Raw genomic sequence first — 144,179 nt, forward strand, 5'->3', positions numbered from 1 at the left:
GACAATGATGCCCTTGGCCAAAAAGGGCGTATGCGTTTTTTCCTGAATATATTCAGGAAAAAACGCATACGCCCTTTTTGGCCAACCAAGCAACCTGGAAAGGCAAATCAGCGCTACAAAGAAGTCTCGCTTCCCATCGGTCAAAAGGGCCATGCTGAAAAAAGTGTCAAAACCAGAAATGCAGGACAGGCCATGGAGAAATGGGAGCCTTGCTACACTGATGGGCGGGATGTAAATTGCCAACAGCCACTCTGGAGAAGTGTACGGTGTGTCCTGAAACATCTAAAAAACACAGCTTAGAGAGCATAGGGCACTTCCACTCATGGGGGTATAAATTGGGAAAATGAAAAATCAGCAAGACACAAGCACCCCAAAGTTTAGGGCTGCTCTCTTGACAAGGACCTCCACTTCATTCCACCTTCAATATCCCAGGAAAGAAAAATGGATAAAGAAGTTGTGGCCCTTATGTACAATGGAATATCACTCAGCCATGAAATCAATGTCATAAGGCTAGTAGCAGCATGATGAGTGGATTTAGGTACGACGATTCTAAGTGAAATAAGTCACACAGAAAAGGACACTTCTCATAAGGTATCACTGATAGAGGGAATGTAAAAACCGTTACGCTTGAACTGAATTACAAAACAGAACAGAGTCACACATGCAGAAAACACACTATGGCTGCTTAACGGGAAAGGTGAGGTGGGGTGATACATAAAACAAGGGTTTCAAATTAGCTCAGATACTGTTCGATAAACCCAATATGTAATAGACAAGACCTACTCCTTGCTCAGAGAACTGGACTCAACACGCCCTATTCACCGCACAAGAATATATCTGACTAGTAATAATCTTAAAACCTATGTATTGATATCTCTCTGTTAGTGTGTCAAGTGGGTGTAAAGCGGCATAAACACAGCAGTGAAAAGCAGCTAAACCCCATTATAAAAATAAATTACTTTTACAAACCCATGAAACAAAGACAGTGAAAGAGAGAGAAATTCTTACACAATGCGTTCAGGGGCTGTGATGCAACCTGGATTGACCATATCTAGACCCACAGCTGGATGAGACATAAGGGTGGACACTCTTGGGGCTGAGAGGTTTGGTGAGGGTGGGTGAGCAAACGCAGACCCTTTAAAGTAATACTGCGTGGTACCCATCGCATGGGTCCCAAATCTCCAGGTTCAAGGGCATCTTCCTACATCGAAAACATGCATGAGAAACCCAGAAGATGGTACACCGTGTGATGGGGAAAGGTTTCTAAAACGCACCTCATTTCTCATCTCCTTGTGCCCGGGTTCGCCATTCCAGCCGCTTTACTAGCAATCTCCCTACTTGGAGCATCAGCACCTTTAACCTCCTGTTCCGTACAGGTTGCAATTTGTCCTGAGGTTGAACGGGAAGACGGGGAACCAGGGAGAGACTAGCTCTTGGTGTTGGGACAGGCACAGGTCACTCTATTTTCCCATCAGGAAGAAGAATTAACCACAGGCTCATCCTGCCCCCCTGAACCAGAACAGGGCCTGAAGCCATCCTGCGCTTTTGCGGCCAGCTCCCAAAAACGCGAGTTGTAAATTGGAGGTTCAGGGCACTGCAATTCACAAACATGCAGAGTTATAAATGATAACTCTCGTCCACAAATATATTGAGGGAAGGCAAAGAAGAGGATTTGAAATCAAGGTAAAATTGCAGGGAACAGATTTCAGGAGGTAGATTCGAATCGCCTTTAAAGCACATGAAAAGCGGCAAAACGTTGACAATGATGCCCTTGGCCAAAAAGGGCGTATGCGTTTTTTCCTGAATATATTCAGGAAAAAACGCATACGCCCTTTTTGGCCAACCAAGCAACCTGGAAAGGCAAATCAGCGCTACAAAGAAGTCTCGCTTCCCATCGGTCAAAAGGGCCATGCTGAAAAAAGTGTCAAAACCAGAAATGCAGGACAGGCCATGGAGAAATGGGAGCCTTGCTACACTGATGGGCGGGATGTAAATTGCCAACAGCCACTCTGGAGAAGTGTACGGTGTGTCCTGAAACATCTAAAAAACACAGCTTAGAGAGCATAGGGCACTTCCACTCATGGGGGTATAAATTGGGAAAATGAAAAATCAGCAAGACACAAGCACCCCAAAGTTTAGGGCTGCTCTGTTGACAAGGACCTCCACTTCATTCCACCTTCAATATCCCAGGAAAGAAAAATGGATAAAGAAGTTGTGGCCCTTATGTACAATGGAATATCACTCAGCCATGAAATCAATGTCATAAGGCTAGTAGCAGCATGATGAGTGGATTTAGGTACGACGATTCTAAGTGAAATAAGTCACACAGAAAAGGACACTTCTCATAAGGTATCACTGATAGAGGGAATGTAAAAACCGTTACGCTTGAACTGAATTACAAAACAGAACAGAGTCACACATGCAGAAAACACACTATGGCTGCTTAACGGGAAAGGTGAGGTGGGGTGATACATAAAACAAGGGTTTCAAATTAGCTCAGATACTGTTCGATAAACCCAATATGTAATAGACAAGACCTACTCCTTGCTCAGAGAACTGGACTCAACACGCCCTATTCACCGCACAAGAATATATCTGACTAGTAATAATCTTAAAACCTATGTATTGATATCTCTCTGTTAGTGTGTCAAGTGGGTGTAAAGCGGCATAAACACAGCAGTGAAAAGCAGCTAAACCCCATTATAAAAATAAATTACTTTTACAAACCCATGAAACAAAGACAGTGAAAGAGAGAGAAATTCTTACACAATGCGTTCAGGGGCTGTGATGCAACCTGGATTGACCATATCTAGACCCACAGCTGGATGAGACATAAGGGTGGACACTCTTGGGGCTGAGAGGTTTGGTGAGGTTGGGTGAGCAAACGCAGACCCTTTAAAGTAATACTGCGTGGTACCCATCGCATGGGTCCCAAATCTCCAGGTTCAAGGGCATCTTCCTACATCGAAAACATGCATGAGAAACCCAGAAGATGGTACACCGTGTGATGGGGAAAGGTTTCTAAAACGCACCTCATTTCTCATCTCCTTGTGCCCGGGTTCGCCATTCCAGCCGCTTTACTAGCAATCTCCCTACTTGGAGCATCAGCACCTTTAACCTCCTGTTCCGTACAGGTTGCAATTTGTCCTGAGGTTGAACGGGAAGACGGGGAACCAGGGAGAGACTAGCTCTTGGTGTTGGGACAGGCACAGGTCACTCTATTTTCCCATCAGGAAGAAGAATTAACCACAGGCTCATCCTGCCCCCCTGAACCAGAACAGGGCCTGAAGCCATCCTGCGCTTTTGCGGCCAGCTCCCAAAAACGCGAGTTGTAAATTGGAGGTTCAGGGCACTGCAATTCACAAACATGCAGAGTTATAAATGATAACTCTCGTCCACAAATATATTGAGGGAAGGCAAAGAAGAGGATTTGAAATCAAGGTAAAATTGCAGGGAACAGATTTCAGGAGGTAGATTCGAATCGCCTTTAAAGCACATGAAAAGCGGCAAAACGTTGACAATGATGCCCTTGGCCAAAAAGGGCGTATGCGTTTTTTCCTGAATATATTCAGGAAAAAACGCATACGCCCTTTTTGGCCAACCAAGCAACCTGGAAAGGCAAATCAGCGCTACAAAGAAGTCTCGCTTCCCATCGGTCAAAAGGGCCATGCTGAAAAAAGTGTCAAAACCAGAAATGCAGGACAGGCCATGGAGAAATGGGAGCCTTGCTACACTGATGGGCGGGATGTAAATTGCCAACAGCCACTCTGGAGAAGTGTACGGTGTGTCCTGAAACATCTAAAAAACACAGCTTAGAGAGCATAGGGCACTTCCCCTCATGGGGGTATAAATTGGGAAAATGAAAAATCAGCAAGGCACAAGCACCCCAAAGTTTAGGGCTGCTCTGTTGACAAGGACCTCCACTTCATTCCACCTTCAATATCCCAGGAAAGAAAAATGGATAAAGAAGTTGTGGCCCTTATGTACAATGGAATATCACTCAGCCATGAAATCAATGTCATAAGGCTAGTAGCAGCATGATGAGTGGATTTAGGTACGACGATTCTAAGTGAAATAAGTCACACAGAAAAGGACACTTCTCATAAGGTATCACTGATAGAGGGAATGTAAAAACCGTTACGCTTGAACTGAATTACAAAACAGAACAGAGTCACACATGCAGAAAACACACTATGGCTGCTTAACGGGAAAGGTGAGGTGGGGTGATACATAAAACAAGGGTTTCAAATTAGCTCAGATACTGTTCGATAAACCCAATATGTAATAGACAAGACCTACTCCTTGCTCAGAGAACTGGACTCAACACGCCCTATTCACCGCACAAGAATATATCTGACTAGTAATAATCTTAAAACCTATGTATTGATATCTCTCTGTTAGTGTGTCAAGTGGGTGTAAAGCGGCATAAACACAGCAGTGAAAAGCAGCTAAACCCCATTATAAAAATAAATTACTTTTACAAACCCATGAAACAAAGACAGTGAAAGAGAGAGAAATTCTTACACAATGCGTTCAGGGGCTGTGATGCAACCTGGATTGACCATATCTAGACCCACAGCTGGATGAGACATAAGGGTGGACACTCTTGGGGCTGAGAGGTTTGGTGAGGTTGGGTGAGCAAACGCAGACCCTTTAAAGTAATACTGCGTGGTACCCATCGCATGGGTCCCAAATCTCCAGGTTCAAGGGCATCTTCCTACATCGAAAACATGCATGAGAAACCCAGAAGATGGTACACCGTGTGATGGGGAAAGGTTTCTAAAACGCACCTCATTTCTCATCTCCTTGTGCCCGGGTTCGCCATTCCAGCCGCTTTACTAGCAATCTCCCTACTTGGAGCATCAGCACCTTTAACCTCCTGTTCCGTACAGGTTGCAATTTGTCCTGAGGATGAACGGGTAGATGGGGAACCAATGAGAGACTAGCTCTTGGTGTTGGGACAGGCACAGGTCACTCTATTGTCCCATCAGGAAGAAGAATTTACCACAGACTCAGCCTGCCCCCCGGAACCAGAACAGGGCCTGAAGCCATCCTGCGCTTTTGCGGCCAGCTCCCAAAAAAGCGAGTTGTAAAATGGAGCTACAGGGCACTGCAATTCACAAACCTGCAGAGTTATAAATGATAACTCTCGTCCACAAATATATTGAGGGAAGGCAAAGAAGAGGATTTGAAATCAAGGCAGAATTGCAGGAAACAAATTTCAGGAGGTATATTCGAATCGCTTTAAAGCACATGAAAAGCGGCAAAACGTTGACAATGATGCCCTTGGCCAAAAAGGGCGTATGCGTTTTTTCCTGAATATATTCAGGAAAAAACGCATACGCCCTTTTTGGCCAACCAAGCAACCTGGAAATGCAAATCAGTGCTACAAAGAAGACTCGCTACCCATCGGTCAAAATGGCCATGCTGAAAAAAGTGTCAAAACCAGAAATGCAGGACAGGCCATGGAGAAATGGGAGCCTTGCTACACTGATGGGCGGGATGTAACTTGCCAAGAGCCACTCTCGAGAAGTGTACGGCGTGTCCTGAAACATCTAAAAAACACAGCTTAGAGAGCATAGGGCACTTCCACTCATGGGGGTATAAATTGGGAAAATGAAAAATCAGCAAGACACAAGCACCCCAAAGTTTAGGGCTGCTCTCTTGACAAGGACCTCCACTTCATTCCACCTTCAATATCCCAGGAAAGAGAAAAATGGATAAAGAAGTTGTGGTCCTTATGTACAATGGAATATCACTCAGCCATGAAATCAATGTCCTAAGGCTAGTAGCAGCATGATGAGTGGATTTAGGTACGACGATTCTAAGTGAAATAAGTCACACAGAAAAGGACACTTCTCATAAGGTATCACTTATAGAGGGAATGTAAAAACCGTTACACTTGAACTGAATTACAAAACAGAACAGAGTCACACATGCAGAAAACACACTATGGTTGCTTAACGGGAAAGGTGAGGTGGGGTGATACATAAAACAAGGGTTTCAAATTAGCTCAGATACCGTTCCATAAACCCAGTATGTAATAGACAACACCTACTCCTTGCTCAGAGAACTGGACTCGACACGGCCTATTCACCGCACAAGAATATATCTGACTAGTAATAATCTTAAAACCTATGTATTGATATCTCTCTGTTAGTGTGTCAAGCGGGTGTAAAGCGGCATAAACACAGCAGTGAATAGCAGCTAAACCCCATTATAAAAATAAATTACTTTGAAAAACCCAAGAAGCAAAGACAGTGAAATAGAGAGAAATTCTTACACAATGCGTTCAGGGGCTGTGATGCAACCTGGATTGACCATATCTAGACCCACAGCTGGATGAGACATAAGGGTGGACACTCTTGGGGCTGAGAGGTTTGGTGAGGGTGGGTGAGCAAACACAGACCCTTTAAAGTAATACTGCGTGGTACCCATCGCATGGGTCCCAAATCTCCAGGTTCAAGGGCATCTTCCTACATCGAAAACATGCATGAGAAACCCAGAAGATGGTACACCGTGTGATGGGGAAAGGTTTCTAAAACGCACCTCATTTCTCATCTCCTTGTGCCCGGGTTCGCCATTCCAGCCGCTTTACTAGCAATCTCCCTACTTGGAGCATCAGCACCTTTAACCTCCTGTTCCGTACAGGTTGCAATTTGTCCTGAGGTTGAACGGGAAGACGGGGAACCAGGGAGAGACTAGCTCTTGGTGTTGGGACAGGCACAGGTCACTCTATTTTCCCATCAGGAAGAAGAATTAACCACAGGCTCATCCTGCCCCCCTGAACCAGAACAGGGCCTGAAGCCATCCTGCGCTTTTGCGGCCAGCTCCCAAAAACGCGAGTTGTAAATTGGAGGTTCAGGGCACTGCAATTCACAAACAAGCAGAGTTATAAATGATAACTCTCGTCCACAAATATATTGAGGGAAGGCAAAGAAGAGGATTTGAAATCAAGGTAAAATTGCAGGGAACAGATTTCAGGAGGTAGATTCGAATCGCCTTTAAAGCACATGAAAAGCGGCAAAACGTTGACAATGATGCCCTTGGCCAAAAAGGGCGTATGCGTTTTTTCCTGAATATATTCAGGAAAAAACGCATACGCCCTTTTTGGCCAACCAAGCAACCTGGAAAGGCAAATCAGCGCTACAAAGAAGTCTCGCTTCCCATCGGTCAAAAGGGCCATGCTGAAAAAAGTGTCAAAACCAGAAATGCAGGACAGGCCATGGAGAAATGGGAGCCTTGCTACACTGATGGGCGGGATGTAAATTGCCAACAGCCACTCTGGAGAAGTGTACGGTGTGTCCTGAAACATCTAAAAAACACAGCTTAGAGAGCATAGGGCACTTCCACTCATGGGGGTATAAATTGGGAAAATGAAAAATCAGCAAGACACAAGCACCCCAAAGTTTAGGGCTGCTCTGTTGACAAGGACCTCCACTTCATTCCACCTTCAATATCCCAGGAAAGAAAAATGGATAAAGAAGTTGTGGCCCTTATGTACAATGGAATATCACTCAGCCATGAAATCAATGTCATAAGGCTAGTAGCAGCATGATGAGTGGATTTAGGTACGACGATTCTAAGTGAAATAAGTCACACAGAAAAGGACACTTCTCATAAGGTATCACTGATAGAGGGAATGTAAAAACCGTTACGCTTGAACTGAATTACAAAACAGAACAGAGTCACACATGCAGAAAACACACTATGGCTGCTTAACGGGAAAGGTGAGGTGGGGTGATACATAAAACAAGGGTTTCAAATTAGCTCAGATACTGTTCGATAAACCCAATATGTAATAGACAAGACCTACTCCTTGCTCAGAGAACTGGACTCGACACGCCCTATTCACCGCACAAGAATATATCTGACTAGTAATAATCTTAAAACCTATGTATTGATATCTCTCTGTTAGTGTGTCAAGCGGGTGTAAAGCGGCATAAACACAGCAGTGAATAGCAGCTAAACCCCATTATAAAAATAAATTACTTTGAAAAACCCAAGAAGCAAAGACAGTGAAAGAGAGAGAAATTCTTACACAATGCGTTCAGGGGCTGTGATGCAACCTGGATTGACCATATCTAGACCCACAGCTGGATGAGACATAAGGGTGGACACTCTTGGGGCTGAGAGGTTTGGTGAGGGTGGGTGAGCAAACACAGACCCTTTAAAGTAATACTGCGTGGTACCCATCGCATGGGTCCCAAATCTCCAGGTTCAAGGGCATCTTCCTACATCGAAAACATGCATGAGAAACCCAGAAGATGGTACACCGTGTGATGGGGAAAGGTTTCTAAAACGCACCTCATTTCTCATCTCCTTGTGCCCGGGTTCGCCATTCCAGCCGCTTTACTAGCAATCTCCCTACTTGGAGCATCAGCACCTTTAACCTCCTGTTCCGTACAGGTTGCAATTTGTCCTGAGGTTGAACGGGAAGACGGGGAACCAGGGAGAGACTAGCTCTTGGTGTTGGGACAGGCACAGGTCACTCTATTTTCCCATCAGGAAGAAGAATTAACCACAGGCTCATCCTGCCCCCCTGAACCAGAACAGGGCCTGAAGCCATCCTGCGCTTTTGCGGCCAGCTCCCAAAAACGCGAGTTGTAAATTGGAGGTTCAGGGCACTGCAATTCACAAACATGCAGAGTTATAAATGATAACTCTCGTCCACAAATATATTGAGGGAAGGCAAAGAAGAGGATTTGAAATCAAGGTAAAATTGCAGGGAACAGATTTCAGGAGGTAGATTCGAATCGCCTTTAAAGCACATGAAAAGCGGCAAAACGTTGACAATGATGCCCTTGGCCAAAAAGGGCGTATGCGTTTTTTCCTGAATATATTCAGGAAAAAACGCATACGCCCTTTTTGGCCAACCAAGCAACCTGGAAAGGCAAATCAGCGCTACAAAGAAGTCTCGCTTCCCATCGGTCAAAAGGGCCATGCTGAAAAAAGTGTCAAAACCAGAAATGCAGGACAGGCCATGGAGAAATGGGAGCCTTGCTACACTGATGGGCGGGATGTAAATTGCCAACAGCCACTCTGGAGAAGTGTACGGTGTGTCCTGAAACATCTAAAAAACACAGCTTAGAGAGCATAGGGCACTTCCACTCATGGGGGTATAAATTGGGAAAATGAAAAATCAGCAAGACACAAGCACCCCAAAGTTTAGGGCTGCTCTGTTGACAAGGACCTCCACTTCATTCCACCTTCAATATCCCAGGAAAGAAAAATGGATAAAGAAGTTGTGGCCCTTATGTACAATGGAATATCACTCAGCCATGAAATCAATGTCATAAGGCTAGTAGCAGCATGATGAGTGGATTTAGGTACGACGATTCTAAGTGAAATAAGTCACACAGAAAAGGACACTTCTCATAAGGTATCACTGATAGAGGGAATGTAAAAACCGTTACGCTTGAACTGAATTACAAAACAGAACAGAGTCACACATGCAGAAAACACACTATGGCTGCTTAACGGGAAAGGTGAGGTGGGGTGATACATAAAACAAGGGTTTCAAATTAGCTCAGATACTGTTCGATAAACCCAATATGTAATAGACAAGACCTACTCCTTGCTCAGAGAACTGGACTCAACACGCCCTATTCACCGCACAAGAATATATCTGACTAGTAATAATCTTAAAACCTATGTATTGATATCTCTCTGTTAGTGTGTCAAGTGGGTGTAAAGCGGCATAAACACAGCAGTGAAAAGCAGCTAAACCCCATTATAAAAATAAATTACTTTTACAAACCCATGAAACAAAGACAGTGAAAGAGAGAGAAATTCTTACACAATGCGTTCAGGGGCTGTGATGCAACCTGGATTGACCATATCTAGACCCACAGCTGGATGAGACATAAGGGTGGACACTCTTGGGGCTGAGAGGTTTGGTGAGGTTGGGTGAGCAAACGCAGACCCTTTAAAGTAATACTGCGTGGTACCCATCGCATGGGTCCCAAATCTCCAGGTTCAAGGGCATCTTCCTACATCGAAAACATGCATGAGAAACCCAGAAGATGGTACACCGTGTGATGGGGAAAGGTTTCTAAAACGCACCTCATTTCTCATCTCCTTGTGCCCGGGTTCGCCATTCCAGCCGCTTTACTAGCAATCTCCCTACTTGGAGCATCAGCACCTTTAACCTCCTGTTCCGTACAGGTTGCAATTTGTCCTGAGGATGAACGGGTAGATGGGGAACCAATGAGAGACTAGCTCTTGGTGTTGGGACAGGCACAGGTCACTCTATTGTCCCATCAGGAAGAAGAATTTACCACAGACTCAGCCTGCCCCCCGGAACCAGAACAGGGCCTGAAGCCATCCTGCGCTTTTGCGGCCAGCTCCCAAAAAAGCGAGTTGTAAAATGGAGCTACAGGGCACTGCAATTCACAAACCTGCAGAGTTATAAATGATAACTCTCGTCCACAAATATATTGAGGGAAGGCAAAGAAGAGGATTTGAAATCAAGGCAGAATTGCAGGAAACAAATTTCAGGAGGTATATTCGAATCGCTTTAAAGCACATGAAAAGCGGCAAAACGTTGACAATGATGCCCTTGGCCAAAAAGGGCGTATGCGTTTTTTCCTGAATATATTCAGGAAAAAACGCATACGCCCTTTTTGGCCAACCAAGCAACCTGGAAATGCAAATCAGTGCTACAAAGAAGACTCGCTACCCATCGGTCAAAATGGCCATGCTGAAAAAAGTGTCAAAACCAGAAATGCAGGACAGGCCATGGAGAAATGGGAGCCTTGCTACACTGATGGGCGGGATGTAAATTGCCAAGAGCCACTCTCGAGAAGTGTACGGCGTGTCCTGAAACATCTAAAAAACACAGCTTAGAGAGCATAGGGCACTTCCACTCATGGGGGTATAAATTGGGAAAATGAAAAATCAGCAAGACACAAGCACCCCAAAGTTTAGGGCTGCTCTCTTGACAAGGACCTCCACTTCATTCCACCTTCAATATCCCAGGAAAGAGAAAAATGGATAAAGAAGTTGTGGTCCTTATGTACAATGGAATATCACTCAGCCATGAAATCAATGTCCTAAGGCTAGTAGCAGCATGATGAGTGGATTTAGGTACGACGATTCTAAGTGAAATAAGTCACACAGAAAAGGACACTTCTCATAAGGTATCACTTATAGAGGGAATGTAAAAACCGTTACACTTGAACTGAATTACAAAACAGAACAGAGTCACACATGCAGAAAACACACTATGGCTGCTTAACGGGAAAGGTGAGGTGGGGTGATACATAAAACAAGGGTTTCAAATTAGCTCAGATACCGTTCCATAAACCCAATATGTAATAGACAAGACCTACTCCTTGCTCAGAGAACTGGACTCGACACGCCCTATTCACCGCACAAGAATATATCTGACTAGTAATAATCTTAAAACCTATGTATTGATATCTCTCTGTTAGTGTGTCAAGCGGGTGTAAAGCGGCATAAACACAGCAGTGAATAGCAGCTAAACCCCATTATAAAAATAAATTACTTTGAAAAACCCAAGAAGCAAAGACAGTGAAAGAGAGAGAAATTCTTACACAATGCGTTCAGGGGCTGTGATGCAACCTGGATTGACCATATCTAGACCCACAGCTGGATGAGACATAAGGGTGGACACTCTTGGGGCTGAGAGGTTTGGTGAGGGTGGGTGAGCAAACACAGACCCTTTAAAGTAATACTGCGTGGTACCCATCGCATGGGTCCCAAATCTCCAGGTTCAAGGGCATCTTCCTACATCGAAAACATGCATGAGAAACCCAGAAGATGGTACACCGTGTGATGGGGAAAGGTTTCTAAAACGCACCTCATTTCTCATCTCCTTGTGCCCGGGTTCGCCATTCCAGCCGCTTTACTAGTAATCTCCCTACTTGGAGCATCAGCACCTTTAACCTCCTGTTCCGTACAGGTTGCAATTTGTCCTGAGGTTGAACGGGAAGACGGGGAACCAGGGAGAGACTAGCTCTTGGTGTTGGGACAGGCACAGGTCACTCTATTTTCCCATCAGGAAGAAGAATTAACCACAGGCTCATCCTGCCCCCCTGAACCAGAACAGGGCCTGAAGCCATCCTGCGCTTTTGCGGCCAGCTCCCAAAAACGCGAGTTGTAAATTGGAGGTTCAGGGCACTGCAATTCACAAACATGCAGAGTTATAAATGATAACTCTCGTCCACAAATATATTGAGGGAAGGCAAAGAAGAGGATTTGAAATCAAGGTAAAATTGCAGGGAACAGATTTCAGGAGGTAGATTCGAATCGCCTTTAAAGCACATGAAAAGCGGCAAAACGTTGACAATGATGCCCTTGGCCAAAAAGGGCGTATGCGTTTTTTCCTGAATATATTCAGGAAAAAACGCATACGCCCTTTTTGGCCAACCAAGCAACCTGGAAAGGCAAATCAGCGCTACAAAGAAGTCTCGCTTCCCATCGGTCAAAAGGGCCATGCTGAAAAAAGTGTCAAAACCAGAAATGCAGGACAGGCCATGGAGAAATGGGAGCCTTGCTACACTGATGGGCGGGATGTAAATTGCCAACAGCCACTCTGGAGAAGTGTACGGTGTGTCCTGAAACATCTAAAAAACACAGCTTAGAGAGCATAGGGCACTTCCACTCATGGGGGTATAAATTGGGAAAATGAAAAATCAGCAAGACACAAGCACCCCAAAGTTTAAGGCTGCTCTGTTGACAAGGACCTCCACTTCATTCCACCTTCAATATCCCAGGAAAGAAAAATGGATAAAGAAGTTGTGGCCCTTATGTACAATGGAATATCACTCAGCCATGAAATCAATGTCATAAGGCTAGTAGCAGCATGATGAGTGGATTTAGGTACGACGATTCTAAGTGAAATAAGTCACACAGAAAAGGACACTTCTCATAAGGTATCACTGATAGAGGGAATGTAAAAACCGTTACGCTTGAACTGAATTACAAAACAGAACAGAGTCACACATGCAGAAAACACACTATGGCTGCTTAACGGGAAAGGTGAGGTGGGGTGATACATAAAACAAGGGTTTCAAATTAGCTCAGATACTGTTCGATAAACCCAATATGTAATAGACAAGACCTACTCCTTGCTCAGAGAACTGGACTCAACACGCCCTATTCACCGCACAAGAATATATCTGACTAGTAATAATCTTAAAACCTATGTATTGATATCTCTCTGTTAGTGTGTCAAGTGGGTGTAAAGCGGCATAAACACAGCAGTGAAAAGCAGCTAAACCCCATTATAAAAATAAATTACTTTTACAAACCCATGAAACAAAGACAGTGAAAGAGAGAGAAATTCTTACACAATGCGTTCAGGGGCTGTGATGCAACCTGGATTGACCATATCTAGACCCACAGCTGGATGAGACATAAGGGTGGACACTCTTGGGGCTGAGAGGTTTGGTGAGGTTGGGTGAGCAAACGCAGACCCTTTAAAGTAATACTGCGTGGTACCCATCGCATGGGTCCCAAATCTCCAGGTTCAAGGGCATCTTCCTACATCGAAAACATGCATGAGAAACCCAGAAGATGGTACACCGTGTGATGGGGAAAGGTTTCTAAAACGCACCTCATTTCTCATCTCCTTGTGCCCGGGTTCGCCATTCCAGCCGCTTTACTAGCAATCTCCCTACTTGGAGCATCAGCACCTTTAACCTCCTGTTCCGTACAGGTTGCAATTTGTCCTGAGGATGAACGGGTAGATGGGGAACCAATGAGAGACTAGCTCTTGGTGTTGGGACAGGCACAGGTCACTCTATTGTCCCATCAGGAAGAAGAATTTACCACAGACTCAGCCTGCCCCCCGGAACCAGAACAGGGCCTGAAGCCATCCTGCGCTTTTGCGGCCAGCTCCCAAAAAAGCGAGTTGTAAAATGGAGCTACAGGGCACTGCAATTCACAAACCTGCAGAGTTATAAATGATAACTCTCGTCCACAAATATATTGAGGGAAGGCAAAGAAGAGGATTTGAAATCAAGGCAGAATTGCAGGAAACAAATTTCAGGAGGTATATTCGAATCGCTTTAAAGCACATGAAAAGCGGCAAAACGTTGACAATGATGCCCTTGGCCAAAAAGGGCGTATGCGTTTTTTCCTGAATATATTCAGGAAAAAACGCATACGCCCTTTTTGGCCAACCAAGCAACCTGGAAATGCAAATCAGTGCTACAAAGAAGACTCGCTACCCATCGGTCAAAATGGCCATGCTGAAAAAAGTGTCAAAACCAGAAATGCAGGACAGGCCATGGAGAAATGGGAGCCTTGCTACACTGATGGGCGGGATGTAAATTGCCAAGAGCCACTCTCGAGAAGTGTACGGCGTGTCCTGAAACATCTAAAAAACACAGCTTAGAGAGCATAGGGCACTTCCACTCATGGGGGTATAAATTGGGAAAATGAAAAATCAGCAAGACACAAGCACCCCAAAGTTTAGGGCTGCTCTCTTGACAAGGACCTCCACTTCATTCCACCTTCAATATCCCAGGAAAGAGAAAAATGGATAAAGAAGTTGTGGTCCTTATGTACAATGGAATATCACTCAGCCATGAAATCAATGTCCTAAGGCTAGTAGCAGCATGATGAGTGGATTTAGGTACGACGATTCTAAGTGAAATAAGTCACACAGAAAAGGACACTTCTCATAAGGTATCACTTATAGAGGGAATGTAAAAACCGTTACACTTGAACTGAATTACAAAACAGAAAAGAGTCACACATGCAGAAAACACACTATGGCTGCTTAACGGGAAAGGTGAGGTGGGGTGATACATAAAACAAGGGTTTCAAATTAGCTCAGATACCGTTCCATAAACCCAATATGTAATAGACAAGACCTACTCCTTGCTCAGAGAACTGGACTCGACACGCCCTATTCACCGCACAAGAATATATCTGACTAGTAATAATCTTAAAACCTATGTATTGATATCTCTCTGTTAGTGTGTCAAGCGGGTGTAAAGCGGCATAAACACAGCAGTGAATAGCAGCTAAACCCCATTATAAAAATAAATTACTTTGAAAAACCCAAGAAGCAAAGACAGTGAAAGAGAGAGAAATTCTTACACAATGCGTTCAGGGGCTGTGATGCAACCTGGATTGACCATATCTAGACCCACAGCTGGATGAGACATAAGGGTGGACACTCTTGGGGCTGAGAGGTTTGGTGAGGGTGGGTGAGCAAACACAGACCCTTTAAAGTAATACTGCGTGGTACCCATCGCATGGGTCCCAAATCTCCAGGTTCAAGGGCATCTTCCTACATCGAAAACATGCATGAGAAACCCAGAAGATGGTACACCGTGTGATGGGGAAAGGTTTCTAAAACGCACCTCATTTCTCATCTCCTTGTGCCCGGGTTCGCCATTCCAGCCGCTTTACTAGCAATCTCCCTACTTGGAGCATCAGCACCTTTAACCTCCTGTTCCGTACAGGTTGCAATTTGTCCTGAGGTTGAACGGGAAGACGGGGAACCAGGGAGAGACTAGCTCTTGGTGTTGGGACAGGCACAGGTCACTCTATTTTCCCATCAGGAAGAAGAATTAACCACAGGCTCATCCTGCCCCCCTGAACCAGAACAGGGCCTGAAGCCATCCTGCGCTTTTGCGGCCAGCTCCCAAAAACGCGAGTTGTAAATTGGAGGTTCAGGGCACTGCAATTCACAAACATGCAGAGTTATAAATGATAACTCTCGTCCACAAATATATTGAGGGAAGGCAAAGAAGAGGATTTGAAATCAAGGTAAAATTGCAGGGAACAGATTTCAGGAGGTAGATTCGAATCGCCTTTAAAGCACATGAAAAGCGGCAAAACGTTGACAATGATGCCCTTGGCCAAAAAGGGCGTATGCGTTTTTTCCTGAATATATTCAGGAAAAAACGCATACGCCCTTTTTGGCCAACCAAGCAACCTGGAAAGGCAAATCAGCGCTACAAAGAAGTCTCGCTTCCCATCGGTCAAAAGGGCCATGCTGAAAAAAGTGTCAAAACCAGAAATGCAGGACAGGCCATGGAGAAATGGGAGCCTTGCTACACTGATGGGCGGGATGTAAATTGCCAACAGCCACTCTGGAGAAGTGTACGGTGTGTCCTGAAACATCTAAAAAACACAGCTTAGAGAGCATAGGGCACTTCCACTCATGGGGGTATAAATTGGGAAAATGAAAAATCAGCAAGACACAAGCACCCCAAAGTTTAGGGCTGCTCTCTTGACAAGGACCTCCACTTCATTCCACCTTCAATATCCCAGGAAAGAAAAATGGATAAAGAAGTTGTGGCCCTTATGTACAATGGAATATCACTCAGCCATGAAATCAATGTCATAAGGCTAGTAGCAGCATGATGAGTGGATTTAGGTACGACGATTCTAAGTGAAATAAGTCACACAGAAAAGGACACTTCTCATAAGGTATCACTGATAGAGGGAATGTAAAAACCGTTACGCTTGAACTGAATTACAAAACAGAACAGAGTCACACATGCAGAAAACACACTATGGCTGCTTAACGGGAAAGGTGAGGTGGGGTGATACATAAAACAAGGGTTTCAAATTAGCTCAGATACTGTTCGATAAACCCAATATGTAATAGACAAGACCTACTCCTTGCTCAGAGAACTGGACTCAACACGCCCTATTCACCGCACAAGAATATATCTGACTAGTAATAATCTTAAAACCTATGTATTGATATCTCTCTGTTAGTGTGTCAAGTGGGTGTAAAGCGGCATAAACACAGCAGTGAAAAGCAGCTAAACCCCATTATAAAAATAAATTACTTTTACAAACCCATGAAACAAAGACAGTGAAAGAGAGAGAAATTCTTACACAATGCGTTCAGGGGCTGTGATGCAACCTGGATTGACCATATCTAGACCCACAGCTGGATGAGACATAAGGGTGGACACTCTTGGGGCTGAGAGGTTTGGTGAGGGTGGGTGAGCAAACGCAGACCCTTTAAAGTAATACTGCGTGGTACCCATCGCATGGGTCCCAAATCTCCAGGTTCAAGGGCATCTTCCTACATCGAAAACATGCATGAGAAACCCAGAAGATGGTACACCGTGTGATGGGGAAAGGTTTCTAAAACGCACCTCATTTCTCATCTCCTTGTGCCCGGGTTCGCCATTCCAGCCGCTTTACTAGCAATCTCCCTACTTGGAGCATCAGCACCTTTAACCTCCTGTTCCGTACAGGTTGCAATTTGTCCTGAGGTTGAACGGGAAGACGGGGAACCAGGGAGAGACTAGCTCTTGGTGTTGGGACAGGCACAGGTCACTCTATTTTCCCATCAGGAAGAAGAATTAACCACAGGCTCATCCTGCCCCCCTGAACCAGAACAGGGCCTGAAGCCATCCTGCGCTTTTGCGGCCAGCTCCCAAAAACGCGAGTTGTAAATTGGAGGTTCAGGGCACTGCAATTCACAAACATGCAGAGTTATAAATGATAACTCTCGTCCACAAATATATTGAGGGAAGGCAAAGAAGAGGATTTGAAATCAAGGTAAAATTGCAGGGAACAGATTTCAGGAGGTAGATTCGAATCGCCTTTAAAGCACATGAAAAGCGGCAAAACGTTGACAATGATGCCCTTGGCCAAAAAGGGCGTATGCGTTTTTTCCTGAATATATTCAGGAAAAAACGCATACGCCCTTTTTGGCCAACCAAGCAACCTGGAAAGGCAAATCAGCGCTACAAAGAAGTCTCGCTTCCCATCGGTCAAAAGGGCCATGCTGAAAAAAGTGTCAAAACCAGAAATGCAGGACAGGCCATGGAGAAATGGGAGCCTTGCTACACTGATGGGCGGGATGTAAATTGCCAACAGCCACTCTGGAGAAGTGTACGGTGTGTCCTGAAACATCTAAAAAACACAGCTTAGAGAGCATAGGGCACTTCCACTCATGGGGGTATAAATTGGGAAAATGAAAAATCAGCAAGACACAAGCACCCCAAAGTTTAGGGCTGCTCTGTTGACAAGGACCTCCACTTCATTCCACCTTCAATATCCCAGGAAAGAAAAATGGATAAAGAAGTTGTGGCCCTTATGTACAATGGAATATCACTCAGCCATGAAATCAATGTCATAAGGCTAGTAGCAGCATGATGAGTGGATTTAGGTACGACGATTCTAAGTGAAATAAGTCACACAGAAAAGGACACTTCTCATAAGGTATCACTGATAGAGGGAATGTAAAAACCGTTACGCTTGAACTGAATTACAAAACAGAACAGAGTCACACATGCAGAAAACACACTATGGCTGCTTAACGGGAAAGGTGAGGTGGGGTGATACATAAAACAAGGGTTTCAAATTAGCTCAGATACTGTTCGATAAACCCAATATGTAATAGACAAGACCTACTCCTTGCTCAGAGAACTGGACTCAACACGCCCTATTCACCGCACAAGAATATATCTGACTAGTAATAATCTTAAAACCTATGTATTGATATCTCTCTGTTAGTGTGTCAAGTGGGTGTAAAGCGGCATAAACACAGCAGTGAAAAGCAGCTAAACCCCATTATAAAAATAAATTACTTTTACAAACCCATGAAACAAAGACAGTGAAAGAGAGAGAAATTCTTACACAATGCGTTCAGGGGCTGTGATGCAACCTGGATTGACCATATCTAGACCCACAGCTGGATGAGACATAAGGGTGGACACTCTTGGGGCTGAGAGGTTTGGTGAGGTTGGGTGAGCAAACGCAGACCCTTTAAAGTAATACTGCGTGGTACCCATCGCATGGGTCCCAAATCTCCAGGTTCAAGGGCATCTTCCTACATCGAAAACATGCATGAGAAACCCAGAAGATGGTACACCGTGTGATGGGGAAAGGTTTCTAAAACGCACCTCATTTCTCATCTCCTTGTGCCCGGGTTCGCCATTCCAGCCGCTTTACTAGCAATCTCCCTACTTGGAGCATCAGCACCTTTAACCTCCTGTTCCGTACAGGTTGCAATTTGTCCTGAGGATGAACGGGTAGATGGGGAACCAATGAGAGACTAGCTCTTGGTGTTGGGACAGGCACAGGTCACTCTATTGTCCCATCAGGAAGAAGAATTTACCACAGACTCAGCCTGCCCCCCGGAACCAGAACAGGGCCTGAAGCCATCCTGCGCTTTTGCGGCCAGCTCCCAAAAAAGCGAGTTGTAAAATGGAGCTACAGGGCACTGCAATTCACAAACCTGCAGAGTTATAAATGATAACTCTCGTCCACAAATATATTGAGGGAAGGCAAAGAAGAGGATTTGAAATCAAGGCAGAATTGCAGGAAACAAATTTCAGGAGGTATATTCGAATCGCTTTAAAGCACATGAAAAGCGGCAAAACGTTGACAATGATGCCCTTGGCCAAAAAGGGCGTATGCGTTTTTTCCTGAATATATTCAGGAAAAAACGCATACGCCCTTTTTGGCCAACCAAGCAACCTGGAAATGCAAATCAGTGCTACAAAGAAGACTCGCTACCCATCGGTCAAAATGGCCATGCTGAAAAAAGTGTCAAAACCAGAAATGCAGGACAGGCCATGGAGAAATGGGAGCCTTGCTACACTGATGGGCGGGATGTAAATTGCCAAGAGCCACTCTCGAGAAGTGTACGGCGTGTCCTGAAACATCTAAAAAACACAGCTTAGAGAGCATAGGGCACTTCCACTCATGGGGGTATAAATTGGGAAAATGAAAAATCAGCAAGACACAAGCACCCCAAAGTTTAGGGCTGCTCTCTTGACAAGGACCTCCACTTCATTCCACCTTCAATATCCCAGGAAAGAGAAAAATGGATAAAGAAGTTGTGGTCCTTATGTACAATGGAATATCACTCAGCCATGAAATCAATGTCCTAAGGCTAGTAGCAGCATGATGAGTGGATTTAGGTACGACGATTCTAAGTGAAATAAGTCACACAGAAAAGGACACTTCTCATAAGGTATCACTTATAGAGGGAATGTAAAAACCGTTACACTTGAACTGAATTACAAAACAGAACAGAGTCACACATGCAGAAAACACACTATGGCTGCTTAACGGGAAAGGTGAGGTGGGGTGATACATAAAACAAGGGTTTCAAATTAGCTCAGATACCGTTCCATAAACCCAATATGTAATAGACAAGACCTACTCCTTGCTCAGAGAACTGGACTCGACACGCCCTATTCACCGCACAAGAATATATCTGACTAGTAATAATCTTAAAACCTATGTATTGATATCTCTCTGTTAGTGTGTCAAGCGGGTGTAAAGCGGCATAAACACAGCAGTGAATAGCAGCTAAACCCCATTATAAAAATAAATTACTTTGAAAAACCCAAGAAGCAAAGACAGTGAAAGAGAGAGAAATTCTTACACAATGCGTTCAGGGGCTGTGATGCAACCTGGATTGACCATATCTAGACCCACAGCTGGATGAGACATAAGGGTGGACACTCTTGGGGCTGAGAGGTTTGGTGAGGGTGGGTGAGCAAACACAGACCCTTTAAAGTAATACTGCGTGGTACCCATCGCATGGGTCCCAAATCTCCAGGTTCAAGGGCATCTTCCTACATCGAAAACATGCATGAGAAACCCAGAAGATGGTACACCGTGTGATGGGGAAAGGTTTCTAAAACGCACCTCATTTCTCATCTCCTTGTGCCCGGGTTCGCCATTCCAGCCGCTTTACTAGCAATCTCCCTACTTGGAGCATCAGCACCTTTAACCTCCTGTTCCGTACAGGTTGCAATTTGTCCTGAGGTTGAACGGGAAGACGGGGAACCAGGGAGAGACTAGCTCTTGGTGTTGGGACAGGCACAGGTCACTCTATTTTCCCATCAGGAAGAAGAATTAACCACAGGCTCATCCTGCCCCCCTGAACCAGAACAGGGCCTGAAGCCATCCTGCGCTTTTGCGGCCAGCTCCCAAAAACGCGAGTTGTAAATTGGAGGTTCAGGGCACTGCAATTCACAAACATGCAGAGTTATAAATGATAACTCTCGTCCACAAATATATTGAGGGAAGGCAAAGAAGAGGATTTGAAATCAAGGTAAAATTGCAGGGAACAGATTTCAGGAGGTAGATTCGAATCGCCTTTAAAGCACATGAAAAGCGGCAAAACGTTGACAATGATGCCCTTGGCCAAAAAGGGCGTATGCGTTTTTTCCTGAATATATTCAGGAAAAAACGCATACGCCCTTTTTGGCCAACCAAGCAACCTGGAAAGGCAAATCAGCGCTACAAAGAAGTCTCGCTTCCCATCGGTCAAAAGGGCCATGCTGAAAAAAGTGTCAAAACCAGAAATGCAGGACAGGCCATGGAGAAATGGGAGCCTTGCTACACTGATGGGCGGGATGTAAATTGCCAACAGCCACTCTGGAGAAGTGTACGGTGTGTCCTGAAACATCTAAAAAACACAGCTTAGAGAGCATAGGGCACTTCCACTCATGGGGGTATAAATTGGGAAAATGAAAAATCAGCAAGACACAAGCACCCCAAAGTTTAGGGCTGCTCTCTTGACAAGGACCTCCACTTCATTCCACCTTCAATATCCCAGGAAAGAAAAATGGATAAAGAAGTTGTGGCCCTTATGTACAATGGAATATCACTCAGCCATGAAATCAATGTCATAAGGCTAGTAGCAGCATGATGAGTGGATTTAGGTACGACGATTCTAAGTGAAATAAGTCACACAGAAAAGGACACTTCTCATAAGGTATCACTGATAGAGGGAATGTAAAAACCGTTACGCTTGAACTGAATTACAAAACAGAACAGAGTCACACATGCAGAAAACACACTATGGCTGCTTAACGGGAAAGGTGAGGTGGGGTGATACATAAAACAAGGGTTTCAAATTAGCTCAGATACTGTTCGATAAACCCAATATGTAATAGACAAGACCTACTCCTTGCTCAGAGAACTGGACTCAACACGCCCTATTCACCGCACAAGAATATATCTGACTAGTAATAATCTTAAAACCTATGTATTGATATCTCTCTGTTAGTGTGTCAAGTGGGTGTAAAGCGGCATAAACACAGCAGTGAAAAGCAGCTAAACCCCATTATAAAAATAAATTACTTTTACAAACCCAGGAAACAAAGACAGTGAAAGAGAGAGAAATTCTTACACAATGCGTTCAGGGGCTGTGATGCAACCTGGATTGACCATATCTAGACCCACAGCTGGATGAGACATAAGGGTGGACACTCTTGGGGCTGAGAGGTTTGGTGAGGGTGGGTGAGCAAACGCAGACCCTTTAAAGTAATACTGCGTGGTACCCATCGCATGGGTCCCAAATCTCCAGGTTCAAGGGCATCTTCCTACATCGAAAACATGCATGAGAAACCCAGAAGATGGTACACCGTGTGATGGGGAAAGGTTTCTAAAACGCACCTCATTTCTCATCTCCTTGTGCCCGGGTTCGCCATTCCAGCCGCTTTACTAGCAATCTCCCTACTTGGAGCATCAGCACCTTTAACCTCCTGTTCCGTACAGGTTGCAATTTGTCCTGAGGTTGAACGGGAAGACGGGGAACCAGGGAGAGACTAGCTCTTGGTGTTGGGACAGGCACAGGTCACTCTATTTTCCCATCAGGAAGAAGAATTAACCACAGGCTCATCCTGCCCCCCTGAACCAGAACAGGGCCTGAAGCCATCCTGCGCTTTTGCGGCCAGCTCCCAAAAACGCGAGTTGTAAATTGGAGGTTCAGGGCACTGCAATTCACAAACCTGCAGAGTTATAAATGATAACTCTCGTCCACAAATATATTGAGGGAAGGCAAAGAAGAGGATTTGAAATCAAGGTAAAATTGCAGGGAACAGATTTCAGGAGGTAGATTCGAATCGCCTTTAAAGCACATGAAAAGCGGCAAAACGTTGACAATGATGCCCTTGGCCAAAAAGGGCGTATGCGTTTTTTCCTGAATATATTCAGGAAAAAACGCATACGCCCTTTTTGGCCAACCAAGCAACCTGGAAAGGCAAATCAGCGCTACAAAGAAGTCTCGCTTCCCATCGGTCAAAAGGGCCATGCTGAAAAAAGTGTCAAAACCAGAAATGCAGGACAGGCCATGGAGAAATGGGAGCCTTGCTACACTGATGGGCGGGATGTAAATTGCCAACAGCCACTCTGGAGAAGTGTACGGTGTGTCCTGAAACATCTAAAAAACACAGCTTAGAGAGCATAGGGCACTTCCACTCATGGGGGTATAAATTGGGAAAATGAAAAATCAGCAAGACACAAGCACCCCAAAGTTTAGGGCTGCTCTGTTGACAAGGACCTCCACTTCATTCCACCTTCAATATCCCAGGAAAGAAAAATGGATAAAGAAGTTGTGGCCCTTATGTACAATGGAATATCACTCAGCCATGAAATCAATGTCATAAGGCTAGTAGCAGCATGATGAGTGGATTTAGGTACGACGATTCTAAGTGAAATAAGTCACACAGAAAAGGACACTTCTCATAAGGTATCACTGATAGAGGGAATGTAAAAACCGTTACGCTTGAACTGAATTACAAAACAGAACAGAGTCACACATGCAGAAAACACACTATGGCTGCTTAACGGGAAAGGTGAGGTGGGGTGATACATAAAACAAGGGTTTCAAATTAGCTCAGATACTGTTCGATAAACCCAATATGTAATAGACAAGACCTACTCCTTGCTCAGAGAACTGGACTCAACACGCCCTATTCACCGCACAAGAATATATCTGACTAGTAATAATCTTAAAACCTATGTATTGATATCTCTCTGTTAGTGTGTCAAGTGGGTGTAAAGCGGCATAAACACAGCAGTGAAAAGCAGCTAAACCCCATTATAAAAATAAATTACTTTTACAAACCCATGAAACAAAGACAGTGAAAGAGAGAGAAATTCTTACACAATGCGTTCAGGGGCTGTGATGCAACCTGGATTGACCATATCTAGACCCACAGCTGGATGAGACATAAGGGTGGACACTCTTGGGGCTGAGAGGTTTGGTGAGGTTGGGTGAGCAAACGCAGACCCTTTAAAGTAATACTGCGTGGTACCCATCGCATGGGTCCCAAATCTCCAGGTTCAAGGGCATCTTCCTACATCGAAAACATGCATGAGAAACCCAGAAGATGGTACACCGTGTGATGGGGAAAGGTTTCTAAAACGCACCTCATTTCTCATCTCCTTGTGCCCGGGTTCGCCATTCCAGCCGCTTTACTAGCAATCTCCCTACTTGGAGCATCAGCACCTTTAACCTCCTGTTCCGTACAGGTTGCAATTTGTCCTGAGGATGAACGGGTAGATGGGGAACCAATGAGAGACTAGCTCTTGGTGTTGGGACAGGCACAGGTCACTCTATTGTCCCATCAGGAAGAAGAATTTACCACAGACTCAGCCTGCCCCCCGGAACCAGAACAGGGCCTGAAGCCATCCTGCGCTTTTGCGGCCAGCTCCCAAAAAAGCGAGTTGTAAAATGGAGCTACAGGGCACTGCAATTCACAAACCTGCAGAGTTATAAATGATAACTCTCGTCCACAAATATATTGAGGGAAGGCAAAGAAGAGGATTTGAAATCAAGGCAGAATTGCAGGAAACAAATTTCAGGAGGTATATTCGAATCGCTTTAAAGCACATGAAAAGCGGCAAAACGTTGACAATGATGCCCTTGGCCAAAAAGGGCGTATGCGTTTTTTCCTGAATATATTCAGGAAAAAACGCATACGCCCTTTTTGGCCAACCAAGCAACCTGGAAATGCAAATCAGTGCTACAAAGAAGACTCGCTACCCATCGGTCAAAATGGCCATGCTGAAAAAAGTGTCAAAACCAGAAATGCAGGACAGGCCATGGAGAAATGGGAGCCTTGCTACACTGATGGGCGGGATGTAAATTGCCAAGAGCCACTCTCGAGAAGTGTACGGCGTGTCCTGAAACATCTAAAAAACACAGCTTAGAGAGCATAGGGCACTTCCACTCATGGGGGTATAAATTGGGAAAATGAAAAATCAGCAAGACACAAGCACCCCAAAGTTTAGGGCTGCTCTCTTGACAAGGACCTCCACTTCATTCCACCTTCAATATCCCAGGAAAGAGAAAAATGGATAAAGAAGTTGTGGTCCTTATGTACAATGGAATATCACTCAGCCATGAAATCAATGTCCTAAGGCTAGTAGCAGCATGATGAGTGGATTTAGGTACGACGATTCTAAGTGAAATAAGTCACACAGAAAAGGACACTTCTCATAAGGTATCACTTATAGAGGGAATGTAAAAACCGTTACACTTGAACTGAATTACAAAACAGAACAGAGTCACACATGCAGAAAACACACTATGGCTGCTTAACGGGAAAGGTGAGGTGGGGTGATACATAAAACAAGGGTTTCAAATTAGCTCAGATACCGTTCCATAAACCCAATATGTAATAGACAAGACCTACTCCTTGCTCAGAGAACTGGACTCGACACGCCCTATTCACCGCACAAGAATATATCTGACTAGTAATAATCTTAAAACCTATGTATTGATATCTCTCTGTTAGTGTGTCAAGCGGGTGTAAAGCGGCATAAACACAGCAGTGAATAGCAGCTAAACCCCATTATAAAAATAAATTACTTTGAAAAACCCAAGAAGCAAAGACAGTGAAAGAGAGAGAAATTCTTACACAATGCGTTCAGGGGCTGTGATGCAACCTGGATTGACCATATCTAGACCCACAGCTGGATGAGACATAAGGGTGGACACTCTTGGGGCTGAGAGGTTTGGTGAGGGTGGGTGAGCAAACACAGACCCTTTAAAGTAATACTGCGTGGTACCCATCGCATGGGTCCCAAATCCTCAGGTTCAAGGGCATCTTCCTACATCGAAAACATGCATGAGAAACCCAGAAGATGGTACACCGTGTGATGGGGAAAGGTTTCTAAAACGCACCTCATTTCTCATCTCCTTGTGCCCGGGTTCGCCATTCCAGCCGCTTTACTAGCAATCTCCCTACTTGGAGCATCAGCACCTTTAACCTCCTGTTCCGTACAGGTTGCAATTTGTCCTGAGGTTGAACGGGAAGACGGGGAACCAGGGAGAGACTAGCTCTTGGTGTTGGGACAGGCACAGGTCACTCTATTTTCCCATCAGGAAGAAGAATTAACCACAGGCTCATCCTGCCCCCCTGAACCAGAACAGGGCCTGAAGCCATCCTGCGCTTTTGCGGCCAGCTCCCAAAAACGCGAGTTGTAAATTGGAGGTTCAGGGCACTGCAATTCACAAACATGCAGAGTTATAAATGATAACTCTCGTCCACAAATATATTGAGGGAAGGCAAAGAAGAGGATTTGAAATCAAGGTAAAATTGCAGGGAACAGATTTCAGGAGGTAGATTCGAATCGCCTTTAAAGCACATGAAAAGCGGCAAAACGTTGACAATGATGCCCTTGGCCAAAAAGGGCGTATGCGTTTTTTCCTGAATATATTCAGGAAAAAACGCATACGCCCTTTTTGGCCAACCAAGCAACCTGGAAAGGCAAATCAGCGCTACAAAGAAGTCTCGCTTCCCATCGGTCAAAAGGGCCATGCTGAAAAAAGTGTCAAAACCAGAAATGCAGGACAGGCCATGGAGAAATGGGAGCCTTGCTACACTGATGGGCGGGATGTAAATTGCCAACAGCCACTCTGGAGAAGTGTACGGTGTGTCCTGAAACATCTAAAAAACACAGCTTAGAGAGCATAGGGCACTTCCACTCATGGGGGTATAAATTGGGAAAATGAAAAATCAGCAAGACACAAGCACCCCAAAGTTTAGGGCTGCTCTGTTGACAAGGACCTCCACTTCATTCCACCTTCAATATCCCAGGAAAGAAAAATGGATAAAGAAGTTGTGGCCCTTATGTACAATGGAATATCACTCAGCCATGAAATCAATGTCATAAGGCTAGTAGCAGCATGATGAGTGGATTTAGGTACGACGATTCTAAGTGAAATAAGTCACACAGAAAAGGACACTTCTCATAAGGTATCACTGATAGAGGGAATGTAAAAACCGTTACGCTTGAACTGAATTACAAAACAGAACAGAGTCACACATGCAGAAAACACACTATGGCTGCTTAACGGGAAAGGTGAGGTGGGGTGATACATAAAACAAGGGTTTCAAATTAGCTCAGATACTGTTCGATAAACCCAATATGTAATAGACAAGACCTACTCCTTGCTCAGAGAACTGGACTCAACACGCCCTATTCACCGCACAAGAATATATCTGACTAGTAATAATCTTAAAACCTATGTATTGATATCTCTCTGTTAGTGTGTCAAGTGGGTGTAAAGCGGCATAAACACAGCAGTGAAAAGCAGCTAAACCCCATTATAAAAATAAATTACTTTTACAAACCCATGAAACAAAGACAGTGAAAGAGAGAGAAATTCTTACACAATGCGTTCAGGGGCTGTGATGCAACCTGGATTGACCATATCTAGACCCACAGCTGGATGAGACATAAGGGTGGACACTCTTGGGGCTGAGAGGTTTGGTGAGGTTGGGTGAGCAAACGCAGACCCTTTAAAGTAATACTGCGTGGTACCCATCGCATGGGTCCCAAATCTCCAGGTTCAAGGGCATCTTCCTACATCGAAAACATGCATGAGAAACCCAGAAGATGGTACACCGTGTGATGGGGAAAGGTTTCTAAAACGCACCTCATTTCTCATCTCCTTGTGCCCGGGTTCGCCATTCCAGCCGCTTTACTAGCAATCTCCCTACTTGGAGCATCAGCACCTTTAACCTCCTGTTCCGTACAGGTTGCAATTTGTCCTGAGGATGAACGGGTAGATGGGGAACCAATGAGAGACTAGCTCTTGGTGTTGGGACAGGCACAGGTCACTCTATTGTCCCATCAGGAAGAAGAATTTACCACAGACTCAGCCTGCCCCCCGGAACCAGAACAGGGCCTGAAGCCATCCTGCGCTTTTGCGGCCAGCTCCCAAAAAAGCGAGTTGTAAAATGGAGCTACAGGGCACTGCAATTCACAAACCTGCAGAGTTATAAATGATAACTCTCGTCCACAAATATATTGAGGGAAGGCAAAGAAGAGGATTTGAAATCAAGGCAGAATTGCAGGAAACAAATTTCAGGAGGTATATTCGAATCGCTTTAAAGCACATGAAAAGCGGCAAAACGTTGACAATGATGCCCTTGGCCAAAAAGGGCGTATGCGTTTTTTCCTGAATATATTCAGGAAAAAACGCATACGCCCTTTTTGGCCAACCAAGCAACCTGGAAATGCAAATCAGTGCTACAAAGAAGACTCGCTACCCATCGGTCAAAATGGCCATGCTGAAAAAAGTGTCAAAACCAGAAATGCAGGACAGGCCATGGAGAAATGGGAGCCTTGCTACACTGATGGGCGGGATGTAAATTGCCAAGAGCCACTCTCGAGAAGTGTACGGCGTGTCCTGAAACATCTAAAAAACACAGCTTAGAGAGCATAGGGCACTTCCACTCATGGGGGTATAAATTGGGAAAATGAAAAATCAGCAAGACACAAGCACCCCAAAGTTTAGGGCTGCTCTCTTGACAAGGACCTCCACTTCATTCCACCTTCAATATCCCAGGAAAGAGAAAAATGGATAAAGAAGTTGTGGTCCTTATGTACAATGGAATATCACTCAGCCATGAAATCAATGTCCTAAGGCTAGTAGCAGCATGATGAGTGGATTTAGGTACGACGATTCTAAGTGAAATAAGTCACACAGAAAAGGACACTTCTCATAAGGTATCACTTATAGAGGGAATGTAAAAACCGTTACACTTGAACTGAATTACAAAACAGAACAGAGTCACACATGCAGAAAACACACTATGGCTGCTTAACGGGAAAGGTGAGGTGGGGTGATACATAAAACAAGGGTTTCAAATTAGCTCAGATACCGTTCCATAAACCCAATATGTAATAGACAAGACCTACTCCTTGCTCAGAGAACTGGACTCGACACGCCCTATTCACCGCACAAGAATATATCTGACTAGTAATAATCTTAAAACCTATGTATTGATATCTCTCTGTTAGTGTGTCAAGCGGGTGTAAAGCGGCATAAACACAGCAGTGAATAGCAGCTAAACCCCATTATAAAAATAAATTACTTTGAAAAACCCAAGAAGCAAAGACAGTGAAAGAGAGAGAAATTCTTACACAATGCGTTCAGGGGCTGTGATGCAACCTGGATTGACCATATCTAGACCCACAGCTGGATGAGACATAAGGGTGGACACTCTTGGGGCTGAGAGGTTTGGTGAGGGTGGGTGAGCAAACACAGACCCTTTAAAGTAATACTGCGTGGTACCCATCGCATGGGTCCCAAATCCTCAGGTTCAAGGGCATCTTCCTACATCGAAAACATGCATGAGAAACCCAGAAGATGGTACACCGTGTGATGGGGAAAGGTTTCTAAAACGCACCTCATTTCTCATCTCCTTGTGCCCGGGTTCGCCATTCCAGCCGCTTTACTAGCAATCTCCCTACTTGGAGCATCAGCACCTTTAACCTCCTGTTCCGTACAGGTTGCAATTTGTCCTGAGGTTGAACGGGAAGACGGGGAACCAGGGAGAGACTAGCTCTTGGTGTTGGGACAGGCACAGGTCACTCTATTTTCCCATCAGGAAGAAGAATTAACCACAGGCTCATCCTGCCCCCCTGAACCAGAACAGGGCCTGAAGCCATCCTGCGCTTTTGCGGCCAGCTCCCAAAAACGCGAGTTGTAAATTGGAGGTTCAGGGCACTGCAATTCACAAACATGCAGAGTTATAAATGATAACTCTCGTCCACAAATATATTGAGGGAAGGCAAAGAAGAGGATTTGAAATCAAGGTAAAATTGCAGGGAACAGATTTCAGGAGGTAGATTCGAATCGCCTTTAAAGCACATGAAAAGCGGCAAAACGTTGACAATGATGCCCTTGGCCAAAAAGGGCGTATGCGTTTTTTCCTGAATATATTCAGGAAAAAACGCATACGCCCTTTTTGGCCAACCAAGCAACCTGGAAAGGCAAATCAGCGCTACAAAGAAGTCTCGCTTCCCATCGGTCAAAAGGGCCATGCTGAAAAAAGTGTCAAAACCAGAAATGCAGGACAGGCCATGGAGAAATGGGAGCCTTGCTACACTGATGGGCGGGATGTAAATTGCCAACAGCCACTCTGGAGAAGTGTACGGTGTGTCCTGAAACATCTAAAAAACACAGCTTAGAGAGCATAGGGCACTTCCACTCATGGGGGTATAAATTGGGAAAATGAAAAATCAGCAAGACACAAGCACCCCAAAGTTTAGGGCTGCTCTGTTGACAAGGACCTCCACTTCATTCCACCTTCAATATCCCAGGAAAGAAAAATGGATAAAGAAGTTGTGGCCCTTATGTACAATGGAATATCACTCAGCCATGAAATCAATGTCATAAGGCTAGTAGCAGCATGATGAGTGGATTTAGGTACGACGATTCTAAGTGAAATAAGTCACACAGAAAAGGACACTTCTCATAAGGTATCACTGATAGAGGGAATGTAAAAACCGTTACGCTTGAACTGAATTACAAAACAGAACAGAGTCACACATGCAGAAAACACACTATGGCTGCTTAACGGGAAAGGTGAGGTGGGGTGATACATAAAACAAGGGTTTCAAATTAGCTCAGATACTGTTCGATAAACCCAATATGTAATAGACAAGACCTACTCCTTGCTCAGAGAACTGGACTCAACACGCCCTATTCACCGCACAAGAATATATCTGACTAGTAATAATCTTAAAACCTATGTATTGATATCTCTCTGTTAGTGTGTCAAGTGGGTGTAAAGCGGCATAAACACAGCAGTGAAAAGCAGCTAAACCCCATTATAAAAATAAATTACTTTTACAAACCCATGAAACAAAGACAGTGAAAGAGAGAGAAATTCTTACACAATGCGTTCAGGGGCTGTGATGCAACCTGGATTGACCATATCTAGACCCACAGCTGGATGAGACATAAGGGTGGACACTCTTGGGGCTGAGAGGTTTGGTGAGGTTGGGTGAGCAAACGCAGACCCTTTAAAGTAATACTGCGTGGTACCCATCGCATGGGTCCCAAATCTCCAGGTTCAAGGGCATCTTCCTACATCGAAAACATGCATGAGAAACCCAGAAGATGGTACACCGTGTGATGGGGAAAGGTTTCTAAAACGCACCTCATTTCTCATCTCCTTGTGCCCGGGTTCGCCATTCCAGCCGCTTTACTAGCAATCTCCCTACTTGGAGCATCAGCACCTTTAACCTCCTGTTCCGTACAGGTTGCAATTTGTCCTGAGGATGAACGGGTAGATGGGGAACCAATGAGAGACTAGCTCTTGGTGTTGGGACAGGCACAGGTCACTCTATTGTCCCATCAGGAAGAAGAATTTACCACAGACTCAGCCTGCCCCCCGGAACCAGAACAGGGCCTGAAGCCATCCTGCGCTTTTGCGGCCAGCTCCCAAAAAAGCGAGTTGTAAAATGGAGCTACAGGGCACTGCAATTCACAAACCTGCAGAGTTATAAATGATAACTCTCGTCCACAAATATATTGAGGGAAGGCAAAGAAGAGGATTTGAAATCAAGGCAGAATTGCAGGAAACAAATTTCAGGAGGTATATTCGAATCGCTTTAAAGCACATGAAAAGCGGCAAAACGTTGACAATGATGCCCTTGGCCAAAAAGGGCGTATGCGTTTTTTCCTGAATATATTCAGGAAAAAACGCATACGCCCTTTTTGGCCAACCAAGCAACCTGGAAATGCAAATCAGTGCTACAAAGAAGACTCGCTACCCATCGGTCAAAATGGCCATGCTGAAAAAAGTGTCAAAACCAGAAATGCAGGACAGGCCATGGAGAAATGGGAGCCTTGCTACACTGATGGGCGGGATGTAAATTGCCAAGAGCCACTCTCGAGAAGTGTACGGCGTGTCCTGAAACATCTAAAAAACACAGCTTAGAGAGCATAGGGCACTTCCACTCATGGGGGTATAAATTGGGAAAATGAAAAATCAGCAAGACACAAGCACCCCAAAGTTTAGGGCTGCTCTCTTGACAAGGACCTCCACTTCATTCCACCTTCAATATCCCAGGAAAGAGAAAAATGGATAAAGAAGTTGTGGTCCTTATGTACAATGGAATATCACTCAGCCATGAAATCAATGTCCTAAGGCTAGTAGCAGCATGATGAGTGGATTTAGGTACGACGATTCTAAGTGAAATAAGTCACACAGAAAAGGACACTTCTCATAAGGTATCACTTATAGAGGGAATGTAAAAACCGTTACACTTGAACTGAATTACAAAACAGAACAGAGTCACACATGCAGAAAACACACTATGGCTGCTTAACGGGAAAGGTGAGGTGGGGTGATACATAAAACAAGGGTTTCAAATTAGCTCAGATACCGTTCCATAAACCCAATATGTAATAGACAAGACCTACTCCTTGCTCAGAGAACTGGACTCGACACGCCCTATTCACCGCACAAGAATATATCTGACTAGTAATAATCTTAAAACCTATGTATTGATATCTCTCTGTTAGTGTGTCAAGCGGGTGTAAAGCGGCATAAACACAGCAGTGAATAGCAGCTAAACCCCATTATAAAAATAAATTACTTTGAAAAACCCAAGAAGCAAAGACAGTGAAAGAGAGAGAAATTCTTACACAATGCGTTCAGGGGCTGTGATGCAACCTGGATTGACCATATCTAGACCCACAGCTGGATGAGACATAAGGGTGGACACTCTTGGGGCTGAGAGGTTTGGTGAGGGTGGGTGAGCAAACACAGACCCTTTAAAGTAATACTGCGTGGTACCCATCGCATGGGTCCCAAATCTCCAGGTTCAAGGGCATCTTCCTACATCGAAAACATGCATGAGAAACCCAGAAGATGGTACACCGTGTGATGGGGAAAGGTTTCTAAAACGCACCTCATTTCTCATCTCCTTGTGCCCGGGTTCGCCATTCCAGCCGCTTTACTAGCAATCTCCCTACTTGGAGCATCAGCACCTTTAACCTCCTGTTCCGTACAGGTTGCAATTTGTCCTGAGGTTGAACGGGAAGACGGGGAACCAGGGAGAGACTAGCTCTTGGTGTTGGGACAGGCACAGGTCACTCTATTTTCCCATCAGGAAGAAGAATTAACCACAGGCTCATCCTGCCCCCCTGAACCAGAACAGGGCCTGAAGCCATCCTGCGCTTTTGCGGCCAGCTCCCAAAAACGCGAGTTGTAAATTGGAGGTTCAGGGCACTGCAATTCACAAACATGCAGAGTTATAAATGATAACTCTCGTCCACAAATATATTGAGGGAAGGCAAAGAAGAGGATTTGAAATCAAGGTAAAATTGCAGGGAACAGATTTCAGGAGGTAGATTCGAATCGCCTTTAAAGCACATGAAAAGCGGCAAAACGTTGACAATGATGCCCTTGGCCAAAAAGGGCGTATGCGTTTTTTCCTGAATATATTCAGGAAAAAACGCATACGCCCTTTTTGGCCAACCAAGCAACCTGGAAAGGCAAATCAGCGCTACAAAGAAGTCTCGCTTCCCATCGGTCAAAAGGGCCATGCTGAAAAAAGTGTCAAAACCAGAAATGCAGGACAGGCCATGGAGAAATGGGAGCCTTGCTACACTGATGGGCGGGATGTAAATTGCCAACAGCCACTCTGGAGAAGTGTACGGTGTGTCCTGAAACATCTAAAAAACACAGCTTAGAGAGCATAGGGCACTTCCACTCATGGGGGTATAAATTGGGAAAATGAAAAATCAGCAAGACACAAGCACCCCAAAGTTTAGGGCTGCTCTCTTGACAAGGACCTCCACTTCATTCCACCTTCAATATCCCAGGAAAGAAAAATGGATAAAGAAGTTGTGGCCCTTATGTACAATGGAATATCACTCAGCCATGAAATCAATGTCATAAGGCTAGTAGCAGCATGATGAGTGGATTTAGGTACGACGATTCTAAGTGAAATAAGTCACACAGAAAAGGACACTTCTCATAAGGTATCACTGATAGAGGGAATGTAAAAACCGTTACGCTTGAACTGAATTACAAAACAGAACAGAGTCACACATGCAGAAAACACACTATGGCTGCTTAACGGGAAAGGTGAGGTGGGGTGATACATAAAACAAGGGTTTCAAATTAGCTCAGATACTGTTCGATAAACCCAATATGTAATAGACAAGACCTACTCCTTGCTCAGAGAACTGGACTCAACACGCCCTATTCACCGCACAAGAATATATCTGACTAGTAATAATCTTAAAACCTATGTATTGATATCTCTCTGTTAGTGTGTCAAGTGGGTGTAAAGCGGCATAAACACAGCAGTGAAAAGCAGCTAAACCCCATTATAAAAATAAATTACTTTTACAAACCCATGAAACAAAGACAGTGAAAGAGAGAGAAATTCTTACACAATGCGTTCAGGGGCTGTGATGCAACCTGGATTGACCATATCTAGACCCACAGCTGGATGAGACATAAGGGTGGACACTCTTGGGGCTGAGAGGTTTGGTGAGGTTGGGTGAGCAAACGCAGACCCTTTAAAGTAATACTGCGTGGTACCCATCGCATGGGTCCCAAATCTCCAGGTTCAAGGGCATCTTCCTACATCGAAAACATGCATGAGAAACCCAGAAGATGGTACACCGTGTGATGGGGAAAGGTTTCTAAAACGCACCTCATTTCTCATCTCCTTGTGCCCGGGTTCGCCATTCCAGCCGCTTTACTAGCAATCTCCCTACTTGGAGCATCAGCACCTTTAACCTCCTGTTCCGTACAGGTTGCAATTTGTCCTGAGGATGAACGGGTAGATGGGGAACCAATGAGAGACTAGCTCTTGGTGTTGGGACAGGCACAGGTCACTCTATTGTCCCATCAGGAAGAAGAATTTACCACAGACTCAGCCTGCCCCCCGGAACCAGAACAGGGCCTGAAGCCATCCTGCGCTTTTGCGGCCAGCTCCCAAAAAAGCGAGTTGTAAAATGGAGCTACAGGGCACTGCAATTCACAAACCTGCAGAGTTATAAATGATAACTCTCGTCCACAAATATATTGAGGGAAGGCAAAGAAGAGGATTTGAAATCAAGGCAGAATTGCAGGAAACAAATTTCAGGAGGTATATTCGAATCGCTTTAAAGCACATGAAAAGCGGCAAAACGTTGACAATGATGCCCTTGGCCAAAAAGGGCGTATGCGTTTTTTCCTGAATATATTCAGGAAAAAACGCATACGCCCTTTTTGGCCAACCAAGCAACCTGGAAATGCAAATCAGTGCTACAAAGAAGACTCGCTACCCATCGGTCAAAATGGCCATGCTGAAAAAAGTGTCAAAACCAGAAATGCAGGACAGGCCATGGAGAAATGGGAGCCTTGCTACACTGATGGGCGGGATGTAAATTGCCAAGAGCCACTCTCGAGAAGTGTACGGCGTGTCCTGAAACATCTAAAAAACACAGCTTAGAGAGCATAGGGCACTTCCACTCATGGGGGTATAAATTGGGAAAATGAAAAATCAGCAAGACACAAGCACCCCAAAGTTTAGGGCTGCTCTCTTGACAAGGACCTCCACTTCATTCCACCTTCAATATCCCAGGAAAGAGAAAAATGGATAAAGAAGTTGTGGTCCTTATGTACAATGGAATATCACTCAGCCATGAAATCAATGTCCTAAGGCTAGTAGCAGCATGATGAGTGGATTTAGGTACGACGATTCTAAGTGAAATAAGTCACACAGAAAAGGACACTTCTCATAAGGTATCACTTATAGAGGGAATGTAAAAACCGTTACACTTGAACTGAATTACAAAACAGAACAGAGTCACACATGCAGAAAACACACTATGGCTGCTTAACGGGAAAGGTGAGGTGGGGTGATACATAAAACAAGGGTTTCAAATTAGCTCAGATACCGTTCCATAAACCCAATATGTAATAGACAAGACCTACTCCTTGCTCAGAGAACTGGACTCGACACGCCCTATTCACCGCACAAGAATATATCTGACTAGTAATAATCTTAAAACCTATGTATTGATATCTCTCTGTTAGTGTGTCAAGCGGGTGTAAAGCGGCATAAACACAGCAGTGAATAGCAGCTAAACCCCATTATAAAAATAAATTACTTTGAAAAACCCAAGAAGCAAAGACAGTGAAAGAGAGAGAAATTCTTACACAATGCGTTCAGGGGCTGTGATGCAACCTGGATTGACCATATCTAGACCCACAGCTGGATGAGACATAAGGGTGGACACTCTTGGGGCTGAGAGGTTTGGTGAGGGTGGGTGAGCAAACACAGACCCTTTAAAGTAATACTGCGTGGTACCCATCGCATGGGTCCCAAATCTCCAGGTTCAAGGGCATCTTCCTACATCGAAAACATGCATGAGAAACCCAGAAGATGGTACACCGTGTGATGGGGAAAGGTTTCTAAAACGCACCTCATTTCTCATCTCCTTGTGCCCGGGTTCGCCATTCCAGCCGCTTTACTAGCAATCTCCCTACTTGGAGCATCAGCACCTTTAACCTCCTGTTCCGTACAGGTTGCAATTTGTCCTGAGGTTGAACGGGAAGACGGGGAACCAGGGAGAGACTAGCTCTTGGTGTTGGGACAGGCACAGGTCACTCTATTTTCCCATCAGGAAGAAGAATTAACCACAGGCTCATCCTGCCCCCCTGAACCAGAACAGGGCCTGAAGCCATCCTGCGCTTTTGCGGCCAGCTCCCAAAAACGCGAGTTGTAAATTGGAGGTTCAGGGCACTGCAATTCACAAACATGCAGAGTTATAAATGATAACTCTCGTCCACAAATATATTGAGGGAAGGCAAAGAAGAGGATTTGAAATCAAGGTAAAATTGCAGGGAACAGATTTCAGGAGGTAGATTCGAATCGCCTTTAAAGCACATGAAAAGCGGCAAAACGTTGACAATGATGCCCTTGGCCAAAAAGGGCGTATGCGTTTTTTCCTGAATATATTCAGGAAAAAACGCATACGCCCTTTTTGGCCAACCAAGCAACCTGGAAAGGCAAATCAGCGCTACAAAGAAGTCTCGCTTCCCATCGGTCAAAAGGGCCATGCTGAAAAAAGTGTCAAAACCAGAAATGCAGGACAGGCCATGGAGAAATGGGAGCCTTGCTACACTGATGGGCGGGATGTAAATTGCCAACAGCCACTCTGGAGAAGTGTACGGTGTGTCCTGAAACATCTAAAAAACACAGCTTAGAGAGCATAGGGCACTTCCACTCATGGGGGTATAAATTGGGAAAATGAAAAATCAGCAAGACACAAGCACCCCAAAGTTTAGGGCTGCTCTCTTGACAAGGACCTCCACTTCATTCCACCTTCAATATCCCAGGAAAGAAAAATGGATAAAGAAGTTGTGGCCCTTATGTACAATGGAATATCACTCAGCCATGAAATCAATGTCATAAGGCTAGTAGCAGCATGATGAGTGGATTTAGGTACGACGATTCTAAGTGAAATAAGTCACACAGAAAAGGACACTTCTCATAAGGTATCACTGATAGAGGGAATGTAAAAACCGTTACGCTTGAACTGAATTACAAAACAGAACAGAGTCACACATGCAGAAAACACACTATGGCTGCTTAACGGGAAAGGTGAGGTGGGGTGATACATAAAACAAGGGTTTCAAATTAGCTCAGATACTGTTCGATAAACCCAATATGTAATAGACAAGACCTACTCCTTGCTCAGAGAACTGGACTCAACACGCCCTATTCACCGCACAAGAATATATCTGACTAGTAATAATCTTAAAACCTATGTATTGATATCTCTCTGTTAGTGTGTCAAGTGGGTGTAAAGCGGCATAAACACAGCAGTGAAAAGCAGCTAAACCCCATTATAAAAATAAATTACTTTTACAAACCCATGAAACAAAGACAGTGAAAGAGAGAGAAATTCTTACACAATGCGTTCAGGGGCTGTGATGCAACCTGGATTGACCATATCTAGACCCACAGCTGGATGAGACATAAGGGTGGACACTCTTGGGGCTGAGAGGTTTGGTGAGGTTGGGTGAGCAAACGCAGACCCTTTAAAGTAATACTGCGTGGTACCCATCGCATGGGTCCCAAATCTCCAGGTTCAAGGGCATCTTCCTACATCGAAAACATGCATGAGAAACCCAGAAGATGGTACACCGTGTGATGGGGAAAGGTTTCTAAAACGCACCTCATTTCTCATCTCCTTGTGCCCGGGTTCGCCATTCCAGCCGCTTTACTAGCAATCTCCCTACTTGGAGCATCAGCACCTTTAACCTCCTGTTCCGTACAGGTTGCAATTTGTCCTGAGGATGAACGGGTAGATGGGGAACCAATGAGAGACTAGCTCTTGGTGTTGGGACAGGCACAGGTCACTCTATTGTCCCATCAGGAAGAAGAATTTACCACAGACTCAGCCTGCCCCCCGGAACCAGAACAGGGCCTGAAGCCATCCTGCGCTTTTGCGGCCAGCTCCCAAAAAAGCGAGTTGTAAAATGGAGCTACAGGGCACTGCAATTCACAAACCTGCAGAGTTATAAATGATAACTCTCGTCCACAAATATATTGAGGGAAGGCAAAGAAGAGGATTTGAAATCAAGGCAGAATTGCAGGAAACAAATTTCAGGAGGTATATTCGAATCGCTTTAAAGCACATGAAAAGCGGCAAAACGTTGACAATGATGCCCTTGGCCAAAAAGGGCGTATGCGTTTTTTCCTGAATATATTCAGGAAAAAACGCATACGCCCTTTTTGGCCAACCAAGCAACCTGGAAATGCAAATCAGTGCTACAAAGAAGACTCGCTACCCATCGGTCAAAATGGCCATGCTGAAAAAAGTGTCAAAACCAGAAATGCAGGACAGGCCATGGAGAAATGGGAGCCTTGCTACACTGATGGGCGGGATGTAAATTGCCAAGAGCCACTCTCGAGAAGTGTACGGCGTGTCCTGAAACATCTAAAAAACACAGCTTAGAGAGCATAGGGCACTTCCACTCATGGGGGTATAAATTGGGAAAATGAAAAATCAGCAAGACACAAGCACCCCAAAGTTTAGGGCTGCTCTCTTGACAAGGACCTCCACTTCATTCCACCTTCAATATCCCAGGAAAGAGAAAAATGGATAAAGAAGTTGTGGTCCTTATGTACAATGGAATATCACTCAGCCATGAAATCAATGTCCTAAGGCTAGTAGCAGCATGATGAGTGGATTTAGGTACGACGATTCTAAGTGAAATAAGTCACACAGAAAAGGACACTTCTCATAAGGTATCACTTATAGAGGGAATGTAAAAACCGTTACACTTGAACTGAATTACAAAACAGAACAGAGTCACACATGCAGAAAACACACTATGGCTGCTTAACGGGAAAGGTGAGGTGGGGTGATACATAAAACAAGGGTTTCAAATTAGCTCAGATACCGTTCCATAAACCCAGTATGTAATAGACAAGACCTACTCCTTGCTCAGAGAACTGGACTCGACACGGCCTATTCACCGCACAAGAATATATCTGACTAGTAATAATCTTAAAACCTATGTATTGATATCTCTCTGTTAGTGTGTCAAGCGGGTGTAAAGCGGCATAAACACAGCAGTGAATAGCAGCTAAACCCCATTATAAAAATAAATTACTTTGAAAAACCCAAGAAGCAAAGACAGTGAAAGAGAGAGAAATTCTTACACAATGCGTTCAGGGGCTGTGATGCAACCTGGATTGACCATATCTAGACCCACAGCTGGATGAGACATAAGGGTGGACACTCTTGGGGCTGAGAGGTTTGGTGAGGGTGGGTGAGCAAACACAGACCCTTTAAAGTAATACTGCGTGGTACCCATCGCATGGGTCCCAAATCTCCAGGTTCAAGGGCATCTTCCTACATCGAAAACATGCATGAGAAACCCAGAAGATGGTACACCGTGTGATGGGGAAAGGTTTCTAAAACGCACCTCATTTCTCATCTCCTTGTGCCCGGGTTCGCCATTCCAGCCGCTTTACTAGCAATCTCCCTACTTGGAGCATCAGCACCTTTAACCTCCTGTTCCGTACAGGTTGCAATTTGTCCTGAGGTTGAACGGGAAGACGGGGAACCAGGGAGAGACTAGCTCTTGGTGTTGGGACAGGCACAGGTCACTCTATTTTCCCATCAGGAAGAAGAATTAACCAAAGGCTCATCCTGCCCCCCTGAACCAGAACAGGGCCTGAAGCCATCCTGCGCTTTTGCGGCCAGCTCCCAAAAACGCGAGTTGTAAATTGGAGGTTCAGGGCACTGCAATTCACAAACATGCAGAGTTATAAATGATAACTCTCGTCCACAAATATATTGAGGGAAGGCAAAGAAGAGGATTTGAAATCAAGGTAAAATTGCAGGGAACAGATTTCAGGAGGTAGATTCGAATCGCCTTTAAAGCACATGAAAAGCGGCAAAACGTTGACAATGATGCCCTTGGCCAAAAAGGGCGTATGCGTTTTTTCCTGAATATATTCAGGAAAAAACGCATACGCCCTTTTTGGCCAACCAAGCAACCTGGAAAGGCAAATCAGCGCTACAAAGAAGTCTCACTTCCCATCGGTCAAAAGGGCCATGCTGAAAAAAGTGTCAAAACCAGAAATGCAGGACAGGCCATGGAGAAATGGGAGCCTTGCTACACTGATGGGCGGGATGTAAATTGCCAACAGCCACTCTGGAGAAGTGTACGGTGTGTCCTGAAACATCTAAAAAACACAGCTTAGAGAGCATAGGGCACTTCCACTCATGGGGGTATAAATTGGGAAAATGAAAAATCAGCAAGACACAAGCACCCCAAAGTTTAGGGCTGCTCTGTTGACAAGGACCTCCACTTCATTCCACCTTCAATATCCCAGGAAAGAAAAATGGATAAAGAAGTTGTGGCCCTTATGTACAATGGAATATCACTCAGCCATGAAATCAATGTCATAAGGCTAGTAGCAGCATGATGAGTGGATTTAGGTACGACGATTCTAAGTGAAATAAGTCACACAGAAAAGGACACTTCTCATAAGGTATCACTGATAGAGGGAATGTAAAAACCGTTACGCTTGAACTGAATTACAAAACAGAACAGAGTCACACATGCAGAAAACACACTATGGCTGCTTAACGGGAAAGGTGAGGTGGGGTGATACATAAAACAAGGGTTTCAAATTAGCTCAGATACTGTTCGATAAACCCAATATGTAATAGACAAGACCTACTCCTTGCTCAGAGAACTGGACTCAACACGCCCTATTCACCGCACAAGAATATATCTGACTAGTAATAATCTTAAAACCTATGTATTGATATCTCTCTGTTAGTGTGTCAAGTGGGTGTAAAGCGGCATAAACACAGCAGTGAAAAGCAGCTAAACCCCATTATAAAAATAAATTACTTTTACAAACCCATGAAACAAAGACAGTGAAAGAGAGAGAAATTCTTACACAATGCGTTCAGGGGCTGTGATGCAACCTGGATTGACCATATCTAGACCCACAGCTGGATGAGACATAAGGGTGGACACTCTTGGGGCTGAGAGGTTTGGTGAGGTTGGGTGAGCAAACGCAGACCCTTTAAAGTAATACTGCGTGGTACCCATCGCATGGGTCCCAAATCTCCAGGTTCAAGGGCATCTTCCTACATCGAAAACATGCATGAGAAACCCAGAAGATGGTACACCGTGTGATGGGGAAAGGTTTCTAAAACGCACCTCATTTCTCATCTCCTTGTGCCCGGGTTCGCCATTCCAGCCGCTTTACTAGCAATCTCCCTACTTGGAGCATCAGCACCTTTAACCTCCTGTTCCGTACAGGTTGCAATTTGTCCTGAGGATGAACGGGTAGATGGGGAACCAATGAGAGACTAGCTCTTGGTGTTGGGACAGGCACAGGTCACTCTATTGTCCCATCAGGAAGAAGAATTTACCACAGACTCAGCCTGCCCCCCGGAACCAGAACAGGGCCTGAAGCCATCCTGCGCTTTTGCGGCCAGCTCCCAAAAAAGCGAGTTGTAAAATGGAGCTACAGGGCACTGCAATTCACAAACCTGCAGAGTTATAAATGATAACTCTCGTCCACAAATATATTGAGGGAAGGCAAAGAAGAGGATTTGAAATCAAGGCAGAATTGCAGGAAACAAATTTCAGGAGGTATATTCGAATCGCTTTAAAGCACATGAAAAGCGGCAAAACGTTGACAATGATGCCCTTGGCCAAAAAGGGCGTATGCGTTTTTTCCTGAATATATTCAGGAAAAAACGCATACGCCCTTTTTGGCCAACCAAGCAACCTGGAAATGCAAATCAGTGCTACAAAGAAGACTCGCTACCCATCGGTCAAAATGGCCATGCTGAAAAAAGTGTCAAAACCAGAAATGCAGGACAGGCCATGGAGAAATGGGAGCCTTGCTACACTGATGGGCGGGATGTAAATTGCCAAGAGCCACTCTCGAGAAATGTACGGCGTGTCCTGAAACATCTAAAAAACACAGCTTAGAGAGCATAGGGCACTTCCACTCATGGGGGTATAAATTGGGAAAATGAAAAATCAGCAAGACACAAGCACCCCAAAGTTTAGGGCTGCTCTCTTGACAAGGACCTCCACTTCATTCCACCTTCAATATCCCAGGAAAGAGAAAAATGGATAAAGAAGTTGTGGTCCTTATGTACAATGGAATATCACTCAGCCATGAAATCAATGTCCTAAGGCTAGTAGCAGCATGATGAGTGGATTTAGGTACGACGATTCTAAGTGAAATAAGTCACACAGAAAAGGACACTTCTCATAAGGTATCACTTATAGAGGGAATGTAAAAACCGTTACACTTGAACTGAATTACAAAACAGAACAGAGTCACACATGCAGAAAACACACTATGGCTGCTTAACGGGAAAGGTGAGGTGGGGTGATACATAAAACAAGGGTTTCAAATTAGCTCAGATACCGTTCCATAAACCCAATATGTAATAGACAAGACCTACTCCTTGCTCAGAGAACTGGACTCGACACGCCCTATTCACCGCACAAGAATATATCTGACTAGTAATAATCTTAAAACCTATGTATTGATATCTCTCTGTTAGTGTGTCAAGCGGGTGTAAAGCGGCATAAACACAGCAGTGAATAGCAGCTAAACCCCATTATAAAAATAAATTACTTTGAAAAACCCAAGAAGCAAAGACAGTGAAAGAGAGAGAAATTCTTACACAATGCGTTCAGGGGCTGTGATGCAACCTGGATTGACCATATCTAGACCCACAGCTGGATGAGACATAAGGGTGGACACTCTTGGGGCTGAGAGGTTTGGTGAGGGTGGGTGAGCAAACACAGACCCTTTAAAGTAATACTGCGTGGTACCCATCGCATGGGTCCCAAATCTCCAGGTTCAAGGGCATCTTCCTACATCGAAAACATGCATGAGAAACCCAGAAGATGGTACACCGTGTGATGGGGAAAGGTTTCTAAAACGCACCTCATTTCTCATCTCCTTGTGCCCGGGTTCGCCATTCCAGCCGCTTTACTAGCAATCTCCCTACTTGGAGCATCAGCACCTTTAACCTCCTGTTCCGTACAGGTTGCAATTTGTCCTGAGGTTGAACGGGAAGACGGGGAACCAGGGAGAGACTAGCTCTTGGTGTTGGGACAGGCACAGGTCACTCTATTTTCCCATCAGGAAGAAGAATTAACCACAGGCTCATCCTGCCCCCCTGAACCAGAACAGGGCCTGAAGCCATCCTGCGCTTTTGCGGCCAGCTCCCAAAAACGCGAGTTGTAAATTGGAGGTTCAGGGCACTGCAATTCACAAACATGCAGAGTTATAAATGATAACTCTCGTCCACAAATATATTGAGGGAAGGCAAAGAAGAGGATTTGAAATCAAGGTAAAATTGCAGGGAACAGATTTCAGGAGGTAGATTCGAATCGCCTTTAAAGCACATGAAAAGCGGCAAAACGTTGACAATGATGCCCTTGGCCAAAAAGGGCGTATGCGTTTTTTCCTGAATATATTCAGGAAAAAACGCATACGCCCTTTTTGGCCAACCAAGCAACCTGGAAAGGCAAATCAGCGCTACAAAGAAGTCTCGCTTCCCATCGGTCAAAAGGGCCATGCTGAAAAAAGTGTCAAAACCAGAAATGCAGGACAGGCCATGGAGAAATGGGAGCCTTGCTACACTGATGGGCGGGATGTAAATTGCCAACAGCCACTCTGGAGAAGTGTACGGTGTGTCCTGAAACATCTAAAAAACACAGCTTAGAGAGCATAGGGCACTTCCACTCATGGGGGTATAAATTGGGAAAATGAAAAATCAGCAAGACACAAGCACCCCAAAGTTTAGGGCTGCTCTCTTGACAAGGACCTCCACTTCATTCCACCTTCAATATCCCAGGAAAGAAAAATGGATAAAGAAGTTGTGGCCCTTATGTACAATGGAATATCACTCAGCCATGAAATCAATGTCATAAGGCTAGTAGCAGCATGATGAGTGGATTTAGGTACGACGATTCTAAGTGAAATAAGTCACACAGAAAAGGACACTTCTCATAAGGTATCACTGATAGAGGGAATGTAAAAACCGTTACGCTTGAACTGAATTACAAAACAGAACAGAGTCACACATGCAGAAAACACACTATGGCTGCTTAACGGGAAAGGTGAGGTGGGGTGATACATAAAACAAGGGTTTCAAATTAGCTCAGATACTGTTCGATAAACCCAATATGTAATAGACAAGACCTACTCCTTGCTCAGAGAACTGGACTCAACACGCCCTATTCACCGCACAAGAATATATCTGACTAGTAATAATCTTAAAACCTATGTATTGATATCTCTCTGTTAGTGTGTCAAGTGGGTGTAAAGCGGCATAAACACAGCAGTGAAAAGCAGCTAAACCCCATTATAAAAATAAATTACTTTTACAAACCCATGAAACAAAGACAGTGAAAGAGAGAGAAATTCTTACACAATGCGTTCAGGGGCTGTGATGCAACCTGGATTGACCATATCTAGACCCACAGCTGGATGAGACATAAGGGTGGACACTCTTGGGGCTGAGAGGTTTGGTGAGGTTGGGTGAGCAAACGCAGACCCTTTAAAGTAATACTGCGTGGTACCCATCGCATGGGTCCCAAATCTCCAGGTTCAAGGGCATCTTCCTACATCGAAAACATGCATGAGAAACCCAGAAGATGGTACACCGTGTGATGGGGAAAGGTTTCTAAAACGCACCTCATTTCTCATCTCCTTGTGCCCGGGTTCGCCATTCCAGCCGCTTTACTAGCAATCTCCCTACTTGGAGCATCAGCACCTTTAACCTCCTGTTCCGTACAGGTTGCAATTTGTCCTGAGGATGAACGGGTAGATGGGGAACCAATGAGAGACTAGCTCTTGGTGTTGGGACAGGCACAGGTCACTCTATTGTCCCATCAGGAAGAAGAATTTACCACAGACTCAGCCTGCCCCCCGGAACCAGAACAGGGCCTGAAGCCATCCTGCGCTTTTGCGGCCAGCTCCCAAAAAAGCGAGTTGTAAAATGGAGCTACAGGGCACTGCAATTCACAAACCTGCAGAGTTATAAATGATAACTCTCGTCCACAAATATATTGAGGGAAGGCAAAGAAGAGGATTTGAAATCAAGGCAGAATTGCAGGAAACAAATTTCAGGAGGTATATTCGAATCGCTTTAAAGCACATGAAAAGCGGCAAAACGTTGACAATGATGCCCTTGGCCAAAAAGGGCGTATGCGTTTTTTCCTGAATATATTCAGGAAAAAACGCATACGCCCTTTTTGGCCAACCAAGCAACCTGGAAATGCAAATCAGTGCTACAAAGAAGACTCGCTACCCATCGGTCAAAATGGCCATGCTGAAAAAAGTGTCAAAACCAGAAATGCAGGACAGGCCATGGAGAAATGGGAGCCTTGCTACACTGATGGGCGGGATGTAAATTGCCAAGAGCCACTCTCGAGAAGTGTACGGCGTGTCCTGAAACATCTAAAAAACACAGCTTAGAGAGCATAGGGCACTTCCACTCATGGGGGTATAAATTGGGAAAATGAAAAATCAGCAAGACACAAGCACCCCAAAGTTTAGGGCTGCTCTCTTGACAAGGACCTCCACTTCATTCCACCTTCAATATCCCAGGAAAGAGAAAAATGGATAAAGAAGTTGTGGTCCTTATGTACAATGGAATATCACTCAGCCATGAAATCAATGTCCTAAGGCTAGTAGCAGCATGATGAGTGGATTTAGGTACGACGATTCTAAGTGAAATAAGTCACACAGAAAAGGACACTTCTCATAAGGTATCACTTATAGAGGGAATGTAAAAACCGTTACACTTGAACTGAATTACAAAACAGAACAGAGTCACACATGCAGAAAACACACTATGGCTGCTTAACGGGAAAGGTGAGGTGGGGTGATACATAAAACAAGGGTTTCAAATTAGCTCAGATACCGTTCCATAAACCCAGTATGTAATAGACAAGACCTACTCCTTGCTCAGAGAACTGGACTCGACACGGCCTATTCACCGCACAAGAATATATCTGACTAGTAATAATCTTAAAACCTATGTATTGATATCTCTCTGTTAGTGTGTCAAGCGGGTGTAAAGCGGCATAAACACAGCAGTGAATAGCAGCTAAACCCCATTATAAAAATAAATTACTTTGAAAAACCCAAGAAGCAAAGACAGTGAAAGAGAGAGAAATTCTTACACAATGCGTTCAGGGGCTGTGATGCAACCTGGATTGACCATATCTAGACCCACAGCTGGATGAGACATAAGGGTGGACACTCTTGGGGCTGAGAGGTTTGGTGAGGGTGGGTGAGCAAACACAGACCCTTTAAAGTAATACTGCGTGGTACCCATCGCATGGGTCCCAAATCTCCAGGTTCAAGGGCATCTTCCTACATCGAAAACATGCATGAGAAACCCAGAAGATGGTACACCGTGTGATGGGGAAAGGTTTCTAAAACGCACCTCATTTCTCATCTCCTTGTGCCCGGGTTCGCCATTCCAGCCGCTTTACTAGCAATCTCCCTACTTGGAGCATCAGCACCTTTAACCTCCTGTTCCGTACAGGTTGCAATTTGTCCTGAGGTTGAACGGGAAGACGGGGAACCAGGGAGAGACTAGCTCTTGGTGTTGGGACAGGCACAGGTCACTCTATTTTCCCATCAGGAAGAAGAATTAACCAAAGGCTCATCCTGCCCCCCTGAACCAGAACAGGGCCTGAAGCCATCCTGCGCTTTTGCGGCCAGCTCCCAAAAACGCGAGTTGTAAATTGGAGGTTCAGGGCACTGCAATTCACAAACATGCAGAGTTATAAATGATAACTCTCGTCCACAAATATATTGAGGGAAGGCAAAGAAGAGGATTTGAAATCAAGGTAAAATTGCAGGGAACAGATTTCAGGAGGTAGATTCGAATCGCCTTTAAAGCACATGAAAAGCGGCAAAACGTTGACAATGATGCCCTTGGCCAAAAAGGGCGTATGCGTTTTTTCCTGAATATATTCAGGAAAAAACGCATACGCCCTTTTTGGCCAACCAAGCAACCTGGAAAGGCAAATCAGCGCTACAAAGAAGTCTCACTTCCCATCGGTCAAAAGGGCCATGCTGAAAAAAGTGTCAAAACCAGAAATGCAGGACAGGCCATGGAGAAATGGGAGCCTTGCTACACTGATGGGCGGGATGTAAATTGCCAACAGCCACTCTGGAGAAGTGTACGGTGTGTCCTGAAACATCTAAAAAACACAGCTTAGAGAGCATAGGGCACTTCCACTCATGGGGGTATAAATTGGGAAAATGAAAAATCAGCAAGACACAAGCACCCCAAAGTTTAGGGCTGCTCTGTTGACAAGGACCTCCACTTCATTCCACCTTCAATATCCCAGGAAAGAAAAATGGATAAAGAAGTTGTGGCCCTTATGTACAATGGAATATCACTCAGCCATGAAATCAATGTCATAAGGCTAGTAGCAGCATGATGAGTGGATTTAGGTACGACGATTCTAAGTGAAATAAGTCACACAGAAAAGGACACTTCTCATAAGGTATCACTGATAGAGGGAATGTAAAAACCGTTACGCTTGAACTGAATTACAAAACAGAACAGAGTCACACATGCAGAAAACACACTATGGCTGCTTAACGGGAAAGGTGAGGTGGGGTGATACATAAAACAAGGGTTTCAAATTAGCTCAGATACTGTTCGATAAACCCAATATGTAATAGACAAGACCTACTCCTTGCTCAGAGAACTGGACTCAACACGCCCTATTCACCGCACAAGAATATATCTGACTAGTAATAATCTTAAAACCTATGTATTGATATCTCTCTGTTAGTGTGTCAAGTGGGTGTAAAGCGGCATAAACACAGCAGTGAAAAGCAGCTAAACCCCATTATAAAAATAAATTACTTTTACAAACCCATGAAACAAAGACAGTGAAAGAGAGAGAAATTCTTACACAATGCGTTCAGGGGCTGTGATGCAACCTGGATTGACCATATCTAGACCCACAGCTGGATGAAACATAAGGGTGGACACTCTTGGGGCTGAGAGGTTTGGTGAGGTTGGGTGAGCAAACGCAGACCCTTTAAAGTAATACTGCGTGGTACCCATCGCATGGGTCCCAAATCTCCAGGTTCAAGGGCATCTTCCTACATCGAAAACATGCATGAGAAACCCAGAAGATGGTACACCGTGTGATGGGGAAAGGTTTCTAAAACGCACCTCATTTCTCATCTCCTTGTGCCCGGGTTCGCCATTCCAGCCGCTTTACTAGCAATCTCCCTACTTGGAGCATCAGCACCTTTAACCTCCTGTTCCGTACAGGTTGCAATTTGTCCTGAGGTTGAACGGGAAGACGGGGAACCAGGGAGAGACTAGCTCTTGGTGTTGGGACAGGCACAGGTCACTCTATTTTCCCATCAGGAAGAAGAATTAACCACAGGCTCATCCTGCCCCCCTGAACCAGAACAGGGCCTGAAGCCATCCTGCGCTTTTGCGGCCAGCTCCCAAAAACGCGAGTTGTAAATTGGAGGTTCAGGGCACTGCAATTCACAAACATGCAGAGTTATAAATGATAACTCTCGTCCACAAATATATTGAGGGAAGGCAAAGAAGAGGATTTGAAATCAAGGTAAAATTGCAGGGAACAGATTTCAGGAGGTAGATTCGAATCGCCTTTAAAGCACATGAAAAGCGGCAAAACGTTGACAATGATGCCCTTGGCCAAAAAGGGCGTATGCGTTTTTTCCTGAATATATTCAGGAAAAAACGCATACGCCCTTTTTGGCCAACCAAGCAACCTGGAAAGGCAAATCAGCGCTACAAAGAAGTCTCGCTTCCCATCGGTCAAAAGGGCCATGCTGAAAAAAGTGTCAAAACCAGAAATGCAGGACAGGCCATGGAGAAATGGGAGCCTTGCTACACTGATGGGCGGAATGTAAATTGCCAACAGCCACTCTGGAGAAGTGTACGGTGTGTCCTGAAACATCTAAAAAACACAGCTTAGAGAGCATAGGGCACTTCCACTCATGGGGGTATAAATTGGGAAAATGAAAAATCAGCAAGACACAAGCACCCCAAAGTTTAGGGCTGCTCTGTTGACAAGGACCTCCACTTCATTCCACCTTCAATATCCCAGGAAAGAAAAATGGATAAAGAAGTTGTGGCCCTTATGTACAATGGAATATCACTCAGCCATGAAATCAATGTCATAAGGCTAGTAGCAGCATGATGAGTGGATTTAGGTACGACGATTCTAAGTGAAATAAGTCACACAGAAAAGGACACTTCTCATAAGGTATCACTGATAGAGGGAATGTAAAAACCGTTACGCTTGAACTGAATTACAAAACAGAACAGAGTCACACATGCAGAAAACACACTATGGCTGCTTAACGGGAAAGGTGAGGTGGGGTGATACATAAAACAAGGGTTTCAAATTAGCTCAGATACTGTTCGATAAACCCAATATGTAATAGACAAGACCTACTCCTTGCTCAGAGAACTGGACTCAACACGCCCTATTCACCGCACAAGAATATATCTGACTAGTAATAATCTTAAAACCTATGTATTGATATCTCTCTGTTAGTGTGTCAAGTGGGTGTAAAGCGGCATAAACACAGCAGTGAAAAGCAGCTAAACCCCATTATAAAAATAAATTACTTTTACAAACCCATGAAACAAAGACAGTGAAAGAGAGAGAAATTCTTACACAATGCGTTCAGGGGCTGTGATGCAACCTGGATTGACCATATCTAGACCCACAGCTGGATGAGACATAAGGGTGGACACTCTTGGGGCTGAGAGGTTTGGTGAGGTTGGGTGAGCAAACGCAGACCCTTTAAAGTAATACTGCGTGGTACCCATCGCATGGGTCCCAAATCTCCAGGTTCAAGGGCATCTTCCTACATCGAAAACATGCATGAGAAACCCAGAAGATGGTACACCGTGTGATGGGGAAAGGTTTCTAAAACGCACCTCATTTCTCATCTCCTTGTGCCCGGGTTCGCCATTCCAGCCGCTTTACTAGCAATCTCCCTACTTGGAGCATCAGCACCTTTAACCTCCTGTTCCGTACAGGTTGCAATTTGTCCTGAGGATGAACGGGTAGATGGGGAACCAATGAGAGACTAGCTCTTGGTGTTGGGACAGGCACAGGTCACTCTATTGTCCCATCAGGAAGAAGAATTTACCACAGACTCAGCCTGCCCCCCGGAACCAGAACAGGGCCTGAAGCCATCCTGCGCTTTTGCGGCCAGCTCCCAAAAACGCGAGTTGTAAATTGGAGGTTCAGGGCACTGCAATTCACAAACATGCAGAGTTATAAATGATAACTCTCGTCCACAAATATATTGAGGGAAGGCAAAGAAGAGGATTTGAAATCAAGGTAAAATTGCAGGGAACAGATTTCAGGAGGTAGATTCGAATCGCCTTTAAAGCACATGAAAAGCGGCAAAACGTTGACAATGATGCCCTTGGCCAAAAAGGGCGTATGCGTTTTTTCCTGAATATATTCAGGAAAAAACGCATACGCCCTTTTTGGCCAACCAAGCAACCTGGAAAGGCAAATCAGCGCTACAAAGAAGTCTCGCTTCCCATCGGTCAAAAGGGCCATGCTGAAAAAAGTGTCAAAACCAGAAATGCAGGACAGGCCATGGAGAAATGGGAGCCTTGCTACACTGATGGGCGGAATGTAAATTGCCAACAGCCACTCTGGAGAAGTGTACGGTGTGTCCTGAAACATCTAAAAAACACAGCTTAGAGAGCATAGGGCACTTCCACTCATGGGGGTATAAATTGGGAAAATGAAAAATCAGCAAGACACAAGCACCCCAAAGTTTAGGGCTGCTCTGTTGACAAGGACCTCCACTTCATTCCACCTTCAATATCCCAGGAAAGAAAAATGGATAAAGAAGTTGTGGCCCTTATGTACAATGGAATATCACTCAGCCATGAAATCAATGTCATAAGGCTAGTAGCAGCATGATGAGTGGATTTAGGTACGACGATTCTAAGTGAAATAAGTCACACAGAAAAGGACACTTCTCATAAGGTATCACTGATAGAGGGAATGTAAAAACCGTTACGCTTGAACTGAATTACAAAACAGAACAGAGTCACACATGCAGAAAACACACTATGGCTGCTTAACGGGAAAGGTGAGGTGGGGTGATACATAAAACAAGGGTTTCAAATTAGCTCAGATACTGTTCGATAAACCCAATATGTAATAGACAAGACCTACTCCTTGCTCAGAGAACTGGACTCAACACGCCCTATTCACCGCACAAGAATATATCTGACTAGTAATAATCTTAAAACCTATGTATTGATATCTCTCTGTTAGTGTGTCAAGTGGGTGTAAAGCGGCATAAACACAGCAGTGAAAAGCAGCTAAACCCCATTATAAAAATAAATTACTTTTACAAACCCATGAAACAAAGACAGTGAAAGAGAGAGAAATTCTTACACAATGCGTTCAGGGGCTGTGATGCAACCTGGATTGACCATATCTAGACCCACAGCTGGATGAGACATAAGGGTGGACACTCTTGGGGCTGAGAGGTTTGGTGAGGTTGGGTGAGCAAACGCAGACCCTTTAAAGTAATACTGCGTGGTACCCATCGCATGGGTCCCAAATCTCCAGGTTCAAGGGCATCTTCCTACATCGAAAACATGCATGAGAAACCCAGAAGATGGTACACCGTGTGATGGGGAAAGGTTTCTAAAACGCACCTCATTTCTCATCTCCTTGTGCCCGGGTTCGCCATTCCAGCCGCTTTACTAGCAATCTCCCTACTTGGAGCATCAGCACCTTTAACCTCCTGTTCCGTACAGGTTGCAATTTGTCCTGAGGATGAACGGGTAGATGGGGAACCAATGAGAGACTAGCTCTTGGTGTTGGGACAGGCACAGGTCACTCTATTGTCCCATCAGGAAGAAGAATTTACCACAGACTCAGCCTGCCCCCCGGAACCAGAACAGGGCCTGAAGCCATCCTGCGCTTTTGCGGCCAGCTCCCAAAAAAGCGAGTTGTAAAATGGAGCTACAGGGCACTGCAATTCACAAACCTGCAGAGTTATAAATGATAACTCTCGTCCACAAATATATTGAGGGAAGGCAAAGAAGAGGATTTGAAATCAAGGCAGAATTGCAGGAAACAAATTTCAGGAGGTATATTCGAATCGCTTTAAAGCACATGAAAAGCGGCAAAACGTTGACAATGATGCCCTTGGCCAAAAAGGGCGTATGCGTTTTTTCCTGAATATATTCAGGAAAAAACGCATACGCCCTTTTTGGCCAACCAAGCAACCTGGAAAGGCAAATCAGCGCTACAAAGAAGTCTCACTTCCCATCGGTCAAAAGGGCCATGCTGAAAAAAGTGTCAAAACCAGAAATGCAGGACAGGCCATGGAGAAATGGGAGCCTTGCTACACTGATGGGCGGGATGTAAATTGCCAAGAGCCACTCTCGAGAAGTGTACGGCGTGTCCTGAAACATCTAAAAAACACAGCTTAGAGAGCATAGGGCACTTCCACTCATGGGGGTATAAATTGGGAAAATGAAAAATCAGCAAGACACAAGCACCCCAAAGTTTAGGGCTGCTCTGTTGACAAGGACCTCCACTTCATTCCACCTTCAATATCCCAGGAAAGAAAAATGGATAAAGAAGTTGTGGCCCTTATGTACAATGGAATATCACTCAGCCATGAAATCAATGTCATAAGGCTAGTAGCAGCATGATGAGTGGATTTAGGTACGACGATTCTAAGTGAAATAAGTCACACAGAAAAGGACACTTCTCATAAGGTATCACTGATAGAGGGAATGTAAAAACCGTTACGCTTGAACTGAATTACAAAACAGAACAGAGTCACACATGCAGAAAACACACTATGGCTGCTTAACGGGAAAGGTGAGGTGGGGTGATACATAAAACAAGGGTTTCAAATTAGCTCAGATACTGTTCGATAAACCCAATATGTAATAGACAAGACCTACTCCTTGCTCAGAGAACTGGACTCAACACGCCCTATTCACCGCACAAGAATATATCTGACTAGTAATAATCTTAAAACCTATGTATTGATATCTCTCTGTTAGTGTGTCAAGTGGGTGTAAAGCGGCATAAACACAGCAGTGAAAAGCAGCTAAACCCCATTATAAAAATAAATTACTTTTACAAACCCATGAAACAAAGACAGTGAAAGAGAGAGAAATTCTTACACAATGCGTTCAGGGGCTGTGATGCAACCTGGATTGACCATATCTAGACCCACAGCTGGATGAGACATAAGGGTGGACACTCTTGGGGCTGAGAGGTTTGGTGAGGTTGGGTGAGCAAACGCAGACCCTTTAAAGTAATACTGCGTGGTACCCATCGCATGGGTCCCAAATCTCCAGGTTCAAGGGCATCTTCCTACATCGAAAACATGCATGAGAAACCCAGAAGATGGTACACCGTGTGATGGGGAAAGGTTTCTAAAACGCACCTCATTTCTCATCTCCTTGTGCCCGGGTTCGCCATTCCAGCCGCTTTACTAGCAATCTCCCTACTTGGAGCATCAGCACCTTTAACCTCCTGTTCCGTACAGGTTGCAATTTGTCCTGAGGATGAACGGGTAGATGGGGAACCAATGAGAGACTAGCTCTTGGTGTTGGGACAGGCACAGGTCACTCTATTGTCCCATCAGGAAGAAGAATTTACCACAGACTCAGCCTGCCCCCCGGAACCAGAACAGGGCCTGAAGCCATCCTGCGCTTTTGCGGCCAGCTCCCAAAAAAGCGAGTTGTAAAATGGAGCTACAGGGCACTGCAATTCACAAACCTGCAGAGTTATAAATGATAACTCTCGTCCACAAATATATTGAGGGAAGGCAAAGAAGAGGATTTGAAATCAAGGCAGAATTGCAGGAAACAAATTTCAGGAGGTATATTCGAATCGCTTTAAAGCACATGAAAAGCGGCAAAACGTTGACAATGATGCCCTTGGCCAAAAAGGGCGTATGCGTTTTTTCCTGAATATATTCAGGAAAAAACGCATACGCCCTTTTTGGCCAACCAAGCAACCTGGAAATGCAAATCAGTGCTACAAAGAAGACTCGCTACCCATCGGTCAAAATGGCCATGCTGAAAAAAGTGTCAAAACCAGAAATGCAGGACAGGCCATGGAGAAATGGGAGCCTTGCTACACTGATGGGCGGGATGTAAATTGCCAAGAGCCACTCTCGAGAAGTGTACGGCGTGTCCTGAAACATCTAAAAAACACAGCTTAGAGAGCATAGGGCACTTCCACTCATGGGGGTATAAATTGGGAAAATGAAAAATCAGCAAGACACAAGCACCCCAAAGTTTAGGGCTGCTCTCTTGACAAGGACCTCCACTTCATTCCACCTTCAATATCCCAGGAAAGAGAAAAATGGATAAAGAAGTTGTGGTCCTTATGTACAATGGAGTATCACTCAGCCATGAAATCAATGTCCTAAGGCTAGTAGCAGCATGATGAGTGGATTTAGGTACGACGATTCTAAGTGAAATAAGTCACACAGAAAAGGACACTTCTCATAAGGTATCACTTATAGAGGGAATGTAAAAACCATTACACTTGAACTGAATTACAAAACAGAACAGAGTCACACATGCAGAAAACACACTATGGTTGCTTAACGGGAAAGGTGAGGTGGGGTGATACATAAAACAAGGGTTTCAAATTAGCTCAGATACCATTCCATAAACCCAGTATGTAATAGACAACACCTACTCCTTGCTCAGAGAACTGGACTCGACACGGCCTATTCACCGCACAAGAATATATCTGACTAGTAATAATCTTAAAACCTATGTATTGATATCTCTCTGTTAGTGTGTCAAGCGGGTGTAAAGCGGCATAAACACAGCAGTGAATAGCAGCTAAACCCCATTATAAAAATAAATTACTTTGAAAAACCCAAGAAGCAAAGACAGTGAAAGAGAGAGAAATTCTTACACAATGCGTTCAGGGGCTGTGATGCAACCTGGATTGACCATATCTAGACCCACAGCTGGATGAGACATAAGGGTGGACACTCTTGGGGCTGAGAGGTTTGGTGAGGGTGGGTGAGCAAACACAGACCCTTTAAAGTAATACTGCGTGGTACCCATCGCATGGGTCCCAAATCTCCAGGTTCAAGGGCATCTTCCTACATCGAAAACATGCATGAGAAACCCAGAAGATGGTACACCGTGTGATGGGGAAAGGTTTCTAAAACGCACCTCATTTCTCATCTCCTTGTGCCCGGGTTCGCCATTCCAGCCGCTTTACTAGCAATCTCCCTACTTGGAGCATCAGCACCTTTAACCTCCTGTTCCGTACAGGTTGCAATTTGTCCTGAGGTTGAACGGGAAGACGGGGAACCAGGGAGAGACTAGCTCTTGGTGTTGGGACAGGCACAGGTCACTCTATTTTCCCATCAGGAAGAAGAATTAACCACAGGCTCATCCTGCCCCCCTGAACCAGAACAGGGCCTGAAGCCATCCTGCGCTTTTGTGGCCAGCTCCCAAAAACGCGAGTTGTAAATTGGAGGTTCAGGGCACTGCAATTCACAAACATGCAGAGTTATAAATGATAACTCTCGTCCACAAATATATTGAGGGAAGGCAAAGAAGAGGATTTGAAATCAAGGTAAAATGGCAGGGAACAGATTTCAGGAGGTAGATTCGAATCGCCTTTAAAGCACATGAAAAGCGGCAAAACGTTGACAATGATGCCCTTGGCCAAAAAGGGCGTATGCGTTTTTTCCTGAATATATTCAGGAAAAAACGCATACGCCCTTTTTGGCCAACCAAGCAACCTGGAAAGGCAAATCAGCGCTACAAAGAAGTCTCACTTCCCATCGGTCAAAAGGGCCATGCTGAAAAAAGTGTCAAAACCAGAAATGCAGGACAGGCCATGGAGAAATGGGAGCCTTGCTACACTGATGGGCGGGATGTAAATTGCCAACAGCCACTCTGGAGAAGTGTACGGTGTGTCCTGAAACATCTAAAAAACACAGCTTAGAGAGCATAGGGCACTTCCACTCATGGGGGTATAAATTGGGAAAATGAAAAATCAGCAAGACACAAGCACCCCAAAGTTTAGGGCTGCTCTGTTGACAAGGACCTCCACTTCATTCCACCTTCAATATCCCAGGAAAGAAAAATGGATAAAGAAGTTGTGGCCCTTATGTACAATGGAATATCACTCAGCCATGAAATCAATGTCATAAGGCTAGTAGCAGCATGATGAGTGGATTTAGGTACGACGATTCTAAGTGAAATAAGTCACACAGAAAAGGACACTTCTCATAAGGTATCACTGATAGAGGGAATGTAAAAACCGTTACGCTTGAACTGAATTACAAAACAGAACAGAGTCACACATGCAGAAAACACACTATGGCTGCTTAACGGGAAAGGTGAGGTGGGGTGATACATAAAACAAGGGTTTCAAATTAGCTCAGATACTGTTCGATAAACCCAATATGTAATAGACAAGACCTACTCCTTGCTCAGAGAACTGGACTCAACACGCCCTATTCACCGCACAAGAATATATCTGACTAGTAATAATCTTAAAACCTATGTATTGATATCTCTCTGTTAGTGTGTCAAGTGGGTGTAAAGCGGCATAAACACAGCAGTGAAAAGCAGCTAAACCCCATTATAAAAATAAATTACTTTTACAAACCCATGAAACAAAGACAGTGAAAGAGAGAGAAATTCTTACACAATGCGTTCAGGGGCTGTGATGCAACCTGGATTGACCATATCTAGACCCACAGCTGGATGAGACATAAGGGTGGACACTCTTGGGGCTGAGAGGTTTGGTGAGGTTGGGTGAGCAAACGCAGACCCTTTAAAGTAATACTGCGTGGTACCCATCGCATGGGTCCCAAATCTCCAGGTTCAAGGGCATCTTCCTACATCGAAAACATGCATGAGAAACCCAGAAGATGGTACACCGTGTGATGGGGAAAGGTTTCTAAAACGCACCTCATTTCTCATCTCCTTGTGCCCGGGTTCGCCATTCCAGCCGCTTTACTAGCAATCTCCCTACTTGGAGCATCAGCACCTTTAACCTCCTGTTCCGTACAGGTTGCAATTTGTCCTGAGGTTGAACGGGAAGACGGGGAACCAGGGAGAGACTAGCTCTTGGTGTTGGGACAGGCACAGGTCACTCTATTTTCCCATCAGGAAGAAGAATTAACCACAGGCTCATCCTGCCCCCCTGAACCAGAACAGGGCCTGAAGCCATCCTGCGCTTTTGCGGCCAGCTCCCAAAAACGCGAGTTGTAAATTGGAGGTTCAGGGCACTGCAATTCACAAACATGCAGAGTTATAAATGATAACTCTCGTCCACAAATATATTGAGGGAAGGCAAAGAAGAGGATTTGAAATCAAGGTAAAATTGCAGGGAACAGATTTCAGGAGGTAGATTCGAATCGCCTTTAAAGCACATGAAAAGCGGCAAAACGTTGACAATGATGCCCTTGGCCAAAAAGGGCGTATGCGTTTTTTCCTGAATATATTCAGTAAAAAACGCATACGCCCTTTTTGGCCAACCAAGCAACCTGGAAAGGCAAATCAGCGCTACAAAGAAGTCTCGCTTCCCATCGGTCAAAAGGGCCATGCTGAAAAAAGTGTCAAAACCAGAAATGCAGGACAGGCCATGGAGAAATGGGAGCCTTGCTACACTGATGGGCGGGATGTAAATTGCCAACAGCCACTCTGGAGAAGTGTACGGTGTGTCCTGAAACATCTAAAAAACACAGCTTAGAGAGCATAGGGCACTTCCACTCATGGGGGTATAAATTGGGAAAATGAAAAATCAGCAAGACACAAGCACCCCAAAGTTTAGGGCTGCTCTGTTGACAAGGACCTCCACTTCATTCCACCTTCAATATCCCAGGAAAGAAAAATGGATAAAGAAGTTGTGGCCCTTATGTACAATGGAATATCACTCAGCCATGAAATCAATGTCATAAGGCTAGTAGCAGCATGATGAGTGGATTTAGGTACGACGATTCTAAGTGAAATAAGTCACACAGAAAAGGACACTTCTCATAAGGTATCACTGATAGAGGGAATGTAAAAACCGTTACGCTTGAACTGAATTACAAAACAGAACAGAGTCACACATGCAGAAAACACACTATGGCTGCTTAACGGGAAAGGTGAGGTGGGGTGATACATAAAACAAGGGTTTCAAATTAGCTCAGATACTGTTCGATAAACCCAATATGTAATAGACAAGACCTACTCCTTGCTCAGAGAACTGGACTCAACACGCCCTATTCACCGCACAAGAATATATCTGACTAGTAATAATCTTAAAACCTATGTATTGATATCTCTCTGTTAGTGTGTCAAGTGGGTGTAAAGCGGCATAAACACAGCAGTGAAAAGCAGCTAAACCCCATTATAAAAATAAATTACTTTTACAAACCCATGAAACAAAGACAGTGAAAGAGAGAGAAATTCTTACACAATGCGTTCAGGGGCTGTGATGCAACCTGGATTGACCATATCTAGACCCACAGCTGGATGAGACATAAGGGTGGACACTCTTGGGGCTGAGAGGTTTGGTGAGGTTGGGTGAGCAAACGCAGACCCTTTAAAGTAATACTGCGTGGTACCCATCGCATGGGTCCCAAATCTCCAGGTTCAAGGGCATCTTCCTACATCGAAAACATGCATGAGAAACCCAGAAGATGGTACACCGTGTGATGGGGAAAGGTTTCTAAAACGCACCTCATTTCTCATCTCCTTGTGCCCGGGTTCGCCATTCCAGCCGCTTTACTAGCAATCTCCCTACTTGGAGCATCAGCACCTTTAACCTCCTGTTCCGTACAGGTTGCAATTTGTCCTGAGGATGAACGGGTAGATGGGGAACCAATGAGAGACTAGCTCTTGGTGTTGGGACAGGCACAGGTCACTCTATTGTCCCATCAGGAAGAAGAATTTACCACAGACTCAGCCTGCCCCCCGGAACCAGAACAGGGCCTGAAGCCATCCTGCGCTTTTGCGGCCAGCTCCCAAAAAAGCGAGTTGTAAAATGGAGCTACAGGGCACTGCAATTCACAAACCTGCAGAGTTATAAATGATAACTCTCGTCCACAAATATATTGAGGGAAGGCAAAGAAGAGGATTTGAAATCAAGGCAGAATTGCAGGAAACAAATTTCAGGAGGTATATTCGAATCGCTTTAAAGCACATGAAAAGCGGCAAAACGTTGACAATGATGCCCTTGGCCAAAAAGGGCGTATGCGTTTTTTCCTGAATATATTCAGGAAAAAACGCATACGCCCTTTTTGGCCAACCAAGCAACCTGGAAATGCAAATCAGTGCTACAAAGAAGACTCGCTACCCATCGGTCAAAATGGCCATGCTGAAAAAAGTGTCAAAACCAGAAATGCAGGACAGGCCATGGAGAAATGGGAGCCTTGCTACACTGATGGGCGGGATGTAAATTGCCAAGAGCCACTCTCGAGAAGTGTACGGCGTGTCCTGAAACATCTAAAAAACACAGCTTAGAGAGCATAGGGCACTTCCACTCATGGGGGTATAAATTGGGAAAATGAAAAATCAGCAAGACACAAGCACCCCAAAGTTTAGGGCTGCTCTCTTGACAAGGACCTCCACTTCATTCCACCTTCAATATCCCAGGAAAGAGAAAAATGGATAAAGAAGTTGTGGTCCTTATGTACAATGGAATATCACTCAGCCATGAAATCAATGTCCTAAGGCTAGTAGCAGCATGATGAGTGGATTTAGGTACGACGATTCTAAGTGAAATAAGTCACACAGAAAAGGACACTTCTCATAAGGTATCACTTATAGAGGGAATGTAAAAACCGTTACACTTGAACTGAATTACAAAACAGAACAGAGTCACACATGCAGAAAACACACTATGGCTGCTTAACGGGAAAGGTGAGGTGGGGTGATACATAAAACAAGGGTTTCAAATTAGCTCAGATACCGTTCCATAAACCCAATATGTAATAGACAAGACCTACTCCTTGCTCAGAGAACTGGACTCGACACGCCCTATTCACCGCACAAGAATATATCTGACTAGTAATAATCTTAAAACCTATGTATTGATATCTCTCTGTTAGTGTGTCAAGCGGGTGTAAAGCGGCATAAACACAGCAGTGAATAGCAGCTAAACCCCATTATAAAAATAAATTACTTTGAAAAACCCAAGAAGCAAAGACAGTGAAAGAGAGAGAAATTCTTACACAATGCGTTCAGGGGCTGTGATGCAACCTGGATTGACCATATCTAGACCCACAGCTGGATGAGACATAAGGGTGGACACTCTTGGGGCTGAGAGGTTTGGTGAGGGTGGGTGAGCAAACACAGACCCTTTAAAGTAATACTGCGTGGTACCCATCGCATGGGTCCCAAATCTCCAGGTTCAAGGGCATCTTCCTACATCGAAAACATGCATGAGAAACCCAGAAGATGGTACACCGTGTGATGGGGAAAGGTTTCTAAAACGCACCTCATTTCTCATCTCCTTGTGCCCGGGTTCGCCATTCCAGCCGCTTTACTAGCAATCTCCCTACTTGGAGCATCAGCACCTTTAACCTCCTGTTCCGTACAGGTTGCAATTTGTCCTGAGGTTGAACGGGAAGACGGGGAACCAGGGAGAGACTAGCTTTTGGTGTTGGGACAGGCACAGGTCACTCTATTTTCCCATCAGGAAGAAGAATTAACCACAGGCTCATCCTGCCCCCCTGAACCAGAACAGGGCCTGAAGCCATCCTGCGCTTTTGCGGCCAGCTCCCAAAAACGCGAGTTGTAAATTGGAGGTTCAGGGCACTGCAATTCACAAACATGCAGAGTTATAAATGATAACTCTCGTCCACAAATATATTGAGGGAAGGCAAAGAAGAGGATTTGAAATCAAGGTAAAATTGCAGGGAACAGATTTCAGGAGGTAGATTCGAATCGCCTTTAAAGCACATGAAAAGCGGCAAAACGTTGACAATGATGCCCTTGGCCAAAAAGGGCGTATGCGTTTTTTCCTGAATATATTCAGGAAAAAACGCATACGCCCTTTTTGGCCAACCAAGCAACCTGGAAAGGCAAATCAGCGCTACAAAGAAGTCTCGCTTCCCATCGGTCAAAAGGGCCATGCTGAAAAAAGTGTCAAAACCAGAAATGCAGGACAGGCCATGGAGAAATGGGAGCCTTGCTACACTGATGGGCGGGATGTAAATTGCCAACAGCCACTCTGGAGAAGTGTACGGTGTGTCCTGAAACATCTAAAAAACACAGCTTAGAGAGCATAGGGCACTTCCCCTCATGGGGGTATAAATTGGGAAAATGAAAAATCAGCAAGACACAAGCACCCCAAAGTTTAGGGCTGCTCTGTTGACAAGGACCTCCACTTCATTCCACCTTCAATATCCCAGGAAAGAAAAATGGATAAAGAAGTTGTGGCCCTTATGTACAATGGAATATCACTCAGCCATGAAATCAATGTCATAAGGCTAGTAGCAGCATGATGAGTGGATTTAGGTACGACGATTCTAAGTGAAATAAGTCACACAGAAAAGGACACTTCTCATAAGGTATCACTGATAGAGGGAATGTAAAAACCGTTACGCTTGAACTGAATTACAAAACAGAACAGAGTCACACATGCAGAAAACACACTATGGCTGCTTAACGGGAAAGGTGAGGTGGGGTGATACATAAAACAAGGGTTTCAAATTAGCTCAGATACTGTTCGATAAACCCAATATGTAATAGACAAGACCTACTCCTTGCTCAGAGAACTGGACTCAACACGCCCTATTCACCGCACAAGAATATATCTGACTAGTAATAATCTTAAAACCTATGTATTGATATCTCTCTGTTAGTGTGTCAAGTGGGTGTAAAGCGGCATAAACACAGCAGTGAAAAGCAGCTAAACCCCATTATAAAAATAAATTACTTTTACAAACCCATGAAACAAAGACAGTGAAAGAGAGAGAAATTCTTACACAATGCGTTCAGGGGCTGTGATGCAACCTGGATTGACCATATCTAGACCCACAGCTGGATGAGACATAAGGGTGGACACTCTTGGGGCTGAGAGGTTTGGTGAGGTTGGGTGAGCAAACGCAGACCCTTTAAAGTAATACTGCGTGGTACCCATCGCATGGGTCCCAAATCTCCAGGTTCAAGGGCATCTTCCTACATCGAAAACATGCATGAGAAACCCAGAAGATGGTACACCGTGTGATGGGGAAAGGTTTCTAAAACGCACCTCATTTCTCATCTCCTTGTGCCCGGGTTCGCCATTCCAGCCGCTTTACTAGCAATCTCCCTACTTGGAGCATCAGCACCTTTAACCTCCTGTTCCGTACAGGTTGCAATTTGTCCTGAGGTTGAACGGGAAGACGGGGAACCAGGGAGAGACTAGCTCTTGGTGTTGGGACAGGCACAGGTCACTCTATTTTCCCATCAGGAAGAAGAATTAACCACAGGCTCATCCTGCCCCCCTGAACCAGAACAGGGCCTGAAGCCATCCTGCGCTTTTGCGGCCAGCTCCCAAAAACGCGAGTTGTAAATTGGAGGTTCAGGGCACTGCAATTCACAAACATGCAGAGTTATAAATGATAACTCTCGTCCACAAATATATTGAGGGAAGGCAAAGAAGAGGATTTGAAATCAAGGTAAAATTGCAGGGAACAGATTTCAGGAGGTAGATTCGAATCGCCTTTAAAGCACATGAAAAGCGGCAAAACGTTGACAATGATGCCCTTGGCCAAAAAGGGCGTATGCGTTTTTTCCTGAATATATTCAGGAAAAAACGCATACGCCCTTTTTGGCCAACCAAGCAACCTGGAAAGGCAAATCAGCGCTACAAAGAAGTCTCGCTTCCCATCGGTCAAAAGGGCCATGCTGAAAAAAGTGTCAAAACCAGAAATGCAGGACAGGCCATGGAGAAATGGGAGCCTTGCTACACTGATGGGCGGGATGTAAATTGCCAACAGCCACTCTGGAGAAGTGTACGGTGTGTCCTGAAACATCTAAAAAACACAGCTTAGAGAGCATAGGGCACTTCCACTCATGGGGGTATAAATTGGGAAAATGAAAAATCAGCAAGACACAAGCACCCCAAAGTTTAGGGCTGCTCTGTTGACAAGGACCTCCACTTCATTCCACCTTCAATATCCCAGGAAAGAAAAATGGATAAAGAAGTTGTGGCCCTTATGTACAATGGAATATCACTCAGCCATGAAATCAATGTCATAAGGCTAGTAGCAGCATGATGAGTGGATTTAGGTACGACGATTCTAAGTGAAATAAGTCACACAGAAAAGGACACTTCTCATAAGGTATCACTGATAGAGGGAATGTAAAAACCGTTACGCTTGAACTGAATTACAAAACAGAACAGAGTCACACATGCAGAAAACACACTATGGCTGCTTAACGGGAAAGGTGAGGTGGGGTGATACATAAAACAAGGGTTTCAAATTAGCTCAGATACTGTTCGATAAACCCAATATGTAATAGACAAGACCTACTCCTTGCTCAGAGAACTGGACTCAACACGCCCTATTCACCGCACAAGAATATATCTGACTAGTAATAATCTTAAAACCTATGTATTGATATCTCTCTGTTAGTGTGTCAAGTGGGTGTAAAGCGGCATAAACACAGCAGTGAAAAGCAGCTAAACCCCATTATAAAAATAAATTACTTTTACAAACCCATGAAACAAAGACAGTGAAAGAGAGAGAAATTCTTACACAATGCGTTCAGGGGCTGTGATGCAACCTGGATTGACCATATCTAGACCCACAGCTGGATGAGACATAAGGGTGGACACTCTTGGGGCTGAGAGGTTTGGTGAGGTTGGGTGAGCAAACGCAGACCCTTTAAAGTAATACTGCGTGGTACCCATCGCATGGGTCCCAAATCTCCAGGTTCAAGGGCATCTTCCTACATCGAAAACATGCATGAGAAACCCAGAAGATGGTACACCGTGTGATGGGGAAAGGTTTCTAAAACGCACCTCATTTCTCATCTCCTTGTGCCCGGGTTCGCCATTCCAGCCGCTTTACTAGCAATCTCCCTACTTGGAGCATCAGCACCTTTAACCTCCTGTTCCGTACAGGTTGCAATTTGTCCTGAGGATGAACGGGTAGATGGGGAACCAATGAGAGACTAGCTCTTGGTGTTGGGACAGGCACAGGTCACTCTATTGTCCCATCAGGAAGAAGAATTTACCACAGACTCAGCCTGCCCCCCGGAACCAGAACAGGGCCTGAAGCCATCCTGCGCTTTTGCGGCCAGCTCCCAAAAAAGCGAGTTGTAAAATGGAGCTACAGGGCACTGCAATTCACAAACCTGCAGAGTTATAAATGATAACTCTCGTCCACAAATATATTGAGGGAAGGCAAAGAAGAGGATTTGAAATCAAGGCAGAATTGCAGGAAACAAATTTCAGGAGGTATATTCGAATCGCTTTAAAGCACATGAAAAGCGGCAAAACGTTGACAATGATGCCCTTGGCCAAAAAGGGCGTATGCGTTTTTTCCTGAATATATTCAGGAAAAAACGCATACGCCCTTTTTGGCCAACCAAGCAACCTGGAAATGCAAATCAGTGCTACAAAGAAGACTCGCTACCCATCGGTCAAAATGGCCATGCTGAAAAAAGTGTCAAAACCAGAAATGCAGGACAGGCCATGGAGAAATGGGAGCCTTGCTACACTGATGGGCGGGATGTAAATTGCCAAGAGCCACTCTCGAGAAGTGTACGGCGTGTCCTGAAACATCTAAAAAACACAGCTTAGAGAGCATAGGGCACTTCCACTCATGGGGGTATAAATTGGGAAAATGAAAAATCAGCAAGACACAAGCACCCCAAAGTTTAGGGCTGCTCTCTTGACAAGGACCTCCACTTCATTCCACCTTCAATATCCCAGGAAAGAGAAAAATGGATAAAGAAGTTGTGGTCCTTATGTACAATGGAATATCACTCAGCCATGAAATCAATGTCCTAAGGCTAGTAGCAGCATGATGAGTGGATTTAGGTACGACGATTCTAAGTGAAATAAGTCACACAGAAAAGGACACTTCTCATAAGGTATCACTTATAGAGGGAATGTAAAAACCGTTACACTTGAACTGAATTACAAAACAGAACAGAGTCACACATGCAGAAAACACACTATGGCTGCTTAACGGGAAAGGTGAGGTGGGGTGATACATAAAACAAGGGTTTCAAATTAGCTCAGATACCGTTCCATAAACCCAATATGTAATAGACAAGACCTACTCCTTGCTCAGAGAACTGGACTCGACACGCCCTATTCACCGCACAAGAATATATCTGACTAGTAATAATCTTAAAACCTATGTATTGATATCTCTCTGTTAGTGTGTCAAGCGGGTGTAAAGCGGCATAAACACAGCAGTGAATAGCAGCTAAACCCCATTATAAAAATAAATTACTTTGAAAAACCCAAGAAGCAAAGACAGTGAAAGAGAGAGAAATTCTTACACAATGCGTTCAGGGGCTGTGATGCAACCTGGATTGACCATATCTAGACCCACAGCTGGATGAGACATAAGGGTGGACACTCTTGGGGCTGAGAGGTTTGGTGAGGGTGGGTGAGCAAACACAGACCCTTTAAAGTAATACTGCGTGGTACCCATCGCATGGGTCCCAAATCTCCAGGTTCAAGGGCATCTTCCTACATCGAAAACATGCATGAGAAACCCAGAAGATGGTACACCGTGTGATGGGGAAAGGTTTCTAAAACGCACCTCATTTCTCATCTCCTTGTGCCCGGGTTCGCCATTCCAGCCGCTTTACTAGCAATCTCCCTACTTGGAGCATCAGCACCTTTAACCTCCTGTTCCGTACAGGTTGCAATTTGTCCTGAGGTTGAACGGGAAGACGGGGAACCAGGGAGAGACTAGCTCTTGGTGTTGGGACAGGCACAGGTCACTCTATTTTCCCATCAGGAAGAAGAATTAACCACAGGCTCATCCTGCCCCCCTGAACCAGAACAGGGCCTGAAGCCATCCTGCGCTTTTGCGGCCAGCTCCCAAAAACGCGAGTTGTAAATTGGAGGTTCAGGGCACTGCAATTCACAAACATGCAGAGTTATAAATGATAACTCTCGTCCACAAATATATTGAGGGAAGGCAAAGAAGAGGATTTGAAATCAAGGTAAAATTGCAGGGAACAGATTTCAGGAGGTAGATTCGAATCGCCTTTAAAGCACATGAAAAGCGGCAAAACGTTGACAATGATGCCCTTGGCCAAAAAGGGCGTATGCGTTTTTTCCTGAATATATTCAGGAAAAAACGCATACGCCCTTTTTGGCCAACCAAGCAACCTGGAAAGGCAAATCAGCGCTACAAAGAAGTCTCGCTTCCCATCGGTCAAAAGGGCCATGCTGAAAAAAGTGTCAAAACCAGAAATGCAGGACAGGCCATGGAGAAATGGGAGCCTTGCTACACTGATGGGCGGGATGTAAATTGCCAACAGCCACTCTGGAGAAGTGTACGGTGTGTCCTGAAACATCTAAAAAACACAGCTTAGAGAGCATAGGGCACTTCCACTCATGGGGGTATAAATTGGGAAAATGAAAAATCAGCAAGACACAAGCACCCCAAAGTTTAGGGCTGCTCTGTTGACAAGGACCTCCACTTCATTCCACCTTCAATATCCCAGGAAAGAAAAATGGATAAAGAAGTTGTGGCCCTTATGTACAATGGAATATCACTCAGCCATGAAATCAATGTCATAAGGCTAGTAGCAGCATGATGAGTGGATTTAGGTACGACGATTCTAAGTGAAATAAGTCACACAGAAAAGGACACTTCTCATAAGGTATCACTGATAGAGGGAATGTAAAAACCGTTACGCTTGAACTGAATTACAAAACAGAACAGAGTCACACATGCAGAAAACACACTATGGCTGCTTAACGGGAAAGGTGAGGTGGGGTGATACATAAAACAAGGGTTTCAAATTAGCTCAGATACTGTTCGATAAACCCAATATGTAATAGACAAGACCTACTCCTTGCTCAGAGAACTGGACTCAACACGCCCTATTCACCGCACAAGAATATATCTGACTAGTAATAATCTTAAAACCTATGTATTGATATCTCTCTGTTAGTGTGTCAAGTGGGTGTAAAGCGGCATAAACACAGCAGTGAAAAGCAGCTAAACCCCATTATAAAAATAAATTACTTTTACAAACCCATGAAACAAAGACAGTGAAAGAGAGAGAAATTCTTACACAATGCGTTCAGGGGCTGTGATGCAACCTGGATTGACCATATCTAGACCCACAGCTGGATGAGACATAAGGGTGGACACTCTTGGGGCTGAGAGGTTTGGTGAGGTTGGGTGAGCAAACGCAGACCCTTTAAAGTAATACTGCGTGGTACCCATCGCATGGGTCCCAAATCTCCAGGTTCAAGGGCATCTTCCTACATCGAAAACATGCATGAGAAACCCAGAAGATGGTACACCGTGTGATGGGGAAAGGTTTCTAAAACGCACCTCATTTCTCATCTCCTTGTGCCCGGGTTCGCCATTCCAGCCGCTTTACTAGCAATCTCCCTACTTGGAGCATCAGCACCTTTAACCTCCTGTTCCGTACAGGTTGCAATTTGTCCTGAGGTTGAACGGGAAGACGGGGAACCAGGGAGAGACTAGCTCTTGGTGTTGGGACAGGCACAGGTCACTCTATTTTCCCATCAGGAAGAAGAATTAACCACAGGCTCATCCTGCCCCCCTGAACCAGAACAGGGCCTGAAGCCATCCTGCGCTTTTGCGGCCAGCTCCCAAAAACGCGAGTTGTAAATTGGAGGTTCAGGGCACTGCAATTCACAAACATGCAGAGTTATAAATGATAACTCTCGTCCACAAATATATTGAGGGAAGGCAAAGAAGAGGATTTGAAATCAAGGTAAAATTGCAGGGAACAGATTTCAGGAGGTAGATTCGAATCGCCTTTAAAGCACATGAAAAGCGGCAAAACGTTGACAATGATGCCCTTGGCCAAAAAGGGCGTATGCGTTTTTTCCTGAATATATTCAGGAAAAAACGCATACGCCCTTTTTGGCCAACCAAGCAACCTGGAAAGGCAAATCAGCGCTACAAAGAAGTCTCGCTTCCCATCGGTCAAAAGGGCCATGCTGAAAAAAGTGTCAAAACCAGAAATGCAGGACAGGCCATGGAGAAATGGGAGCCTTGCTACACTGATGGGCGGGATGTAAATTGCCAACAGCCACTCTGGAGAAGTGTACGGTGTGTCCTGAAACATCTAAAAAACACAGCTTAGAGAGCATAGGGCACTTCCACTCATGGGGGTATAAATTGGGAAAATGAAAAATCAGCAAGACACAAGCACCCCAAAGTTTAGGGCTGCTCTGTTGACAAGGACCTCCACTTCATTCCACCTTCAATATCCCAGGAAAGAAAAATGGATAAAGAAGTTGTGGCCCTTATGTACAATGGAATATCACTCAGCCATGAAATCAATGTCATAAGGCTAGTAGCAGCATGATGAGTGGATTTAGGTACGACGATTCTAAGTGAAATAAGTCACACAGAAAAGGACACTTCTCATAAGGTATCACTGATAGAGGGAATGTAAAAACCGTTACGCTTGAACTGAATTACAAAACAGAACAGAGTCACACATGCAGAAAACACACTATGGCTGCTTAACGGGAAAGGTGAGGTGGGGTGATACATAAAACAAGGGTTTCAAATTAGCTCAGATACTGTTCGATAAACCCAATATGTAATAGACAAGACCTACTCCTTGCTCAGAGAACTGGACTCAACACGCCCTATTCACCGCACAAGAATATATCTGACTAGTAATAATCTTAAAACCTATGTATTGATATCTCTCTGTTAGTGTGTCAAGTGGGTGTAAAGCGGCATAAACACAGCAGTGAAAAGCAGCTAAACCCCATTATAAAAATAAATTACTTTTACAAACCCATGAAACAAAGACAGTGAAAGAGAGAGAAATTCTTACACAATGCGTTCAGGGGCTGTGATGCAACCTGGATTGACCATATCTAGACCCACAGCTGGATGAGACATAAGGGTGGACACTCTTGGGGCTGAGAGGTTTGGTGAGGTTGGGTGAGCAAACGCAGACCCTTTAAAGTAATACTGCGTGGTACCCATCGCATGGGTCCCAAATCTCCAGGTTCAAGGGCATCTTCCTACATCGAAAACATGCATGAGAAACCCAGAAGATGGTACACCGTGTGATGGGGAAAGGTTTCTAAAACGCACCTCATTTCTCATCTCCTTGTGCCCGGGTTCGCCATTCCAGCCGCTTTACTAGCAATCTCCCTACTTGGAGCATCAGCACCTTTAACCTCCTGTTCCGTACAGGTTGCAATTTGTCCTGAGGTTGAACGGGAAGACGGGGAACCAGGGAGAGACTAGCTCTTGGTGTTGGGACAGGCACAGGTCACTCTATTTTCCCATCAGGAAGAAGAATTAACCACAGGCTCATCCTGCCCCCTGAACCAGAACAGGGCCTGAAGCCATCCTGCGCTTTTGCGGCCAGCTCCCAAAAACGCGAGTTGTAAAATGGAGCTACAGGGCACTGCAATTCACAAACCTGCAGAGTTATAAATGATAACTCTCGTCCACAAATATATTGAGGGAAGGCAAAGAAGAGGATTTGAAATCAAGGCAGCATTGCAGGAAACAAATTTCAGGAGGTATATTCGAATTGCTTTAAAGCACATGAAAAGCGGCAAAACGTTGACAATGATGCCCTTGGCCAAAAAGGGCGTATGCGTTTTTTCCTGAATATATTCAGGAAAAAACGCATACGCCCTTTTTGGCCAACCAAGCAACCTGGAAATGCAAATCAGTGCTACAAAGAAGACTCGCTACCCATCGGTCAAAATGGCCATGCTGAAAAAAGTGTCAAAACCAGAAATGCAGGACAGGCCATGGAGAAATGGGAGCCTTGCTACACTGATGGGCGGGATGTAAATTGCCAAGAGCCACTCTCGAGAAGTGTACGGCGTGTCCTGAAACATCTAAAAAACACAGCTTAGAGAGCATAGGGCACTTCCACTCATGGGGGTATAAATTGGGAAAATGAAAAATCAGCAAGACACAAGCACCCCAAAGTTTAGGGCTGCTCTCTTGACAAGGACCTCCACTTCATTCCACCTTCAATATCCCAGGAAAGAGAAAAATGGATAAAGAAGTTGTGGTCCTTATGTACAATGGAATATCACTCAGCCATGAAATCAATGTCCTAAGGCTAGTAGCAGCATGATGAGTGGATTTAGGTACAACGATTCTAAGTGAAATAAGTCACACAGAAAAGGACACTTCTCATAAGGTATCACTTATAGAGGGAATGTAAAAACCGTTACACTTGAACTGAATTACAAAACAGAACAGAGTCACACATGCAGAAAACACACTATGGCTGCTTAACGGGAAAGGTGAGGTGGGGTGATACATAAAACAAGGGTTTCAAATTAGCTCAGATACCGTTCCATAAACCCAATATGTAATAGACAAGACCTACTCCTTGCTCAGAGAACTGGACTCGACACGCCCTATTCACCGCACAAGAATATATCTGACTAGTAATAATCTTAAAACCTATGTATTGATATCTCTCTGTTAGTGTGTCAAGCGGGTGTAAAGCGGCATAAACACAGCAGTGAATAGCAGCTAAACCACATTATAAAAATAAATTACTTTGAAAAACCCAAGAAGCAAAGACAGTGAAAGAGAGAGAAATTCTTACACAATGCGTTCAGGGGCTGTGATGCAACCTGGATTGACCATATCTAGACCCACAGCTGGATGAGACATAAGGGTGGACACTCTTGGGGCTGAGAGGTTTGGTGAGGGTGGGTGAGCAAACACAGACCCTTTAAAGTAATACTGCGTGGTACCCATCGCATGGGTCCCAAATCTCCAGGTTCAAGGGCATCTTCCTACATCGAAAACATGCATGAGAAACCCAGAAGATGGTACACCGTGTGATGGGGAAAGGTTTCTAAAACGCACCTCATTTCTCATCTCCTTGTGCCCGGGTTCGCCATTCCAGCCGCTTTACTAGCAATCTCCCTACTTGGAGCATCAGCACCTTTAACCTCCTGTTCCGTACAGGTTGCAATTTGTCCTGAGGTTGAACGGGAAGACGGGGAACCAGGGAGAGACTAGCTCTTGGTGTTGGGACAGGCACAGGTCACTCTATTTTCCCATCAGGAAGAAGAATTAACCACAGGCTCATCCTGCCCCCCTGAACCAGAACAGGGCCTGAAGCCATCCTGCGCTTTTGCGGCCAGCTCCCAAAAACGCGAGTTGTAAAATGGAGCTACAGGGCACTGCAATTCACAAACCTGCAGAGTTATAAATGATAACTCTCGTCCACAAATATATTGAGGGAAGGCAAAGAAGAGGATTTGAAATCAAGGCAGAATTGCAGGAAACAAATTTCAGGAGGTATATTCGAATTGCTTTAAAGCACATGAAAAGCGGCAAAACGTTGACAATGATGCCCTTGGCCAAAAAGGGCGTATGCGTTTTTTCCTGAATATATTCAGGAAAAAACGCATACGCCCTTTTTGGCCAACCAAGCAACCTGGAAATGCAAATCAGTGCTACAAAGAAGACTCGCTACCCATCGGTCAAAATGGCCATGCTGAAAAAAGTGTCAAAACCAGAAATGCAGGACAGGCCATGGAGAAATGGGAGCCTTGCTACACTGATGGGCGGGATGTAAATTGCCAAGAGCCACTCTCGAGAAGTGTACGGCGTGTCCTGAAACATCTAAAAAACACAGCTTAGAGAGCATAGGGCACTTCCACTCATGGGGGTATAAATTGGGAAAATGAAAAATCAGCAAGACACAAGCACCCCAAAGTTTAGGGCTGCTCTCTTGACAAGGACCTCCACTTCATTCCACCTTCAATATCCCAGGAAAGAGAAAAATGGATAAAGAAGTTGTGGTCCTTATGTACAATGGAATATCACTCAGCCATGAAATCAATGTCCTAAGGCTAGTAGCAGCATGATGAGTGGATTTAGGTACGACGATTCTAAGTGAAATAAGTCACACAGAAAAGGACACTTCTCATAAGGTATCACTTATAGAGGGAATGTAAAAACCGTTACACTTGAACTGAATTACAAAACAGAACAGAGTCACACATGCAGAAAACACACTATGGCTGCTTAACGGGAAAGGTGAGGTGGGGTGATACATAAAACAAGGGTTTCAAATTAGCTCAGATACCGTTCCATAAACCCAATATGTAATAGACAAGACCTACTCCTTGCTCAGAGAACTGGACTCGACACGCCCTATTCACCACACAAGAATATATCTGACTAGTAATAATCTTAAAACCTATGTATTGATATCTCTCTGTTAGTGTGTCAAGCGGGTGTAAAGCGGCATAAACACAGCAGTGAATAGCAGCTAAACCCCATTATAAAAATAAATTACTTTGAAAAACCCAAGAAGCAAAGACAGTGAAAGAGAGAGAAATTCTTACACAATGCGTTCAGGGGCTGTGATGCAACCTGGATTGACCATATCTAGACCCACAGCTGGATGAGACATAAGGGTGGACACTCTTGGGGCTGAGAGGTTTGGTGAGGGTGGGTGAGCAAACACAGACCCTTTAAAGTAATACTGCGTGGTACCCATCGCATGGGTCCCAAATCTCCAGGTTCAAGGGCATCTTCCTACATCGAAAACATGCATGAGAAACCCAGAAGATGGTACACCGTGTGATGGGGAAAGGTTTCTAAAACGCACCTCATTTCTCATCTCCTTGTGCCCGGGTTCGCCATTCCAGCCGCTTTACTAGCAATCTCCCTACTTGGAGCATCAGCACCTTTAACCTCCTGTTCCGTACAGGTTGCAATTTGTCCTGAGGTTGAACGGGAAGACGGGGAACCAGGGAGAGACTAGCTCTTGGTGTTGGGACAGGCACAGGTCACTCTATTTTCCCATCAGGAAGAAGAATTAACCACAGGCTCATCCTGCCCCCCTGAACCAGAACAGGGCCTGAAGCCATCCTGCGCTTTTGCGGCCAGCTCCCAAAAACGCGAGTTGTAAATTGGAGGTTCAGGGCACTGCAATTCACAAACATGCAGAGTTATAAATGATAACTCTCGTCCACAAATATATTGAGGGAAGGCAAAGAAGAGGATTTGAAATCAAGGTAAAATTGCAGGGAACAGATTTCAGGAGGTAGATTCGAATCGCCTTTAAAGCACATGAAATGCGGCAAAACGTTGACAATGATGCCCTTGGCCAAAAAGGGCGTATGCGTTTTTTCCTGAATATATTCAGGAAAAAACGCATACGCCCTTTTTGGCCAACCAAGCAACCTGGAAAGGCAAATCAGCGCTACAAAGAAGTCTCACTTCCCATCGGTCAAAAGGGCCATGCTGAAAAAAGTGTCAAAACCAGAAATGCAGGACAGGCCATGGAGAAATGGGAGCCTTGCTACACTGATGGGCGGGATGTAAATTGCCAACAGCCACTCTGGAGAAGTGTACGGTGTGTCCTGAAACATCTAAAAAACACAGCTTAGAGAGCATAGGGCACTTCCACTCATGGGGGTATAAATTGGGAAAATGAAAAATCAGCAAGACACAAGCACCCCAAAGTTTAGGGCTGCTCTGTTGACAAGGACCTCCACTTCATTCCACCTTCAATATCCCAGGAAAGAAAAATGGATAAAGAAGTTGTGGCCCTTATGTACAATGGAATATCACTCAGCCATGAAATCAATGTCATAAGGCTAGTAGCAGCATGATGAGTGGATTTAGGTACGACGATTCTAAGTGAAATAAGTCACACAGAAAAGGACACTTCTCATAAGGTATCACTGATAGAGGGAATGTAAAAACCGTTACGCTTGAACTGAATTACAAAACAGAACAGAGTCACACATGCAGAAAACACACTATGGCTGCTTAACGGGAAAGGTGAGGTGGGGTGATACATAAAACAAGGGTTTCAAATTAGCTCAGATACTGTTCGATAAACCCAATATGTAATAGACAAGACCTACTCCTTGCTCAGAGAACTGGACTCAACACGCCCTATTCACCGCACAAGAATATATCTGACTAGTAATAATCTTAAAACCTATGTATTGATATCTCTCTGTTAGTGTGTCAAGTGGGTGTAAAGCGGCATAAACACAGCAGTGAAAAGCAGCTAAACCCCATTATAAAAATAAATTACTTTTACAAACCCATGAAACAAAGACAGTGAAAGAGAGAGAAATTCTTACACAATGCGTTCAGGGGCTGTGATGCAACCTGGATTGACCATATCTAGACCCACAGCTGGATGAGACATAAGGGTGGACACTCTTGGGGCTGAGAGGTTTGGTGAGGTTGGGTGAGCAAACGCAGACCCTTTAAAGTAATACTGCGTGGTACCCATCGCATGGGTCCCAAATCTCCAGGTTCAAGGGCATCTTCCTACATCGAAAACATGCATGAGAAACCCAGAAGATGGTACACCGTGTGATGGGGAAAGGTTTCTAAAACGCACCTCATTTCTCATCTCCTTGTGCCCGGGTTCGCCATTCCAGCCGCTTTACTAGCAATCTCCCTACTTGGAGCATCAGCACCTTTAACCTCCTGTTCCGTACAGGTTGCAATTTGTCCTGAGGTTGAACGGGAAGACGGGGAACCAGGGAGAGACTAGCTCTTGGTGTTGGGACAGGCACAGGTCACTCTATTTTCCCATCAGGAAGAAGAATTAACCACAGGCTCATCCTGCCCCCTGAACCAGAACAGGGCCTGAAGCCATCCTGCGCTTTTGCGGCCAGCTCCCAAAAACGCGAGTTGTAAAATGGAGCTACAGGGCACTGCAATTCACAAACCTGCAGAGTTATAAATGATAACTCTCGTCCACAAATATATTGAGGGAAGGCAAAGAAGAGGATTTGAAATCAAGGCAGAATTGCAGGAAACAAATTTCAGGAGGTATATTCGAATTGCTTTAAAGCACATGAAAAGCGGCAAAACGTTGACAATGATGCCCTTGGCCAAAAAGGGCGTATGCGTTTTTTCCTGAATATATTCAGGAAAAAACGCATACGCCCTTTTTGGCCAACCAAGCAACCTGGAAATGCAAATCAGTGCTACAAAGAAGACTCGCTACCCATCGGTCAAAATGGCCATGCTGAAAAAAGTGTCAAAACCAGAAATGCAGGACAGGCCATGGAGAAATGGGAGCCTTGCTACACTGATGGGCGGGATGTAAATTGGCAAGAGCCACTCTCGAGAAGTGTACGGCGTGTCCTGAAACATCTAAAAAACACAGCTTAGAGAGCATAGGGCACTTCCACTCATGGGGGTATAAATTGGGAAAATGAAAAATCAGCAAGACACAAGCACCCCAAAGTTTAGGGCTGCTCTCTTGACAAGGACCTCCACTTCATTCCACCTTCAATATCCCAGGAAAGAGAAAAATGGATAAAGAAGTTGTGGTCCTTATGTACAATGGAATATCACTCAGCCATGAAATCAATGTCCTAAGGCTAGTAGCAGCATGATGAGTGGATTTAGGTACGACGATTCTAAGTGAAATAAGTCACACAGAAAAGGACACTTCTCATAAGGTATCACTTATAGAGGGAATGTAAAAACCGTTACACTTGAACTGAATTACAAAACAGAACAGAGTCACACATGCAGAAAACACACTATGGCTGCTTAACGGGAAAGGTGAGGTGGGGTGATACATAAAACAAGGGTTTCAAATTAGCTCAGATACCGTTCCATAAACCCAATATGTAATAGACAAGACCTACTCCTTGCTCAGAGAACTGGACTCGACACGCCCTATTCACCACACAAGAATATATCTGACTAGTAATAATCTTAAAACCTATGTATTGATATCTCTCTGTTAGTGTGTCAAGCGGGTGTAAAGCGGCATAAACACAGCAGTGAATAGCAGCTAAACCCCATTATAAAAATAAATTACTTTGAAAAACCCAAGAAGCAAAGACAGTGAAAGAGAGAGAAATTCTTACACAATGCGTTCAGGGGCTGTGATGCAACCTGGATTGACCATATCTAGACCCACAGCTGGATGAGACATAAGGGTGGACACTCTTGGGGCTGAGAGGTTTGGTGACGGTGGGTGAGCAAACACAGACCCTTTAAAGTAATACTGCGTGGTACCCATCGCATGGGTCCCAAATCTCCAGGTTCAAGGGCATCTTCCTACATCGAAAACATGCATGAGAAACCCAGAAGATGGTACACCGTGTGATGGGGAAAGGTTTCTAAAACGCACCTCATTTCTCATCTCCTTGTGCCCGGGTTCGCCATTCCAGCCGCTTTACTAGCAATCTCCCTACTTGGAGCATCAGCACCTTTAACCTCCTGTTCCGTACAGGTTGCAATTTGTCCTGAGTTTGAACGGGAAGACGGGGAACCAGGGAGAGAATAGCTCTTGGTGTTGGGACAGGCACAGGTCACTCTATTTTCCCATCAGGAAGAAGAATTAACCACAGGCTCATCCTGCCCCCCTGAACCAGAACAGGGCCTGAAGCCATCCTGCGCTTTTGCGGCCAGCTCCCAAAAACGCGAGTTGTAAATTGGAGGTTCAGGGCACTGCAATTCACAAACATGCAGAGTTATAAATGATAACTCTCGTCCACAAATATATTGAGGGAAGGCAAAGAAGAGGATTTGAAATCAAGGTAAAATTGCAGGGAACAGATTTCAGGAGGTAGATTCGAATCGCCTTTAAAGCACATGAAATGCGGCAAAACGTTGACAATGATGCCCTTGGCCAAAAAGGGCGTATGCGTTTTTTCCTGAATATATTCAGGAAAAAACGCATACGCCCTTTTTGGCCAACCAAGCAACCTGGAAAGGCAAATCAGCGCTACAAAGAAGTCTCACTTCCCATCGGTCAAAAGGGCCATGCTGAAAAAAGTGTCAAAACCAGAAATGCAGGACAGGCCATGGAGAAATGGGAGCCTTGCTACACTGATGGGCGGGATGTAAATTGCCAACAGCCACTCTGGAGAAGTGTACGGTGTGTCCTGAAACATCTAAAAAACACAGCTTAGAGAGCATAGGGCACTTCCACTCATGGGGGTATAAATTGGGAAAATGAAAAATCAGCAAGACACAAGCACCCCAAAGTTTAGGGCTGCTCTGTTGACAAGGACCTCCACTTCATTCCACCTTCAATATCCCAGGAAAGAAAAATGGATAAAGAAGTTGTGGCCCTTATGTACAATGGAATATCACTCAGCCATGAAATCAATGTCATAAGGCTAGTAGCAGCATGATGAGTGGATTTAGGTACGACGATTCTAAGTGAAATAAGTCACACAGAAAAGGACACTTCTCATAAGGTATCACTGATAGAGGGAATGTAAAAACCGTTACGCTTGAACTGAATTACAAAACAGAACAGAGTCACACATGCAGAAAACACACTATGGCTGCTTAACGGGAAAGGTGAGGTGGGGTGATACATAAAACAAGGGTTTCAAATTAGCTCAGATACTGTTCGATAAACCCAATATGTAATAGACAAGACCTACTCCTTGCTCAGAGAACTGGACTCAACACGCCCTATTCACCGCACAAGAATATATCTGACTAGTAATAATCTTAAAACCTATGTATTGATATCTCTCTGTTAGTGTGTCAAGTGGGTGTAAAGCGGCATAAACACAGCAGTGAAAAGCAGCTAAACCCCATTATAAAAATAAATTACTTTTACAAACCCATGAAACAAAGACAGTGAAAGAGAGAGAAATTCTTACACAATGCGTTCAGGGGCTGTGATGCAACCTGGATTGACCATATCTAGACCCACAGCTGGATGAGACATAAGGGTGGACACTCTTGGGGCTGAGAGGTTTGGTGAGGTTGGGTGAGCAAACGCAGACCCTTTAAAGTAATACTGCGTGGTACCCATCGCATGGGTCCCAAATCTCCAGGTTCAAGGGCATCTTCCTACATCGAAAACATGCATGAGAAACCCAGAAGATGGTACACCGTGTGATGGGGAAAGGTTTCTAAAACGCACCTCATTTCTCATCTCCTTGTGCCCGGGTTCGCCATTCCAGCCGCTTTACTAGCAATCTCCCTACTTGGAGCATCAGCACCTTTAACCTCCTGTTCCGTACAGGTTGCAATTTGTCCTGAGGTTGAACGGGAAGACGGGGAACCAGGGAGAGACTAGCTCTTGGTGTTGGGACAGGCACAGGTCACTCTATTTTCCCATCAGGAAGAAGAATTAACCACAGGCTCATCCTGCCCCCTGAACCAGAACAGGGCCTGAAGCCATCCTGCGCTTTTGCGGCCAGCTCCCAAAAAAGCGAGTTGTAAAATGGAGCTACAGGGCACTGCAATTCACAAACCTGTAGAGTTATAAATGATAACTCTCGTCCACAAATATATTGAGGGAAGGCAAAGAAGAGGATTTGAAATCAAGGCAGAATTGCAGGAAACAAATTGCAGGAGGTATATTCGAATTGCTTTAAAGCACATGAAAAGCGGCAAAACGTTGACAATGATGCCCTTGGCCAAAAAGGGCGTATGCGTTTTTTCCTGAATATATTCAGGAAAAAACGCATACGCCCTTTTTGGCCAACCAAGCAACCTGGAAATGCAAATCAGTGCTACAAAGAAGACTCGCTACCCATCGGTCAAAAGGGCCATGCTGAAAAAAGTGTCAAAACCAGAAATGCAGGACAGGCCATGGAGAAATGGGAGCCTTGCTACACTGATGGGCGGGATGTAAATTGCCAACAGCCACTCTGGAGAAGTGTACGGTGTGTCCTGAAACATCTAAAAAACACAGCTTAGAGAGCATAGGGCACTTCCACTCATGGGGGTATAAATTGGGAAAATGAAAAATCAGCAAGACACAAGCACCCCAAAGTTTAGGGCTGCTCTGTTGACAAGGACCTCCACTTCATTCCACCTTCAATATCCCAGGAAAGAAAAATGGATAAAGAAGTTGTGGCCCTTATGTACAATGGAATATCACTCAGCCATGAAATCAATGTCATAAGGCTAGTAGCAGCATGATGAGTGGATTTAGGTACGACGATTCTAAGTGAAATAAGTCACACAGAAAAGGACACTTCTCATAAGGTATCACTGATAGAGGGAATGTAAAAACCGTTACGCTTGAACTGAATTACAAAACAGAACAGAGTCACACATGCAGAAAACACACTATGGCTGCTTAACGGGAAAGGTGAGGTGGGGTGATACATAAAACAAGGGTTTCAAATTAGCTCAGATACTGTTCGATAAACCCAATATGTAATAGACAAGACCTACTCCTTGCTCAGAGAACTGGACTCAACACGCCCTATTCACCGCACAAGAATATATCTGACTAGTAATAATCTTAAAACCTATGTATTGATATCTCTCTGTTAGTGTGTCAAGTGGGTGTAAAGCGGCATAAACACAGCAGTGAAAAGCAGCTAAACCCCATTATAAAAATAAATTACTTTTACAAACCCATGAAACAAAGACAGTGAAAGAGAGAGAAATTCTTACACAATGCGTTCAGGGGCTGTGATGCAACCTGGATTGACCATATCTAGACCCACAGCTGGATGAGACATAAGGGTGGACACTCTTGGGGCTGAGAGGTTTGGTGAGGTTGGGTGAGCAAACGCAGACCCTTTAAAGTAATACTGCGTGGTACCCATCGCATGGGTCCCAAATCTCCAGGTTCAAGGGCATCTTCCTACATCGAAAACATGCATGAGAAACCCAGAAGATGGTACACCGTGTGATGGGGAAAGGTTTCTAAAACGCACCTCATTTCTCATCTCCTTGTGCCCGGGTTCGCCATTCCAGCCGCTTTACTAGCAATCTCCCTACTTGGAGCATCAGCACCTTTAACCTCCTGTTCCGTACAGGTTGCAATTTGTCCTGAGGATGAACGGGTAGATGGGGAACCAATGAGAGACTAGCTCTTGGTGTTGGGACAGGCACAGGTCACTCTATTGTCCCATCAGGAAGAAGAATTTACCACAGACTCAGCCTGCCCCCCGGAACCAGAACAGGGCCTGAAGCCATCCTGCGCTTTTGCGGCCAGCTCCCAAAAAAGCGAGTTGTAAAATGGAGCTACAGGGCACTGCAATTCACAAACCTGCAGAGTTATAAATGATAACTCTCGTCCACAAATATATTGAGGGAAGGCAAAGAAGAGGATTTGAAATCAAGGCAGAATTGCAGGAAACAAATTTCAGGAGGTATATTCGAATCGCTTTAAAGCACATGAAAAGCGGCAAAACGTTGACAATGATGCCCTTGGCCAAAAAGGGCGTATGCGTTTTTTCCTGAATATATTCAGGAAAAAACGCATACGCCCTTTTTGGCCAACCAAGCAACCTGGAAATGCAAATCAGTGCTACAAAGAAGACTCGCTACCCATCGGTCAAAATGGCCATGCTGAAAAAAGTGTCAAAACCAGAAATGCAGGACAGGCCATGGAGAAATGGGAGCCTTGCTACACTGATGGGCGGGATGTAAATTGCCAAGAGCCACTCTCGAGAAGTGTACGGCGTGTCCTGAAACATCTAAAAAACACAGCTTAGAGAGCATAGGGCACTTCCACTCATGGGGGTATAAATTGGGAAAATGAAAAATCAGCAAGACACAAGCACCCCAAAGTTTAGGGCTGCTCTCTTGACAAGGACCTCCACTTCATTCCACCTTCAATATCCCAGGAAAGAGAAAAATGGATAAAGAAGTTGTGGTCCTTATGTACAATGGAATATCACTCAGCCATGAAATCAATGTCCTAAGGCTAGTAGCAGCATGATGAGTGGATTTAGGTACGACGATTCTAAGTGAAATAAGTCACACAGAAAAGGACACTTCTCATAAGGTATCACTTATAGAGGGAATGTAAAAACCGTTACACTTGAACTGAATTACAAAACAGAACAGAGTCACACATGCAGAAAACACACTATGGCTGCTTAACGGGAAAGGTGAGGTGGGGTGATACATAAAACAAGGGTTTCAAATTAGCTCAGATACCGTTCCATAAACCCAATATGTAATAGACAAGACCTACTCCTTGCTCAGAGAACTGGACTCGACACGCCCTATTCACCGCACAAGAATATATCTGACTAGTAATAATCTTAAAACCTATGTATTGATATCTCTCTGTTAGTGTGTCAAGCGGGTGTAAAGCGGCATAAACACAGCAGTGAATAGCAGCTAAACCCCATTATAAAAATAAATTACTTTGAAAAACCCAAGAAGCAAAGACAGTGAAAGAGAGAGAAATTCTTACACAATGCGTTCAGGGGCTGTGATGCAACCTGGATTGACCATATCTAGACCCACAGCTGGATGAGACATAAGGGTGGACACTCTTGGGGCTGAGAGGTTTGGTGAGGTTGGGAGAGCAAACGCAGACCCTTTAAAGTAATACTGCGTGGTACCCATCGCATGGGTCCCAAATCTCCAGGTTCAAGGGCATCTTCCTACATCGAAAACATGCATGAGAAACCCAGAAGATGGTACACCGTGTGATGGGGAAAGGTTTCTAAAACGCACCTCATTTCTCATCTCCTTGTGCCCGGGTTCGCCATTCCAGCCGCTTTACTAGCAATCTCCCTACTTGGAGCATCAGCACCTTTAACCTCCTGTTCCGTACAGGTTGCAATTTGTCCTGAGGATGAACGGGTAGATGGGGAACCAATGAGAGACTAGCTCTTGGTGTTGGGACAGGCACAGGTCACTCTATTGTCCCATCAGGAAGAAGAATTTACCACAGACTCAGCCTGCCCCCTGGAACCAGAACAGGGCCTGAAGCCATCCTGCGCTTCTGCGGCCAGCTCCCAAAAAAGCGAGTTGTAAAATGGAGCTACAGGGCACTGCAATTCACAAACCTGCAGAGTTATAAATGATAACTCTCGTCCACAAATATATTGAGGGAAGGCAAAGAACAGGATTTGAAATCAAGGCAGAATTGCAGGAAACAAATTTCAGGAGGTATATTCGAATCGCTTTAAAGCAAATGAAAAGCGGCAAAACGTTGACAATGATGCCCTTGGCCAAAAAGGGCGTATGCGTTTTTTCCTGAATATATTCAGGAAAAAACGCATACGCCCTTTTTGGCCAACCAAGCAACCTGGAAATGCAAATCAGTGCTACAAAGAAGACTCGCTACCCATCGGTCAAAATGGCCATGCTGAAAAAAGTGTCAAAACCAGAAATGCAGGACAGGCCATGGAGAAATGGGAGCCTTGCTACACTGATGGGCGGGATGTAAATTGCCAAGAGCCACTCTCGAGAAGTGTACGGCGTGTCCTGAAACATCTAAAAAACACAGCTTAGAGAGCATAGGGCACTTCCACTCATGGGGGTATAAATTGGGAAAATGAAAAATCAGCAAGACACAAGCACCCCAAAGTTTAGGGCTGCTCTCTTGACAAGGACCTCCACTTCATTCCACCTTCAATATCCCAGGAAAGAGAAAAATGGATAAAGAAGTTGTGGTCCTTATGTACAATGGAATATCACTCAGCCATGAAATCAATGTCCTAAGGCTAGTAGCAGCATGATGAGTGGATTTAGGTACGACGATTCTAAGTGAAATAAGTCACACAGAAAAGGACACTTCTCATAAGGTATCACTTATAGAGGGAATGTAAAAACCGTTACACTTGAACTGAATTACAAAACAGAACAGAGTCACACATGCAGAAAACACACTATGGCTGCTTAACGGGAAAGGTGAGGTGGGGTGATACATAAAACAAGGGTTTCAAATTAGCTCAGATACCGTTCCATAAACCCAATATGTAATAGACAAGACCTACTCCTTGCTCAGAGAACTGGACTCGACACGCCCTATTCACCGCACAAGAATATATCTGACTAGTAATAATCTTAAAACCTATGTATTGATATCTCTCTGTTAGTGTGTCAAGCGGGTGTAAAGCGGCATAAACACAGCAGTGAATAGCAGCTAAACCCCATTATAAAAATAAATTACTTTGAAAAACCCAAGAAGCAAAGACAGTGAAAGAGAGAGAAATTCTTACACAATGCGTTCAGGGGCTGTGATGCAACCTGGATTGACCATATCTAGACCCACAGCTGGATGAGACATAAGGGTGGACACTCTTGGGGCTGAGAGGTTTGGTGAGGGTGGGTGAGCAAACACAGACCCTTTAAAGTAATACTGCGTGGTACCCATCGCATGGGTCCCAAATCTCCAGGTTCAAGGGCATCTTCCTACATCGAAAACATGCATGAGAAACCCAGAAGATGGTACACCGTGTGATGGGGAAAGGTTTCTAAAACGCACCTCATTTCTCATCTCCTTGTGCCCGGGTTCGCCATTCCAGCCGCTTTACTAGCAATCTCCCTACTTGGAGCATCAGCACCTTTAACCTCCTGTTCCGTACAGGTTGCAATTTGTCCTGAGGTTGAACGGGAAGACGGGGAACCAGGGAGAGACTAGCTCTTGGTGTTGGGACAGGCACAGGTCACTCTATTTTCCCATCAGGAAGAAGAATTAACCACAGGCTCATCCTGCCCCCCTGAACCAGAACAGGGCCTGAAGCCATCCTGCGCTTTTGCGGCCAGCTCCCAAAAACGCGAGTTGTAAAATGGAGCTACAGGGCACTGCAATTCACAAACCTGCAGAGTTATAAATGATAACTCTCGTCCACAAATATATTGAGGGAAGGCAAAGAAGAGGATTTGAAATCAAGGCAGAATTGCAGGAAACAAATTTCAGGAGGTATATTCGAATTGCTTTAAAGCACATGAAAAGCGGCAAAACGTTGACAATGATGCCCTTGGCCAAAAAGGGCGTATGCGTTTTTTCCTGAATATATTCAGGAAAAAACGCATACGCCCTTTTTGGCCAACCAAGCAACCTGGAAATGCAAATCAGTGCTACAAAGAAGACTCGCTACCCATCGGTCAAAATGGCCATGCTGAAAAAAGTGTCAAAACCAGAAATGCAGGACAGGCCATGGAGAAATGGGAGCCTTGCTACACTGATGGGCGGGATGTAAATTGCCAAGAGCCACTCTCGAGAAGTGTACGGCGTGTCCTGAAACATCTAAAAAACACAGCTTAGAGAGCATAGGGCACTTCCACTCATGGGGGTATAAATTGGGAAAATGAAAAATCAGCAAGACACAAGCACCCCAAAGTTTAGGGCTGCTCTGTTGACAAGGACCTCCACTTCATTCCACCTTCAATATCCCAGGAAAGAAAAATGGATAAAGAAGTTGTGGCCCTTATGTACAATGGAATATCACTCAGCCATGAAATCAATGTCATAAGGCTAGTAGCAGCATGATGAGTGGATTTAGGTACGACGATTCTAAGTGAAATAAGTCACACAGAAAAGGACACTTCTCATAAGGTATCACTGATAGAGGGAATGTAAAAACCGTTACGCTTGAACTGAATTACAAAACAGAACAGAGTCACACATGCAGAAAACACACTATGGCTGCTTAACGGGAAAGGTGAGGTGGGGTGATACATAAAACAAGGGTTTCAAATTAGCTCAGATACCGTTCGATAAACCCAATATGTAATAGACAAGACCTACTCCTTGCTCAGAGAACTGGACTCAACACGCCCTATTCACCGCACAAGAATATATCTGACTAGTAATAATCTTAAAACCTATGTATTGATATCTCTCTGTTAGTGTGTCAAGTGGGTGTAAAGCGGCATAAACACAGCAGTGAAAAGCAGCTAAACCCCATTATAAAAATAAATTACTTTTACAAACCCATGAAACAAAGACAGTGAAAGACAGAGAAATTCTTACACAATGCGTTCAGGGGCTGTGATGCAACCTGGATTGACCATATCTAGACCCACAGCTGGATGAGACATAAGGGTGGACACTCTTGGGGCTGAGAGGTTTGGTGAGGTTGGGAGAGCAAACGCAGACCCTTTAAAGTAATACTGCGTGGTACCCATCGCATGGGTCCCAAATCTCCAGGTTCAAGGGCATCTTCCTACATCGAAAACATGCATGAGAAACCCAGAAGATGGTACACCGTGTGATGGGGAAAGGTTTCTAAAACGCACCTCATTTCTCATCTCCTTGTGCCCGGGTTCGCCATTCCAGCCGCTTTACTAGCAATCTCCCTACTTGGAGCATCAGCACCTTTAACCTCCTGTTCCGTACAGGTTGCAATTTGTCCTGAGGATGAACGGGTAGATGGGGAACCAATGAGAGACTAGCTCTTGGTGTTGGGACAGGCACAGGTCACTCTATTGTCCCATCAGGAAGAAGAATTTACCACAGACTCAGCCTGCCCCCTGGAACCAGAACAGGGCCTGAAGCCATCCTGCGCTTCTGCGGCCAGCTCTCAAAAAAGCGAGTTGTAAAATGGAGCTACAGGGCACTGCAATTCACAAACCTGCAGAGTTATAAATGATAACTCTCGTCCACAAATATATTGAGGGAAGGCAAAGAACAGGATTTGAAATCAAGGCAGAATTGCAGGAAACAAATTTCAGGAGGTATATTCGAATCGCTTTAAAGCAAATGAAAAGCGGCAAAACGTTGACAATGATGCCCTTGGCCAAAAAGGGCGTATGCGTTTTTTCCTGAATATATTCAGGAAAAAACGCATACGCCCTTTTTGGCCAACCAAGCAACCTGGAAATGCAAATCAGTGCTACAAAGAAGACTCGCTACCCATCGGTCAAAATGGCCATGCTGAAAAAAGTGTCAAAACCAGAAATGCAGGACAGGCCATGGAGAAATGGGAGCCTTGCTACACTGATGGGCGGGATGTAAATTGCCAAGAGCCACTCTCGAGAAGTGTATGGCGTGTCCTGAAACATCTAAAAAACACAGCTTAGAGAGCATAGGGCACTTCCACTCATGGGGGTATAAATTGGGAAAATGAAAAATCAGCAAGACACAAGCACCCCAAAGTTTAGGGCTGCTCTCTTGACAAGGACCTCCACTTCATTCCACCTTCAATATCCCAGGAAAGAGAAAAATGGATAAAGAAGTTGTGGTCCTTATGTACAATGGAATATCACTCAGCCATGAAATCAATGTCCTAAGGCTAGTAGCAGCATGATGAGTGGATTTAGGTACGACGATTCTAAGTGAAATAAGTCACACAGAAAAGGACACTTCTCATAAGGTATCACTTATAGAGGGAATGTAAAAACCGTTACACTTGAACTGAATTACAAAACAGAACAGAGTCACACATGCAGAAAACACACTATGGCTGCGTAACGGGAAAGGTGAGGTGGGGTGATACATAAAACAAGGGTTTCAAATTAGCTCAGATACCGTTCCATAAACCCAATATGTAATAGACAAGACCTACTCCTTGCTCAGAGAACTGGACTCGACACGCCCTATTCACCGCACAAGAATATATCTGACTAGTAATAATCTTAAAACCTATGTATTGATATCTCTCTGTTAGTGTGTCAAGCGGGTGTAAAGCGGCATAAACACAGCAGTGAATAGCAGCTAAACCACATTATAAAAATAAATTACTTTGAAAAACCCAAGAAGCAAAGACAGTGAAAGAGAGAGAAATTCTTACACAATGCGTTCAGGGGCTGTGATGCAACCTGGATTGACCATATCTAGACCCACAGCTGGATGAGACATACGGGTGGACACTCTCGGGGCTGAGAGCTTTGGTGAGTTTGGGGGAGCAAACGCAGAGCCTTTAAAGTAATACTGCCTGTTACCCATCCCATGGGTCCCAAATCTCCAGGTTCAAGGGCATCTTCCTACATCGAAAACATGCATGAGAAACCCAGAAGGTGGTACACCGTGTGATCGGGAAAGCTTTCTAAAACGCACCTCATTTCTCATCTCCTTGTGCTCGGGTTCGCCATTCCAGCCGCTTTACTAGCAATCTCCCTCCTTGGAGAATCAGCACCTTTAACCTCCTGTTCCGTACAGCTTGCAATTTGTCCTGAGGATGAACGGGAAGAGGGGGAGCCAATGAGAGACTAGCTCTAGATGTTGGGACAGGCACAGGTCACTCTATTTTCCCATCAGGAAGAAGAATTAACCACAGGCTCAGCCTGCCGCCCGGAACCAGAAGAGGGCCTGAGGCAATCCTGCGCTTTTGCGGCCAGCTCCCAAAAAAGCGAGGTGAAAAATGGAGCTCAGGGGCACTGCAATTCACAAACCTGCAGAGTTATAAATGATAACTCTCGTCCACAAATATATTGAGGGAAGGCAACGAAGAGGATGTGAAAGCAAGGCAGAATTGCAGGAAACAGATTTCAGGAGGTCGATTCGAATCGCCTTTAAAGCACATGAAAAGCGGCAAAACGTCGACAATGATGCCCTTGGCCAAAAAGGGCGTATGCGTTTTTTCCTGAATATATTCAGGAAAAAACGCATACGCCATTTTTGGCCAACCAAGCAACCTGGAAAGGCAAATCAGCGCTACAAAGAAGTCTCGCTGCCCATCGGTCAAAAGGGCCATGCTGAAAAAAGTGTCAAAACCAGAAATGCAGGACAGGCCATGGAGAAATGGGAGCCTTGCTACGCTGATGGGCGGGATGTAAATTGCCAACAGCCACTCTGGAGAAGTGTACGGTGTGTCCTGAAACATCGAAAAAACACAGCTTAGAGCGCATAGGGCACTTCCACTCATGGGCGTATAAATTGGGAAAACTAAAAATCAGCAAGACACAGGCACCCCAAAGTTTAGGGCTGCTCTGTTGACAAGAACCTCCACTTCATGACACCTTAAATATCCCTGGAAAGAGAAAAATGGATAAAGAAGTGGTGGTCCTTATGTACAATGGAATATCACTCAGCCATGAAATCAATGTCATAAGGCTAGTAGCAGCATGATGAGTAGATGTAGGCACGACGATTCTAAGTGAAATAAGTCACACAGAAAAAGACACTTATCATAAGCTATCACTTATAGAGGGAATGTAAAAACCGCTACACTTGAACTGAATTACAAAACAGAACAGAGTCACACGTTTAGAAGACACACTATGGCTGCTTAACGGGAAAGGTGAGGTGGGGTGATGAATAAAACAAGGGTTTCAAATGAGCTCAGCTACCGTTCCATAAACCCAATATGTAATAGAAAGACCTACTCCTTGCTCAGTGAACTGGACTCAACACCCCCTATTCACCGCACAAGAATATATCTGACTAGTAAGAATCTTAAAACCTATGTATTGATATCTCTCTGGAAGTGAGTCAAGTGGGTGTAAAGCGGCATAAACACAGCCGTGAAAAGAAGCTAAACCCCATTATAAAAATAAATTACTTTTAAAAGCCCGTGAAACAAAGACAGTGAAAGAAAGAGAAATTCTTACAAAATTCGTTCAGGGGCTGTGATGCAACCTGGATTGACCATATCTAGACCCACAGCTGGATGAGACATAAGGGTGGACACTCTCGGGGCTGAGAGGTTTGGTGAGTTTCGGGGAGCAAACGCAGAGCCTTTAAAGTAATACTGCCTGTTACCCATCCCATGGGTCCCAAATCTCCAGGTTCAAGGGCATCTTCCTACATCGAAAACATGCATGAGAAACCCAGAAGGTGGTACACCATGTGATCGGGAAAGCTTTCTAAAACGCACCTCATTTCTCAACTCCTTGTGCTCGGGTTCGCCATTCCAGCCGCTTTACTAGCAATCTCCCTCCTTGGAGAACCAGCACCTTTAACCTCCTGTTCCGTACAGCTTGCAATTTGTCCTGAGGATGAACGGGAAGAGGGGGAGCCAATGAGAGACTAGCTCTAGGTGTTGGGACAGGCACAGGTCACTCTATTTTCCCATCAGGAAGAAGAATTAACCACAGGCTCAGCCTGCCGCCCGGAACCAGAAGAGGGCCTGAGGCAATCCTGCGCATTTGCGGCCAGCTCCCAAAAAAGCGAGTTGAGAAATGGAGCTCAGGGGCACTGCAATTCACAAACCTGCAGAGTTATAAATGATAACTCTCGTCCACAAATATATTGAGGGAAGGCAACGAAGAGGATGTGAAAGCAAGGCAGAATTGCAGGAAACAGATTTCAGGAGGTCGATTCGAATCGCCTGTAAAGCACATGAAAAGCGGCAAAACGTCGACAATGATGCCCTTGGCCAAAAAGGGCGTATGCGTTTTTTCCTGAATATATTCAGGAAAAAACGCATACGCCCTTTTTGGCCAACCAAGCAACCTGGAAAGGCAAATCAGCGCTACAAAGAAGTCTCGCTGCCCATCGGTCAAAAGGGCCATGCTGAAAAAAGTGTCAAAACCAGAAATGCAGGACAGGCCATGGAGAAATGGGAGCCTTGCTACGCTGATGGGCGGGATGTAAATTGCCAACAGCCACTCTGGAGAAGTGTACGGTGTGTCCTGAAACATCGAAAAAACACAGCTTAGAGCGCATAGGGCACTTCCACTCATGGGCGTATAAATTGGGAAAACTAAAAATCAGCAAGACACAGGCACCCCAAAGTTTAGGGCTGCTCTGTTGACAAGAACCTCCACTTCATGACACCTTAAATATCCCAGGAAAGAGAAAAATGGATAAAGAAGTGGTGGTCCTTATGTACAATGGAATATCACTCAGCCATGAAATCAATGTCATAAGGCTAGTAGCAGCATGATGAGTGGATTTAGGCACGACGATTCTAAGTGAAATAAGTCACACAGAAAAAGACACTTATCATAAGCTATCAGTTATAGAGGGAATGTAAAAACCGCTACACTTGAACTGAATTACAAAACAGAACAGAGTCACACGTTTAGAAAACACACTATGGCTGCTTAACGGGAAAGGTGAGGTGGGGTGATGCATAAAACAAGGGTTTCAAATTAGCTCAGATACCGTTCCATAAACCCAATATGTAATAGAGAGACCTACTCCTTGCCCAGTGAACTGGACTCAACACCCCCTATTCACCGCACAAGAATATATCTGACTAGTAAGAATCTTAAAACCTATGTATTGATATCTCTCTGGAAGTGAGTCAAGTGGGTATAAAGCAGCGTAAACTCAGCCGTGAAAAGCAGCTAAACCCCAGTATAAAAATAAATTACTTTTAAAAGCCCGTGAAACAAAGACAGTGAAAGAGAGAAATTCTTACAAAATTCGTTCAGGGGCTGTGATGCAACCTGGATTGACCATATCTAGACCCACAGCTGGATGAGACATAAGGGTGGACACTCTCGGGGCTGAGAGGTTTGGTGAGTTTCGGGGAGCAAACGCAGAGCCTTTAAAGTAATACTGCCTGTTACCCATCCCATGGGTCCCAAATCTCCAGGTTCAAGGGCATCTTCCTACATCGAAAACATGCATGAGAAACCCAGAAGGTGGTACACCGTGTGATCGGGAAAGCTTTCTAAAACGCACCTCATTTCTCATCTCCTTGTGCTCGGGTTCGCCATTCCAGCCGCTTTACTAGCAATCTCCCTCCTTGGAGAACCAGCACCTTTAACCTCCTGTTCCGTACAGCTTGCAATTTGTCCTGAGGATGAACGGGAAGAGGGGGAGCCAATGAGAGACTAGCTCTAGGTGTTGGGACAGGCACAGGTCACTCTATTTTCCCATCAGGAAGAAGAATTAACCACAGGCTCAGCCTGCCGCCCGGAACCAGAAGAGGGCCTGAGGCAATCCTGCGCTTTTGTGGCCAGCTCCCAAAAAAGCGAGTTGAGAAATGGAGCTCAGGGGCACTGCAATTCACAAACCTGCAGAGTTATAAATGATAACTCTCGTCCACAAATATATTGAGGGAAGGCAACGAAGAGGATTTGAAAGCAAGGCAGAATTGCAGGAAACAGATTTCAGGAGGTCGATTCGAATCGCCTGTAAAGCACATGAAAAGCGGCAAAACGTCGACAATGATGCCCTTGGCCAAAAAGGGCGTATGCGTTTTTTCCTGAATATATTCAGGAAAAAACGCATACGCCCTTTTTGGCCAACCAAGCAACCTGGAAAGGCAAATCAGCGCTACAAACAAGTCTCGCTGCCCATCGGTCAAAAGGGCCATGCTGAAAAAAGTGTCAAAACCAGAAATGCAGGACAGGCCATGGAGAAATGGGAGCCTTGCTACGCTGATGGGCGGGATGTAAATTGCCAACAGCCACTCTGGAGAAGTGTACGGTGTGTCCTGAAACATCGAAAAAACACAGCTTAGAGCGCATAGGGCACTTCCACTCATGGGCGTATAAATTGGGAAAACTAAAAATCAGCAAGACACAGGCACCCCAAAGTTTAGGGCTGCTCTGTTGACAAGAACCTCCACTTCATGACACCTTAAATATCCCAGGAAAGAGAAAAATGGGTAAAGAAGTGGTGGTCCTTATGTACAATGGAATATCACTCAGCCATGAAATCAATGTCATAAGGCTAGTAGCAGCATGATGAGTGGATTTAGGCACGACGATTCTAAGTGAAATAAGTCACACAGCAAAAGACACTTATCATAAGCTATCAGTTATAGAGGGAATGTAAAAACCGCTACACTTGAACTGAATTACAAAACAGAACAGAGTCACACGTTTAGAAGACACACTATGGCTGCTTAACGGGAAAGGTGAGGTGGGGTGATGAATAAAACAAGGGTTTCAAATGAGCTCAGCTACCGTTCCATAAACCCAATATGTAATAGAAAGACCTACTCCTTGCTCAGTGAACTGGACTCAACACCCCCTATTCACCGCACAAGAATATATCTGACTAGTAAGAATCTTAAAACCTATGTATTGATATCTCTCTGGAAGTGAGTCAAGTGGGTGTAAAGCGGCATAAACACAGCCGTGAAAAGCAGCTAAACCCCATTATAAAAATAAATTACTTTTAAAAGCCCGTGAAACAAAGACAGTGAAAGAGAGAGAAATTCTTACAAAATTCGTTCAGGGGCTGTGATGCAACCTGGATTGACCATATCTAGACCCACAGCTGGATGAGACATAAGGGTGGACACTCTCGGGGCTGAGAGGTTTGGTGAGTTTGGGGGAGCAAACGCAGAGCCTTTAAAGTAATACTGCCTGTTACCCATCCCATGGGTCCCAAATCTCCAGGTTCAAGGGCATCTTCCTACATCGAAAACATGCATGAGAAACCCAGAAGGTGGTACACCATGTGATCGGGAAAGCTTTCTAAAACGCACCTCATTTCTCATCTCCTTGTGCTCGGGTTCGCCATTCCAGCCACTTTACTAGCAATCTCCCTCCTTGGAGAACCAGCACCTTTAACCTCCTGTTCCGTACAGCTTGCAATTTGTTCTGAGGATGAACGGGAAGAGGGGGAGCCAATGAGAGACTAGCTCTAGGTGTTGGGACAGGCACAGGTCACTCTATTTTCCCATCAGGAAGAAGAATTAACCACAGGCTCAGCCTGCCGCCCGGAACCAGAAGAGGGCCTGAGGCAATCCTGCGCTATTGCGGCCAGCTCCCAAAAAAGCGAGTTGAAAAATGGAGCTCAGGGGCACTGCAATACACAAACCTGCAGAGTTATAATTGATAACTCTCGTCCACAAATATATTGAGGGAAGGCAACGAAGAGGATTTGAAAGCAAGGCAGAATTGCAGGAAACAGATTTCAGGAGGTCGATTCGAATCGCCTGTAAAGCACATGAAAAGCGGCAAAACGTCGACAATGATGCCCTTGGCCAAAAAGGGCGTATGCGTTTTTTCCTGAATATATTCAGGAAAAAACGCATACGCCCTTTTTGGCCAACCAAGCAACCTGGAAAGGCAAATCAGCGCTACAAACAAGTCTCGCTGCCCATCGGTCAAAAGGGCCATGCTGAAAAAAGTGTCAAAACCAGAAATGCAGGACAGGCCATGGAGAAATGGGAGCCTTGCTACGCTGATGGGCGGGATGTAAATTGCCAACAGCCACTCTGGAGAAGTGTACGGTGTGTCCTGAAACATCGAAAAAACACAGCTTAGAGCGCATAGGGCACTTCCACTCATGGGCGTATAAATTGGGAAAACTAAAAATCAGCAAGACACAGGCACCCCAAAGTTTAGGGCTGCTCTGTTGACAAGAACCTCCACTTCATGACACCTTAAATATCCCAGGAAAGAGAAAAATGGATAAAGAAGTGGTGGTCCTTATGTACAATGGAATATCACTCAGCCATGAAATCAATGTCATAAGGCTAGTAGCAGCATGATGAGTGGATTTAGGCACGACGATTCTAAGTGAAATAAGTCACACAGAAAAAGACACTTATCATAAGCTATCAGTTATAGAGGGAATGTAAAAACCGCTACACTTGAACTGAATTACAAAACAGAACAGAGTCACACGTTTAGAAGACACACTATGGCTGCTTAACGGGAAAGGTGAGGTGGGGTGATGAATAAAACAAGGGTTTCAAATGAGCTCAGCTACCGTTCCATAAACCCAATATGTAATAGAAAGACCTACTCCTTGCTCAGTGAACTGGACTCAACACCCCCTATTCACCGCACAAGAATATATCTGACTAGTAAGAATCTTAAAACCTATGTATTGATATCTCTCTGGAAGTGAGTCAAGTGGGTGTAAAGCGGCATAAACACAGCCGTGAAAAGCAGCTAAACCCCATTATAAAAATAAATTACTTTTAAAAGCCCGTGAAACAAAGACAGTGAAAGAGAGAGAAATTCTTACAAAATTCGTTCAGGGGCTGTGATGCAACCTGGATTGACCATATCTAGACCCACAGCTGGATGAGACATAAGGGTGGACACTCTCGGGGCTGAGAGGTTTGGTGAGTTTCGGGGAGCAAACGCAGAGCCTTTAAAGTAATACTGCCTGTTACCCATCCCATGGGTCCCAAATCTCCAGGTTCAAGGGCATCTTCCTACATCGAAAACATGCATGAGAAACCCAGAAGGTGGTACACCGTGTGATCGGGAAAGCTTTCTAAAACGCACCTCATTTCTCATCTCCTTGTGCTCGGGTTCGCCATTCCAGCCGCTTTACTAGCAATCTCCCTCCTTGGAGAATCAGCACCTTTAACCTCCTGTTCCATACAGCTTGCAATTTGTCCTGAGGATGAACGGGAAGAGGGGGAGCCAATGAGAGACTAGCTCTAGGTGTTGGGACAGGCACAGGTCACTCTATTTTCCCATCAGGAAGAAGAATTAACCACAGGCTCAGCCTGCCGCCCGGAACCAGAAGAGGGCCTGAGGCAATCCTGCGCTTTTGCGGCCAGCTCCCAAAAAAGCGAGGTGAAAAATGGAGCTCAGGGGCACTGCAATTCACAAACCTGCAGAGTTATAAATGATAACTCTCGTCCACAAATATATTGAGGGAAGGCAACGAAGAGGATTTGAAAGCAAGGCAGAATTGCAGGAAACAGATTTCAGGAGGTCGATTCGAATCGCCTGTAAAGCACATGAAAAGCGGCAAAACGTTGACAATGATGCCCTTGGCCAAAAAGGGCGTATGCGTTTTTTCCTGAATATATTCAGGAAAAAACGCATACGCCCTTTTTGGCCAACCAAGCAACCTGGAAAGGCAAATCAGCGCTACAAAGAAGTCTCGCTGCCCATCGGTCAAAAGGGCCATGCTGAAAAAAGTGTCAAAACCAGAAATGCAGGACAGGCCATGGAGAAATGGGAGCCTTGCTACGCTGATGGGCGGGATGTAAATTGCCAACAGCCACTCTGGAGAAGTGTACGGTGTGTCCTGAAACATCGAAAAAACACAGCTTAGAGCGCATAGGGCACTTCCACTCATGGGCGTATAAATTGGGAAAACTAAAAATCAGCAAGACACAGGCACCCCAAAGTTTAGGGCTGCTCTGTTGACAAGAACCTCCACTTCATGACACCTTAAATATCCCTGGAAAGAGAAAAATGGATAAAGAAGTGGTGGTCCTTATGTACAATGGAATATCACTCAGCCATGAAATCAATGTCATAAGGCTAGTAGCAGCATGATGAGTAGATTTAGGCACGACGATTCTAAGTGAAATAAGTCACACAGAAAAAGACACTTATCATAAGCTATCAGTTATAGAGGGAATGTAAAAACCGCTACACTTGAACTGAATTACAAAACAGAACAGAGTCACACGTTTAGAAGACACACTATGGCTGCTTAACGGGAAAGGTGAGGTGGGGTGATGAATAAAACAAGGGTTTCAAATGAGCTCAGCTACCGTTCCATAAACCCAATATGTAATAGAAAGACCTACTCCTTGCTCAGTGAACTGGACTCAACACCCCCTATTCACCGCACAAGAATATATCTGACTAGTAAGAATCTTAAAACCTATGTATTGATATCTCTCTGGAAGTGAGTCAAGTGGGTGTAAAGCGGCATAAACACAGCCGTGAAAAGCAGCTAAACCCCATTATAAAAATAAATTACTTTTAAAAGCCCGTGAAACAAAGACAGTGAAAGAGAGAGAAATTCTTACAAAATTCGTTCAGGGGCTGTGATGCAACCTGGATTGACCATATCTAGACCCACAGCTGGATGAGACATAAGGGTGGACACTCTCGGGGCTGAGAGGTTTGGTGAGTTTCGGGGAGCAAACGCAGAGCCTTTAAAGTAATACTGCCTGTTACCCATCCCATGGGTCCCAAATCTCCAGGTTCAAGGGCATCTTCCTACATCGAAAACATGCATGAGAAACCCAGAAGGTGGTACACCGTGTGATCGGGAAAGCTTTCTAAAATGCACCTCATTTCTCATCTCCTTGTGCTCGGGTTCGCCATTCCAGCCGCTTTACTAGCAATCTCCCTCCTTGAGGAATCAGCACCTTTAACCTCCTGTTCCATACAGCTTGCAATTTGTCCTGAGGATGAACGGGAAGAGGGGGAGCCAATGAGAGACTAGCTCTAGGTGTTGGGACAGGCACAGGTCACTCTATTTTCCCATCAGGAAGAAGAATTAACCACAGGCTCAGCCTGCCGCCCGGAACCAGAAGAGGGCCTGAGGCAATCCTGCGCTTTTGCGGCCAGCTCCCAAAAAAGCGAGTTGAAAAATGGAGCTCAGGGGCACTGCAATTCACAAACCTGCAGAGTTATAAATGACAACTCTCGTCCACAAATATATTGAGGGAAGGCAACGGAGAGGATTTGAAAGCAAGGCAGAATTGCAGGAAACAGATTTCAGGAGGTCGATTCGAATCGCCTGTAAAGCACATGAAAAGCGGCAAAACGTCGACAATGATGCCCTTGGCCAAAAAGGGCGTATGCGTTTTTTCCTGAATATATTCAGGAAAAAACGCATACGCCCTTTTTGGCCAACCAAGCAACCTGGAAAGGCAAATCAGCGCTACAAAGAAGTCTCGCTGCCCATCGGTCAAAAGGGCCATGCTGAAAAAAGTGTCAAAACCAGAAATGCAGGACAGGCCATGGAGAAATGGGAGCCTTGCTACGCTGATGGGCGGGATGTAAATTGCCAACAGCCACTCTGGAGAAGTGTACGGTGTGTCCTGAAACATCGAAAAAACACAGCTTAGAGCGCATAGGGCACTTCCACTCATGGGCGTATAAATTGGGAAAACTAAAAATCAGCAAGACACAGGCACCCCAAAGTTTAGGGCTGCTCTGTTGACAAGAACCTCCACTTCATGACACCTTAAATATCCCTGGAAAGAGAAAAATGGATAAAGAAGTGGTGGTCCTTATGTACAATGGAATATCACTCAGCCATGAAATCAATGTCATAAGGCTAGTAGCAGCATGATGAGTAGATTTAGGCACGACGATTCTAAGTGAAATAAGTCACACAGAAAAAGACACTTATCATAAGCTATCAGTTATAGAGGGAATGTAAAAACCGCTACACTTGAACTGAATTACAAAACAGAACAGAGTCACACGTTTAGAAGACACACTATGGCTGCTTAACGGGAAAGGTGAGGTGGGGTGATGAATAAAACAAGGGTTTCAAATGAGCTCAGCTACCGTTCCATAAACCCAATATGTAATAGAAAGACCTACTCCTTGCTCAGTGAACTGGACTCAACACCCCCTATTCACCGCACAAGAATATATCTGACTAGTAAGAATCTTAAAACCTATGTATTGATATCTCTCTGGAAGTGAGTCAAGTGGGTGTAAAGCGGCATAAACACAGCCGTGAAAAGCAGCTAAACCCCATTATAAAAATAAATTACTTTTAAAAGCCCGTGAAACAAAGACAGTGAAAGAGAGAGAAATTCTTACAAAATTCGTTCAGGGGCTGTGATGCAACCTGGATTGACCATATCTAGACCCACAGCTGGATGAGACATAAGGGTGGACACTCTCGGGGCTGAGAGGTTTGGTGAGTTTGGGGGAGCAAACGCAGAGCCTTTAAAGTAATACTGCCTGTTACCCATCCCATGGGTCCCAAATCTCCAGGTTCAAGGGCATCTTCCTACATCGAAAACATGCATGAGAAACCCAGAAGGTGGTACACCGTGTGATCGGGAAAGCTTTCTAAAATGCACCTCATTTCTCATCTCCTTGTGCTCGGGTTCGCCATTCCAGCCGCTTTACTAGCAATCTCCCTCCTTGAGGAATCAGCACCTTTAACCTCCTGTTCCATACAGCTTGCAATTTGTCCTGAGGATGAACGGGAAGAGGGGGAGCCAATGAGAGACTAGCTCTAGGTGTTGGGACAGGCACAGGTCACTCTATTTTCCCATCAGGAAGAAGAATTAACCACAGGCTCAGCCTGCCGCCCGGAACCAGAAGAGGGCCTGAGGCAATCCTGCGCTTTTGCGGCCAGCTCCCAAAAAAGCGAGCTGAAAAATGGAGCTCAGGGGCACTGCAATTCACAAACCTGCAGAGTTATAAATGACAACTCTCGTCCACAAATATATTGAGGGAAGGCAATGGAGAGGATTTGAAAGCAAGGCAGAATTGCAGGAAACAGATTTCAGGAGGTCGATTCGAATCGCCTGTAAAGCACATGAAAAGCGGCAAAACGTCGACAATGATGCCCTTGGCCAAAAAGGGCGTATGCGTTTTTTCCTGAATATATTCAGGAAAAAACGCATACGCCCTTTTTGGCCAACCAAGCAACCTGGAAAGGCAAATCAGCGCTACAAAGAAGTCTCGCTGCCCATCGGTCAAAAGGGCCATGCTGAAAAAAGTGTCAAAACCAGAAATGCAGGACAGGCCATGGAGAAATGGGAGCCTTGCTACGCTGATGGGCGGGATGTAAATTGCCAACAGCCACTCTGGAGAAGTGTACGGTGTGTCCTGAAACATCGAAAAAACACAGCTTAGAGCGCATAGGGCACTTCCACTCATGGGCGTATAAATTGGGAAAACTAAAAATCAGCAAGACACAGGCACCCCAAAGTTTAGGGCTGCTCTGTTGACAAGAACCTCCACTTCATGACACCTTAAATATCCCTGGAAAGAGAAAAATGGATAAAGAAGTGGTGGTCCTTATGTACAATGGAATATCACTCAGCCATGAAATCAATGTCATAAGGCTAGTAGCAGCATGATGAGTAGATTTAGGCACGACGATTCTAAGTGAAATAAGTCACACAGAAAAAGACACTTATCATAAGCTATCACTTATAGAGGGAATGTAAAAACCGCTACACTTGAACTGAATTACAAAACAGAACAGAGTCACACGTTTAGAAGACACACTATGGCTGCTTAACGGGAAAGGTGAGGTGGGGTGATGAATAAAACAAGGGTTTCAAATGAGCTCAGCTACCGTTCCATAAACCCAATATGTAATAGAAAGACCTACTCCTTGCTCAGTGAACTGGACTCAACACCCCCTATTCACCGCACAAGAATATACCTGACTAGTAAGAATCTTAAAACCTATGTATTGATATCTCTCTGGAAGTGAGTCAAGTGGGTGTAAAGCGGCATAAACACAGCCGTGAAAAGCAGCTAAACCCCATTATAAAAATAAATTACTTTTAAAAGCCCGTGAAACAAAGACAGTGAAAGAGAGAGAAATTCTTACAAAATTCGTTCAGGGGCTGTGATGCAACCTGGATTGACCATATCTAGACCCACAGCTGGATGAGACATAAGGGTGGACACTCTCGGGGCTGAGAGGTTTGGTGAGTTTGGGGGAGCAAACGTAGAGCCTTTAAAGTAATACTGCCTGTTACCCATCCCATGGGTCCCAAATCTCCAGGTTCAAGGGCATCTTCCTACATCGAAAACATGCATGAGAAACCCAGAAGGTGGTACACCGTATGATCAGGAAAGCTTTCTAAAACGCACCTCATTTCTCATCTCCTTGTGCTCGGGTTCGCCATTCCAGCCGCTTTACTAGCAATCTCCCTCCTTGGAGAATCAGCACCTTTAACCTCCTGTTCCATACAGCTTGCAATTTGTCCTGAGGATGAACGGGAAGAGGGGGAGCCAATGAGAGACTAGCTCTAGGTGTTGGGACAGGCACAGGTCACTCTATTTTCCCATCAGGAAGAAGAATTAACCACAGGCTCAGCCTGCCGCCCGGAACCAGAAGAGGGCCTGAGGCAATCCTGCGCTTTTGCGGCCAGCTCCCAAAAAAGCGAGTTGAAAAATGGAGCTCAGGGGCACTGCAATTCACAAACCTGCAGAGTTATAAATGATAACTCTCGTCCACAAATATATTGAGGGAAGGCAACGGAGAGGATTTGAAAGCAAGGCAGAATTGCAGGAAACAGATTTCAGGAGGTCGATTCGAATCGCCTGTAAAGCACATGAAAAGCGGCAAAACGTTGACAATGATGCCCTTGGCCAAAAAGGGCGTATGCGTTTTTTCCTGAATATATTCAGGAAAAAACGCATACGCCCTTTTTGGCCAACCAAGCAACCTGGAAAGGCAAATCAGCGCTACAAAGAAGTCTCGCTGCCCATCGGTCAAAAGGGCCATGCTGAAAAAAGTGTCAAAACCAGAAATGCAGGACAGGCCATGGAGAAATGGGAGCCTTGCTACGCTGATGGGCGGGATGTAAATTGCCAACAGCCACTCTGGAGAAGTGTACGGTGTGTCCTGAAACATCGAAAAAACACAGCTTAGAGCGCATAGGGCACTTCCACTCATGGGCGTATAAATTGGGAAAACTAAAAATCAGCAAGACACAGGCACCCCAAAGTTTAGGGCTGCTCTGTTGACAAGAACCTCCACTTCATGACACCTTAAATATCCCTGGAAAGAGAAAAATGGATAAAGAAGTGGTGGTCCTTATGTACAATGGAATATCACTCAGCCATGAAATCAATGTCATAAGGCTAGTAGCAGCATGATGAGTAGATTTAGGCACGACGATTCTAAGTGAAATAAGTCACACAGAAAAAGACACTTATCATAAGCTATCACTTATAGAGGGAATGTAAAAACCGCTACACTTGAACTGAATTACAAAACAGAACAGAGTCACACGTTTAGAAGACACACTATGGCTGCTTAACGGGAAAGGTGAGGTGGGGTGATGAATAAAACAAGGGTTTCAAATGAGCTCAGCTACCGTTCCATAAACCCAATATGTAATAGAAAGACCTACTCCTTGCTCAGTGAACTGGACTCAACACCCCCTATTCACCGCACAAGAATATACCTGACTAGTAAGAATCTTAAAACCTATGTATTGATATCTCTCTGGAAGTGAGTCAAGTGGGTGTAAAGCGGCATAAACACAGCCGTGAAAAGCAGCTAAACCCCATTATAAAAATAAATTACTTTTAAAAGCCCGTGAAACAAAGACAGTGAAAGAGAGAGAAATTCTTACAAAATTCGTTCAGGGGCTGTGATGCAACCTGGATTGACCATATCTAGACCCACAGCTGGATGAGACATAAGGGTGGACACTCTCGGGGCTGAGAGGTTTGGTGAGTTTGGGGGAGCAAACGTAGAGCCTTTAAAGTAATACTGCCTGTTACCCATCCCATGGGTCCCAAATCTCCAGGTTCAAGGGCATCTTCCTACATCGAAAACATGCATGAGAAACCCAGAAGGTGGTACACCGTATGATCGGGAAAGCTTTCTAAAACGCACCTCATTTCTCATCTCCTTGTGCTCGGGTTCGCCATTCCAGCCGCTTTACTAGCAATCTCCCTCCTTGGAGAATCAGCACCTTTAACCTCCTGTTCCATACAGCTTGCAATTTGTCCTGAGGATGAACGGGAAGAGGGGGAGCCAATGAGAGACTAGCTCTAGGTGTTGGGACAGGCACAGGTCACTCTATTTTCCCATCAGGAAGAAGAATTAACCACAGGCTCAGCCTGCCGCCCGGAACCAGAAGAGGGCCTGAGGCAATCCTGCGCTTTTGCGGCCAGCTCCCAAAAAAGCGAGTTGAAAAATGGAGCTCAGGGGCACTGCAATTCACAAACCTGCAGAGTTATAAATGATAACTCTCGTCCACAAATATATTGAGGGAAGGCAACGGAGAGGATTTGAAAGCAAGGCAGAATTGCAGGAAACAGATTTCAGGAGGTCGATTCGAATCGCCTGTAAAGCACATGAAAAGCGGCAAAACGTTGACAATGATGCCCTTGGCCAAAAAGGGCGTATGCGTTTTTTCCTGAATATATTCAGGAAAAAACGCATACGCCCTTTTTGGCCAACCAAGCAACCTGGAAAGGCAAATCAGCGCTACAAAGAAGTCTCGCTGCCCATCGGTCAAAAGGGCCATGCTGAAAAAAGTGTCAAAACCAGAAATGCAGGACAGGCCATGGAGAAATGGGAGCCTTGCTACGCTGATGGGCGGGATGTAAATTGCCAACAGCCACTCTGGAGAAGTGTACGGTGTGTCCTGAAACATCGAAAAAACACAGCTTAGAGCGCATAGGGCACTTCCACTCATGGGCGTATAAATTGGGAAAACTAAAAATCAGCAAGACACAGGCACCCCAAAGTTTAGGGCTGCTCTGTTGACAAGAACCTCCACTTCATGACACCTTAAATATCCCTGGAAAGAGAAAAATGGATAAAGAAGTGGTGGTCCTTATGTACAATGGAATATCACTCAGCCATGAAATCAATGTCATAAGGCTAGTAGCAGCATGATGAGTAGATTTAGGCATGACGATTCTAAGTGAAATAAGTCACACAGAAAAAGACACTTATCATAAGCTATCAGTTATAGAGGGAATGTAAAAACCGCTACACTTGAACTGAATTACAAAACAGAACAGAGTCACACGTTTAGAAGACACACTATGGCTGCTTAACGGGAAAGGTGAGGTGGGGTGATGAATAAAACAAGGGTTTCAAATGAGCTCAGCTACCGTTCCATAAACCCAATATGTAATAGAAAGACCTACTCCTTGCTCAGTGAACTGGACTCAACACCCCCTATTCACCGCACAAGAATATATCTGACTAGTAAGAATCTTAAAACCTATGTATTGATATGTCTCTGGAAGTGAGTCAAGTGGGTGTAAAGCGGCATAAACACAGCCGTGAAAAGCAGCTAAACCCCATTATAAAAATAAATTACTTTTAAAAGCCCGTGAAACAAAGACAGTGAAAGAGAGAGAAATTCTTACAAAATTCGTTCAGGGGCTGTGATGCAACCTGGATTGACCATATCTAGACCCACAGCTGGATGAGACATAAGGGTGGACACTCTCGGGGCTGAGAGGTTTGGTGAGTTTCGGGGAGCAAATGCAGAGCCTTTAAAGTAATACTGCCTGTTACCCATCCCATGGGTCCCAAATCTCCAGGTTCAAGGGCATCTTCCTACATCGAAAACATGCATGAGAAACCCAGAAGCTGGTACACCGTGTGATCGGGAAAGCTTTCTAAAACGCAACTCATTTCTCATCTCCTTGTGCTCGGGTTCGCCATTCCAGCCGCTTTACTAGCAATCTCCCTCCTTGGAGAATCAGCACCTTTAACCTCCTGTTCCATACAGCTTGCAATTTGTCCTGAGGATGAACGGGAAGAGGGGGAGCCAATGAGAGACTAGCTCTAGGTGTTGGGACAGGCACAGGTCACTCTATTTTCCCATCAGGAAGAAGAATTAACCACAGGCTCAGCCTGCCGCCCGGAACCAGAAGAGGGCCTGAGGCAATCCTGCGCTTTTGCGGCCAGCTCCCAAAAAAGCGAGTTGAAAAATGGAGCTCAGGGGCACTGCAATTCACAAACCTGCAGAGTTATAAATGATAACTCTCGTCCACAAATATATTGAGGGAAGGCAACGGAGAGGATTTGAAAGCAAGGCAGAATTGCAGGAAACAGATTTCAGGAGGTCGATTCGAATCGCCTGTAAAGCACATGAAAAGCGGCAAAACGTCGACAATGATGCCCTTGGCCAAAAAGGGCGTATGCGTTTTTTCCTGAATATATTCAGGAAAAAACGCATACGCCCTTTTTGGCCAACCAAGCAACCTGGAAAGGCAAATCAGCGCTACAAAGAAGTCTCGCTGCCCATCGGTCAAAAAGGCCATGCTGAAAAAAGTGTCAAAACCAGAAATGCAGGACAGGCCATGGAGAAATGGGAGACTTGCTACGCTGATGGGCGGGATGTAAATTGCCAACAGCCACTCTGGAGAAGTGTACGGTGTGTCCTGAAACATCGAAAAAACACAGCTTAGAGCGCATAGGGCACTTCCACTCATGGGCGTATAAATTGGGAAAACTAAAAATCAGCAAGACACAGGCACCCCAAAGTTTAGGGCTGCTCTGTTGACAAGAACCTCCACTTCATGACACCTTAAATATCCCAGGAAAGAGAAAAATGGATAAAGAAGTGGTGGTCCTTATGTACAATGGAATATCACTCAGCCATGAAATCAATGTCATAAGGCTAGTAGCAGCATGATGATTGGATTTAGGCACGACGATTCTAAGTGAAATAAGTCACACAGAAAAAGACACTTATCATAAGCTATCACTTATAGAGGGAATGTAAAAACCGCTACACTTGAACTGAATTACAAAACAAAACAGAGTCACACGTTTAGAAAACACACTATGGCTGCTTAACGGGAAAGGTGAGGTGGGGTGATGCATAAAACAAGGGTTTCAAATTAGCTCAGATACCGTTCCATAAACCCAATATGTAATAGAAAGACCTACTCCTTGCCCAGTGAACTGGACTCAACACCCCCTATTCACCGCACAAGAATATATCTGACTAGTAAGAATCTTAAAACCTGTGTATTGATATCTCTCTGGAAGTGAGTCAAGTGGGTATAAAGCAGTGTAAACTCAGCCGTGAAAAGCAGCTAAACCCCAGTATAAAAATAAATTACTTTTAAAAGCCCGTGAAACAAAGACAGTGAAAGAGAGAGAAATTCTTACATAATTCGTTCAGGCTCTGTGATGCAACCTGGATTGACCATATCTAGACCCACAGCTGGATGAGACATAAGGGTGGACACTCTCGGGGCTGAGAGCTTTGGTGAGGTTGGGGGAGCAAACGCAGAGCCTTTAAAGTAATACTGCCTGTTACCCATCCCATGGGTCCCAAATCTCCAGGTTCAAGGGCATCTTCCTACATCGAAAACATGCATGAGAAACCCAGAAGGTGGTACACCGTGTGATCGGGAAAGCTTTCTAAAACGCACCACATTTCTCATCTCCTTGTGCTCGGGTTCGCCATTCCAGCCGCTTTACTAGCAATCTCCCTCCTTGGAGAACCAGCACCTTTAACCTCCTGTTCCGTACAGCTTGCAATTTGTCCTGAGGATGAACGGGAAGAGGGGGAGCCAATGAGAGACTAGCTCTAGGTGTTGGGACAGGCACAGGTCACTCTATTTTCCCATCAGGAAGAAGAATTAACCACAGGCTCAGCCTGCCGCCCGGAACCAGAAGAGGGCCTGAGGCAATCCTGCGCTTTTGCGGCCTGCTCCCAAAAAAGCGAGTTGAAAAATGGAGCTCAGGGGCACTGCAATTCACAAACCTGCAGAGTTATAAATGATAACTCTCGTCCACAAATATATTGAGGGAAGGCAACGAAGAGGATTTGAAAGCAAGGGAAAATTGCAGGAAACAGATTTCAGGAGGTCGATTCGAATCGCCTGTAAAGCACATGAAAAGCAGCAAAACGTCGACAATGATGCCCTTGGCCAAAAAGGGCGTATGCGTTTTTTCCTGAATATATTCAGGAAAAAACGCATACGCCCTTTTTGGCCAACCAAGCAACCTGGAAAGGCAAATCAGCGCTACAAAGAAGTCTCGCTGCCCATCGGTCAAAAGGGCCATGCTGAAAAAAGTGTCAAAACCAGAAATGCAGGACAGGCCATGGAGAAATGGGAGCCTTGCTACGCTGATGGGCGGGATGTAAATTGCCAACAGCCACTCTGGAGAAGTGTACGGTGTGTCCTGAAACATCGAAAAAACACAGCTTAGAGCGCATAGGGCACTTCCACTCATGGGCGTATAAATTGGGAAAACTAAAAATCAGCAAGACACAGGCACCCCAAAGTTTAGGGCTGCTCTGTTGACAAGAACCTCCACTTCATGACACCTTAAATATCCCTGGAAAGAGAAAAATGGATAAAGAAGTGGTGGTCCTTATGTACAATGGAATATCACTCAGCCATGAAATCAATGTCATAAGGCTAGTAGCAGCATGATGAGTAGATGTAGGCACGACGATTCTAAGTGAAATAAGTCACACAGAAAAAGACACTTATCATAAGCTATCACTTATAGAGGGAATGTAAAAACCGCTACACTTGAACTGAATTACAAAACAGAACAGAGTCACACGTTTAGAAGACACACTATGGCTGCTTAACGGGAAAGGTGAGGTGGGGTGATGAATAAAACAAGGGTTTCAAATGAGCTCAGCTACCGTTCCATAAACCCAATATGTAATAGAAAGACCTACTCCTTGCTCAGTGAACTGGACTCAACACCCCCTATTCACCGCACAAGAATATATCTGACTAGTAAGAATCTTAAAACCTATGTATTGATATCTCTCTGGAAGTGAGTCAAGTGGGTGTAAAGCGGCATAAACACAGCCGTGAAAAGCAGCTAAACCCCATTATAAAAATAAATTACTTTTAAAAGCCCGTGAAACAAAGACAGTGAAAGAGAGAGAAATTCTTACAAAATTCGTTCAGGGGCTGTGATGCAACCTGGATTGACCATATCTAGACCCACAGCTGGATGAGACATAAGGGTGGACACTCTCGGGGCTGAGAGGTTTGGTGAGTTTGGGGGAGCAAACGCAGAGCCTTTAAAGTAATACTGCCTGTTACCCATCCCATGGGTCCCAAATCTCCAGGTTCAAGGGCATCTTCCTACATCGAAAACATGCATGAGAAACCCAGAAGGTGGTACACCGTGTGATCGGGAAAGCTTTCTAAAACGCACCTCATTTCTCAACTCCTTGTGCTCGGGTTCGCCATTCCAGCCGCTTTACTAGCAATCTCCCTCCTTGGAGAACCAGCACCTTTAACCTCCTGTTCCGTACAGCTTGCAATTTGTCCTGAGGATGAACGGGAAGAGGGGGAGCCAATGAGAGACTAGCTCTAGGTGTTGGGACAGGCACAGGTCACTCTATTTTCCCATCAGGAAGAAGAATTAACCACAGGCTCAGCCTGCCGCCCGGAACCAGAAGAGGGCCTGAGGCAATCCTGCGCTTTTGCGGCCAGCTCCCAAAAAAGCGAGTTGAAAAATGGAGCTCAGGGGCACTGCAATTCACAAACCTGCAGAGTTATAAATGACAACTCTCGTCCACAATATATTGAGGGAAGGCAATGGAGAGGATTTGAAAGCAAGGCAGAATTGCAGGAAACAGATTTCAGGAGGTCGATTCGAATCGCCTGTAAAGCACATGAAAAGCGGCAAAACGTCGACAATGATGCCCTTGGCCAAAAAGGGCGTATGCGTTTTTTCCTGAATATATTCAGGAAAAAACGCATACGCCCTTTTTGGCCAACCAAGCAACCTGGAAAGGCAAATCAGCGCTACAAAGAAGTCTCGCTGCCCATCAGTCAAAAGGGCCATGCTGAAAAAAGTGTCAAAACCAGAAATGCAGGACAGGCCATGGAGAAATGGGAGCCTTGCTACGCTGATGGGCGGGATGTAAATTGCCAACAGCCACTCTGGAGAAGTGTACGGTGTGTCCTGAAACATCGAAAAAACACAGCTTAGAGCGCATAGGGCACTTCCACTCATGGGCGTATAAATTGGGAAAACTAAAAATCAGCAAGACACAGGCACCCCAAAGTTTAGGGCTGCTCTGTTGACAAGAACCTCCACTTCATGACACCTTAAATATCCCTGGAAAGAGAAAAATGGATAAAGAAGTGGTGGTCCTTATGTACAATGGAATATCACTCAGCCATGAAATCAATGTCATAAGGCTAGTAGCAGCATGATGATTGGATTTAGGCACGACGATTCTAAGTGAAATAAGTCACACAGAAAAAGACACTTATCATAAGCTATCACTTATAGAGGGAATGTAAAAACCGCTACACTTGAACTGAATTACAAAACAGAACAGAGTCACACGTTTAGAAGACACACTATGGCTGCTTAACGGGAAAGGTGAGGTGGGGTGATGAATAAAACAAGGGTTTCAAATGAGCTCAGCTACCGTTCCATAAACCCAATATGTAATAGAAAGACCTACTCCTTGCTCAGTGAACTGGACTCAACACCCCCTATTCACCGCACAAGAATATACCTGACTAGTAAGAATCTTAAAACCTATGTATTGATATCTCTCTGGAAGTGAGTCAAGTGGGTGTAAAGCGGCATAAACACAGCCGTGAAAAGCAGCTAAACCCCATTATAAAAATAAATTACTTTTAAAAGCCCGTGAAACAAAGACAGTGAAAGAGAGAGAAATTCTTACAAAATTCGTTCAGGGGCTGTGATGCAACCTGGATTGACCATATCTAGACCCACAGCTGGATGAGACATAAGGGTGGACACTCTCGGGGCTGAGAGGTTTGGTGAGTTTGGGGGAGCAAACGCAGAGCCTTTAAAGTAATACTGCCTGTTACCCATCCCATGGGTCCCAAATCTCCAGGTTCAAGGGCATCTTCCTACATCGAAAACATGCATGAGAAACCCAGAAGGTGGTACACCGTATGATCGGGAAAGCTTTCTAAAACGCACCTCATTTCTCATCTCCTTGTGCTCGGGTTCGCCATTCCAGCCGCTTTACTAGCAATCTCCCTCCTTGGAGAATCAGCACTTTTAACCTCCTGTTCCATACAGCTTGCAATTTGTCCTGAGGATGAACGGGAAGAGGGGGAGCCAATGAGAGACTAGCTCTAGGTGTTGGGACAGGCACAGGTCACTCTATTTTCCCATCAGGAAGAAGAATTAACCACAGGCTCAGCCTGCCGCCCGGAACCAGAAGAGGGCCTGAGGCAATCCTGCGCTTTTGCGGCCAGCTCCCAAAAAAGCGAGTTGAAAAATGGAGCTCAGGGGCACTGCAATTCACAAACCTGCAGAGTTATAAATGATAACTCTCGTCCACAAATATATTGAGGGAAGGCAACGGAGAGGATTTGAAAGCAAGGCAGAATTGCAGGAAACAGATTTCAGGAGGTCGATTCGAATCGCCTGTAAAGCACATGAAAAGCGGCAAAACGTTGACAATGATGCCCTTGGCCAAAAAGGGCGTATGCGTTTTTTCCTGAATATATTCAGGAAAAAACGCATACGCCCTTTTTGGCCAACCAAGCAACCTGGAAAGGCAAATCAGCGCTACAAAGAAGTCTCGCTGCCCATCGGTCAAAAGGGCCATGCTGAAAAAAGTGTCAAAACCAGAAATGCAGGACAGGCCATGGAGAAATGGGAGCCTTGCTACGCTGATGGGCGGGATGTAAATTGCCAACAGCCACTCTGGAGAAGTGTACGGTGTGTCCTGAAACATCGAAAAAACACAGCTTAGAGCGCATAGGGCACTTCCACTCATGGGCGTATAAATTGGGAAAACTAAAAATCAGCAAGACACAGGCACCCCAAAGTTTAGGGCTGCTCTGTTGACAAGAACCTCCACTTCATGACACCTTAAATATCCCTGGAAAGAGAAAAATGGATAAAGAAGTGGTGGTCCTTATGTACAATGGAATATCACTCAGCCATGAAATCAATGTCATAAGGCTAGTAGCAGCATGATGAGTAGATTTAGGCACGACGATTCTAAGTGAAATAAGTCACACAGAAAAAGACACTTATCATAAGCTATCAGTTATAGAGGGAATGTAAAAACCGCTACACTTGAACTGAATTACAAAACAGAACAGAGTCACACGTTTAGAAGACACACTATGGCTGCTTAACGGGAAAGGTGAGGTGGGGTGATGAATAAAACAAGGGTTTCAAATGAGCTCAGCTACCGTTCCATAAACCCAATATGTAATAGAAAGACCTACTCCTTGCTCAGTGAACTGGACTCAACACCCCCTATTCACCGCACAAGAATATACCTGACTAGTAAGAATCTTAAAACCTGTGTATTGATATCTCTCTGGAAGTGAGTCAAGTGGGTGTAAAGCGGCATAAACACAGCCGTGAAAAGCAGCTAAACCCCATTATAAAAATAAATTACTTTTAAAAGCCCGTGAAACAAAGACAGTGAAAGAGAGAGAAATTCTTACAAAATTCGTTCAGGGGCTGTGATGCAACCTGGATTGACCATATCTAGACCCACAGCTGGATGAGACATAAGGGTGGACACTCTCGGGGCTGAGAGGTTTGGTGAGTTTGGGGGAGCAAACGCAGAGCCTTTAAAGTAATACTGCCTGTTACCCATCCCATGGGTCCCAAATCTCCAGGTTCAAGGGCATCTTCCTACATCGAAAACATGCATGAGAAACCCAGAAGGTGGTACACCGTATGATCGGGAAAGCTTTCTAAAACGCACCTCATTTCTCATCTCCTTGTGCTCGGGTTCGCCATTCCAGCCGCTTTACTAGCAATCTCCCTCCTTGGAGAATCAGCACCTTTAACCTCCTGTTCCATACAGCTTGCAATTTGTCCTGAGGATGAACGGGAAGAGGGGGAGCCAATGAGAGACTAGCTCTAGGTGTTGGGACAGGCACAGGTCACTCTATTTTCCCATCAGGAAGAAGAATTAACCACAGGCTCAGCCTGCCGCCCGGAACCAGAAGAGGGCCTGAGGCAATCCTGCGCTTTTGCGGCCAGCTCCCAAAAAAGCGAGTTGAAAAATGGAGCTCAGGGGCACTGCAATTCACAAACCTGCAGAGTTATAAATGATAACTCTCGTCCACAAATATATTGAGGGAAGGCAACGGAGAGGATTTGAAAGCAAGGCAGAATTGCAGGAAACAGATTTCAGGAGGTCGATTCGAATCGCCTGTAAAGCACATGAAAAGCGGCAAAACGTTGACAATGATGCCCTTGGCCAAAAAGGGCGTATGCGTTTTTTCCTGAATATATTCAGGAAAAAACGCATACGCCCTTTTTGGCCAACCAAGCAACCTGGAAAGGCAAATCAGCGCTACAAAGAAGTCTCGCTGCCCATCGGTCAAAAGGGCCATGCTGAAAAAAGTGTCAAAACCAGAAATGCAGGACAGGCCATGGAGAAATGGGAGCCTTGCTACGCTGATGGGCGGGATGTAAATTGCCAACAGCCACTCTGGAGAAGTGTACGGTGTGTCCTGAAACATCGAAAAAACACAGCTTAGAGCGCATAGGGCACTTCCACTCATGGGCGTATAAATTGGGAAAACTAAAAATCAGCAAGACACAGGCACCCCAAAGTTTAGGGCTGCTCTGTTGACAAGAACCTCCACTTCATGACACCTTAAATATCCCTGGAAAGAGAAAAATGGATAAAGAAGTGGTGGTCCTTATGTACAATGGAATATCACTCAGCCATGAAATCAATGTCATAAGGCTAGTAGCAGCATGATGAGTAGATTTAGGCATGACGATTCTAAGTGAAATAAGTCACACAGAAAAAGACACTTATCATAAGCTATCAGTTATAGAGGGAATGTAAAAACCGCTACACTTGAACTGAATTACAAAACAGAACAGAGTCACACGTTTAGAAGACACACTATGGCTGCTTAACGGGAAAGGTGAGGTGGGGTGATGAATAAAACAAGGGTTTCAAATGAGCTCAGCTACCGTTCCATAAACCCAATATGTAATAGAAAGACCTACTCCTTGCTCAGTGAACTGGACTCAACACCCCCTATTCACCGCACAAGAATATATCTGACTAGTAAGAATCTTAAAACCTATGTATTGATATGTCTCTGGAAGTGAGTCAAGTGGGTGTAAAGCGGCATAAACACAGCCGTGAAAAGCAGCTAAACCCCATTATAAAAATAAATTACTTTTAAAAGCCCGTGAAACAAAGACAGTGAAAGAGAGAGAAATTCTTACAAAATTCGTTCAGGGGCTGTGATGCAACCTGGATTGACCATATCTAGACCCACAGCTGGATGAGACATAAGGGTGGACACTCTCGGGGCTGAGAGGTTTGGTGAGTTTCGGGGAGCAAACGCAGAGCCTTTAAAGTAATACTGCCTGTTACCCATCCCATGGGTCCCAAATCTCCAGGTTCAAGGGCATCTTCCTACATCGAAAACATGCATGAGAAACCCAGAAGCTGGTACACCGTGTGATCGGGAAAGCTTTCTAAAACGCAACTCATTTCTCATCTCCTTGTGCTCGGGTTCGCCATTCCAGCCGCTTTACTAGCAATCTCCCTCCTTGGAGAATCAGCACCTTTAACCTCCTGTTCCATACAGCTTGCAATTTGTCCTGAGGATGAACGGGAAGAGGGGGAGCCAATGAGAGACTAGCTCTAGGTGTTGGGACAGGCACAGGTCACTCTATTTTCCCATCAGGAAGAAGAATTAACCACAGGCTCAGCCTGCCGCCCGGAACCAGAAGAGGGCCTGAGGCAATCCTGCGCTTTTGCGGCCAGCTCCCAAAAAAGCGAGTTGAAAAATGGAGCTCAGGGGCACTGCAATTCACAAACCTGCAGAGTTATAAATGATAACTCTCGTCCACAAATATATTGAGGGAAGGCAACGGAGAGGATTTGAAAGCAAGGCAGAATTGCAGGAAACAGATTTCAGGAGGTCGATTCGAATCGCCTGTAAAGCACATGAAAAGCGGCAAAACGTCGACAATGATGCCCTTGGCCAAAAAGGGCGTATGCGTTTTTTCCTGAATATATTCAGGAAAAAACGCATACGCCCTTTTTGGCCAACCAAGCAACCTGGAAAGGCAAATCAGCGCTACAAAGAAGTCTCGCTGCCCATCGGTCAAAAAGGCCATGCTGAAAAAAGTGTCAAAACCAGAAATGCAGGACAGGCCATGGAGAAATGGGAGACTTGCTACGCTGATGGGCGGGATGTAAATTGCCAACAGCCTCTCTGGAGAAGTGTACGGTGCGTCCTGAAACATCGAAAAAGCACAGCTTAGAGCGCATAGGGCACTTCCACTCATGGGCGTATAAATTGGGAAAACTAAAAATCAGCAAGACACAGGCACCCCAAAGTTTAGGGCTGCTCTGTTGACAAGAACCTCCACTTCATGACACCTTAAATATCCCAGGAAAGAGAAAAATGGATAAAGAAGTGGTGGTCCTTATGTACAATGGAATATCACTCAGCCATGAAATCAATGTCATAAGGCTAGTAGCAGCATGATGATTGGATTTAGGCACGACGATTCTAAGTGAAATAAGTCACACAGAAAAAGACACTTATCATAAGCTATCACTTATAGAGGGAATGTAAAAACCGCTACACTTGAACTGAATTACAAAACAAAACAGAGTCACACGTTTAGAAAACACACTATGGCTGCTTAACGGGAAAGGTGAGGTGGGGTGATGCATAAAACAAGGGTTTCAAATTAGCTCAGATACCGTTCCATAAACCCAATATGTAATAGAAAGACCTACTCCTTGCCCAGTGAACTGGACTCAACACCCCCTATTCACCGCACAAGAATATATCTGACTAGTAAGAATCTTAAAACCTGTGTATTGATATCTCTCTGGAAGTGAGTCAAGTGGGTATAAAGCAGTGTAAACTCAGCCGTGAAAAGCAGCTAAACCCCAGTATAAAAATAAATTACTTTTAAAAGCCCGTGAAACAAAGACAGTGAAAGAGAGAGAAATTCTTACATAATTCGTTCAGGCTCTGTGATGCAACCTGGATTGACCATATCTAGACCCACAGCTGGATGAGACATAAGGGTGGACACTCTCGGGGCTGAGAGCTTTGGTGAGGTTGGGGGAGCAAACGCAGAGCCTTTAAAGTAATACTGCCTGTTACCCATCCCATGGGTCCCAAATCTCCAGGTTCAAGGGCATCTTCCTACATCGAAAACATGCATGAGAAACCCAGAAGGTGGTACACCGTGTGATCGGGAAAGCTTTCTAAAACGCACCACATTTCTCATCTCCTTGTGCTCGGGTTCGCCATTCCAGCCGCTTTACTAGCAATCTCCCTCCTTGGAGAACCAGCACCTTTAACCTCCTGTTCCGTACAGCTTGCAAATTGTCCTGAGGATGAACGGGAAGAGGGGGAGCCAATGAGAGACTAGCTCTAGGTGTTGGGACAGGCACAGGTCACTCTATTTTCCCATCAGGAAGAAGAATTAACCACAGGCTCAGCCTGCCGCCCGGAACCAGAAGAGGGCCTGAGGCAATCCTGCGCTTTTGCGGCCTGCTCCCAAAAAAGCGAGTTGAAAAATGGAGCTCAGGGGCACTGCAATTCACAAACCTGCAGAGTTATAAATGATAACTCTCGTCCACAAATATATTGAGGGAAGGCAACGAAGAGGATTTGAAAGCAAGGGAAAATTGCAGGAAACAGATTTCAGGAGGTCGATTCGAATCGCCTGTAAAGCACATGAAAAGCAGCAAAACGTCGACAATGATGCCCTTGGCCAAAAAGGGCGTATGCGTTTTTTCCTGAATATATTCAGGAAAAAACGCATACGCCCTTTTTGGCCAACCAAGCAACCTGGAAAGGCAAATCAGCGCTACAAAGAAGTCTCGCTGCCCATCGGTCAAAAGGGCCATGCTGAAAAAAGTGTCAAAACCAGAAATGCAGGACAGGCCATGGAGAAATGGGAGCCTTGCTACGCTGATGGGCGGGATGTAAATTGCCAACAGCCACTCTGGAGAAGTGTACGGTGTGTCCTGAAACATCGAAAAAACACAGCTTAGAGCGCATAGGGCACTTCCACTCATGGGCGTATAAATTGGGAAAACTAAAAATCAGCAAGACACAGGCACCCCAAAGTTTAGGGCTGCTCTGTTGACAAGAACCTCCACTTCATGACACCTTAAATATCCCTGGAAAGAGAAAAATGGATAAAGAAGTGGTGGTCCTTATGTACAATGGAATATCACTCAGCCATGAAATCAATGTCATAAGGCTAGTAGCAGCATGATGAGTAGATGTAGGCACGACGATTCTAAGTGAAATAAGTCACACAGAAAAAGACACTTATCATAAGCTATCACTTATAGAGGGAATGTAAAAACCGCTACACTTGAACTGAATTACAAAACAGAACAGAGTCACACGTTTAGAAGACACACTATGGCTGCTTAACGGGAAAGGTGAGGTGGGGTGATGAATAAAACAAGGGTTTCAAATGAGCTCAGCTACCGTTCCATAAACCCAATATGTAATAGAAAGACCTACTCCTTGCTCAGTGAACTGGACTCAACACCCCCTATTCACCGCACAAGAATATATCTGACTAGTAAGAATCTTAAAACCTATGTATTGATATCTCTCTGGAAGTGAGTCAAGTGGGTGTAAAGCGGCATAAACACAGCCGTGAAAAGCAGCTAAACCCCATTATAAAAATAAATTACTTTTAAAAGCCCGTGAAACAAAGACAGTGAAAGAGAGAGAAATTCTTACAAAATTCGTTCAGGGGCTGTGATGCAACCTGGATTGACCATATCTAGACCCACAGCTGGATGAGACATAAGGGTGGACACTCTCGGGGCTGAGAGGTTTGGTGAGTTTGGGGGAGCAAACGCAGAGCCTTTAAAGTAATACTGCCTGTTACCCATCCCATGGGTCCCAAATCTCCAGGTTCAAGGGCATCTTCCTACATCGAAAACATGCATGAGAAACCCAGAAGGTGGTACACCGTGTGATCGGGAAAGCTTTCTAAAACGCACCTCATTTCTCAACTCCTTGTGCTCGGGTTCGCCATTCCAGCCGCTTTACTAGCAATCTCCCTCCTTGGAGAACCAGCACCTTTAACCTCCTGTTCCATACAGCTTGCAATTTGTCCTGAGGATGAACGGGAAGAGGGGGAGCCAATGAGAGACTAGCTCTAGGTGTTGGGACAGGCACAGGTCACTCTATTTTCCCATCAGGAAGAAGAATTAACCACAGGCTCAGCCTGCCGCCCGGAACCAGAAGAGGGCCTGAGGCAATCCTGCGCTTTTGCGGCCAGCTCCCAAAAAAGCGAGTTGAAAAATGGAGCTCAGGGGCACTGCAATTCACAAACCTGCAGAGTTATAAATGAAAACTCTCGTCCACAAATATATTGAGGGAAGGCAACGAAGAGGATTTGAAAGCAAGGCAGAATTGCAGGAAACAGATTTCAGGAGGTCGATTCGAATCGCCTGTAAAGCACATGAAAAGCGGCAAAACGTCGACAATGATGCCCTTGGCCAAAAAGGGCGTATGCGTTTTTTCCTGAATATATTCAGGAAAAAACGCATACGCCCTTTTTGGCCAACCAAGCAACCTGGAAAGGCAAATCAGCGCTACAAAGAAGTCTCGCTGCCCATCGGTCAAAAGGGCCATGCTGAAAAAAGTGTCAAAACCAGAAATGCAGGACAGGCCATGGAGAAATGGGAGCCTTGCTACGCTGATGGGCGGGATGTAAATTGCCAACAGCCACTCTGGAGAAGTGTACGGTGTGTCCTGAAACATCGAAAAAACACAGCTTAGAGCGCATAGGGCACTTCCACTCATGGGCGTATAAATTGGGAAAACTAAAAATCAGCAAGACACAGGCACCCCAAAGTTTAGGGCTGCTCTGTTGACAAGAACCTCCACTTCATGACACCTTAAATATCCCTGGAAAGAGAAAAATGGATAAAGAAGTGGTGGTCCTTATGTACAATGGAATATCACTCAGCCATGAAATCAATGTCATAAGGCTAGTAGCAGCATGATGAGTAGATTTAGGCACGACGATTCTAAGTGAAATAAGTCACACAGAAAAAGACACTTATCATAAGCTATCAGTTATAGAGGGAATGTAAAAACCGCTACACTTGAACTGAATTACAAAACAGAACAGAGTCACACGTTTAGAAGACACACTATGGCTGCTTAACGGGAAAGGTGAGGTGGGGTGATGAATAAAACAAGGGTTTCAAATGAGCTCAGCTACCGTTCCATAAACCCAATATGTAATAGAAAGACCTACTCCTTGCTCAGTGAACTGGACTCAACACCCCCTATTCACCGCACAAGAATATACCTGACTAGTACGAATCTTAAAACCTATGTATTGATATCTCTCTGGAAGTGAGTCAAGTGGGTGTAAAGCGGCATAAACACAGCCGTGAAAAGCAGCTAAACCCCATTATAAAAATAAATTACTTTTAAAAGCCCGTGAAACAAAGACAGTGAAAGAGAGAGAAATTCTTACAAAATTCGTTCAGGGGCTGTGATGCAACCTGGATTGACCATATCTAGACCCACAGCTGGATGAGACATAAGGGTGGACACTCTCGGGGCTGAGAGGTTTGGTGAGTTTGGGGGAGCAAACGCAGAGCCTTTAAAGTAATACTGCCTGTTACCCATCCCATGGGTCCCAAATCTCCAGGTTCAAGGGCATCTTCCTACATCGAAAACATGCATGAGAAACCCAGAAGGTGGTACACCGTATGATCGGGAAAGCTTTCTAAAACGCACCTCATTTCTCATCTCCTTGTGCTCGGGTTCGCCATTCCAGCCGCTTTACTAGCAATCTCCCTCCTTGGAGAATCAGCACCTTTAACCTCCTGTTCCATACAGCTTGCAATTTGTCCTGAGGATGAACGGGAAGAGGGGGAGCCAATGAGAGACTAGCTCTAGGTGTTGGGACAGGCACAGGTCACTCTATTTTCCCATCAGGAAGAAGAATTAACCACAGGCTCAGCCTGCCGCCCGGAACCAGAAGAGGGCCTGAGGCAATCCTGCGCTTTTGCGGCCAGCTCCCAAAAAAGCGAGTTGAAAAATGGAGCTCAGGGGCACTGCAATTCACAAACCTGCAGAGTTATAAATGATAACTCTCGTCCACAAATATATTGAGGGAAGGCAACGGAGAGGATTTGAAAGCAAGGCAGAATTGCAGGAAACAGATTTCAGGAGGTCGATTCGAATCGCCTGTAAAGCACATGAAAAGCGGCAAAACGTTGACAATGATGCCCTTGGCCAAAAAGGGCGTATGCGTTTTTTCCTGAATATATTCAGGAAAAAACGCATACGCCCTTTTTGGCCAACCAAGCAACCTGGAAAGGCAAATCAGCGCTACAAAGAAGTCTCGCTGCCCATCGGTCAAAAGGGCCATGCTGAAAAAAGTGTCAAAACCAGAAATGCAGGACAGGCCATGGAGAAATGGGAGCCTTGCTACGCTGATGGGCGGGATGTAAATTGCCAACAGCCACTCTGGAGAAGTGTACGGTGTGTCCTGAAACATCGAAAAAACACAGCTTAGAGCGCATAGGGCACTTCCACTCATGGGCGTATAAATTGGGAAAACTAAAAATCAGCAAGACACAGGCACCCCAAAGTTTAGGGCTGCTCTGTTGACAAGAACCTCCACTTCATGACACCTTAAATATCCCTGGAAAGAGAAAAATGGATAAAGAAGTGGTGGTCCTTATGTACAATGGAATATCACTCAGCCATGAAATCAATGTCATAAGGCTAGTAGCAGCATGATGAGTAGATTTAGGCATGACGATTCTAAGTGAAATAAGTCACACAGAAAAAGACACTTATCATAAGCTATCAGTTATAGAGGGAATGTAAAAACCGCTACACTTGAACTGAATTACAAAACAGAACAGAGTCACACGTTTAGAAGACACACTATGGCTGCTTAACGGGAAAGGTGAGGTGGGGTGATGAATAAAACAAGGGTTTCAAATGAGCTCAGCTACCGTTCCATAAACCCAATATGTAATAGAAAGACCTACTCCTTGCTCAGTGAACTGGACTCAACACCCCCTATTCACCGCACAAGAATATATCTGACTAGTAAGAATCTTAAAACCTATGTATTGATATGTCTCTGGAAGTGAGTCAAGTGGGTGTAAAGCGGCATAAACACAGCCGTGAAAAGCAGCTAAACCCCATTATAAAAATAAATTACTTTTAAAAGCCCGTGAAACAAAGACAGTGAAAGAGAGAGAAATTCTTACAAAATTCGTTCAGGGGCTGTGATGCAACCTGGATTGACCATATCTAGACCCACAGCTGGATGAGACATAAGGGTGGACACTCTCGGGGCTGAGAGGTTTGGTGAGTTTCGGGGAGCAAACGCAGAGCCTTTAAAGTAATACTGCCTGTTACCCATCCCATGGGTCCCAAATCTCCAGGTTCAAGGGCATCTTCCTACATCGAAAACATGCATGAGAAACCCAGAAGCTGGTACACCGTGTGATCGGGAAAGCTTTCTAAAACGCAACTCATTTCTCATCTCCTTGTGCTCGGGTTCGCCATTCCAGCCGCTTTACTAGCAATCTCCCTCCTTGGAGAATCAGCACCTTTAACCTCCTGTTCCATACAGCTTGCAATTTGTCCTGAGGATGAACGGGAAGAGGGGGAGCCAATGAGAGACTAGCTCTAGGTGTTGGGACAGGCACAGGTCACTCTATTTTCCCATCAGGAAGAAGAATTAACCACAGGCTCAGCCTGCCGCCCGGAACCAGAAGAGGGCCTGAGGCAATCCTGCGCTTTTGCGGCCAGCTCCCAAAAAAGCGAGTTGAAAAATGGAGCTCAGGGGCACTGCAATTCACAAACCTGCAGAGTTATAAATGATAACTCTCGTCCACAAATATATTGAGGGAAGGCAACGGAGAGGATTTGAAATCAAGGCAGAATTGCAGGAAACAGATTTCAGGAGGTCGATTCGAATCGCCTGTAAAGCACATGAAAAGCGGCAAAACGTCGACAATGATGCCCTTGGCCAAAAAGGGCGTATGCGTTTTTTCCTGAATATATTCAGGAAAAAACGCATACGCCCTTTTTGGCCAACCAAGCAACCTGGAAAGGCAAATCAGCGCTACAAAGAAGTCTCGCTGCCCATCGGTCAAAAAGGCCATGCTGAAAAAAGTGTCAAAACCAGAAATGCAGGACAGGCCATGGAGAAATGGGAGACTTGCTACGCTGATGGGCGGGATGTAAATTGCCAACAGCCACTCTGGAGAAGTGTACGGTGTGTCCTGAAACATCGAAAAAACACAGCTTAGAGCGCATAGGGCACTTCCACTCATGGGCGTATAAATTGGGAAAACTAAAAATCAGCAAGACACAGGCACCGCAAAGTTTAGGGCTGCTCTGTTGACAAGAACCTCCACTTCATGACACCTTAAATATCCCAGGAAAGAGAAAAATGGATAAAGAAGTGGTGGTCCTTATGTACAATGGAATATCACTCAGCCATGAAATCAATGTCATAAGGCTAGTAGCAGCATGATGATTGGATTTAGGCACGACGATTCTAAGTGAAATAAGTCACACAGAAAAAGACACTTATCATAAGCTATCACTTATAGAGGGAATGTAAAAACCGCTACACTTGAACTGAATTACAAAACAAAACAGAGTCACACGTTTAGAAAACACACTATGGCTGCTTAACGGGAAAGGTGAGGTGGGGTGATGCATAAAACAAGGGTTTCAAATTAGCTCAGATACCGTTCCATAAACCCAATATGTAATAGAAAGACCTACTCCTTGCCCAGTGAACTGGACTCAACACCCCCTATTCACCGCACAAGAATATATCTGACTAGTAAGAATCTTAAAACCTGTGTATTGATATCTCTCTGGAAGTGAGTCAAGTGGGTATAAAGCAGTGTAAACTCAGCCGTGAAAAGCAGCTAAACCCCAGTATAAAAATAAATTACTTTTAAAAGCCCGTGAAACAAAGACAGTGAAAGAGAGAGAAATTCTTACAAAATTCGTTCAGGCTCTGTGATGCAACCTGGATTGACCATATCTAGACCCACAGCTGGATGAGACATAAGGGTGGACACTCTCGGGGCTGAGAGCTTTGGTGAGGTTGGGGGAGCAAACGCAGAGCCTTTAAAGTAATACTGCCTGTTACCCATCCCATGGGTCCCAAATCTCCAGGTTCAAGGGCATCTTCCTACATCGAAAACATGCATGAGAAACCCAGAAGGTGGTACACCGTGTGATCGGGAAAGCTTTCTAAAACGCACCACATTTCTCATCTCCTTGTGCTCGGGTTCGCCATTCCAGCCGCTTTACTAGCAATCTCCCTCCTTGGAGAACCAGCACCTTTAACCTCCTGTTCCGTACAGCTTGCAATTTGTCCTGAGGATGAACGGGAAGAGGGGGAGCCAATGAGAGACTAGCTCTAGGTGTTGGGACAGGCACAGGTCACTCTATTTTCCCATCAGGAAGAAGAATTAACCACAGGCTCAGCCTGCCGCCCGGAACCAGAAGAGGGCCTGAGGCAATCCTGCGCTTTTGCGGCCTGCTCCCAAAAAAGCGAGTTGAAAAATGGAGCTCAGGGGCACTGCAATTCACAAACCTGCAGAGTTATAAATGATAACTCTCGTCCACAAATATATTGAGGGAAGGCAACGAAGAGGATTTGAAAGCAAGGGAAAATTGCAGGAAACAGATTTCAGGAGGTCGATTCGAATCGCCTGTAAAGCACATGAAAAGCAGCAAAACGTCGACAATGATGCCCTTGGCCAAAAAGGGCGTATGCGTTTTTTCCTGAATATATTCAGGAAAAAACGCATACGCCCTTTTTGGCCAACCAAGCAACCTGGAAAGGCAAATCAGCGCTACAAAGAAGTCTCGCTGCCCATCGGTCAAAAGGGCCATGCTGAAAAAAGTGTCAAAACCAGAAATGCAGGACAGGCCATGGAGAAATGGGAGCCTTGCTACGCTGATGGGCGGGATGTAAATTGCCAACAGCCACTCTGGAGAAGTGTACGGTGTGTCCTGAAACATCGAAAAAAACACAGCTTAGAGCGCATAGGGCACTTCCACTCATGGGCGTATAAATTGGGAAAACTAAAAATCAGCAAGACACAGGCACCCCAAAGTTTAGGGCTGCTCTGTTGACAAGAACCTCCACTTCATGACACCTTAAATATCCCTGGAAAGAGAAAAATGGATAAAGAAGTGGTGGTCCTTATGTACAATGGAATATCACTCAGCCATGAAATCAATGTCATAAGGCTAGTAGCAGCATGATGAGTAGATGTAGGCACGACGATTCTAAGTGAAATAAGTCACACAGAAAAAGACACTTATCATAAGCTATCAGTTATAGAGGGAATGTAAAAACCGCTACACTTGAACTGAATTACAAAACAGAACAGAGTCACACGTTTAGAAGACACACTATGGCTGCTTAACGGGAAAGGTGAGGTGGGGTGATGAATAAAACAAGGGTTTCAAATGAGCTCAGCTACCGTTCCATAAACCCAATATGTAATAGAAAGACCTACTCCTTGCTCAGTGAACTGGACTCAACACCCCCTATTCACCGCACAAGAATATATCTGACTAGTAAGAATCTTAAAACCTATGTATTGATATCTCTCTGGAAGTGAGTCAAGTGGGTGTAAAGCGGCATAAACACAGCCGTGAAAAGCAGCTAAACCCCATTATAAAAATAAATTACTTTTAAAAGCCCGTGAAACAAAGACAGTGAAAGAGAGAGAAATTCTTACAAAATTCGTTCAGGGGCTGTGATGCAACCTGGATTGACCATATCTAGACCCACAGCTGGATGAGACATAAGGGTGGACACTCTCGGGGCTGAGAGGTTTGGTGAGTTTGGGGGAGCAAACGCAGAGCCTTTAAAGTAATACTGCCTGTTACCCATCCCATGGGTCCCAAATCTCCAGGTTCAAGGGCATCTTCCTACATCGAAAACATGCATGAGAAACCCAGAAGGTGGTACACCGTGTGATCGGGAAAGCTTTCTAAAACGCACCTCATTTCTCAACTCCTTGTGCTCGGGTTCGCCATTCCAGCCGCTTTACTAGCAATCTCCCTCCTTGGAGAACCAGCACCTTTAACCTCCTGTTCCGTACAGCTTGCAATTTGTCCTGAGGATGAACGGGAAGAGGGGGAGCCAATGAGAGACTAGCTCTAGGTGTTGGGACAGGCACAGGTCACTCTATTTTCCCATCAGGAAGAAGAATTAACCACAGGCTCAGCCTGCCGCCCGGAACCAGAAGAGGGCCTGAGGCAATCCTGCGCTTTTGCGGCCAGCTCCCAAAAAAGCGAGTTGAAAAATGGAGCTCAGGGGCACTGCAATTCACAAACCTGCAGAGTTATAAATGATAACTCTCGTCCACAAATATATTGAGGGAAGGCAACGAAGAGGATTTGAAAGCAAGGCAGAATTGCAGGAAACAGATTTCAGGAGGTCGATTCGAACCGCCTGTAAAGCACATGAAAAGCGGCAAAACGTCGACAATGATGCCCTTGGCCAAAAAGGGCGTATGCGTTTTTTCCTGAATATATTCAGGAAAAAACGCATACGCCCTTTTTGGCCAACCAAGCAACCTGGAAAGGCAAATCAGTGCTACAAAGAAGTCTCGCTGCCCATCGGTCAAAAGGGCCATGCTGAAAAAAGTGTCAAAACCAGAAATGCAGGACAGGCCATGGAGAAATGGGAGCCTTGCTACGCTGATGGGCGGGATGTAAATTGCCAACAGCCACTCTGGAGAAGTGTACGGTGTGTCCTGAAACATCGAAAAAACACAGCTTAGAGCGCATAGGGCACTTCCACTCATGGGCGTATAAATTGGGAAAACTAAAAATCAGCAAGACACAGGCACCCCAGAGTTTAGGGCTGCTCTGTTGACAAGAACCTCCACTTCATGACACCTTAAATATCCCTGGAAAGAGAAAAATGGATAAAGAAGTGGTGGTCCTTATGTACAATGGAATATCACTCAGCCATGAAATCAATGTCATAAGGCTAGTAGCAGCATGATGAGTAGATTTAGGGACGACGATTCTAAGTGAAATAAGTCACACAGAAAAAGAAACTTATCATAAGCTATCAGTTATAGAGGGAATGTAAAAACCGCTACACTTGAACTGAATTACAAAACAGAACAGAGTCACACGTTTAGAAGACACACTATGGCTGCTTAACGGGAAAGGTGAGGTGGGGTGATGAATAAAACAAGGGTTTCAAATGAGCTCAGCTACCGTTCCATAAACCCAATATGTAATAGAAAGACCTACTCCTTGCTCAGTGAACTGGACTCAACACCCCCTATTCACCGCACAAGAATATATCTGACTAGTAAGAATCTTAAAACCTATGTATTGATATCTCTCTGGAAGTGAGTCAAGTGGGTGTAAAGCGGCATAAACACAGCCGTGAAAAGCAGCTAAACCCCATTATAAAAATAAATTACTTTTAAAAGCCCGTGAAACAAAGACAGTGAAAGAGAGAGAAATTCTTACAAAATTCGTTCAGGGGCTGTGATGCAACCTGGATTGACCATATCTAGACCCACAGCTGGATGAGACATAAGGGTGGACACTCTCGGGGCTGAGAGGTTTGGTGAGTTTGGGGGAGCAAACGCAGAGCCTTTAAAGTAATACTGCCTGTTACCCATCCCATGGGTCCCAAATCTCCAGGTTCAAGGGCATCTTCCTACATCGAAAACATGCATGAGAAACCCAGAAGGTGGTACACCGTGTGATCGGGAAAGCTTTCTAAAACGCACCTCATTTCTCATCTCCTTGTGCTCGGGTTCGCCATTCCAGCCGCTTTACTAGCAATATCCCTCCTTGGAGAATCAGCACCTTTAACCTCCTGTTCCATACAGCTTGCAATTTGTCCTGAGGATGAACGGGAAGAGGGGGAGCCAATGAGAGACTAGCTCTAGGTGTTGGGACAGGCACAGGTCACTCTATTTTCCCATCAGGAAGAAGAATTAACCACAGGCTCAGCCTGCCGCCCGGAACCAGAAGAGGGCCTGAGGCAATCCTGCGCTTTTGCGGCCAGCTCCCAAAAAAGCGAGTTGAAAAATGGAGCTCAGGGGCACTGCAATTCACAAACCTGCAGAGTTATAAATGATAACTCTCGTCCACAAATATATTGAGGGAAGGCAACGGAGAGGATTTGAAAGCAAGGCAGAATTGCAGGAAACAGATTTCAGGAGGTCGATTCGAATCGCCTGTAAAGCACATGAAAAGCGGCAAAACGTCGACAATGATGCCCTTGGCCAAAAAGGGCGTATGCGTTTTTTCCTGAATATATTCAGGAAAAAACGCATACGCCCTTTTTGGCCAACCAAGCAACCTGGAAAGGCAAATCAGCACTACAAAGAAGTCTCGCTGCCCATCGGTCAAAAGGGCCATGCTGAAAAAAGTGTCAAAACCAGAAATGCAGGACAGGCCATGGAGAAATGGGAGCCTTGCTACGCTGATGGGCGGGATGTAAATTGCCAACAGCCACTCTGGAGAAGTGTACGGTGTGTCCTGAAACATCGAAAAAACACAGCTTAGAGCGCATAGGGCACTTCCACTCATGGGCGTATAAATTGGGAAAACTAAAAATCAGCAAGACACAGGCACCCCAAAGTTTAGGGCTGCTCTGTTGACAAGAACCTCCACTTCATGACACCTTAAATATCCCTGGAAAGAGAAAAATGGATAAAGAAGTGGTGGTCCTTATGTACAATGGAATATCACTCAGCCATGAAATCAATGTCATAAGGCTAGTAGCAGCATGATGTGTAGATTTAGGCACGACGATTCTAAGTGAAATAAGTCACACAGAAAAAGACACATATCATAAGCTATCAGTTATAGAGGGAATGTAAAAACCGCTACACTTGAACTGAATTACAAAACAGAACAGAGTCACACGTTTAGAAGACACACTATGGCTGCTTAACGGGAAAGGTGAGGTGGGGTGATGAATAAAACAAGGGTTTCAAATGAGCTCAGCTACCGTTCCATAAACCCAATATGTAATAGAAAGACCTACTCCTTGCTCAGTGAACTGGACTCAACACCCCCTATTCACCGCACAAGAATATATCTGACTAGTAAGAATCTTAAAACCTATGTATTGATATCTCTCTGGAAGTGAGTCAAGTGGGTGTAAAGCGGCATAAACACAGCCGTGAAAAGCAGCTAAACCCCATTATAAAAATAAATTACTTTTAAAAGCCCGTGAAACAAAGACAGTGAAAGAGAGAGAAATTCTTACAAAATTCGTTCAGGGGCTGTGATGCAACCTGGATTGACCATATCTAGACCCACAGCTGGATGAGACATAAGGGTGGACACTCTCGGGGCTGAGAGGTTTGGTGAGTTTCGGGGAGCAAACGCAGAGCCTTTAAAGTAATACTGCCTGTTACCCATCCCATGGGTCCCAAATCTCCAGGTTCAAGGGCATCTTCCTACATCGAAAACATGCATGAGAAACCCAGAAGGTGGTACACCGTGTGATCGGGAAAGCTTTCTAAAACGCACCTCATTTCTCATCTCCTTGTGCTCGGGTTCGCCATTCCAGCCGCTTTACTAGCAATCTCCCTCCTTGGAGAATCAGCACCTTTAACCTCCTGTTCCATACAGCTTGCAATTTGTCCTGAGGATGAACGGGAAGAGGGGGAGCCAATGAGAGACTAGCTCTAGGTGTTGGGACAGGCACAGGTCACTCTATTTTCCCATCAGGAAGAAGAATTAACCACAGGCTCAGCCTGCCGCCCGGAACCAGAAGAGGGCCTGAGGCAATCCTGCGCTTTTGCGGCCAGCTCCCAAAAAAGCGAGTTGAAAAATGGAGCTCAGGGGCACTGCAATTCACAAACCTGCAGAGTTATAAATGATAACTCTCGTCCACAAATATATTGAGGGAAGGCAACGGAGAGGATTTGAAAGCAAGGCAGAATTGCAGGAAACAGATTTCAGGAGGTCGATTCGAATCGCCTGTAAAGCACATGAAAAGCGGCAAAACGTCGACAATGATGCCCTTGGCCAAAAAGGGCGTATGCGTTTTTTCCTGAATATATTCAGGAAAAAACGCATACGCCCTTTTTGGCCAACCAAGCAACCTGGAAAGGCAAATCAGTGCTACAAAGAAGTCTCGCTGCTCATCGGTCAAAAGGGCCATGCTGAAAAAAGTGTCAAAACCAGAAATGCAGGACAGGCCATGGAGAAATGGGAGCCTTGCTACGCTGATGGGCGGGATGTAAATTGCCAACAGCCACTCTGGAGAAGTGTACGGTGTGTCCTGAAACATCGAAAAAACACAGCTTAGAGCGCATAGGGCACTTCCACTCATGGGCGTATAAATTGGGAAAACTAAAAATCAGCAAGACACAGGCACCCCAAAGTTTAGGGCTGCTCTGTTGACAAGAACCTCCACTTCATGACACCTTAAATATCCCTGGAAAGAGAAAAATGGATAAAGAAGTGGTGGTCCTTATGTACAATGGAATATCACTCAGCCATGAAATCAATGTCATAAGGCTAGTAGCAGCATGATGAGTAGATGTAGGCACGACGATTCTAAGTGAAATAAGTCACACAGAAAAAGACACTTATCATAAGCTATCACTTATAGAGGGAATGTAAAAACCGCTACACTTGAACTGAATTACAAAACAGAACAGAGTCACACGTTTAGAAGACACACTATGGCTGCTTAACGGGAAAGGTGAGGTGGGGTGATGAATAAAACAAGGGTTTCAAATGAGCTCAGCTACCGTTCCATAAACCCAATATGTAATAGAAAGACCTACTCCTTGCTCAGTGAACTGGACTCAACACCCCCTATTCACCGCACAAGAATATATCTGACTAGTAAGAATCTTAAAACCTATGTATTGATATCTCTCTGGAAGTGAGTCAAGTGGGTGTAAAGCGGCATAAACACAGCCGTGAAAAGCAGCTAAACCCCATTATAAAAATAAATTACTTTTAAAAGCCCGTGAAACAAAGACAGTGAAAGAGAGAGAAATTATTACAAAATTCGTTCAGGGGCTGTGATGCAACCTGGATTGACCATATCTAGACCCACAGCTGGATGAGACATAAGGGTGGACACTCTCGGGGCTGAGAGGTTTGGTGAGTTTCGGGGAGCAAACGCAGAGCCTTTAAAGTAATACTGCCTGTTACCCATCCCATGGGTCCCAAATCTCCAGGTTCAAGGGCATCTTCCTACATCGAAAACATGCATGAGAAACCCAGAAGGTGGTACACCGTGTGATCGGGAAAGCTTTCTAAAACGCACCTCATTTCTCATCTCCTTGTGCTCGGGTTCGCCATTCCAGCCGCTTTACTAGCAATCTCTCTCCTTGGAGAATCAGCACCTTTTACCTCCTGTTCCATACAGCTTGCAATTTGTCCTGAGGATGAACGGGAAGAGGGGGAGCCAATGAGAGACTAGCTCTAGGTGTTGGGACAGGCACAGGTCACTCTATTTTCCCATCAGGAAGAAGAATTAACCACAGGCTCAGCCTGCCGCCCGGAACCAGAAGAGGGCCTGAGGCAATCCTGCGCTTTTGCGGCCAGCTCCCAAAAAAGCGAGTTGAAAAATGGAGCTCAGGGGCACTGCAATTCACAAACCTGCAGAGTTATAAATGATAACTCTCGTCCACAAATATATTGAGGGAAGGCAACGGAGAGGATTTGAAAGCAAGGCAGAATTGCAGGAAACAGATTTCAGGAGGTCGATTCGAATCGCCTGTAAAGCACATGAAAAGCGGCAAAACGTCGACAATGATGCCCTTGGCCAAAAAGGGCGTATGCGTTTTTTCCTGAATATATTCAGGAAAAAACGCATACGCCCTTTTTGGCCAACCAAGCAACCTGGAAAGGCAAATCAGCGCTACAAAGAAGTCTCGCTGCCCATCGGTCAAAAAGGCCATGCTGAAAAAAGTGTCAAAACCAGAAATGCAGGACAGGCCATGGAGAAATGGGAGACTTGCTACGCTGATGGGCGGGATGTAAATTGCCAACAGCCACTCTGGAGAAGTGTACGGTGTGTCCTGAAACATCGAAAAAACACAGCTTAGAGCGCATAGGGCACTTCCACTCATGGGTGTATAAATTGGGAAAACTAAAAATCAGCAAGACACAGGCACCCCAAAGTTTAGGGCTGCTCTGTTGACAAGAACCTCCACTTCATGACACCTTAAATATCCCAGGAAAGAGAAAAATGGATAAAGAAGTGGTGGTCCTTATGTACAATGGAATATCACTCAGCCATGAAATCAATGTCATAAGGCTAGTAGCAGCATGATGATTGGATTTAGGCACGACGATTCTAAGTGAAATAAGTCACACAGAAAAAGACACTTATCATAAGCTATCACTTATAGAGGGAATGTAAAAACCGCTACACTTGAACTGAATTACAAAACAGAACAGAGTCACACGTTTAGAAGACACACTATGGCTGCTTAACGGGAAAGGTGAGGTGGGGTGATGAATAAAACAAGGGTTTCAAATGAGCTCAGCTACCGTTCCATAAACCCAATATGTAATAGAAAGACCTACTCCTTGCTCAGTGAACTGGACTCAACACCCCCTATTCACCGCACAAGAATATATCTGACTAGTAAGAATCTTAAAACCTATGTATTGATATCTCTCTGGAAGTGAGTCAAGTGGGTGTAAAGCGGCATAAACACAGCCGTGAAAAGCAGCTAAACCCCATTATAAAAATAAATTACTTTTAAAAGCCCGTGAAACAAAGACAGTGAAAGAGAGAGAAATTCTTACAAAATTCGTTCAGGGGCTGTGATGCAACCTGGATTGACCATATCTAGACCCACAGCTGGATGAGACATAAGGGTGGACACTCTCGGGGCTGAGAGGTTTGGTGAGTTTCGGGGAGCAAACGCAGAGCCTTTAAAGTAATACTGCCTGTTACCCATCCCATGGGTCCCAAATCTCCAGGTTCAAGGGCATCTTCCTACATCGAAAACATGCATGAGAAACCCAGAAGGTGGTACACCGTGTGATCGGGAAAGCTTTCTAAAACGCACCTCATTTCTCATCTCCTTGTGCTCGGGTTCGCCATTCCAGCCGCTTTACTAGCAATCTCTCTCCTTGGAGAATCAGCACCTTTAACCTCCTGTTCCATACAGCATGCAATTTGTCCTGAGGATGAACGGGAAGAGGGGGAGCCAATGAGAGACTAGCTCTAGGTGTTGGGACAGGCACAGGTCACTCTATTTTCCCATCAGGAAGAAGAATTAACCACAGGCTCAGCCTGCCGCCCGGAACCAGAAGAGGGCCTGAGGCAATCCTGCGCTTTTGCGGCCAGCTCCCAAAAAAGCGAGTTGAAAAATGGAGCTCAGGGGCACTGCAATTCACAAACCTGCAGAGTTATAAATGATAACTCTCGTCCACAAATATATTGAGGGAAGGCAACGGAGAGGATTTGAAAGCAAGGCAGAATTGCAGGAAACAGATTTCAGGAGGTCGATTCGAATCGCCTGTAAAGCACATGAAAAGCGGCAAAACGTCGACAATGATGCCCTTGGCCAAAAAGGGCGTATGCGTTTTTTCCTGAATATATTCAGGAAAAAACGCATACGCCCTTTTTGGCCAACCAAGCAACCTGGAAAGGCAAATCAGCACTACAAAGAAGTCTCGCTGCCCATCGGTCAAAAAGGCCATGCTGAAAAAAGTGTCAAAACCAGAAATGCAGGACAGGCCATGGAGAAATGGGAGACTTGCTACGCTGATGGGCGGGATGTAAATTGCCAACAGCCACTCTGGAGAAGTGTACGGTGTGTCCTGAAACATCGAAAAAACACAGCTTAGAGCGCATAGGGCACTTCCACTCATGGGCGTATAAATTGGGAAAACTAAAAATCAGCAAGACACAGGCACCGCAAAGTTTAGGGCTGCTCTGTTGACAAGAACCTCCACTTCATGACACCTTAAATATCCCAGGAAAGAGAAAAATGGATAAAGAAGTGGTGGTCCTTATGTACAATGGAATATCACTCAGCCATGAAATCAATGTCATAAGGCTAGTAGCAGCATGATGATTGGATTTAGGCACGACGATTCTAAGTGAAATAAGTCACACAGAAAAAGACACTTATCATAAGCTATCACTTATAGAGGGAATGTAAAAACCGCTACACTTGAACTGAATTACAAAACAGAACAGAGTCACACGTTTAGAAGACACACTATGGCTGCTTAACGGGAAAGGTGAGGTGGGGTGATGAATAAAACAAGGGTTTCAAATGAGCTCAGCTACCGTTCCATAAACCCAATATGTAATAGAAAGACCTACTCCTTGCTCAGTGAACTGGACTCAACACCCCCTATTCACCGCACAAGAATATATCTGACTAGTAAGAATCTTAAAACCTATGTATTGATATCTCTCTGGAAGTGAGTCAAGTGGGTGTAAAGCGGCATAAACACAGCCGTGAAAAGCAGCTAAACCCCATTATAAAAATAAATTACTTTTAAAAGCCCGTGAAACAAAGACAGTGAAAGAGAGAGAAATTCTTACAAAATTCGTTCAGGGGCTGTGATGCAACCTGGATTGACCATATCTAGACCCACAGCTGGATGAGACATAAGGGTGGACACTCTCGGGGCTGAGAGGTTTGGTGAGTTTCGGGGAGCAAACGCAGAGCCTTTAAAGTAATACTGCCTGTTACCCATCCCATGGGTCCCAAATCTCCAGGTTCAAGGGCATCTTCCTACATCGAAAACATGCATGAGAAACCCAGAAGGTGGTACACCGTGTGATCGGGAAAGCTTTCTAAAACGCACCTCATTTCTCATCTCCTTGTGCTCGGGTTCGCCATTCCAGCCGCTTTACTAGCAATCTCTCTCCTTGGAGAATCAGCACCTTTAACCTCCTGTTCCATACAGCATGCAATTTGTCCTGAGGATGAACGGGAAGAGGGGGAGCCAATGAGAGACTAGCTCTAGGTGTTGGGACAGGCACAGGTCACTCTATTTTCCCATCAGGAAGAAGAATTAACCACAGGCTCAGCCTGCCGCCCGGAACCAGAAGAGGGCCTGAGGCAATCCTGCGCTTTTGCGGCCAGCTCCCAAAAAAGCGAGTTGAAAAATGGAGCTCAGGGGCACTGCAATTCACAAACCTGCAGAGTTATAAATGATAACTCTCGTCCACAAATATATTGAGGGAAGGCAACGGAGAGGATTTGAAAGCAAGGCAGAATTGCAGGAAACAGATTTCAGGAGGTCGATTCGAATCGCCTGTAAAGCACATGAAAAGCGGCAAAACGTCGACAATGATGCCCTTGGCCAAAAAGGGCGTATGCGTTTTTTCCTGAATATATTCAGGAAAAAACGCATACGCCCTTTTTGGCCAACCAAGCAACCTGGAAAGGCAAATCAGCACTACAAAGAAGTCTCGCTGCCCATCGGTCAAAAAGGCCATGCTGAAAAAAGTGTCAAAACCAGAAATGCAGGACAGGCCATGGAGAAATGGGAGACTTGCTACGCTGATGGGCGGGATGTAAATTGCCAACAGCCACTCTGGAGAAGTGTACGGTGTGTCCTGAAACATCGAAAAAACACAGCTTAGAGCGCATAGGGCACTTCCACTCATGGGCGTATAAATTGGGAAAACTAAAAATCAGCAAGACACAGGCACCGCAAAGTTTAGGGCTGCTCTGTTGACAAGAACCTCCACTTCATGACACCTTAAATATCCCAGGAAAGAGAAAAATGGATAAAGAAGTGGTGGTCCTTATGTACAATGGAATATCACTCAGCCATGAAATCAATGTCATAAGGCTAGTAGCAGCATGATGATTGGATTTAGGCACGACGATTCTAAGTGAAATAAGTCACACAGAAAAAGACACTTATCATAAGCTATCACTTATAGAGGGAATGTAAAAACCGCTACACTTGAACTGAATTACAAAACAGAACAGAGTCACACGTTTAGAAGACACACTATGGCTGCTTAACGGGAAAGGTGAGGTGGGGTGATGAATAAAACAAGGGTTTCAAATGAGCTCAGCTACCGTTCCATAAACCCAATATGTAATAGAAAGACCTACTCCTTGCTCAGTGAACTGGACTCAACACCCCCTATTCACCGCACAAGAATATATCTGACTAGTAAGAATCTTAAAACCTATGTATTGATATCTCTCTGGAAGTGAGTCAAGTGGGTGTAAAGCGGCATAAACACAGCCGTGAAAAGCAGCTAAACCCCATTATAAAAATAAATTACTTTTAAAAGCCCGTGAAACAAAGACAGTGAAAGAGAGAGAAATTCTTACAAAATTCGTTCAGGGGCTGTGATGCAACCTGGATTGACCATATCTAGACCCACAGCTGGATGAGACATAAGGGTGGACACTCTCGGGGCTGAGAGGTTTGGTGAGTTTCGGGGAGCAAACGCAGAGCCTTTAAAGTAATACTGCCTGTTACCCATCCCATGGGTCCCAAATCTCCAGGTTCAAGGGCATCTTCCTACATCGAAAACATGCATGAGAAACCCAGAAGGTGGTACACCGTGTGATCGGGAAAGCTTTCTAAAACGCACCTCATTTCTCATCTCCTTTTGCTCGGGTTCGCCATTCCAGCCACTTTACTAGCAATCTCTCTCCTTGGAGAATCAGCACCTTTAACCTCCTGTTCCATACAGCATGCAATTTGTCCTGAGGATGAACGGGAAGAGGGGGAGCCAATGAGAGACTAGCTCTAGGTGTTGGGACAGGCACAGGTCACTCTATTTTCCCATCAGGAAGAAGAATTAACCACAGGCTCAGCCTGCCGCCCGGAACCAGAAGAGGGCCTGAGGCAATCCTGCGCTTTTGCGGCCAGCTCCCAAAAAAGCGAGTTGAAAAATGGAGCTCAGGGGCACTGCAATTCACAAACCTGCAGAGTTATAAATGATAACTCTCGTCCACAAATATATTGAGGGAAGGCAACGGAGAGGATTTGAAAGCAAGGCAGAATTGCAGGAAACAGATTTCAGGAGGTCGATTCGAATCGCCTGTAAAGCACATGAAAAGCGGCAAAACGTCGACAATGATGCCCTTGGCCAAAAAGGGCGTATGCGTTTTTTCCTGAATATATTCAGGAAAAAACGCATACGCCCTTTTTGGCCAACCAAGCAACCTGGAAAGGCAAATCAGCACTACAAAGAAGTCTCGCTACCCATCGGTCAAAAGGGCCATGCTGAAAAAAGGGTCAAAACCAGAAATGCAGGACAGGCCATGGAGAAATGGGAGCCTTGCTACGCTGATGGGCGGGATGTAAATTGCCAACAGCCACTCTGGAGAAGTGTACGGTGTGTCCTGAAACATCGAAAAAACACAGCTTAGAGCGCATAGGGCACTTCCACTCATGGGCATATAAATTGGGAAAACTAAAAATCAGCAAGACACAGGCACCCCAAAGTTTAGGGCTGCTCTGTTGACAAGAACCTCCACTTCATGACACCTTAAATATCCCTGGAAAGAGAAAAATGGATAAAGAAGTGGTGGTCCTTATGTACAATGGAATATCACTCAGCCATGAAATCAATGTCATAAGGCTAGTAGCAGCATGATGTGTAGATTTAGGCATGACGAGTCTAAGTGAAATAAGTCACACAGAAATAGACACATATCATAAGCTATCAGTTATAGAGGGAATGTAAAAACCGCTACACTTGAACTGAATTACAAAACAGAACAGAGTCACACGTTTAGAAGACACACTATGGCTGCTTAACGGGAAAGGTGAGGTGGGGTGATGAATAAAACAAGGGTTTCAAATGAGCTCAGCTACCGTTCCATAAACCCAATATGTAATAGAAAGACCTACTCCTTGCTCAGTGAACTGGACTCAACACCCCCTATTCACCGCACAAGAATATATCTGACTAGTAAGAATCTTAAAACCTATGTATTGATATCTCTCTGGAAGTGAGTCAAGTGGGTGTAAAGCGGCATAAACACAGCCGTGAAAAGCAGCTAAACCCCATTATAAAAATAAATTACTTTTAAAAGCCCGTGAAACAAAGACAGTGAAAGAGAGAGAAATTCTTACAAAATTCGTTCAGGGGCTGTGATGCAACCTGGATTGACCATATCTAGACCCACAGCTGGATGAGACATAAGGGTGGACACTCTCGGGGCTGAGAGGTTTGGTGAGTTTCGGGGAGCAAACGCAGAGCCTTTAAAGTAATACTGCCTGTTACCCATCCCATGGGTCCCAAATCTCCAGGTTCAAGGGCATCTTCCTACATCGAAAACATGCATGAGAAACCCAGAAGGTGGTACACCGTGTGATCGGGAAAGCTTTCTAAAACGCACCTCATTTCTCATCGCCTTGTGCTCGGGTTCGCCATTCCAGCCGCTTTACTAGCAATCTCCCTCCTTGGAGAATCAGCACCTTTAACCTCCTGTTCCATACAGCTTGCAATTTGTCCTGAGGATGAACGGGAAGAGGGGGAGCCAATGAGAGACTAGCTCTAGGTGTTGGGACAGGCACAGGTCACTCTATTTTCCCATCAGGAAGAAGAATTAACCACAGGCTCAGCCTGCCGCCCGGAACCAGAAGAGGGCCTGAGGCAATCCTGCGCTTTTGCGGCCAGCTCCCAAAAAAGCGAGTTGAAAAATGGAGCTCAGGGGCACTGCAATTCACAAACCTGCAGAGTTATAAATGATAACTCTCGTCCACAAATATATTGAGGGAAGGCAACGGAGAGGATTTGAAAGCAAGGCAGAATTGCAGGAAACAGATTTCAGGAGGTCGATTCGAATCGCCTGTAAAGCACATGAAAAGCGGCAAAACGTCGACAATGATGCCCTTGGCCAAAAAGGGCGTATGCGTTTTTTCCTGAATATATTCAGGAAAAAACGCATACGCCCTTTTTGGCCAACCAAGCAACCTGGAAAGGCAAATCAGCGCTACAAAGAAGTCTCGCTGCCCATCGGTCAAAAGCGCCATGCTGAAAAAAGTGTCAAAACCAGAAATGCAGGACAGGCCATGGAGAAATGGGAGACTTGCTACGCTGATGGGCGGGATGTAAATTGCCAACAGCCACTCTGGAGAAGTGTACGGTGTGTCCTGAAACATCGAAAAAACACAGCTTAGAGCGCATAGGGCACTTCCACTCATGGGTGTATAAATTGGGAAAACTAAAAATCAGCAAGACACAGGCACCCCAAAGTTTAGGGCTGCTCTGTTGACAAGAACCTCCACTTCATGACACCTTAAATATCCCAGGAAAGAGAAAAATGGATAAAGAAGTGGTGGTCCTTATGTACAATGGAATATCACTCAGCCATGAAATCAATGTCATAAGGCTAGTAGCAGCATGATGATTGGATTTAGGCACGACGATTCTAAGTGAAATAAGTCACACAGAAAAAGACACTTATCATAAGCTATCACTTATAGAGGGAATGTAAAAACCGCTACACTTGAACTGAATTACAAAACAGAACAGAGTCACACGTTTAGAAGACACACTATGGCTGCTTAACGGGAAAGGTGAGGTGGGGTGATGAATAAAACAAGGGTTTCAAATGAGCTCAGCTACCGTTCCATAAACCCAATATGTAATAGAAAGACCTACTCCTTGCTCAGTGAACTGGACTCAACACCCCCTATTCACCGCACAAGAATATATCTGACTAGTAAGAATCTTAAAACCTATGTATTGATATCTCTCTGGAAGTGAGTCAAGTGGGTGTAAAGCGGCATAAACACAGCCGTGAAAAGCAGCTAAACCCCATTATAAAAATAAATTACTTTTAAAAGCCCGTGAAACAAAGACAGTGAAAGAGAGAGAAATTCTTACAAAATTCGTTCAGGGGCTGTGATGCAACCTGGATTGACCATATCTAGACCCACAGCTGGATGAGACATAAGGGTGGACACTCTCGGGGCTGAGAGGTTTGGTGAGTTTCGGGGAGCAAACGCAGAGCCTTTAAAGTAATACTGCCTGTTACCCATCCCATGGGTCCCAAATCTCCAGGTTCAAGGGCATCTTCCTACATCGAAAACATGCATGAGAAACCCAGAAGGTGGTACACCGTGTGATCGGGAAAGCTTTCTAAAACGCACCTCATTTCTCATCTCCTTGTGCTCCGGTTCGCCATTCCAGCCGCTTTACTAGCAATCTCTCTCCTTGGAGAATCAGCACCTTTAACCTCCTGTTCCATACAGCATGCAATTTGTCCTGAGGATGAACGGGAAGAGGGGGAGCCAATGAGAGACTAGCTCTAGGTGTTGGGACAGGCACAGGTCACTCTATTTTCCCATCAGGAAGAAGAATTAACCACAGGTTCAGCCTGCCGCCCGGAACCAGAAGAGGGCCTGAGGCAATCCTGCGCTTTTGCGGCCAGCTCCCAAAAAAGCGAGTTGAAAAATGGAGCTCAGGGGCACTGCAATTCACAAACCTGCAGAGTTATAAATGATAACTCTCGTCCACAAATATATTGAGGGAAGGCAACGGAGAGGATTTGAAAGCAAGGCAGAATTGCAGGAAACAGATTTCAGGAGGTCGATTCGAATCGCCTGTAAAGCACATGAAAAGCGGCAAAACGTCGACAATGATGCCCTTGGCCAAAAAGGGCGTATGCGTTTTTTCCTGAATATATTCAGGAAAAAACGCATACGCCCTTTTTGGCCAACCAAGCAACCTGGAAAGGCAAATCAGCACTACAAAGAAGTCTCGCTGCCCATCGGTCAAAAAGGCCATGCTGAAAAAAGTGTCAAAACCAGAAATGCAGGACAGGCCATGGAGAAATGGGAGACTTGCTACGCTGATGGGCGGGATGTAAATTGCCAACAGCCACTCTGGAGAAGTGTACGGTGTGTCCTGAAACATCGAAAAAACACAGCTTAGAGCGCATAGGGCACTTCCACTCATGGGCGTATAAATTGGGAAAACTAAAAATCAGCAAGACACAGGCACCGCAAAGTTTAGGGCTGCTCTGTTGACAAGAACCTCCACTTCATGACACCTTAAATATCCCAGGAAAGAGAAAAATGGATAAAGAAGTGGTGGTCCTTATGTACAATGGAATATCACTCAGCCATGAAATCAATGTCATAAGGCTAGTAGCAGCATGATGATTGGATTTAGGCACGACGATTCTAAGTGAAATAAGTCACACAGAAAAAGACACTTATCATAAGCTATCACTTATAGAGGGAATGTAAAAACCGCTACACTTGAACTGAATTACAAAACAGAACAGAGTCACACGTTTAGAAGACACACTATGGCTGCTTAACGGGAAAGGTGAGGTGGGGTGATGAATAAAACAAGGGTTTCAAATGAGCTCAGCTACCGTTCCATAAACCCAATATGTAATAGAAAGACCTACTCCTTGCTCAGTGAACTGGACTCAACACCCCCTATTCACCACACAAGAATATATCTGACTAGTAAGAATCTTAAAACCTATGTATTGATATCTCTCTGGAAGTGAGTCAAGTGGGTGTAAAGCGGCATAAACACAGCCGTGAAAAGCAGCTAAACCCCATTATAAAAATAAATTACTTTTAAAAGCCCGTGAAACAAAGACAGTGAAAGAGAGAGAAATTCTTACAAAATTCGTTCAGGGGCTGTGATGCAACCTGGATTGACCATATCTAGACCCACAGCTGGATGAGACATAAGGGTGGACACTCTCGGGGCTGAGAGGTTTGGTGAGTTTCGGGGAGCAAACGCAGAGCCTTTAAAGTAATACTGCCTGTTACCCATCCCATGGGTCCCAAATCTCCAGGTTCAAGGGCATCTTCCTACATCGAAAACATGCATGAGAAACCCAGAAGGTGGTACACCGTGTGATCGGGAAAGCTTTCTAAAACGCACCTCATTTCTCATCTCCTTGTGCTCGGGTTCGCCATTCCAGCCACTTTACTAGCAATCTCTCTCCTTGGAGAATCAGCACCTTTAACCTCCTGTTCCATACAGCATGCAATTTGTCCTGAGGATGAACGGGAAGAGGGGGAGCCAATGAGAGACTAGCTCTAGGTGTTGGGACAGGCACAGGTCACTCTATTTTCCCATCAGGAAGAAGAATTAACCACAGGCTCAGCCTGCCGCCCGGAACCAGAAGAGGGCCTGAGGCAATCCTGCGCTTTTGCGGCCAGCTCCCAAAAAAGCGAGTTGAAAAATGGAGCTCAGGGGCACTGCAATTCACAAACCTGCAGAGTTATAAATGATAACTCTCGTCCACAAATATATTGAGGGAAGGCAACGGAGAGGATTTGAAAGCAAGGCAGAATTGCAGGAAACAGATTTCAGGAGGTCGATTCGAATCGCCTGTAAAGCACATGAAAAGCGGCAAAACGTCGACAATGATGCCCTTGGCCAAAAAGGGCGTATGCGTTTTTTCCTGAATATATTCAGGAAAAAACGCATACGCCCTTTTTGGCCAACCAAGCAACCTGGAAAGGCAAATCAGCACTACAAAGAAGTCTCGCTGCCCATCGGTCAAAAGGGCCATGCTGAAAAAAGGGTCAAAACCAGAAATGCAGGACAGGCCATGGAGAAATGGGAGCCTTGCTACGCTGATGGGCGGGATGTAAATTGCCAACAGCCACTCTGGAGAAGTGTACGGTGTGTCCTGAAACATCGAAAAAACACAGCTTAGAGCGCATAGGGCACTTACACTCATGGGCATATAAATTGGGAAAACTAAAAATCAGCAAGACACAGGCACCCCAAAGTTTAGGGCTGCTCTGTTGACAAGAACCTCCACTTCATGACACCTTAAATATCCCTGGAAAGAGAAAAATGGATAAAGAAGTGGTGGTCCTTATGTACAATGGAATATCACTCAGCCATGAAATCAATGTCATAAGGCTAGTAGCAGCATGATGTGTAGATTTAGGCACGACGATTCTAAGTGAAATAAGTCACACAGAAAAAGACACATATCATAAGCTATCAGTTATAGAGGGAATGTAAAAACCGCTACACTTGAACTGAATTACAAAACAGAACAGAGTCACACGTTTAGAAGACACACTATGGCTGCTTAACGGGAAAGGTGAGGTGGGGTGATGAATAAAACAAGGGTTTCAAATGAGCTCAGCTACCGTTCCATAAACCCAATATGTAATAGAAAGACCTACTCCTTGCTCAGTGAACTGGACTCAACACCCCCTATTCACCGCACAAGAATATATCTGACTAGTAAGAATCTTAAAACCTATGTATTGATATCTCTCTGGAAGTGAGTCAAGTGGGTGTAAAGCGGCATAAACACAGCCGTGAAAAGCAGCTAAACCCCATTATAAAAATAAATTACTTTTAAAAGCCCGTGAAACAAAGACAGTGAAAGAGAGAGAAATTCTTACAAAATTCGTTCAGGGGCTGTGATGCAACCTGGATTGACCATATCTAGACCCACAGCTGGATGAGACATAAGGGTGGACACTCTCGGGGCTGAGAGGTTTGGTGAGTTTCGGGGAGCAAACGCAGAGCCTTTAAAGTAATACTGCCTGTTACCCATCCCATGGGTCCCAAATCTCCAGGTTCAAGGGCATCTTCCTACATCGAAAACATGCATGAGAAACCCAGAAGGTGGTACACCGTGTGATCGGGAAAGCTTTCTAAAACGCACCTCATTTCTCATCTCCTTGTGCTCCGGTTCGCCATTCCAGCCGCTTTACTAGCAATCTCCCTCCTTGGAGAATCAGCACCTTTAACCTCCTGTTCCATACAGCTTGCAATTTGTCCTGAGGATGAACGGGAAGAGGGGGAGCCAATGAGAGACTAGCTCTAGGTGTTGGGACAGGCACAGGTCACTCTATTTTCCCATCAGGAAGAAGAATTAACCACAGGCTCAGCCTGCCGCCCGGAACCAGAAGAGGGCCTGAGGCAATCCTGCGCTTTTGCGGCCAGCTCCCAAAAAAGCGAGGTGAAAAATGGAGCTCAGGGGCACTGCAATTCACAAACCTGCAGAGTTATAAATGATAACTCTCGTCCACAAATATATTGAGGGAAGGCAACGGAGAGGATTTGAAAGCAAGGCAGAATTGCAGGAAACAGATTTCAGGAGGTCGATTCGAATCGCCTGTAAAGCACATGAAAAGCGGCAAAACGTCGACAATGATGCCCTTGGCCAAAAAGGGCGTATGCGTTTTTTCCTGAATATATTCAGGAAAAAACGCATACGCCCTTTTTGGCCAACCAAGCAACCTGGAAAGGCAAATCAGCGCTACAAAGAAGTCTCGCTGCCCATCGGTCAAAAGGGCCATGCTGAAAAAAGTGTCAAAACCAGAAATGCAGGACAGGCCATGGAGAAATGGGAGCCTTGCTACGCTGATGGGCGGGATGTAAATTGCCAACAGCCACTCTGGAGAAGTGTACGGTGTGTCCTGAAACATCGAAAAAACACAGCTTAGAGCGCATAGGGCACTTCCACTCATGGGCGTATAAATTGGGAAAACTAAAAATCAGCAAGACACAGGCACCCCAAAGTTTAGGGCTGCTCTGTTGACAAGAACCTCCACTTCATGACACCTTAAATATCCCTGGAAAGAGAAAAATGGATAAAGAAGTGGTGGTCCTTATGTACAATGGAATATCACTCAGCCATGAAATCAATGTCATAAGGCTAGTAGCAGCATGATGAGTAGATGTAGGCACGACGATTCTAAGTGAAATAAGTCACACAGAAAAAGACACTTATCATAAGCTATCAGTTATAGAGGGAATGTAAAAACCGCTACACTTGAACTGAATTACAAAACAGAACAGAGTCACACGTTTAGAAGACATACTATGGCTGCTTAACGGGAAAGGTGAGGTGGGGTGATGAATAAAACAAGGGTTTCAAATGAGCTCAGCTACCGTTCCATAAACCCAATATGTAATAGAAAGACCTACTCCTTGCTCAGTGAACTGGACTCAACACCCCCTATTCACCGCACAAGAATATATCTGACTAGTAAGAATCTTAAAACCTATGTATTGATATCTCTCTGGAAGTGAGTCAAGTGGGTGTAAAGCGGCATAAACACAGCCGTGAAAAGCAGCTAAACCCCATTATAAAAATAAATTACTTTTAAAAGCCCGTGAAACAAAGACAGTGAAAGAGAGAGAAATTATTACAAAATTCGTTCAGGGGCTGTGATGCAACCTGGATTGACCATATCTAGACCCACAGCTGGATGAGACATAAGGGTGGACACTCTCGGGGCTGAGAGGTTTGGTGAGTTTCGGGGAGCAAACGCAGAGCCTTTAAAGTAATACTGCCTGTTACCCATCCCATGGGTCCCAAATCTCCAGGTTCAAGGGCATCTTCCTACATCGAAAACATGCATGAGAAACCCAGAAGGTGGTACACCGTGTGATCGGGAAAGCTTTCTAAAACGCACCTCATTTCTCATCTCCTTGTGCTCGGGTTCGCCATTCCAGCCGCTTTACTAGCAATCTCTCTCCTTGGAGAATCAGCACCTTTAACCTCCTGTTCCATACAGCTTGCAATTTGTCCTGAGGATGAACGGGAAGAGGGGGAGCCAATGAGAGACTAGCTCTAGGTGTTGGGACAGGCACAGGTCACTCTATTTTCCCATCAGGAAGAAGAATTAACCACAGGCTCAGCCTGCCGCCCGGAACCAGAAGAGGGCCTGAGGCAATCCTGCGCTTTTGCGGCCAGCTCCCAAAAAAGCGAGTTGAAAAATGGAGCTCAGGGGCACTGCAATTCACAAACCTGCAGAGTTATAAATGATAACTCTCGTCCACAAATATATTGAGGGAAGGCAACGGAGAGGATTTGAAAGCAAGGCAGAATTGCAGGAAACAGATTTCAGGAGGTCGATTTGAATCGCCTGTAAAGCACATGAAAAGCGGCAAAACGTCGACAATGATGCCCTTGGCCAAAAAGGGCGTATGCGTTTTTTCCTGAATATATTCAGGAAAAAACGCATACGCCCTTTTTGGCCAACCAAGCAACCTGGAAAGGCAAATCAGCGCTACAAAGAAGTCTCGCTGCCCATCGGTCAAAAGGGCCATGCTGAAAAAAGTGTCAAAACCAGAAATGCAGGACAGGCCATGGAGAAATGGGAGACTTGCTACGCTGATGGGCGGGATGTAAATTGCCAACAGCCACTCTGGAGAAGTGTACGGTGTGTCCTGAAACATCGAAAAAACACAGCTTAGAGCGCATAGGGCACTTCCACTCATGGGTGTATAAATTGGGAAAACTAAAAATCAGCAAGACACAGGCACCCCAAAGTTTAGGGCTGCTCTGTTGACAAGAACCTCCACTTCATGACACCTTAAATATCCCAGGAAAGAGAAAAATGGATAAAGAAGTGGTGGTCCTTATGTACAATGGAATATCACTCAGCCATGAAATCAATGTCATAAGGCTAGTAGCAGCATGATGATTGGATTTAGGCACGACGATTCTAAGTGAAATAAGTCACACAGAAAAAGACACTTATCATAAGCTATCACTTATAGAGGGAATGTAAAAACCGCTACACTTGAACTGAATTACAAAACAGAACAGAGTCACACGTTTAGAAGACACACTATGGCTGCTTAACGGGAAAGGTGAGGTGGGGTGATGAATAAAACAAGGGTTTCAAATGAGCTCAGCTACCGTTCCATAAACCCAATATGTAATAGAAAGACCTACTCCTTGCTCAGTGAACTGGACTCAACACCCCCTATTCACCGCACAAGAATATATCTGACTAGTAAGAATCTTAAAACCTATGTATTGATATCTCTCTGGAAGTGAGTCAAGTGGGTGTAAAGCGGCATAAACACAGCCGTGAAAAGCAGCTAAACCCCATTATAAAAATAAATTACTTTTAAAAGCCCGTGAAACAAAGACAGTGAAAGAGAGAGAAATTCTTACAAAATTCGTTCAGGGGCTGTGATGCAACCTGGATTGACCATATCTAGACCCACAGCTGGATGAGACATAAGGGTGGACACTCTCGGGGCTGAGAGGTTTGGTGAGTTTCGGGGAGCAAACGCAGAGCCTTTAAAGTAATACTGCCTGTTACCCATCCCATGGGTCCCAAATCTCCAGGTTCAAGGGCATCTTCCTACATCGAAAACATGCATGAGAAACCCAGAAGGTGGTACACCGTGTGATCGGGAAAGCTTTCTAAAACGCACCTCATTTCTCATCTCCTTGTGCTCCGGTTCGCCATTCCAGCCGCTTTACTAGCAATCTCTCTCCTTGGAGAATCAGCACCTTTAACCTCCTGTTCCATACAGCATGCAATTTGTCCTGAGGATGAACGGGAAGAGGGGGAGCCAATGAGAGACTAGCTCTAGGTGTTGGGACAGGCACAGGTCACTCTATTTTCCCATCAGGAAGAAGAATTAACCACAGGTTCAGCCTGCCGCCCGGAACCAGAAGAGGGCCTGAGGCAATCCTGCGCTTTTGCGGCCAGCTCCCAAAAAAGCGAGTTGAAAAATGGAGCTCAGGGGCACTGCAATTCACAAACCTGCAGAGTTATAAATGATAACTCTCGTCCACAAATATATTGAGGGAAGGCAACGGAGAGGATTTGAAAGCAAGGCAGAATTGCAGGAAACAGATTTCAGGAGGTCGATTCGAATCGCCTGTAAAGCA

The sequence above is a fragment of the Balaenoptera ricei genome, chromosome 4 (genome assembly GCF_028023285.1).
Source record: "Balaenoptera ricei isolate mBalRic1 chromosome 4, mBalRic1.hap2, whole genome shotgun sequence".
Lineage (NCBI taxonomy): Eukaryota > Metazoa > Chordata > Mammalia > Artiodactyla > Balaenopteridae > Balaenoptera > Balaenoptera ricei.